The following is a 144179-nucleotide window of genomic DNA, read 5'->3' on the forward strand; positions in this document are numbered from 1 at the left end:
AGGTCGGCACAACATTGAAGGCCGAAGGGCCTGTACTGTGCTGTAATGTTCTATGTTCTTCTCCAACCCATTTTTGATGTGTTTTCTTCCATGCACCAGCCTTTTAAATTTCACATGAGCCAAAGCCAGGAAAGAAATATTCAATATCTCTGTTAATATTACTCGATTAGTTTACAGATGGACCAAAGTGCCTGTGGTCAGCTAACTGAAGATCTGGTACCTCCTTGCTGATTTATTGTACAGTTAATGGTGCGTGTTAATTTGTGATATTTCCTCTTCAATAGTTATCAGCCAGTCCCCAAAATGCGGCAACAGAGTGCTGCACCTTGCCATGTACACTTAAAGGAGAAATGCAAGGAAAATGTGTTCAGGCCTAAAACCTAAACATTGCTAGTGCATTACAAAACAGGATCAAAATGATGGTCAAAGCACTCTCATAGAGCAAAAAAGGCTTCAGCAATGTGGAAAATACACGCTGAATATGACTGCATGGCAACAAATAATTGGGATAAAAATTCCTCTTGCGATACTGGCAGAGAGCAATGGCAATTATTTGGACCGAGCATGACGAGAGCAACCAGTCCAGGGACTTACCAAAATCATTTTGAATTGTTGTGCTCTGTCCTCCTCTAATCAGACTCGGATGAGGCAGCTTTTCTCATTCTGGTGGTTGTCCCTCCGACGTGTTGCACACCAGCAGCTGCCCAAACCCGCACGCCTACCAGACTTGGCTTTGTCATAATTTGATTTTGCTGGTGCACCACTGTTGGATAAACCTCCACAGGAGGCAGTATCCACGGATTTTAATGACTGTGGAATAATTATTTTGTTTAAGAAAACGTTTGTCAATTGTTGCATATTAGATACTTCCCCCTTTCCAGTTATATTTATTATGACACAAAATATGCTCTCCTGCTGCCCATAAAGGTGAAGGCATTCTGTGCAGGACAGCTTAATTGTAAGAACATGAAGTTGCACATGAATTCTTGGTTGTTGCTGTCTTGTGAAATATTTAACTTGCAGTTCTTTCCTCTACCAGTAAAGATCACTTCTGAGGAATTATACTCCCGCTTGTGTTTACTAGCTGTTCAGTCAACATCAACAATTCAGTACTTAGCATGCCCATAAATTACTAATTAGTTTCCCTCAGCACAATAACATTGTGGTCATTTCACTTGACCATGTAAACTGGTGCTTCAATTCTAAGTTTGTCAGATAAACCCTTTGGGGTTTCAGTTTGCACTCAGTATGTGAACATGCTTACATAAATATTTATTTGCCCACTTCACCCTGCTACGCACCAAAATCTTGAATACAACTACACTGTTTGAAGTTAAAACACACATTTATGAAGTGCGGGTGACTGCGAATGGGCCAACCAGTGCATTGTGCAGGTCAGAATGTGTGCGGCACAGCACCACTGGCAGAAAGAAAGACAGACAGCAACAGCAAACCATACAGCAGAGAACTAAAGAAACCAGAAGTAAAATCATCCAAGTCACTGCAGCTCTCAGTTTATGATTAATATACAGGAAGTCACAACACTAAACAGGAGAATCCATAAAAAGGAAGAGGGTATTTTGAAACAAAGAAATACCACTCCAAAACACCTAAATGGGACCTAATAATACTTAGCCCAATTCTTAGGGGAATACATTATGAAAATATCCCTGGGACAAGTCCTAGACATATTCTGTAAACAATAACCATAACACAACTTTGATAATCTCCCAAGATACAATGGTCTTCAGCAGAGAATGCACTAATCATCAGCTCAAAGCCCAAATATTGAAGAAAAACAAAACGTGCAGTCACGAGGACTCCATGCAGAGAGCTACATTACTTTGTTGCAATTGCTGGATCAAGACCTATCCAACATACTCCAAATACTGTTTTTGTGGGCAGTGCGCTTCAAGCTGCGACAGATGTACCCCATGCACTAAAATTTACTGTGTAGAAATTAAACATGCTGTGAATAATTAAAGACGAAATATTTTGGCTATTAGTATAAAATCATATAAAATATCTAAGCAAAACAAAGCCAACAGCACAACTCAAAAAAAAACCAAATAAAATCAGCTCTCACTTCGTGAGCGAATAATACCTTTTCTGGAATCAAATGCTTCAGTAACCAGCACAAAGGTTGAATTTTGCTGGGAATTGCACAGCTGTCTTGCCTTCGTTCTGAAAGCAAGTAACCCAACTTTGGCAAGTGGGACCTGGGATGGAAAATTGCTGGCAGCAGCCAGTTATGAAGATGCTTGGTGGAACGGCATTCACATTAAGGATTTCAGTCTGGCTGAAACATCAAAATGGCTATTCGGCTAATAGCTCTTAAAAGAAAGGCGAAGGAGATTGGCTAGGCAGCCATCTAGCTCCAGTGGCTGGGACGGTATCACTGAGTACCCTTGTATCCTCTTGACTGCCAAAGTGTAGTCAGGATAATAGACGGCAGGAAGGCAGAAGAAAGGAAGGAAAGAAAGAAGAAAAAAAGGGTCTCGACATTATTAGACAAACCAGAGTCTCCAAGAACAACATATTTTACGTGATGAGTGCCTCACTGTCTCACCTTTTCCGGCGCTTTTTGCGAAGTGCTCGGCTCTTCCATTTCCAAGTGGCTGGAATCGGATAAAATGCTGGCTGCGGTAATGCTGTCGTCTGAATCCTCATTCTGAAGGGATGCTCGCTGCTCAGAGCTTTTAGTTTGAGTGTTGTGTATTTTAACACCTCTCTTTGAAAACAGGCTGCACAAGGGAAAGGGGACACAACAAACATGAAAATGTCATTGCATTCTAGAGAAACTGTTTAAAAAAATTAAACTAGAATGAAGGTATATTGATGATGTGAGTACCAGGAGTTTGATGTTCGCCACATTTGACCTGTGAGAAGTTAATAGTGGCACACTCATACCAAGAGCTCGCATTACTAGTATTGAACACCGTTACATTGTCTAATAGTTAGGGAGTATATGAATAGGTTACAATGTTTGCATATTCCAATGGCACAAGAATCTGGGCTTTTTGCAGTGTTTGTTCAACCTACTACCAACCTCAATCTCATGAAAGGCAAAATGTGGATTTGAATACCCACAGGGTGGAAAATTTCCCCCAACCTGGCCACATGCTAATGTGTATGTAATTTCATCCTGAAAGCCGCAGTTTATTAAAAATAAAACGTAAAACAAAGTAACACCATTGATAATTGATAGAAAACTGTATACAACACTTAGTAAGGTAGGACAGTGTACTCTGAATTTGGCCTTCAGTATATTGGTACTGCAAACGTTAGGATTTCTATTCAGCAATTTGCATTTATATTGCATGATTAACATCGAAAATTTTCCAAAACTCCCAAAAGAAGTACAGCAGATGGCATGATAAAAAAATTCCCACACAGAAAATCCCGATTGTTGGTATATTAGGCATTAAATAGTACAGGGAGCAAGAGCAGATGGCTGCTGAAATGTGAGATTGCACAATAATGCCGCAATGTTGATTGCCTGCACTTCGAGAATCACAATTAAGCCACGGAAGCCTAAATCACATCCATGTAACATCCACACTCATGTAAAGAGAAGATATCCTAGGAAGTGAATAAGTGTTTCCCTTCTCTTTCTTGGTTTCTATATAACAATAGTCACATGTCACAGTCCAGATCACTACAAGGCACAACACAGCAACAAGGCATGTTTTTGCTTCTCTGAAACTCGACATGGGGAGGTGGTGGAAAATCTGACTTTGCTGAGTTCTGGTCAGTCCTTACCTATTGAACAGAAATATAAGATAATATCCCCAACTCAGGAAAATTATCAAAAACAATAACTTTGAAGTCTTTACACATGTATGCACAACAACACAAACACATACTTTCACGTCACCTACATGGAAAGAGATTTGAGTTTTATAGACAATAGACAATAGGTGCTGGAGTAGGCCATTCAGCCCTTCGAGCCAGCACCACCATTCATTATGATCATGGCTGATCATCCACAATCAGTATCCTGTTCCTGCCTTATCCCCATAACCCTTGATTCCACTATCTTTAAGAGCTCTGTTTATCTCTTTCTTGAAAGCATCCAGAGAGTTGGCCTCCACTGCCTTCTGGGGCAGAGCATTCCATATATCCACCACTCTCTGGGTGAAGAAGTTTTTCCTCAACTCTGTTCTAAAGGGCCTTCCCCTCATTTTTAAACTGTGTCCTCTGGTCCTGGACTCACCCATCAGCGGAAACACGCTCCCTGCCTCCAGAGTGTCCAATCCCTTAATAATCTTTTACGTCTCAATCAGATCCCCTCTCATCCTTCTAAACTCAAGTCTCCAAGTCCAGTCGCTCCAAGCTTTCAACATATGATGGTCCCGCCATTCTGGGAATTGACCTTGTGAACCTACGCTGCACTCCCTCAATAGCAAGAATGTCCTTCGTCAAATTGGGAGACCAAAACTGCACACAATACTCCAGGTGCGGTCTCACCAGGACCCTCTACAGCTGCAGAAGGACCTCTTTGCTCCTACACTCAATTCCTCTTGTTATGAAGGCCAGCATGCTATTAGCTTTCTTCACTACCTGCTGTACCTGCATGCTTGCTTTCATTGACTGATGTACAAGAACGCCTAGATCTCATGTGCTTTTCCTTTACCTAACTTGACTCCATTGAGATAGTAATTTTGAGGTGGAGCTTCAAATGTGAGAAGCATGGCTGATAATTTTTCAACAGAAGATATTTCTGCTGCCTGCTGACCCACAAAGTAGAACACAAATCTGATTTTTCACTCAAAATTGTTAAACATTGCTAGTTTTCATTATACAGGCCCACAAATATGCCAATTTAATTCACTGTAAGACCTTTTTTGCTTACTTGTCTCTCATAAACAAATTTATTCCGGTGAAATTTAGCCATGGTGCAGAAACTTCTCTGAATAAATGAGAATCGCTAGGCAATACCAAGCTCATCACAGGTCCACATTCTACACTCATGGTCATAGCAAAGAATCTCTATCAATCAGTCTACACTAGACACATGCACGAGGTGAGAATAACAGCACCACTCCTTGCATCATCTCAAATTACTCGAACAGTTATTAAAAAATCTCACTCCAATGAAGCAATAATGACCACACATCAAATGTCTCTATGTGTCAAGGAACAGATGTAATTACCTTTCTGTCCATTCATCCCAATAATAAAGGAAATAATGAGATATTTGCGGTGCTTAACATGGGATACTTACCAGCTGAGGTGTTTAAACACACTCTTTTTGGGCTTTGGCGGTTTCTCGAGTTCAGAGGAGCTGCAGGGTGGCAAATAAACATTTTCAGACAAGATTCATTCAAAAAGAATCAGATGCTTTTGTTCAATATTCTTATTTTTTGTGGCAAAATCAATCATTTACATAGATTTGAAATTGCAGAATGATAATTTTGTTTGCAAAAGGCACGTGTTTTCAGGCAGGAGAACACTGAACATTACTTAGAGTAATGAGCGACAAAAGTTTTCACTGTAGGCACATCGATCTTTTCTGCTTTATGAACAGCAGATCAAGACAATAAGAGTTCTGAAGAAATGTCATCAGACCCGCAAGATAACTCTGCTTTCTTTCCACAGATGCTGCCAGACCTGCTGATTGTTTACAGCAATTTCTCTTTGTGTTTTTGATTCCCAGCATCTGCAGTTCCTTTGCGTAATTTTTTACCAAGACGATAACCCCCTCAGTCTTTTTGCAGAACACGTGGAATTGAACAAAATACTTGAACTTCTACAGCAGGTACAGAAAAAATTAACGAGGACTGGGCTTGAAAAAAGTTAACTGGAAAACATGAGAATCAAACTTCCAGTGCCGAAGGTGATACAATAGGTTGTAAAGTTATACAGGAGTTTCTCTGGGCCTCATCCACACTGTCATGTGAATGTACAGACAATGTCAAGCAATGAAAGTTAGTCATGAATCAGTCACTTCCGGTGACTAAAACACCACATGCCACATCTCGGAGGTAGTAAAATTACGAGTATATCTCTTGACCAGACTTTCTGTTGCTGATATTTTCAGACAAACTGTCCGAAAATCAACCAAACTATCCGAGAGATCCAAAAGAACTTTAAATATAACTTATGATCCATGCAAAGTGAATTTCGGTAACATTTTGTAATTACTGTTATAAATAAATACCAGGTTTGAAGTTGGCCCAATACTGACTGTGCCACTGATGGAATTGACGATAATGCCAGGTGCTTGCTGCACATGGTCATCCATAGCCTGAGGATGGGCTTAATAGTGAGCTTTGATTTTCAAAGCAGGAATGTAAATTGCTACATCAGGTACATTTTAAATAATAACTTCTGCCCACCAATTTATGAAGAAGCAAACTGTTTTCAAACAATGTAATTATTACAAAGCCTGCTCTGTCAAAACTAAAAAATAGTTTCAGTGATATATAATCTGGTTCCTTAATCAACTCTGGTCCAGGAATGGCAAAGTGTTTTGTTTTTCAGTTGGAGATTATTTTTGGTTGCATTATTAAAAATATACTGTGGCTATTTCGAGATGAGGGAATGATGTTTTTAGGCAGCCATTGAAAGATACTTTAAAATGCTGACCAATTGTGTAGGGTTATTGTTTATTTTATGTTAGTAATAGGATTATGTATTTGAAAAGAAATTGGAAGGAAAAGAAACATTTCTCAAAACTGGTACAATTTACATCTGGATTTGTAGGTGCACCCAGAATAGGAGCTCTTGGACATGTTGCTAAAATTGGTCACTCATCAAGTTTTTTGCATTTTCCTGCAATCATTGGCTTAGTGGTAGTATACTCTGCACTATTATATACCTTTGAAACGCATTTTGATGCAACACAACAGAATTGATTCATTGAGCAACTGGCTTTATCCTCATAGGTCAGAATTCATTGTCAAAACTTTGAAACCAAGGAAAAGGAAGACAGTAAGTAAACTGGCAGCTCACTAGCATTAAACAGCAATTATAACTAGAGAAGATTTCACACACAACCCTTAACTGTTTTACCTGCACACTCCTACAATACCAGTTACGTACTCGCTATCCTCACTTAAGTATTGTTGCATAAAGAACAAGTCTAGAAAATTCTCGTTTGGACGAAGGGTGTAAGATGAGCAAGCAAACTGCAGGGATTTGATACTCAAAATTATTTCATATTCCTGAAAGAACACAAATAAATAATGAGCTGTTAAGGCAAGTTTAAACTGCTATAATTGCTCCTGCTAAATCCGAGTCCGTGGTATTTTGAACAGCATCGATAACTTTATTCAAAGTGCACAGTACATCATGTCACAAAAATATTTCTGCTTTGGAAATAAATGACACAAATGTGACTTTTCAAGGATAAATTTCTGTACAGATTATCCAGGATGGTTTCAGGACACTAATTCCCAAAACAGCGCTTCAAAGATGGATTATTTTTTAAAAATGATTCACTTAAGAACCATAAGCTGATTTAGGGTGAAGACAAGAAATGTTATGAAAGATCGTTCATCCAAGCAAAAGGAAGTCTGCCAAGTACAAAATAAGTGGCTGATCTATAGTAACTGATACCAAGACAGACGGTGAAAATGTTCAGTTAATTTTTCAAATTTGCACCACCATGAAATTGAATGGACCATGAGCAGCTCGAAGTTACTGGACTATTTTCTTTCAACCACAGTGGCTTCTTGGTTGAATCTTGTCACAATTTCACATGTAAAAAGGGGCAGACCTTTCTAAGTCAAACTCTGACAACATGTTACTGCCAACTTGTAAAGTGCGTGCCAGTTGTCAACAGGTCAGTGAAAAGAAACACTTCACTACATCCACATCAGCTACTACAAATGGCGGGCCATTTGACAGATTACATTCCGAGCTGGTGAATTGGAGTCACACAGCGTTGGATGCCTATTTTAACACCCAGCTGATTTTACATCACATGGCCCAGTTTGGCAAATTCAGCATCAGCTGCTTCTGATCGGAACTTATTCTATTCATAGGGACCTCAAGTTACAGCTCTGTAAGCAAAATTTCATTGTTTGCCATAAGGTCAAATTCCACTCAAATTAATATTCTCAGGTTGCCTGCTGAATGTTGCAGTACAAGGTGAAAATACAATCTGAGTGGGTTTCCTCGGGGTGCTCTGGTTTCCTCCCAAGGTCCAAAGATGTGCAAGATAGGTGGATTGCCCATGCTAAATTGCCCGTAGTGCCCAGGGATATTTTGGGGTTCAGTGATTTAGACATGGGGAATGGGTCTGGGTGGGACCCTCTTCAGAGTGGCCCTATGAACTTGTTGGGCCGCAGGGCCTGTTTCCACACTATAGGGATTTGATGACACCCTCAACAGTAGCCGTGACAACAGGGATGTTTGAGAATTTGGTATTACCAAATTCAGAAATATGGAGTAAAAAATAGTGCCCAGTCAGTGAGAATCCAAACAGTTGTACTCCCTCAATTTCTGGCATCCCATGACGAAATGATGCCTCTCATCTAAAGGAAAATACTGACTAATATGGAGAGATTGTTTACCCAGTGTCTTCAATAATGAAATAGCTTCCATGGCACTGAGATTAATTGAACAACATCCTCATTCACATAACACCTGGCATATCCTGTACGTGGCTGTGACTGCTCAAAGGCAAATTGCAGCACATTAGCAGGGCAAAAACAGGCCATTTGGCTGAACTGCTCCATGCTGATCTTTACACCTCTCCCACCTTGCTTCAAACTCTAAATATGCCGTTGTGTCCTTTCTGACATCTAACTTTCTCTCAAATACATCTGTGCTCATCCTCTCAACGAGTCCTGGTAGCAGCAGCTTCTGCAATCTGGCTGCTCTGAGCCACAAAGCATCTCCTGAATTCTTTATTGGATTTATTAGTGACCATATACATTTAGGATGCAGTTGTAGACCCCCGCTACACCCGCATCAAGCAAATAAAGCAGCACAAGATTGAAAGGCATGCTTCTCCCCTTTCATACAATTCCAAACATTTTGCACAGTGCAATTTTCAGTACTAACTTTTTGTCTCTTGTCAAAGTTGATCAAGCCATTCTGTAAGAGATAGACAAGGACAAAGAAAATTAGTTCAAATGTACAAAGGTCAAACAGTCCTACAAGATCATGAAATTTAAAAGATCAGAAGTGAAATACAAGCTCTGTAAACTTGGTTCCATTTTAGTAAATCGTCAAAGGCCAATCACAAATGATCTATCATACCACCAGGTCATATCTTGGACACTACATAGAGCCCTTTGCTCCAGTCAAGTAGATCAGTACCAAGCTGAAGACATTCTCAGCTGTTCAACTGCTCAATAGGCAGTGACATCCAGGTAACCAATTTACCTGTACAGAATAAAAATGATGTGCAATTTATCCAACCTTTTGGAAAACTAAACCCATATTCAATTAACTGCAAAGTGATTTGCATGTTCCATTGTTTACAAATTGTTTGATTCACAGTACAAAGGATCAAATTATTCTGGTTGGGATTATTAATCAAACTCATTTGTTTTTTTATTGCTTTGGTTCTCATCTACAAGCAGCTTGCAATGAAACCATAATAATAGCACTCATCAGCAAATAAGGAATCCAAATCTTGTAAGAGAGACTTACTGAATGGCAATTCGGGAAAGCCGAATCCAGCGCTGAAAATTCTGTTAAGAAAGTTCCCAGGTACGGCACAATTCCCTGAACGATATCCTAGAAAAAGAGAGTGAATTTGTTTAATCCATTGTGAACTCATTGTCCTATTTCTCAAAATTACTACTCCATGTCTTATTTATTCCCTTGATCATACAACTAAATCTATTTAGAATCAAAATTTAGGACTCAAAATTTTAGACAGTTACACAGTGGAATGCATAGTTAGATCTATAAAGGCCAGGCAAGTTCAACGTTTGATCCCTGATCTGTGAACTGGAAACCAAACTTGTGTAACCTCATCATTTGGAGATTGGAAATTTTCTACGTAATGTGCAATTTCGCTTGAAGATAAAAACAATTTACCTCACCAGATCTCCAAAACTTTGTCTCAACAAGTTTAAACGTCATTTTTTTCTAAACTCAAGAATATAATTCTTCTCAATGTCTTTTCATAGACACCTCTCTTACCCAAAGAAAAAATTTAATGGTCTCAGACGGTGGGTTGGTTAAGAACCTAACAGCCTAGGAGATCTATCGGAATTGGCAAATTGGAACCAATATTGGGTTTGTGGCAGGAAGTAAATGCGATTTTTGAGGGGCTTTTCGGCAACTTGATGCTTTCATCCAGCAGCATGCCAGAGGGTACAGTAATATTTCTTACTGTGCGTACATTAATGTTGAAGACACGAAAGCTCCAAGTATGAACAGCCGGTTCACAGATGACACAAGAATTGGACGGTTGTAAACAGCAAAAAGCCTTAGTCTCTCGGGTTACACATATGGGCTGGTTAGTAGGCTTGAACAGAGGCAAATAGAATTCAATCCAGAAAAGTGTGAGGTGAAGCATTTTGGGAGTCTAATAAGTCAGGACAATATATGTTCAATGAGATAATAAGATGTGGAGCTGGATGAACACAGCAGGCCAGGCAGCATCAGAGGAGCAGGGAAGTTGATGTTTTGGGTCTGGATGACAGAGGATCAGAAGGACCTTGGTGTGTGCATAAACATATTCTTGAAAGCAGGAGGACCTGTGGATAAGTTGATAAAACATTGGATACTTGCCTGAATATAAGAGCAAAGAAGTAATGACGGAACTGTAAATAACATTAGTTGAGCCACAGCTGGAACAATGTGTGCAGAGAAACTAAGGCATTTTGCTACTTACTACCGCTCCAATTCTTGTGTCATCTGTGAACCTGCTGTTCATAGTTGGAGCTTTTGTGTCTTGAACATTAATGTACTCACAGCAAGAACTATTGCGGTGCCCTGCACCATTGCCAAAGCACATTTGTGTAAGATGCTGCAAGATTAGCAAACCATGCACTGTCATTCACTGCATAATCTGGGAGAAAGCTTTATGGAAGTTATACAACTGTCCAATCATGAACTCACATTTTCCCCTGTATACTTACAGAATTTTGCACCACAAAAACAATCATCATGCAGAGCACACATTTTTGATTACAAAAGCAAACCTACTTTTAGATTCAATCTAGATCAGAAAAATATGTTGAAATTCTGCACAGTGCACCAATCACAACACACAATAAACAAAGTGTGACAGCAGGGCAGTAGAAATTCTGGGGCAAACATCTGGAAAGCAATGTAAAAAGATAGTTCACTGCAACTGGAACATTGAGCAGTTTGAAACATGGAGTGTCTGTCAAACTGACAACATGCGAGCATGATTACTGCATTTCTCCCTCTTCAAATACCAGCTTAAAAATGCTTCAATTCCATCTAAGAATGATTTAGAGAATAAGAAAACTTTGAATATTTTCTGAGCTGGACAACTAGTTTGGTATAGTGGCACCAAAATATTTATATCTGACCAATTATTTTGTTCTTTTATCAAATTCAGGAGCAAAATGAGTGGACAAAGAGCATGATAAAAGGAGTGAGGAGGAATGGCTAGAAACTTGTCAGTTTTCGTCCACGCTAGTAAAACTAGATAGTTGATGTCTGAAATACTGAACGAACAAAGAGATATGAATATCTCTCCATTCCTACGCAGCAAATAGTTCTTACTGCGGAGAACAATAAAAGGAAGACATGGTAATTGAGTAAAAACACTTATGAGAACCAGTTAAATCTCTTAATGTTTTGCCTTGGCTTTTATTAATTACAAGGCCCTTGAAGTGTACAAAGCAAATGAAAAAGAAATTGGCAGATATCGCACTTTAGACATTGCTTCAGTTCAAATTTCCAAGATAATGAACACAGAGAAAGATAATCTATGAAGGCTGCATCACTGCAGCATAACCACATTAGATGTTGATTAAAACGTTAACTGCAATATCATCAGCAATTGTAAGAATCATGGCAAAACAATCTTGGAAGACTTGAGCCAAGCCAGACCACCTGGACTGCAATACACATATTCCTGTTGCAGTATTGATTGACAGAATCTGTAAGCATTCAGTCACCAACTGAGTTCATTGCAGATATTTTACTGGAAACTATTGATCATGCCCTGAATATAGTCACACTGCGCCAAGTGCAACACCTTACCTCCATTAGCAGCTCTCTACTTGCTATAAAGTTATCTTCTTCATTATTTGAAAGGTCTTCAAATGTTGTCTTACTGCTCCTAGTCAAGGGAATGAGACACATTACTCTTGACAGAATAGAGTCAAGATAACAAACAGCTGATAAGGAACCTGACAAATAAGCAAGTAATACAGACAGTGAATGGCAGTGAAGCATTTTTACAATAAGTATAGTTATTTTAGCCAAATTGTTCAGAAATGTTTTGGCAATCTCTGGGGCAGGTAGAACTTGAACCCTGATTGTTTAAACCCAGGGATGGGGATACTGCCATTGTGCCGCAAAAGCTCTTGAGTGCAGTCGTTCTGGTGAATCTCATTGCAGCAAGAGAGATTTCATTCCCAAGCTGCCTACAAAAAACAACCATGATCAAATGGTCTGAGGCACACGAACATAAACTACAGGTGTGCACTTCAAAGTGTTATAGAGTGCTTTCTTGGGAGATTAAAATAATTGTTGTCTTTGTATTTTCGTATCCCACACAAACCTCCGGCTTATATCACCCCATCACAGCATATCCACAGGAAACTGTGTTACGTTCCATCCAACAGCAGATCAGTTTTTGAACACGATAGTTAAATATTTCGAGTTGCCAAACAGTTTTCTTTTTCCACTTAAACAAATTAACTCTTCGCTCCTTCGTGAAAGAATGAAAGATTCTGCCAATTAGCCAATTGTTACGATTGCACTGTAGCGCCTCTGGTAATCCTGTTAATGCACCGAGCGTGTGAAGATCACTTGGGCAAGTAAACCTGGAGGTCAAACCTGCAATTTCCTACCTCATATTTATTAAATAAAAATTACATGGCTCTTTCTGAACAATGACTTACTTTGACACGGCTGCCCAAGTCTTCTTCAAATTGAACACACTATTCAATTGCAATGCCGTAGTAATTGCATGCACTGACGAGAAATTCTGCAAAATCCTACATTCCTGTCAGAGAAAAAAAGCCGTGAGTTCTGTGGAAAAATCAGTGACTCCCCATTACCCAACACCTCAGACTTTTTAAAAAGGTTCTATCAGAAAAATGTTAGCTGAGAAAATAACAGCATTAACAAACAAACTTTTTGAGGGAAAGAATTCCATGATTCTTGGCAACTCAAACCTTGATATTCGTTTTGTATCCCTCTGAGACAACCTCTTCAGTTGCCTTGCTGCCAGCCTGTGACTGGTTAGATATGATTACTGACAGCAAAGGAGAGCTTAAAATGAGTAGGATTGAGACAGGGACATCTGAGTGGTAGAAGTCGCGAAGGTAGGGGGGTGGAGGCGGGGTAATCATCTTTGTTATATCCATCACATTTCGCTCATAAATGAATGATAGGTTGTATTATCTGACAGAATAGGAGGGCAGGACCAGTCACGTGAGATACTCATTCGAGGGAAAACAGACAAATCAGGAAATTGGGTCTACTTTTATGAGTCACTACGTTATTGATACTGAGTTAACTAATCTTACCTAGATTAGCAGCTGAATGTCCTTCATCTGTTTGCCACCACCCCCCCAACCTGTTGGAGGCAGGGAGAAAACTGGATCAAATCAAACCTCCCAAATGTGTACTTTGGGGTGTGGTGGAGACGAGGAGGAAGCCTGCAAGTGTTTGTTATCAGGTCTCAAAGCCACTTCTGCTTGGGGAGGAAGGCCAGGGAGGGGCAGGGTGATCACACCATTTGGGATTTCTTTGGAGGTGCGTCAATTGGCATAATCATAAGTGCCTTATCTGATTAAGGCCAGCAGGTAGGTTCTCAAGCCCAGAGTCTTCCGGCTTCAGGGAAATAAAGCTGCTGCAGTAAAATGGAAGTAACGGAGGGCACTTCAACATGGAAGCCACTCCTTGTCAACTATTGTAAAAACTCAAAATCAGAACTAGAAAAGTCAGCCAAGTGATCAAGTGATTCCTCTTCAGAATAGCCTTTCATCCATGTCTACGACTGGGTGTCAGCCTACATTCGGTTGAACTGCTCCATATTGTAAAACTGGAGACAGACTTTCAAATCCCCATCAAGGTCCCATTAATGCCTCAAGACTCTTAACGAGTCAAAACTGATGCAGGCAGTGTTGCCAAGACCCAAACCAGACTTCTCTAAATTAGCTGGCAACAGAATTATTGTGAACTTTCATTCCAAACCTTAGTAATCAATGAATATTTTGTTGTCACGTGTATACGGGAAAATACATTGAAAGTACAGTTTTGTTGCAAAATCCAGTGCAATTTAGGATTACAAAATCAGTAAGAATCAATTACTTCCTTTACTTAATTAGTTAATTACTCGGTTCCTATCCTGATCCTTTCCAAATGTACGAGTGGGAATGCCACATGTTGGCGACAAGTACAAACCTGGTATCAGATCTGACAGCCCTTCCTCACTCTTTTACCGATTGCTGACTAACATGCTGAGACAAATTCCTGTGGCAAACACATAAGAAACAGACAACCAGGCAAGTTACTGAAGTGCCGTCATGTAGGCATACAGAATGCAGAACATTGGGAATAAAATGTACACTGTTTCGTAGACTGATTACAGCTTGGAAGGGAGGCAAATAACACTATGTAATGCCCAATAACTAACTTCATTTTTGAAGGGCCAGTAAAAATCTGAAATAAGTTTGCCTTTTTTATCCACATAAATATTTTTGATGAGAAAAAAATACATTAATACTTCAATGCAACTGTAAACTGAGGCAAGAACTATTAGCAGCCAGCACGACAGAAATTATGAATGCTAGGATTTTCCATGAAGCATTCAACTCTTATTCAGAAAAGTATTCTGCTTGCCAGTTCAAGAGGCTTTCAAACCTTGGACATATCAACACATAGTGTTAATGGCTTGCTCTCTTCCACCATGGTTGTTTCATGCACTGTGGACTTTAACATGTCACAAAGGCTAAAAACCAATAAAGAATAGTGTACCTGGGCAACATCAATCCATTTCTCAATGATTTTAGCCCTCTGCCGTGGTTTCAGCTGTTGAGGTCTTAATATGGTGCTGGTGACACATTTTGTAACATTATTGAACTGTGTAATGGTGGCCTGGACGGTTGATACCAGATGCTGTTTTTCTTCCTTCCCTCGTTGAGGCCAGATGGACCCTAAACATTGGCTGGGCACAAGTTTCCGAAAAAGATCCTGATCAAAAATAAAAAGGAAACAAAGGGTAAAGGTATCAGTCGTGCCATGTTTTTAGCAATGAACGACAAACAAGATTTGTCCGTCCATGGGTACATTCGTCCTGCTAGTTTGCAATTGTACATTAAAACTGCGTGCTATATTGTCAACGACTGGCTACATAATACTCACATTGATGCACAAGCGCACATTGGCTATTCAGACAGATCAAAACCCTCGAATTTTCAGTCATCTGCTTCCTATTTGTAGGTTAGATTTAAAATCACTGGTTATCTCCACCCAACTCCGACTGTTGGCTCCACGCACACCATCAATGCACGGCTCTGCTGGCAATAGTCACTGCTACAGATGCTCAGCCCTGGTGGCCCACAGGCTAGACAGGCTGGGCATCAGTATAGCAGCCCTGCATCATGTCTACTTCTCGCACCAAGGCAGGTTGACAGAACACAATGGCAGCCTGGCCCTCTGTTGGTTCAACAGATCTCAATGTCAACACTTCCCCACTGTTGGTTTCATGCTGAACACGAATATTGCCAAACGTCCAAGCTTGTCAACTGGCCATTCAGATTGCATAATGTCCTTCTGTCTCCCTCTTCAAGATGAGCAACTCCCATCAACAATTATGCCCCAACAGTGAAAGTTAACACAGCTGGCAAATAGTTCCTTCAGATCCCCGTAAACTCATTCAGAATGGAGAAATTTGTCAGTCTCGTCACTTTCAAAGCCAGAGTTGGCTGTGACAGGTTGGAATAGAATGGAATGCTCAGAAACCATCGAGTGGGAAACTGTTGCATGTTTATGCAAGCATGGTGGGCTCTCACTTTTAACAGTCTGATCACGTCACAATGATGTCATCGATCATTTCCGGCAAGGAATAGCTTAGGGTAACCCTGCTGCCTCGACAGCAAACTACATAATAAAACTCCTGCTGTTTAATGCTTCAGCCCCCTGGACCTGTGCGGTAAAGGAAAAAAAAAAGAACTGGCAATGAGGATCAAAAAAAACCGCTTTGAGATTCATCAGGTCAAACCACTGATTTGAAAAAAGACTCTCAGCCCTCACTGCAGATCTCTATGATTCAACAAAAGAAAAGCAGCTACATTCCTCGACAGACACCCAACGAGGTTGCTGCCCACCAAAAATGGCTGCTGTCATCATTATGTCACATGATTAGACTCTAAATGCCAGTCGGTATATACATACACATATGCAACAGAAACTGCAGTGAAAACAGACAGTTACCTTTGGAACTCTGTGCAGAAAAGCAGCTGCCCCTTAACAAACTGAGATAACAAAGTGTGGAGTTGGAGGAACACAGCAGGCCAAGCAGCATCTTAGGAGCAACTGTGCTCACCCAGCTCTGCACTTTGTTATCTCGGGTTCTTCAGCATCTGCAGTTCCCATTATCTCTTATCCCATAACCAAAACCAACTTTTGACAAAGTGGTCACTTCCAGATGAGATCGCTGCACCCCTGTTCTGAACACTAACATATGCTTGGGATTTTTGAGACCTAGAGGACTACTTACATTCTAGAGTCACACCCAATGCTGACATACAGACCACTGAACTTCCACTTCAAGCCTAAGCCTATGACCAGACTTTGACATAACTCAAATTTTGATTCAGCAACTACGAGTCTCATTTTTTAGAGGTAGACATCAAGCCACCTTGCAGACGAGACTGGAATACCCTGTGGCTGATTCCACTCCAGAAGATTCTGGGAAAACAACAAAATTGCCATCCTGGATACTTCAAACAAAATCACTGGACTCTTGAAGAAACAGTGACTGTTATGATGAAACAATTAAACTTTTACCCTGAAATACTATTCATTTTGTAAAGGTTCAACACTAAGTTACAAAGGATTTTCAGTGCTCTCTCAGGTCACTTATTTCACATGACGTTCATTCAAAACAAATGACAAGTGCTGAAGTATTAGTTGGCAGGTATTTCAAGCGAGATACTGAAGTTACACGTCAAACAACACATTTTAACATCTTGGAAGACTGCATTTTGAAGGGAATTCAGTTATAACGACTGGTGGAGCAGTAATAGCATTAAACAACACAGAGAGATTCAGATGCCTACTGCTGACTGAAATATCTTATTCAGAATGACTGGGCCCCAGATTCCTGTTTACTCACAGCATCCATAAAAGTCAGCTGCTCTGCAATGAAGCGTGATGGGTAGGACAGGAGCTTTTCGTCAACTTGTTCGATGGTTTGGTCGTGTTCTTCTCCAATATAGAATCTAACTCTTCTACGGTAGCCTTCTGTGCAAGTGAAGATAGACATTTATTTTGTGCCCAAAGTTCACACTGCTCTAAAATATCTCACAAACTTGTGAATAGAAGTCATGCATTGGTTTACAATAGTTATCTAATATTCATACTTCGAAATCTAGATTTGGTGAAATTAATATGATATTGCACTGAAATCCTCTTGTTGGGAGCATCTCAATTGCAAAAGAAATTGTATTTAATGACAGATTCCCATCCCAATTTCTAGCTTTAGGAAATCTTCCGAATCACAATCTATTGTTTCACAATAACTTGCAAACTTATTACATCAGATTATAAAATAAAATGTCATTGACGGCAACAGTTCAAAAGGAAATTGTCCAGAAAGTCGTATTACATGCTGCTGGGTCTTAGCGGACCATATTAGAGTATCAAATCTATGCAGAATTTGGTCTTGTACATCATGTAGTACAGGGGTAATCATTCAGCAATAATTTTAATTAACTTCGTTTACCCAAAAATTTGGAAGTAATTTTGAAGCTTGTCAAAGGAAACCAAAATGAACTAAATCCTGAGACAGAGGGGCAAGCCGCACACAAACCTGTAGGGAGGCACCCTGAATTAAAACCACATTTTTGCAACATAATTATAAATCTTACTGAACATCTCTTTCTCCGCTGTTTCCTCCGCCAAAAACCGACTCAGGAGTTTCTGGGCCCGATGTTCAGCATCTGACCCCGGCACTGTCTGGTTCAAGTAGCAAAGTACCTTCCGGAGACAAGAGTAAGTTGGAACTTGACGAAAGTCTTCGGCAGACTCCTCCAGCCAGATTTCAAGAATTTCAGGTATAGCACTGGAAATAAAGTCAGAGTTTATATCTGTTTATCGGGGAAGCAAAACGTGTTTGAAAAAAGCTTCTAATTCTACAAATGTAAATGCAATAGATTAAAGTTGGAATATGGGGTCATCGTGCTCACACAGGAGATGAGCTGCCATCTTGAGCTGCTGCAGTGCACATGGCAATGGTGATCCTGCTGTGCCATCAGAGGGGGGCTGTGTGGCACTTTGACCCAATGATGAAGAAATGACTGTCCAAGTTCGAATTACGCTGGCCATGGATGGAAACTGCAAGTTGGCCATGTTTCCAAGTTTTCTTCTAGGTAGATTGCACAAGTAAGCTTAAGGCTCACGTATAAAGTGATTTCACATGTGTCTGAGGTTACTTATTACACCAGCAGGACCTCTTGGTGTTTAGAGTTTGCTAGTAAAGAGAAAGTGAGCTTTAACAAAAAATCTTCTTTATAAAAGTCAAATGGGACAAATCAGATGAACAAAGAAAAACACAAGGATAATGATGATTTGTTTGGCTTTGTTCTGGGAGTTGCATTGCCAGCAGTTGGATACCTCGGTAACATGGATAAATTGGGTCCAGCTGAGGATGAATAATGAAATACTCCAACATAGTCAGCTTTCAATTCACTTATTTTAACTGCCTGCCTGGCTAATACTGAGAGGCCACGTAGCATTATTTCACAGGTAAATCAATGGTTACTTTTTTGCAACAAGACGTCAGCGGCACAGAGAAGTCATCACACCACTGAAATCGAACCCTTTGCACAGAAAAACTCCCCAGGGCACTTCACAGCAGATTAACCATTCAAAAACTGACAAAGGAGGAGATATTCAAACAGGTGTCCAAACATTTGGTCATAGTGACTCTTCATGAGTTTCTTAAAGGCGAGAGATGGTGATGTCTAGAGGAAGAAACTATACATCTGCAGGAAGAAGCACTAACGGTGGTGGGCTGATGAAAAAAATAAGAAGTACACAGCACACTGGACGTGGCAGAACAGAAATGTACCAAGCAAAGTTTGGGACTTAAAATAATTCCAGACAAAAGCAAAATAAGAACGTGAAAGGATGTGAACACAAGAATTGAAAGTTTTTTTCGAAAAAAAATCTAAAGTTCAGACATTGGTCAACCGAGAGACAACGTGGGCCAGCATGGACTGAGTTGCAGCTATAGTCTATGATGCAATAGGCAGAAGAAACCTTTGATGTTCCAAAGACTCCAAAAAGTAAACATTTGTTTGATTGGCATCCCCAATTTACATGGAATATTTTACACTGAAAGTGCTGTTCTAGTTTTTAATTTGGAATTTCCTTATCTGCAGCCCTACACTGAAACAGATGATCACTTATTTGAGTCCGTTCATAATAGATCATTACAGCACAGAAATTATATGATGTGAAACATTACACACAGATATTGGGGCTTCACTCAGACTTTAACAGCTCCACTCCTGTTAAACAGTGGTTGGTGTAGGAAGTGCTAGGCAGCCACAGTGCCATATGCAGCAATAGCCTCTTGTTGTTTGAGAAAGATATACGACTTAGAAATAGTTTACACTGGAGGGACTATTTTGACTTCATCTGCTTTCAGGTCAGTTGGCATAGGTCGTACTCTTTTGCAATGATTCAAAAACACAGCTGGCCCACACTGCTAAGATGCTGAATGATATTAACTAGTGAACATGGCAAATTATGAAATGAAGTGACTCATTTTTGGAAATGTCAAGAGATTGTTTTTCAGTGAGGTCAGAAGAATTATGAAAAGCTTGATAAAAGGTGAAGTTTTTAATCAGCTTTTTAAAAAATGGAGAAAAGCATACTGTGCATTTCAGATTTTAGAGTCTAAACAGCTGAAGCCATGGCTGGTAACAACAGGACAAACATAATCTGGCATAGGCAAAAAAGTGAAACTGGACAGGAAAAAAGAGAAACGTCTGAAGTAGACACAAGGAAATTGCAGAGATGGAGGGACAAGGCTGTGGAAATGTTATTTGTTATGTTACCTCTCGGAAACAGTGACTAACTGAAACACACTGGAAATGTGACTTAAGGAAGTTGCCTGGGCTCATTTGGTCCTGAATCTTTCAGAAATGCTTCGATCACATTACAAACACTCGAACAGTAACCCTCCAAAAATATATAGAAAGAAAAATCAATTCAAAAGATCACAAAACCAAAAAATTCCATATCCTACTGAAAGCCTTCGTGGCTGGGAAATAGGTTGCTGAGCTAAAGAGCCTCTACCCTGCTGACAATATGGTAGAACTTAATTAGTACTGTGCAGAGTCCAAAATTTGACCCAAAACACTTTTCTGTCGTCCCACTAGAATTAAAGTCTCTGTTTCCAATAGATTCATTAACAAGTTACTACATCCCTACCGAGTAATCTGAAGCCTCTAATCAGCTGCAGTGTACAACATCATTTCATTTAATTACTCATTATCATCCTTCCACCACCTAAAAGGATCATTTCCTAAAGCGAGCACAACATAAACTTAGATTGCAATGGCACTGGAGAGAAGTGTATTCTTAAAGTATTAGAGTCTTCCAGAATTGAAATAATTATGTACAGGTGCACTTTTGTCTTTCTTTTCAATTCTGGCCACTTGCGCATCTGAGATTAATTGTTTCATCGATGACAACTTCACTGGATATGTTCCTGCCACTTCTGCTCTCACTCAAGATGTTCCTTTAAAACCATGTTTTGACCATGCTTTTACTCAACCCCCAAAATATCTGTGTTTTCTTCAATGTCAAACTGACAGGTTGTAAGCTACTATTCTGTAGAAAACAAAAATGATATTTTTCTACATTACTCAACCCAAAAAACTTGAATTCAAAAGGAGATTAACATACCAAATAACATGCCAAACCAGCACATTACTTTCATGAGGATTACACTGTCCCCAATCGGGGATCAGGATAATTTAGGTTCCTTCATACACTTCATCCCTATATGTCTCTTGAGACATTAGTACAGGAATATTGTGAAATTAATCAGGACCAATTTGGTATCCACAATTAGCTGTGTTCATCCAGACATGAATAGCTAGGTGTTGGAGAAAAATGTCCAGATAACCACCAAGCCCTGTGGCTTAGATTTCTAAAACTTTGTTTCATTTACCCAAAAAGCCAACTGGGTGGGTTAGAGTGAATAGCAATGCACAAGGCATCCCAACTGTGTTCTGAGTTAGTAGGTACTGCTGATGCTGGAGTCTGAGATAACAAGGTGTGGAACTGGATGAACACAGCAGGCTAGCAGGCTAGGGGCTCAGGAAAGCTGGCATTTCAGGTCTGGACCATTCTTCAGAAAATTTCTGGTGGAGGGCCCAGACCCGAAACATCAGTTTTCCTGCTCCTCTGATGCTGCCTGGCCAACTGTGTCCTATTTGTTTGATTAACAAGAGGGATTTTTCCTTTGCTGCATTTTTCATAAATTGTTTGAGCTTTCTTTCAAACTTCAGTGCAGCCCAGTTGTGAACGCTTGCTATGGCATCTGAAGTAAAAATATTCCCTGAAAATCCTCACTCCCTCAAATTGACCATTTTTCTCAATGCAATACTGCAAAAATTTGCCTTTGTATTTGCTCACAAGTAATTTATCTGTGCTGGGCCCTTCAGGCATTGGCTTTCTTGATTATAAAAATGACAAACAATATCAACTCAAGAAAACAAAATAAATGAATAAACAAACCATGCACAAAAGAAAATAAATCACTGTATATATAAAGATAAGAATTTCAAACTTTAAAGTCCCCAAGTCCAGTCCAGCACTCAAATCTATTGGATAAGTGTTCTTTTGTCTTAATCAAAAAACACAGAGTTTAATCGAACGGCCAGACAAACCAGAATAATCCCATCTTTAATCCCATGCTGCCAAAGTGTCATGCAGGGCAGCATGGTGGCTCAGTGGTTAGCACTGCCACCTCACAGCTCCAGGGTCCCGGGTTTGATTCCAGCCTTGGGCGACTGTCTGTGAGGAGTTTGCACATTCTCCCCATGTCTGAGTGAGTTTCCTCCAAGTGATCCAGTTTCCTCCCACAGTCCAAAGATGTGCAGGCTGGGTGGATCAGCCGTGTGCTAAATTGCCCTTCGTGTTCGGGGAATGGGTCTGAGTGGGATGCTTCAAGGGACAGTGTGGACCTGTTGGGCCGAAGGGCCTGTTTACACACTGTAGGTAATCTAATCTTATTCAGAGCAGTAAAACAACCTCAGCAATCTGGTATAGCTCAAAAACAACTAGAATTCCAGCTAGAGATGCATTTGTGCGATGCTTTCTACAGTCAAATATCTTTGAAAGCACTTCGTTGACAAACTTCAAACATGAAAAATGATTTCACGAGATTATTTGGATTTCATAGATTCAGGAAGTATTAATTCAAGATCGATTATGTGCAAAATGTACAACAGCAGCACGGAGTGGGAGGGCTACCAAAGTCAGGACACCACAAACAAACCACTTGCCAAATATCTGACTGCTCTAGATAGCGGTATCATTTGGTTTCAACTATTCACAGGAAGTTTGCAGGATAACTACTAATAAAGTGGTGTGAAGAGGAAAACCATTCCTGCAATAATGCATCATTATCACAAACTAGACTAATGACAATCTGAGATAAACAACCCCAAAAGCGTGATCATGTAGGACAAACAATTCCAAAAGACAAAGAATTTTGGATGATTTACACTGAAAAATATTAACAAGCCAATCTCTAGGAATAATGCAATCATTGGACATGCAAGGCAAGCAGCTTCTTTAATGCAAAAACAGAGTTAATATTTTGGGTCCAGCGACCCTCCCTCTGAACTGGAAGGGTCACACAGACCTGAAACATTAACTCCGTTCTTACCTTCACAGATGTTGCCAGAAATGCTGAGCTTTTCCAACAACTTTGTTTTTGTCCCTGAGTTGCAGTGTCCGTGATTCTTTCAGTTATTATTTAGCTTCTTGAATGTGATTGTTATGGGTTGGAGTGCCGTTTGCCATCCTGTTCTGGGTGCCTCATATCTTCATGACAAAGGCTCTACATTATTTTACAGGTCTTTCTGGCTCTCCAGCAATTCTTCTCACATTCTTAAATTTCACATTGAAAATACAATTTCACTACATGTCAAATCAAACTTACATTTTCATTAGTGTTTCCTTTTCTGCAGGACTGAAATTATATTCTTCTAGAAAGCTTGATCTGTTGAAGTCTATGCTTCTGCAATTGATCATAAACCACAAAAGAAAAAGCAAATTGAAATGGTGTTTAGGTCTACAATTGGTTGCCAGACGTAAAATAAAAAAATGAAGTCTCAAAATTCAGCATCCCAAACTGTGATCAGCTAACTTTATGAAACAAGGTCACACTCTAAATGTAAAACTGCATAAAATAGTGAATACGTTCTTTAAATTTCCTCAGGAAGTTTACCAGAAATGCCCTTGAGGGCCAAAGCAGCTCACCAGCAGTGGTGGCGGCTGGTGGTAACAGGGGAAAGGAGCAGGTGCAAGGAGTGAAGCCACTTCTTCAATAGCTTACATTTGCTACTAGTCCAGAAATTTCAGTCTGAGATAAACTCAACACCTTCACACGCAACTGCTGCTTGTGCTTTGTATTGCTTGTTCCTCAGAATTAGGGAGAGAATAGGCAAAGAACTCAGAAGCTGTTTCTTCATCAATGTGCCATGATCTGGAATGATATCCGTGTTTTTGTTTCTGTGGTATGTGTTACAGAGTCATACAGCATGGAAACATCTCTGCCTTCATGAAGAGATTTCTGATTATCCAACCTATGGCCACCAGCTCTCCAGCCATTCCCTTTGTACACTACTGTATTGCAAATGAAGCATAACATGGTCACATTTTGGATCAAACTCACTTCTTGACTGTCGCTCCCTTTTCTGGTGAACTTAAATTCTGAATTTCATCAGAATTCGGACAGTGTTCAGACTCAATGCTTTCACAGCTGCAAATGAACATGAAGAACAATTTAAAACACCTCAAGCAAACCCTTTCATCTTCAGTTAAATCCAGTAAAATACCCATGAAAATTGAAGATTCAGAATTACAAGCCTCCATCAGATGGTTTTATTAAACAGGTTACACACCAGATGGTGAAGATTTCTGAGTCAGCATAAAATGTGAGCCCATATGCTCCCCAAGCATTCTTGCTTGAGACTGGGATTACAGTTCCTGTGATGCTGTCCCACCAATAAGATGAATCTAGTTGCTGGATTTATCCACACACTTTTGAACATAAACATAGTACATGTTGTAATCCTCCAGTCCTCTGATACCACCCCTGCATTCAAACAGCATTAGGTTGTTGTGCAAAGTGCCACTGCAGCCTCAAGCTATTTTTTTCTTTCTCAGTATCCTCAGTTGTCTACAATTCACTTCCTTCTGAGTTACCAACACCAGGGACAACCAGCCGTTCTAATCAAAGCAGAAATTGCTGTGTTAAGCTCAGTGGTTCAAATTACTCAAAAATGTTAACTCTGCTTTCTCGCCACAGATGCTGCCAGACCTGCTTAGCTTTTCCAGCAATTTCCATTTTCGTTTCAGTTTTCCAGCATCTGCAGTTGTTTTATTTTCACATTTCTAAAATGCTGTCCAACCTCAGCTCATCCTTGTCTCAACTATTTACTTTTCATCGTGAATTGGACATCAACTTCTTCTGAATAGTATCGCAGCCAGGCCCTTACCTCTGTGAAGATTAAACAGTGATTTATGACCATTAGCCCCACTTTCGCTACCCTTTCACTGCTCACAATGGAGGACGACATTCGGATTCCATGTTAACATTAGCTGCCAGCATCATTTAGTTCAACACTTCCCTTCTGAACTACTTATAATTAACTCGGTACACATTGGGGTCATCAATAACCCTCATCATTTGTACCATTTGCCACTATTTCCTGCTTGTGGAAACATTCTGACACTGTCACTAAACAACCTCCTTCTGTAAGACAGACTGCTGTTTCATTGCAGTTTTCCCTGAACTTGTGTTCGACCTTACTTGCTGCAAACGCCTTCTTGCTCCTTTTGAAGTTGGACCTCCTCCAAATCAAAATTATTCTGGATTGTTCCTTCCTCTTTTCTGTAGCCAAAATAAATATCTTATGATATGGTGCTTCCTGAAATGATCCATGTCTGATATTTGATCGATAGTGTGTGTGTGTGTGTGCACAATAATTATAGAAGTGGTAGTGCAGGTTGAAGATATCATCAGGATTCTGAACTTTAAAAATTGGAGCATTGTATGAAAAACAAATATGTTCTGACTAATCATGATAAACAAAAACCTCCTGATTTGCCCTCAACTCTGGTATTTACCAACCACACTTCAGGAAGGGATTTGAGAGGGTGCACAAAACATTCACAAAAAATATTACCAGAGATGACAAACTAGACAGCCCTGTGGAGAGGCTGAAGGAGCTTGGGCTGCTCTTGGACAAGACTAAGAAGTGATTTTAAAAGTGTTCAAAATTATAAGGGATTTGGTTGGAATGGATAAGAACAATCGGTTCTTTGTGACAGAAGGTTTAAGAAGAAAAGGACACTGATTTAAGATGATCAGCAAAAAGAACCAATGGTGACAAGGATTTTTTTTTAAAATAGCATCATTAGAAACTGGAAAGCTCTGCCTAATAGTGTGGTGGATGCAGCTTCAATTGAGGTCTTCAAAAGTGAGCTACAATTTTCGAAAGGAGAGGTTTCGCAGTATTACACAGTAAAAGGACTTAGGAGTGAACGTAGGCAAGTCCCTCTTTGAGAGCTGGTACAAACATTATCAAATCATTGTCTCTGGGCTATTACCATTTGATGGCTGTACAACATTGCACAAACTGCTAGCTCCCCAGCTATTTCCTACCGCTTTGTCATATTCTGAATAATGACTCACTTTGTCATGCATGCAGTTAAACTTACTTAGCAATTATTTCGCTGGATCCTGAAGAACCACAACTTCCATTTTCCTCACCATTTGCACTGTCAACATTTCCAGAACTGCAATTGATCAAAGAGGACAAATTAAGTCATTTAGAATAGGCAAACTCATCCAGAATTAAATCCAACTCAATTCAACACAAAAAAATCACAGTCTTGAGAGCAGGTTCTTTTGACTTCCACAGGATGCCCACAGGTCTTCATATTGAGGCAGTGCTGGGGTGGGGGTTGGAAGAGACAGAGCAGGGCAATAAGGAGAGAAAACCATTTCTTCAGTATTTCACCCTTGTTGAAAGCCGTTCCTGCGCTGTGCAAGAACTTGATACTGAAAGACAAGGAAAATTCAATCTACCATTGAAAAGCTTTGAAAGCTTTATGCTAATTCAACATTATCCCATCTCTCAAAGTAAGCCAAACATTGCAGAAGCAGTCAAGCAGTTGCTTCATGTGATTGCTATTGTCTGGATTGGTGCTCACTGCACTGCCAATTGGGGTATCTTCCTGAGGCAACCCTGACATAATCTTACAGCAAATCCCAACAGTTTCCTTTCACAGTATTAGATCCCAAATACCATACAACAGGATTAATCTGACGTCACATCAAATTTACTTGTCAATTACTCCTTCAGTTTCTGACAAACTTAGGTTTCTACCCACCACACAGTGTGACATGTCAACATTTTCACAGCTGCAACTGGTCACAAAACACCAAATAAATCATTTTACTTGTGCATATTATCATAATGTTAATTTCTGGCACTCTTATCAACATTGGGATTTTTGGCTGAGAGGGGGAATGAGTCAGTAGATGAGGTGTAAAGATGTCAAATAAAGAACCTCTGCACTGGGACAGACAATAAACATCCCAAAAGAGAGGATTTAAGTTTAACTTCCTCATCTCTGAAAAAGAAACACAAGCTCTTTACAGACTATTGACAATTCAACTCTCACAAGCACAGCTTGTAACTCAAAGTTTGATTCGGAGCACTGATGTAGGAATTTGTCATTGCTCAAATTCACTGAAGCTTAAGGTCAGATTAGTCACCAGTGGCTGTTTTGCTGAAAAAAAAATCATTTTTCTACCCTGCTCCTTTAACAGTTCTGAGTTTAGTTAAAGATCTGGACAGAATAAGCTCAGGATTAATTCCAGGTCTCTGACTTGGGAAAGTGCCTGACTCCATGAATACACATGGCAAATGGCCAAATTAGATAATTAAAAATGCAAACTATTCAATGGCAATATTGTATGGGAGAAATATCAAGGCTCGGACACGGGGAGCAGGTCACATTCTTAATTGACGACATATTTCTTCAAATGTTACGGACATTTGGAGGACACTTCAATGAACTTGGAGGAAGTTTGTGGGGAGGGTGCAGCTGAAGCAGGAAGGAGGAACACAGAGAAGTGCTGAGGTGGGGTAGAGGAGATTAACTCATTTCTTTAGCAATTTTACCAGAGCCACATTGTCCAGAAATATAACCTCAATATTGATCTGAAAACAATTTCCCATCTAAGTGTTTTGGATGCTTCAATGGTGATGCTATTATTTTAGACAACTGTCTCTGTTATAAATTTTCCAGGGAGGCAGCCCAGCAGACACTTTATTGTGAGAGAGATAATGGGAACTGCAGATGCTGGAGATTCCAAGACAACAAAATGTGAGGCTGGATGAACACAGCAGGCCAAGCAGCATCTCAGGTGCACAAAAGCTGACGTTTCGGGCCTAGACCCTTCATCAGAGAGGGGGATGGGGGGAGGGAACTGGAATAAATAGGGAGAGAGGGGGAGGCGGACCGAAGATGGAGAGTAAAGAAGATAGGTGGAGAGGGTGTAGGTGGGGAGGTAGGGAGGGGATAGGTCAGTCCAGGGAAGACGGACAGGTCAAGGAGGTGGGATGAGGTTAGTAGGTAGCTGGGGGTGCGGCTTGGGGTGGGTGGAAGGGATGGGTGAGAGGAAGAACCGGTTAGGGAGGCAGAGACAGGTTGGACTGGTTTTGGGATGCAGTGGGTGGGGGGGAAGAGCTGGGCTGGTTGTGTGGTGCAGTGGGGGGAGGGGATGAACTGGGCTGGTTTAGGGATGCAGTAGGGGAAGGGGAGATTTTGAAACTGGTGAAGTCCACATTGATACCATATGGCTGCAGGGTTCCCAGGCGGAATATGAGTTGCTGTTCCTGCAACCTTCGGGTGGCATCATTGTGGCAGTGCAGGAGGCCCATGATGGACATGTCATCAAGAGAATGGGAGGGGGAGTGGAAATGGTTTGCGACTGGGAGGTACAGTTGTTTGTTGCGAACTGAGCGGAGGTGTTCTGCAAAGCGGTCCCCAAGCCTCCGCTTGGTTTCCCCAATGAAGAGGAAGCCGCACCGGGTACAGTGGATGCAGTATACCACATTGGCAGATGTGCAGGTGAACCTCTGCTTAATGTGGAATGTCATCTTGGGGCCTGGGATGGGGGTGAGGGAGGAGGTGTGGGGACAAGTGTAGCATTTCCTGCGGTTGCAGGGGAAGGTGCCGGGTGTGGTGGGGTTGGAGGGCAGTGTGGAGCGAACAAGGGAGTCACGGAGAGAGTGGTCTCTCCGGAAAGCAGACAGGGGAGGGGATGGAAAAATGTCTTGGGTGGTGGGGTCGGATTGTAATTTGTGACTGCTCTCGTCTGGAGTGGCACTCATCACATTGCACTAAAAATTTTGAAGAAATCAATGGTTCCCCATCATTCTCTTTTCACACTGCTGCATTCCAAATGAAGCAGAATTAAAACACATCAAAATTATTTCCGATCAACCTTGCTTCCTCATGGTTACACAGATGCCTGGCAAACTTTGATTCCCACCCACCCGACAATCTATACGGCCAAAATATCTGCAGCTGCAAGTGCTCATGAAGCACAAATTAAGAAAAGGATTTGCATCTACAACTGATTTATAAACACTGAAAATAAATTTTGAAGCCCAAAATGCTCAGTATTTCAAGTCCTCATTCGGTTAAAGTCCAGATGAATGACTACACTGGATGGTTTGCTTTCCAAATTTTCAGAGAAACTATGTCGGTCACTCCAGTTACATAGGCTGGTGCATTTGAGGGGAGGTGGGAGGTTTCGCAGTTTAGCATTGTTGCAAGTTAGACCACCAAGCTCTGGATGTTGAGGGCCAATCAAATTTTCACTGAACATTTTTGAATGTTTTCTATAGATCAAAGGCTGAAATGTGTCATTGATTTAATTACTGGCAATGGCCTCGGAGGGAATAAAGCTGTTTCTTTAATGTGATTTTTATCGTCTCGAATGGCGACATAATCTTTCAAGAGCTACTATATTCACAGCAATTTCTTTTCATGGTATGTATTACGATTGAAGCACAGAAGGAAGAAACTTACTTTGAATTTTCTGCAGTCGCTTTCGGTGAACTTGGTTCTTCAACTTTATCAGAGTTTGGGCTGTCAAAGGTTTTGGACCTGCAATTCATTAAGACCATAAGACCATCAGACATTGGAGCAGAAATTAGGCCATTCGGCCCATTGAGTCAGTTCTGCCATTCAGTCATGTGTGATAAGTTCCTAAACACCATTCTCCTGCTTTCTCCCCATAACCCTTAATCCCCTCGATAATCTGTCTCAGTTTATATGTACTCAATGACCTGGCCCCCACAGCCTTCTGTGGCAGTGACTTTCACAGATTCAACACTCTCTGGCTGAAAAAGTTTCTCCAAATCTCCATTTGAAAAGATCTCCTCTTTATTCTAAATGTGGGCCCTTGGGTCCTAGTCTCTCCTACCAATGAAAGCATCTTCCCAACATCCACTCTGTCCAGGCCATTCAGTATTCTGAAAGTTTCAATTAGATACCCCTCATCCATCTAATCTCCAATGAGTGTAGTCTCACAGTCCTCAAACGTTCCTCATATTTTAAGCTTTCCATTCCCTGGACCTTTCTCATGAACCTCCTCTGAACCCGTTCCAGGTACAGTGCATACTTCCTGAGATACGGGGCCCAAGTCTGTACACAGTACTCCAAGTATGGCCTGACCAGAGCCTCATAAAGCCTCAGAGGTACAGCCCTGCTGTTACATTCAAGTCCTTTCAAAATAAATGCCAACATTACATTTGCCTTCCTGACTATATAAGGCAAAAATTAAAGACATTGTAAACAAGCACTTGCACCCAGAAATGGCTTCCTTACAAAACGAACATTGAAAAATTTCATGTGGAATCCATAAGGCCATAAGTTTTGGGGGCAGGAATAGCTCATTCGGCCTAATGAGTCTGTTTTGCCATTTGATTCTGGCTGAGATCCTTCTCAAGCCCAATTTCCAGCCTTCTTCTCGAAACCTTGATCCTCTTATTAATCAAGAATGCTTCTCTCTCTCTATCTTAAATAGACCTAATGACTTGGCCTCCATGGCTTCCTGCAATGTTTTCCTCAGATTAGCCACTCCTTGACTGAAGAAATTCTTTCTGACCTGAGTTCTAATGGTTGGTCTCTTCACTCCACGACTGTGCCCGCATGTCCTAATCTCTCCTACTCGTGGAAGCATCTTCTCCGTTCCACGTGCAATCCTTCCAGGCCTCTCAGTATGCTGTAAGTTTCAAAGAAATTCCAACCCATCCTTCTAAACTCCATCCTGTACAGAACCAAAACCCTCAACCACTCTTCAAATGAGAAGCCCTCTCAAGTTTTCAAGTACTTATCAACTGGATTTGTTAAACAGGCAACATTTCTGATGTGTATAACTACAATAGATCGTGATTTGTTTTCCCCCTCCAAGTTTTAACTGGTGGTATACAAGTGATTGTGACTGAGTCTGGAAGAGTAGCTGGGGGGAAGCTGCAAGGAAGAAGGAATTTCACCTTTCACACAAGTTTTCAGAACACCACCGTCTGTTTATTTTTGGGCAATGGGGGGAGGTGGGGCATGTAATAACACTGGAAAGCAGAGAGTTAGAGAGTCAAGTTTTTCAATACGTTTACCTGCATTGCATAGTCCAATGTTTGGAAAAGAAACATTCCATTAAAGATCCTGTGGAGAGGCTGAAGAAGCTCCGGCTGCTCTTGGAGAAGACTAAAAAGTGGTTTTAAAAGTGTTCAAAATCATGAGGGATTTGGTTAGAATGGATAAGAACAATCGGTTCTTTGTGACAGAAGGCTTAAGAAGAAAAGGACACTGATTTAAGATGATCAGCAAGAAGAACCAATGGTGACAAGGATTTTTTATTAAATAGCCTATTTAGGAACTGGAAAGCTCGACCTAATAGTGTGGTGGATGCAGCTTCAAATGGGGTCTTCAAAAGTGAGCTACAATTTTCGAAAGGAGATGTTTCGCAGTGTTACACAGAAAAGGGATTTCGGACTGAACATCGGCAAGTCCCTCTTTGAGAGCTGGTACAAACATTATCAAATCATTGTCTCTGGGCTATTACCATTTGATGGCTGTACAACATTGCACAAACTGCTAGCTCCCCAGCTATTTCCTACCGCTTTGTCATATTCTGAATAATGACTCACTTTGTCATGCATGCAGTTAAACTTACTTAGCAATTATTTCGCTGGATCCTGAAGAACCACAACTTCCATTTTCCTCACCATTTGCACTGTCAACATTTCCAAAACTGCAATTGATCAAAGAGGACAAATTAAGTCATTTAGAACAGGCAAACTCGTCCAGAATTAAATCCAACCCAATTCAACACAAAAAAATCACAGTCTTGAGAGATGGATTGTTTTGACTTCCACAGGATGCCCACAGGTCTTCATATTGAGGCAGTGCTGGGGTGGGGCTTGGAAGAGACAGAGCAGGGCAAAAAGGAGAGAAAGCCATTTCTTCAGTATTTCACCCTTGTTGAAAGTTGTTTCTGGGCTATGCAAGAACTAAATACTGAAAGACAAGCAAAATTCAATCTACCACTGAAAAGCTTTGAAAGCCTTATGCTAATTCAACATTATCTCACCTCCCAAAATAAGCCAAACATTGCAGAAGCAGTCAAGCAGTTGCTTCATGTGATTGCTATTGTCTGGATTGGTGCTCACTGCACTGCAAATTGGGGTATCTTCCTGAGGCAACCCTGACATAATCTTACAGCAAATCCCAACAGTTTCCTTTCACAGTATTAGATCCCAAATACCATACAACAGGATTAATCTGACGTCACATCAAATTTACTTGTCAATTACTCCTTCAGTTTCTGACAAACTTAGGTTTCTACCCACCACACAGTGTGACATGTCAACATTTTCACAGCTGCAACTGGTCACAAAACACCAAATAAATCATTTTACTTGTGCATATTATCATAATGTTAATTTCTGGCACTCTTATCAACATTGGGATTTTTGGCTGAGAGGGGGAATGAGTCAGTAGATGAGGTGTAAAGATGTCAAATAAAGAACCTCTGCACTGGGACAGACAATAAACATCCCAAAAGAGAGGATTTAAGTTTAACTTCCTCATCTCTGAAAAAGAAACACAAGCTCTTTACAGACTATTGACAATTCAACTCTCACAAGCACAGCTTGTAACTCAAAGTTTGATTCGGAGCACTGATGTAGGAATTTGTCATTGCTCAAATTCACTGAAGCTTAAGGTCAGATTAGTCACCAGTGGCTGTTTTGCTGAAAAAAAAATCATTTTTCTATCCTGCTCCTTCAACAGTTCTGAGTTTAGTTAAAGATCTGGACAGAATAAGCTCAGGATTAATTCCAGGTCTCTGACTTGGGAAAGTGCCTGACTCCATGAATACACATGGCAAATGGCCAAATTAGATAATTAAAAATGCAAACTATTCAATGGCAATATTGTATGGGAGAAATACCAAGGCTCGGACACGGGGAGCAGGTCACATTCTTAATCGACGACATATTTCTTCAAATGTTACGGACATTTGGAGGACACTTCAATGAACTTGGAGGAAGTTTGTGGGGAGGGTGCAGCTGAAGCAGGAAGGAGGAACACAGAGAAGTGCTGAGGTGGGGTAGAGGAGATTAACTCATTTCTTTAGCAATTTTACCAGAGCCACATTGTCCAGAAATATAACCTCAATATTGATCTGAAAACAATTTCCCATCTAAGTGTTTTGGATGCTTCAATGGTGATGCTATTATTTCAGACAACTGTCTCTGTTATAAATTTTCGAGGGAGGCAGCCCAGCAGACACTTTATTGTGACTGCTATAGTCTGGAGTGGCACTCATCACATTGCACTAAAAATTTTGAAGAAATCAATGGTTCCCCATCATTCTCTTTTCACACTGCTGCATTCCAAATGAAGCAGAATTAAAACACATCAAAATTATTTCCGATCAACCTTGCTTCCTCATGGTTACACAGATGCCTGGCAAACTTTGATTCCCACCCACCCGACAATCTATACGGCCAAAATATCTGCAGCTGCAAGTGCTCATGAAGCACAAATTAAGAAAAGGATTTGCATCTACAACTGATTTATAAACACTGAAAATAAATTTTGAAGCCCAAAATGCTCAGTATTTCAAGTTCTCATTCAGTTAAAGTCCAGATGAATGACTACACTGGATGGTTTGCTTTCCAAATTTTCAGAGAAAATATGTAGGTCACTCCAGTTACATAGGCTGGTGCATTTGAGGGGAGGTGGGAGGTTTCGCAGTTTAGCATTGTTGCAAGTTAGACCACCAAGGTCTGGATGTTGAGGGCCAATCAAATTTTCACTGAACATTTTTGAATGTTTTCTATAGATCAAAGGCTGAAATGTGTCATTGATTTAATTACTGGCAATGGCCTCGGAGGGAATAAAGCTGTTTCTTTAATGTGATTTTTATCGTCTCGAATGGCGACATAATCTTTCAAGAGCTACTATATTCACAGCAATTTCTTTTCATGGTATGTATTACGAATGAAGCACAGAAGGATGAAACTTACTTTGAAATTTCTGCAGTCGCTTTTGGTGAACTTGGTTCTTTAACTTTATCAGAGTTGGGGCAGTCAAAGGTTTTGGACCTGCAATTCATTAAGACCATAAGACCATCAGACATTGGAGCAGAAATTAGGCCATTCGGCCCATTGAGTCAGTTCTGCCATTCAGTCATGTGTGATAAGTTCCTCAACACCATTCTCCTGCTTTCTCCCCATAACCCTTAATCCCCTCGATAATCTGTCTCAGTTTTAAATGTACTCAATGACCTGGCCCCCACAGCCTTCTGTGGCAGTGACTTTCACAGATTCAACACTCTCTGGCTGAAAAAGTTTCTCCAAATCTCCATTTGAAAAGATCTCCTCTTTATTCTAAATGTGGGCCCTTGGGTCCTAGTCTCTCCTCCCAATGAAAGCATCTTCCCAACATCCACTCTGTCCAGGCCATTCAGTATTCTGAAAGTTTCAATTAGATACCCCTCATCCATCTAATCTCCAATGAGTGTAGTCTCACAGTCCTCAAATGTTCCTCATATTTTAAGCTTTCCATTCCCTGGACCTTTCTCATGAACCTCCTCTGAACCCGTTCCAGGTACAGTGCATACTTCCTGAGATACGGGGCCCAAGTCTGTACACAGTACTCCAAGTATGGCCTGACCAGAGCCTCATAAAGCCTCAGAGGTACAGCCCTGCTGTTACATTCAAGTCCTTTCAAAATAAATGCCAACATTACATTTGCCTTCCTGACTATATAAGGCAAAAATTAAAGACATTGTAAACAAGCACTTGCACCCAGAAATGGCTTCCTTACAAAACGAACATTGAAAAATTTCATATGGAATCCATAAGGCCATAAGTTTTGGGGGCAGGAATAGCTCATTCGGCCTACTGAGTCTGTTTTGCCATTTGATTCTGGCTGAGATCTTTCTCAAGCCCAATTTCCAGCCTTCTTCTCGAAACCTTGATCCTCTTATTAATCAAGAACGCTTCTCTCTCTCTATCTTAAATAGACCTAATGACTTGGCCTCCATGGCTTTCTGCAATGTTTTCCTCAGATTAGCCACTCCTTGACTGAAGAAATTCTTTCTGACCTGAGTTCTAATGGTTGGTCTCTTCACTCCACGACTGTGCCCGCATGTCCTAATCTCTCCTACTCGTGGAAGCATCTTCTCCGTTCCACGTGCAATCCTTCCAGGCCTCTCAGTATGCTGTAAGTTTCAACGAAATTCCAACCCATCCTTCTAAACTCCATCCTGTACAGAACCAAAACCCTCAACCACTCTTCAAATGAGAAGCCCTCTCAAGTTTTCAAGTACTTATCAACTGGATTTGTTAAACAGGCAACATTTCTGATGTGTATAACTACAATAGATCGTGATTTGTTTTACCCCTCCAAGTTTTAACTGGTGGTATACAAGTGATTGTGACTGAGTCTGGAAGAGTAGCTGGGGGGAAGCTGCAAGGAAGAAGGAATTTCACCTTTCACACAAGTTTTCAGAACACCACGGTCTGTTTATTTTTGGGCAATGGGGGGAGGTGGGGCATGTAATAACACTGGAAAGCAGAGAGTTAGAGAGTCAAGTTTTTCAATACGTTTACCTGCATTGCATAGTCCAATGTTTGGAAAAGAAACATTCCATTAAAGATCGTGTGTAATGCATGCCCAATTATTCACTGGCAATTAAATTGGAAGTGAGAGGATTAGGATAATGGCAGGGAGGGGGTTTGCCACCAACACATTGCAAAGCTATATTGACATGGGCCCGTTCTCTTTGACACCTGGACTCTCCTTGACTTCTAAGGACTGCCTCCCTCATTTCCCTGATGGCGCCCACCTACACAACCTCAGTGACAATCAGCATTAACAGTTGGGCTGAGAAAGATGCTGATCTGCCATCCCTTTCTCTGGACCAGCAGCTGTCAAAACTGAGCCAAACCGTCAACTGGTGAGTAACGCCGGCAGCAATCTCTGTATTGGTTACCGCTGGAATCGGCCAAGGCCTCCAGGTTTCAGATCCAGCAGAAGGCCTGCAGCATGAACCACAAGCTTCCATCTAAAATTTCTTTTTACAACACTAGGAACAGAGCAAATATTAGAACAACAGCCAACTGTTTCTTTAATGTAAAAGAACAAACTACGGACGCAGACAATCTGAAAGAAAGGCAGACGTTGCTGGAGAAACTCTACAGGTTTTGCAGCATCTGCAGACAGAAAACAGAGTTCAAGTTGAGCCAAGCGACACTTCTTCAGAGATGCAAAGTTCTGAACAGGGGAACCTCAACTCAAAGCGCCCACTCTGCTTTCTCTCCACAGATGCTGCTCAGTTTCGGGAGATAGCCTCTACGTAATGTTCCTGAAAATGCCAGACCTCCAGCAGTTGCCCTTCACATAGTTGTATTCTGATTAAAGCATCATTTCCTCACACATTGGATCATTACTTACTTTCTGATCTCAGCAACTGTCTCTGGAGGAATTGGATTTTCAAGCTCCTCACAGCTCGGAATGTTAGCATTGTTCCCGCTGCTGAAATTAGTTGTGAAGAATGTCATTTTAAATAAATCCTTGTACCCAGTAATTCTTAGCTCATCGACAGTTTCCTTTGTATTCCTTGTACTCTGAATAAAGCAAAACCTTAACCACTTATTGTATTCAAATTTACTCTTTCATGACAGATTTTAGAGTGCACGGTCTCCCATCTACCTTGTAGTTTGCACTGTCAGGTGATCTGCAAATGGTCCTAAAAGTGTTATCAAGTAAATTTGAGCAAACATCCACATCAACAAGAAAATTATCTTCATACACCTGAAAGACATTGAGTCGGCATTTCGTGCCATTGACAGCTAATTTTCTAACAACGGGTCAAGACGCAACTACAGAATATGGTGATTGGTCTCCCCAAAACCCTCAACGATAGTTTGCAGGATAAGACCGTGAGACTGGAGTGTGGAAGTAAAGAGAGAGAGAGAGAGAAGGATGCAACAAATCCATTTCTTCAACATTTTATATTTGTTGCAAAGTCTACAAATATCTCAAACAAAGAGCTCCAGGCCCAAATATAGAAAGGCAACCAACTTTCCAGTGAAGAACTTCAGACAGCGTCTCTACATACAGGGCTGAATGTCCCAAGTCAACTGGCCTTGGCCTGAGACATGACATTCTTGGCAAAGTGGAGGGGAATTCAGGAGGAAAACTGAACTCTCTTTTGCACCATTATACTGTATTGTCAGCGGTGGGCAAAGTAGCTGGTTTAATGACTCACTGGGCATGAATCACGTCACCAGCTGACAGTCACTTGTGTCTGTCTGTCTCTCTGGTAAATATTAGAGTTCCTCAGCTCCTGCAGTGGACATTGGCCTGCAAATCTCTTTTGTATAAGCTCGGCAATGCCAACTGTAATGACAGCAAAGAAAAGATTGCAGCTCTGCCTCTATTTCATCCTTTTGTCAACTGTTTTTATGAAAAAGATCACCCTCCAGGTTTAGTGTGTTCATGGACAGCAGTAGGTTTTTCTTCAAAACCTTCACAGGAGATTTGAAAGACAGCACAGGCAGACTGAGGGGAGGGGAGGAGGTCGGAACCTCAATTCTTCGACGTGTTGTATCCTTAATTTAGAGTTCAGCTATCTAAATGTTTGGCGACAAATGGAGATCTGAATAGTGAATGGATAAGCAATTTTTCACTGAACACTTCTGGATCTTTTCTGTTGATACAACTTTTCTTTTTAAACAAACAAAATCTGTGTAGATTTTTGATACAATCAAACAACTTTGTTCATGTGACTGCTGCTGTCTAGTGTTTGCTGCATTGCTGTGGGAGGAAGGCCCTCCACAGATCTTACAGGAAGTGCCAGCAGGTTTTTTAACATTGTTGTATTTTGGATGAAACTTAATTAAGTCACACATTAGACTAAAGCTTACTTTGTGCTCACTGAATCGATTACTGGAATCTCTTCTGCCTCTGAGGTGTCAAAGCTTCCATATCTGCAATTGGTCAGACAGCACAAACTAAGTGATTTTAAACAAGCTTGAATCTGCAATTTGCATTCAGCCGCTGAAAAACATCTGAACGTTCAGGGTTTCGGCATTTGAAGCCTTGATTACCAAGTTTGTTAAAACTTTGCATTGAAACTCCAATTTGGCATTTTACAGCATACCTGCCTCATCCCCTGCCACAGAGAAGAGTAAAACATTCAATGTGGTTTTGTCTCATCTGATCGTAATTTCAAATCTACATTCCTGCCTCTCCTAATGACCTTTCACCCCTTCTCTCTCAACAAGTATCTGTTTATCTTTGCATTTACAATATTCCAGTGCTCTGCTTTTACCATCATTACAGGAAGAAAACTTAAAAGAATATCCACATTTTGAGATTTTTTAAAAATCACTGTTTTAAATTGACAACCACTGAATTTTAGACACTCACCCTTCATTCTAGGCTCTTCTGTAAAAGGAAACATTGTCTCCATATCTACCCTGTACAAATGCTCAGGTTTTTTTCTTTCAATCACATTGTACCTTCCTCCCTAAACATCGACTGATGCAAGACTTGCCTATGCAAATTTTCCTTGTGAGGCAAGTCACTTAGTCTCTTTATTATTCTGATAAACCTGCTCTGAACTGCCTCTCATATATTTACGTCCGTCCTTAAAAAAGACTGACCAATACAAAGAATATCATTCACGATATGGGCTCACCAGTGATCCCTACTTTAGTGCTTAAATTCCTTCATGATAACATGAAAACATTTATTTGCTTTCCTGATTACTTAATGTATCTGTACATAAGCAATTTGTGATTCATGCATGAGGATACCCAGAATCCACTCTAAATCAGAGCTATGCAATCTCCTTCAATAATAAAAACTGCTATTCTTCCTACCAAAATGGACTTCAAATTTACCCATGTACTATTGTCTTTTGTCAGATCTTTGACTACTTGCTCAACCTCTCTTTCTCTGCAGTATTCCAACCTTCTCTGAGGTTATTTTTTTAATGCATCTTTGTCTCTTCAGCAAATCTGTCAGTCATAAATTCATTCCTTCGTAAGTCATCGACTGTTCGTCAATACTTGGAAAACTTGGGCAGAAACAGATTATTAAAATTATATTGAAATTATGCGATCAAAACAATTTTGAGCTCCAGTTAATTCGCTGTCTCAAATAAACACCTCAGTAAATGAGAACACTCATGCAAAAAGGGATGAATTCCTTGGATCGAATTACAGAAAACCAAAATAACTGTAGCATTGAGTCAGCCTGTTTCTCCCTTTCACTACGGATATAGGAAAATCCTGAAATGTGGGATGTGTGTAAGGTGAATGGATACTATTAGCATCCATTGAATTATGATGATCTTTTAGCCGAATTAAAATGGTTGACTCAAACACTAATCTTAAACACAACATCTGTCCAATTGGTAAAATGGATTTGAACTTTCGAATGGCATGGAAGCCATTTTGTTCTCAACTTTTTAAAAACTCCAAGAATCTCCCTGCAGATGGAGACTTTCACCAAAAGACAATGGACAAGTTAGAGATCTAAGCAGCCAAAGTAATAAACAGCTACACTGTGAAAGGAGGAGTTAGTAAATATAACAGATGATTGTCTTAACCAGAGCTATCTCACAGTTTAATGAGAACCAACCTCCTCAAATTTCAACAAACCACATTTTGCTGAGATTCCTTGGTTTTACAAATTTTTCACTTGACCTTTAAAAGAATACCATCATCAAAGATGACTACAGGCACAGCACAAAAGCAAATAAGAAAGTAATAACCTGCAAAGAATCTTTATGCACTATTGAACCTCTGAGAGATAATGTGAGACACATGAGTGAGCTGTCATGTTTAAAATTCGAGGGCAAGTATGGGTCATCTTTTTCTTTAAAACTCAAAAGCTTATTGGTGGAATTATTCTGCTGGAACATTTATTTACTTGGGCAAAGAAAGAGAATATTTTGGCCACAGGCAAAAAGAGAAACCCAAATTCCCTTTTGAAAGGTCCAGCTGGATCGATTTCTGCAATCCACTGGGTTCATGAAAGCCAGCTCATTAGCTTACTGCTTTGAAGAAAAATCTAATCACCGCTGGTTATTTGCTGATCTTCTCAAATTTTATAAGCATAGCGCATTTGTGAAACTTTTCATCCCTGGAGTGTCCCTGTAATGTCAGAGGCACATCAATAGAAGGTCAGCAGTGGTGAGAATCGCTTTGTCCCCGAACTAAGTTTTGATCAGTTACCCCAAAAAAAATTTGTGAATTGCATAAACTGTTAAATACTCACCAACATTTAGAAAAATAATGTATTAAAAAAAACTGAGGTGACAAGAGGTGACATCACTAATGCCATTTGAAAAACATTTCACCCACTATTACAGAATTGCGGTACTCCTGCATATTTCAGTTGTAAACAGACATTCATTTGACCAACATTTCAGTTTTGCAAAAAGGCTCCTCATACTGCATTCAGCTTCCAAACTTTGATTGTTATGCCCAACACAGACTTACAGAAATTGACAGACTTTTTTCAATGACAATAACAATTTTCCATTCACTGCATGCAGTAACTTATACATCCCAAACATTGTTTCAGGAAGCTCCAAACTACATAAAAAGTATGGAAGGAAGTCAACATCACTGTTTATCTTTAATACCAAAGTCTAGTCGTTATCCGAACTCATTCACTGCATTTTTTAAACTTTGTGTTGTACTGGATCAAAATCACTTCATTATTGCGAAAAATTAATCAGAAATACGTGGCCACCGGCTTCTGCATGATGTTTTGTGAGTCTGTTTTATTCACTTCTGTCCCAAACCACTAGCGGGGTGCTTAATCATGATTTGTGCCACCATTTGGGATCAGGGATATTGGAAGGGGATAGGGGCACAAAACAGGAGAACCGAAGGACTGCTTTGCCTTGTCGTAAACAAACAAGTTCATCACAGGATGTTGTCAAGGATTCCTGCAGGAAATGGGGGGGGCTCAAAATAGTTAGAAGTTCATCTTCGAGAAAATAAAATCTAATGTAAATGTCGGGGAAGCAGAATGAATGTCACACACTGGGATTTCCACATCTCTTTTCTTTTCATTTTGAAAATTAGAACAGTTGTGTATTGCCCGTGAAATCATTCTGACTGCATTAATATGGCACATTTTTTGTGGGAACTTTAAATCTCTTACACATGCAAATCCACATTTAGCAAGAGATTACTGAATGCTGCAAGGCACCTGAAAATGTTTGCCAGTCTCCTTTCCTTCTACACTTCCCTTCTGAAGTACCTATATTTAACTCTGTACACATTGGGGTCATCAATAATCCTCATCATTTGTACCATTTGCTACTCTCTCCTGCTTGTGGGAACATTCTGAGACTGTCACTAGACAACCTCCTGCTGTAAGACAGACTGCTGTTTCATGTCAGTAAATGCCTGAACTTGTGTTCAAATTTACTTGCAGCAAACACCTTCTTGCTCCTTTTGAAGTTGGACCTCCTCCAAATCAAAATTATTCTGGATTGTTCCTTCCTCTCTTCTGGAGCCAAAATAAATATCTTATGATATGGTGCTTCCTGAAATGATCCATGTCTGATATTTGATCGATAGTGTGTGTGTATGTGTGTGCACAATAATTATAGAAGTGGTAGTGCAGGTTGAAGATATCATCAGGATTCTGAACTTTAAAAATTGGAGCATTGTATGAAAAACAAATATGTTCTGACTAATCATGATTAAACAAAAACCTCCTGATTTCCCCTCAACTCTGGTATTTACCAACCACACTTCAGGAAGGGATTTGAGAGAGTGCACAAAACATTCACAAAAAATATTACCAGAGATGACAAACTAGACAGCCCTGTGGAGAGCCTGAAGAAGCTCAGGCTGCTCTTGGAGAAGACTAAAAAGTGGTTTTAAAAGTGTCCAAAATCATGAGGGATTTGGTTAGAATGGATAAGAACAATCGGTTCCTTGTGACAGAAGGCTTAAGAAGAAAAGGACACTGATTTAAGATGATCAGCAAGAAGAACCAATGGTGACAAGGATTTTTTATTAAATAGCCTATTTAGGAACTGAAAAGCTCGACCTAATAGTGTGGTGGATGCAGCTTCAAATGGGGTCTTCAAAAGTGAGCTACAATTTTCGAAAGGAGATGTTTCGCAGTGTTACACAGTAAAGGGATTTAGGACTGAACATCGGCAAGTCCCTCTTTGAGAGCTGGTACAAACATTATCAAATCATTGTCTCTGGGCTATTACCATTTGATGGCTGTACAACATTGCACAAACTGCTAGCTCCCCAGCTATTTCCTACCGCTTGGTCATATTCTGAATAATGATTCACTTTGTCATGCATGCAGTTAAACTTACTTAGCAATTATTTCGCTGGATCCTGAAGAACCACAACTTCCATTTTCCTCACCATTTGCACTGTCAACATTTCCAAAACTGCAATTGATCAAAGAGGACAAATTAAGTCATTTAGAACAGGCAAACTCGTCCAGAATTAAATCCAACCCAATTCAACACAAAAAAATCACAGTCTTGAGAGATGGATTGTTTTGACTTCCACAGGATGCCCACAGGTCTTCATATTGAGGCAGTGCTGGGGTGGGGCTTGGAAGAGACAGAGCAGGGCAAAAAGGAGAGAAAGCCATTTCTTCAGTATTTCACCCTTGTTGAAAGTTGTTTCTGGGCTATGCAAGAACTAAATACTGAAAGACAAGCAAAATTCAATCTACCACTGAAAAGCTTTGAAAGCCTTATGCTAATTCAACATTATGTCACCTCCCAAAATAAGCCAAACATTGCAGAAGCAGTCAAGCAGTTGCTTCATGTGATTGCTATTGTCTGGACTGGTGCTCACTGCACTGCCAATTGGGGTATCTTCCTGAAGCAACCCTGACATAATCTTACAGCAAATCCCAACAGTTTCCTTTCACAGTATTAGATCCCAAATACTGTAAAACAGGTTTAATCTGACGTCACATCAAATTTACTTGTCAATTACTCCTTCAGTTTCTGACAAACTTAGGATTCCACCCACGACACAGTGTGACATGTCAACATTTTCACAGCTGCAACTGGTCACAAAACACCAAATAAATCATTTTAATTGTGCATGTGATCACAATTTTAATTTCTGGCACTCTTATCAACATTGGGATTTTTGGCTGTGAGGGGGAGCCAGTGGGTAGATGAGATGTAAAGATGTCAAATAAAGAACCTCTGCACTGGGACAGACAATAAATATCCCAAAAGAGACGATTTAAGTTTAACTTCCTCATCTCTGACAAAGAAACTCAAGCTCTTTACAGACTATTGACAATTCAACCCTCACAAGCACAGCTTGTAACTCAAAGTTTGATTCGGAGCCCTGATGTAGGAATTTGTCATTGCTCAAATTCACTGAAGCTTAATGTCAGATGAGTCACCAGTGGCTGTTTTGCTGAAAAATTAATTTTATTCATTTTTCTTTCCTGCTCCTTTAATAGTTCTGAGGTTAGTTAAAGATTTGGACAAAATAAGCTCAGGATTAATTCCAGGTCTCTGACTTGGGAAAGTGCCTGACTTCATGGATGCACATGGCAGATGGCCAGATTAGATAATTAAAAACGCAAACTATTCAATGGCAATATTGTATGGGAGAAATACCAAGGCTCGGACACGGGGAGCAGGTCACTTCTTAATTGTAGGAATATTTATTCAAATGTCACGGAAGTTTGGAGGACACTTCAATGAACTTGGAGGAAGTTTGTAGGGAGGGTGCAGCTGAAGCAGGAAAGAGGAACAAAGAGAAGTGCTGAGGTGGGGTAGAGGAGATTAACCCATTTCTTTCATATTTTTTACCAGAGCCACATTGTCCAGAAATATAACCTCAATATTGATCTGAAAACAATTTCCCATCTCAGTGTTTTGGATGCTTCAATGGTGATGCTATCATTTAAGGCAAATGTCTCTGTTATAAATTTTCCAGGGAGGCAGTCCAGCAGCCACTTTAATGTGATTGCTATAGTCTGGAGTGGCATTCCTTACATTGCAACAAAAAATTTGAAATCAATGATTCTCCATCATTCCTTTTTCACACTGCTGCATTCCAAATGAAGCAGAATTAAAACACATCAAAATTATTTCCGATCAACCTTGCTTCCTCATGGTTACACAGATGCCTGGCAAACTTTGATTCCCACCCACCCGACAATCTGTACGGCCAAAATATCTGCAGCTGCAAGTGCTCATGAAGCACAAATTAAGGAAAGGATCTGCATCTACAACTGACTTATAAACATTGAAAATAAATACTGAATCCCAAAATGCTCTGTATTTCAAGTCCCCAACTGGTCAAAGTCCAGACGAATGACTACACTAGATGGTTTGCTTTCCAAATTTTCAGAGAAAATATGTAGGTCACTCCAGTTACGTAGGCTGGTGCATTTGAGGGGAGGTGGGAGGTTTCGCAGTTTAGCATTGTTGCAAGTTAGACCACCAAGGTCTGGATGTTGAGGGCCAATCAAATTTTCACTGAACATTTTTGAATGTTTTCTATAGATCAAAGGCTGAAATGTGTCATTGATTTAATTACTGGCAATGGCCGCAGAGGGAGTAAAGCTGTTTCTTTAATGTGATTTTTATCATCTCGAATGGTGACATAATCTTTCAGGAGCTACTATATTCACAGCAATTTCTTTTCATATTATGTATTACGAATGAAGCACAGAAGGATGAAACTTACTTTGAAATTTCTGCAGTCGCTTTTGGTGAACTTGGTTCTTTAACTTTATCAGAGTTGGGGCAGTCAAAGGTTTTGGACCTGCAATTCATTAAGACCATAAGACCATCAGACATAGGAGCAGAAATTAGGCCATTCAGCCCATTGAATCTGTTCTGCCATTCAGTCATGGGTGATAAGTTCCTCAACATCATTCTCCTGCTTTCTCCCCATAGCCCTTGATCCCCTTGATAAACAGGAACCTATCTGTCTCAGTTTTAAATGTCCTGGCCTCCACAGCCTTCTGTGGCAGTGAATTTCATAGATTCAACACTCTCTGGCTGAAGATGTTTCTCCAAATCTTCAATTGAAAAGGTCTCCTCTTTATTCTAAGACCGTCCCCTCGGGTCCTCGTCTCTCCTATCAATGGAAGCATCTTCCCAACATCCACTCTGTCCAGGCCATTCAGTATTCTGAAAGTTTCAATTAGATCACCCCTCATCCTTCTAAACTCCAATGAATATAGTTCTGGATTCCTCAAACGTTCCCTATATGTTTCGCTTTCCATTCCTGGGATAACTGTCGTGAATCTCCTCTGAACCCATTCCAGGGACAGTACATCCTTCCTGAGATATAGGACACAAATCTGCACGCAGCTCTCCAAGTACGACCTGACCAGAGCCTTACAAAGCCTCAGAGATACAGCCCTGTTTTTACATTCAAAATAAATGCCAACATTGCATTTGCCTTCCTGAATATATAAGGCAAAAATTAAAGACATTGTAAACAAGCACTTGCACCTAGAAATGGCTTACTCACAAAACGAACATTGAAGTATTTAGTGTGGATCCATAAGACTATGAGATATAGGGGCAGAATTAGCTCATTCGACCTGCTGAGTCTGCGTTGCCATTCAATTCTGACTGTGATGTTTCTCAAGCCCAATTGCCAGCCTTCTTCTGGTACCCTTGATCCTCTTATTAATCAAGAACCCTTCTCTCTATATATCTTAAATAGACCGAATGACTTGGCCTCGATGGCTTTCTGCAATGTTTTCCACAGATGAGCAACTCCCTGACTGAAGAAATTCTTTCTTACCTTAGTTCTAAAGGTTGGTCTCTTCACTGTGCGACTGCGCCGGCATGTCCTAATCTCTCCTACTAGTGGAAACATCTTCTCCATTCCATGTGCAATCCTTCCAGGTCTCTCAGTATTCTGAAAGTTTCAATGACATTCCCTCCCATCCTTCTAAACTGCATCCTGAACAGAACCAAAACCCTCAACCACTCGTCAGATGACAAGCTCTCCCAAGTTTTCAAGTGCTTATCAACTGGGTTTGTTAAACAGGCAACATTTCTGATGTATGTAACTACAATAGATCGAGATTTGTTTTTCACCTCCAAGCATTAAAAGGTGGTTTGCAAGTGACAGGAGTTGAGTCTGGAAGAGAAGCTGGGGAAGCTGCAAGAAAGAAGGAATTTCAACTTTCACACGTTTTCAAAACACCACGGTCTTCTTTTTTGGGCAACGGGGGGAGGTGGGGCATGTAATAACATTGGAAATAGAGTTAGAGAGTCAAATTTTTCAATATATTTACCGGCAGTGCACAGTCCAATGTTTGGAAAAGAAACATTCCATTAAAGATCATGTGTAATGCATGCCCAATCATTCACTGGCAATTAAATGGGAGGCGGGAGGATTAGGAAAATGGCAGGGAGGGGGTTTGCCACCTATACATTGCAAAGCTATGTGACATGGGCCAGTTCTCTTTGACACCTGGACTCTCCTTGACTTCTAAGGACTGCCTCCCTCATTTCCCTGATGGCGCCCACCTACACAACCTCAGTGACAATCAGCATTAACCGTTGGGCTGAGAAAGATGCTGATCTGCCATCCCTTTCTCCGGACCAGCAGCTGTCAAAACTGAGCCAAACCGTCAACTGGTGAGTAACGCCGGCAGCAATCTCTGTATTGGTTACCGCTGGAATCGGCCAAGGCCTCCAGGTTTCAGATCCAGCAGAAGGCCTGCAGCATGAACCACAAGCTTCCATCTAAAATTTCTTTTTACAACACTAAGAACAGAGCAAATATTAGAACAACAGCCAACTGTTTCTTTAATATAAAAAAAACAAACTACGGACGCAGACAATCTGAAAGAAAAGCAGATGTTTCTGGAGAAACTCTACAGGTTTTGCAGCATCTGCAGACAGAAAACAGAGTTCAAGTTGAGCCAAGCGACACTTCTTCAGAGATGCAAAGTTCTGAACAGGGGAACCTCAACTCAAAGCGCCCACTCTGCTTTCTCTCCACAGATGCTGCTCAGTTTCAGGAGAAAGTCTCAAAATAATGTTCCTGAAAATGGTGGCCCTCCAGCAGCTGCCCTTCACATAGTTGTATTCTGATTAAAGCATTATTTCCTCACACATTGGATCAATACTTACTTTCTGATCTCTGTAACTGTCTCTGCAGGCACTGGATTTGCAAGCTCCTCACAGCTCGGAATGTTATCACTGTTTCTGCTGCTGAAATTAGTTGTGAAGAATGTCATTTTAAAAAAACACTTGCAGCCAGTAATTGTTCGCACATCGGCAGTTTCCTTTGTATTCCTTGTACGCTGAATAAAGCAAAACCTTAACCGCTTGTTGTATTCAAACTTATTCCTTCATGATAGATTTTAGAGTGCATGGTTTCCCATCTACCTTGTTGTTTGCACTGTCAGGTATTCTGCAAATGGTCATAAAAGCGCTATCAAGTAAATTTAAGCGAACATCTACATCCACAATAAAATTATCGTCATACACCTGAAAGACATTGAGTCCGTAATTTGAGCCATTGACAGCTAATTTTGTAACAACAGGTCTAGACGCAACTACAGAATATGGTGATTTGTCTCCACAAAGCCCTTGACTGCAGTTTGCAGGATAGGACCATGAGACTGGGGTGTGGCAGTAAAGAAAGAGAGAGAGAGAGAGAGAGAGAGAGAGAGAGGGAAGGAGAGAGAGAGAGAGACGGATGTATCAGATCCATTTCTTCATCATTTTATATTTGTTGCAAAGTCGAATAATATCTTAAACAAAGAGCTCCAGGCCCAAATATAGAAAGGCAACCAACTGTCCGATGAAATACTTCAGATAGTGTCTCGACATACAGGGCTGCATTTCCCAAGTCAACTGGCCTTGGCCTGAGACATGACATTCTTGGTAAAGTGAAGGGGAGTTCATGAGGAAAGCTGAATTCTCTTCTGCACCATTATACTGTGATGTCAGCGGTGGGCAAAGTAGCTGGTTTCATGACTCACTGGGCATGAAGTAAGTCACCAGCTGAAAGCCACTTGTGCCTGTCTGTCTTGCAAATATGAGAGTTCCACAACTCCCACAGTGGACATTGGCCTGCAAATCTCTTTTGTGTAAGCTCAGCAATACCAACCTTCATGACAGCAAAGAAAAGATTGCAGCTCTGCCTCTATTTCATTCTTTGGTCAACAGTTTTTATAAAATAGATCACCCTCCAGATGTACTGGGGGTAGGTTTTTCTTCAAAACCTTCACAGGAGATTTGAAAGACAGCACAGGCAGACTGAGGGGAGGGGAGGAGGTAGGAACCTCAATTCTTCAACATGTTGTATCCTTAATTCAGAGTTCAGCTATCTAAATGTTTGGCGACAAATGGAGATCTGAATAGTGAATAGATGAGCAATTTTTCACTGAACACTTTTGGATCTTTTCTGTTGATACAACTTTTCTTTTTAAACAAACAAAATCTGTGTAGATTTTTGATACAATCAAACAACTTTGTTCATGTGACTGCTGCTGTCTAGTGTTTGCTGCATTGCTGTGGGAGGAAGGCCCTCCACAGATCTTACAGGAAGTGCCAGCAGGTTTTTTAACATTGTTGTATTTTGGATGAAATTTAATTAAGTCACACATTAGACTAAAGCTTACTTTGTGCTCACTGAATCGATTACTGGAATCTCTTCTGCCTCTGAGGTGCCAAAGCTTCCATATCTGCAATTGGTCAGACAGCACAAACTAAGTGATTTTAAACAAGCTTGAATCTACAATTTGCATTCAGCCACTGAAAAACATCTGAAGGTTCAGGATTTTGGCATTTGAAGCCTTGATCACCAAGTTTGTTAATACTTTGCATTGAAACTCCAATTTGGCACTTTACAGCATACCTGCCTCATCCCCTGCCACAGAGAAGAGTAAAGCATTCAATGTGGTTCAATGTTTTTTTAAAAAATCACTGTTTTAAATTGACAACCACTGCCCTTTAGACACTCGCCCTTCATTCTAGTCTCTTCTACAGGAGGAAACATTGTCTCCATGTCTACCCTGTCCAAATCGTCAGGTTTTTTTTGTTTCAAACACGTTGCCCCTTCCTTCCCTAAACACCAACTGATGCAAGCCTTGCCTGTGCAAATTTTCCTTGTAAGACAAGTCACTTAGTCTTGGTGTTATTCTGGTAAACCTGCTCTGAACTGCGTCTAATATATTTACTTCCATCCTTGAAATACACTGACTAATACAAAGAAAATCATTCAAGATATTGGATAACCAGTGATCCCTAATTTTGTGCTTAAATTCCCTCATGATAAAATGAAAACATTTAATTGCTTTCCAAATTACTTAATGTGTCTGTACATGATCATTTTGTGATTCATGCACGAGGATACCCAGATTCCACTCTATCTCAGAGCAATGCAATCTCCCTCAATAAAAACAAAACTGCTATTCTTTCTGCCAAAATGGACTTCAAATTTACCCATGTACAACTCTATTTGTCATATCGTTGACTACTTGCTGAACCTATATTTCTCTGCAGTATTCCGAAGTCCTCTAAGGTTAATTTTTTAGCGCATCTTTGTCACATCACCAAATCTCTCAGTCATAAATTCATTCCTTCAGAAGTCATGGACTGGTCGTCAACACTTGGAAAACTTGGGCAGGAACAGATTTTTTAAATTATACTCATACTATACGATCCTAACCATTTTGAACTCAAGTTAATTCTCACGTATAAAAGCACACGTAAAAAGGGATGAATTCCCTGGATCTAATTACAGAACACCAAAATAACTGTAGCAACTAGTCAGACTGTTTCTCCCTTTCACCATGGATAAAGGAAAATTTTGAAATGTAGGGTGCCTGTAAGGTGAACGGATGCTATAAACATCCGTTGAATTATGATGATCTTTTAGCCGAATTAAAATGGTTGGCTCAAACACTAATCTTAAACACAAAATCTGACCAATTGGTAAAATGGGTTTGAACTTTTGAATGGCATGGAAGCCACTTTGTTGTTGACTTTTTGAAAACTCCAAGAATCTCCCTGCAGATGGAGACTTTCACCAAAAGACAATGGACAAGTTAGAGATCTAAGCAGCCAAAGTCATAAACAGTTACACTGTGAAAGGAGGAGATAGTAAATATAACAGATGATTGTCTTAACCACAGCTACCTTAGAGTTTAATGAGAACCAAACTCCTCAAATTTCAACAAACCACAGTTTGCTGAGATTCCTTGGTTTTACGAAATTTTCGCTTTACCTTTAAAAGAATACCATCATCTAAGATGACCACCGGCCTAACACAAAAGCAAATAAGAAAGTAATAACCTGCGAAGAATCGTTGTCCACTATCTCACCTCTGAGAGATAACATGAGACACATGCGTGAGCTGTGATGTTTCAAATTCTACGGCAAGTATGGGTCATCTTTTTTTAAAAACTCAGAAGCTTCTGGTTGGAATTATTCTGCTGGAACATTTATTTACTTGGGCAAAGAAAGAGAATATTTTGGCAACAGGCAAAAAGAGAAACCCAAATTCCCTTTTGAAAGGTCCAGCTGGATCGATTTCTGCAACCTATTGGGTTCATGAAAGCCTGCTCATTAGCTTACTGCTTTGAAGAAAAATCTAATAATCTCTGGTTATTTGCTGATTTTCTCCAATTTTTTAACCATAGCACATTTGGGAAACTTTTCCTACCCAGGGATATCCCTCTAATGTCAGAGGTACATCAATTGAAGGTCAGCAGTGGTGAGAATCGCTTTGTCCCCGAACTGAGTTTTTATAAGTTACCCCAAAACACCATTTGTGAAGTACATAAACTGTTCAATGCTCACCCAACATGCAAAAAAACTAATGTATGAAAACTGAGGTGACAAGAGAAACCATCACTGATGTCATTTGAAAAACATTTCACCCATTATTACAGAATTGCGGTATTCCTGCATATTTCAGTTGGAAGCAGACATTCATTTGACCAACATTTCAGTTTTGCAATGAAGGTTCCTCACCCTGAACTCAGCTTCCAAACTTTGATTGTTATGCCCAACACAGACTTACAGACAATTGATCAGAGATAATGGGAACTGCAGATGCTGGAGAATCCGAGATTACAAAGTGTGGAGCTGGATGAACACAGCAGGCCAAGCAGCATGTTCGGAGCACAAAAGCTGGGTCTAGGCCTGACATGTCAGCGTGTGTGCTCCTAAGATGCTGCTTAGCCTGCTGTGTTCATCCAGCTCCACACTTTGTTATTACAGACAATTGATAGGCTTCTTTCAATTAAAATAACATTTTTCCATTCACTACATGCAGAAACTTAAACATTCCAAACATAGTTGTAGGAAGCTCCAAACTACATAAAAAGCATTGAAGTAAGTCAACGTCACTGTTTATCTTTAATACCAAGGTCTAGACATTGTCCTAATACATTCACCACACTTTTTAATCGTTGTATTGTACTGGTTCTCGATCGCTTCATTATTGCGAAAAAATAATCAAAAATACATTGCCACCTGTCTCAGCATTATGTTTTGTGAGTATGTTTTATTCACTTCTGTCCCAAATCACTAGCGGGTTGCTTAAACATGATTTGTGCCACCATTTGGGATCAGGGATCTTAGAAAGCGATGGGGGCACAAAACAGGAGAGCTGAAGGACTGCTTTGCCTTGTTGCAAACAAACAAGCTCATCAGTCCCACTGCAGTCTCTCTTTATGAAGGACTTCAAGTCTAATTACTTTTAATCAAGTTATTCAAACTTATTATGACACATGACATAGGAGATAGAATTTGAATCTGGACCTTTTAGGCAGAAGGTGGAGGATAAAACCATCTGTGTGGAGGATAAAATCCTCCAGAATACTTTAAAAAATGTGGACTTTTCTGATGAAACTGGATGAAAGTTAAAGCCCAAATTTGCAGAGCTTAACGTCCAAGGGATTGGGGTGCAGGTAAGTTCGTGTCTTCAATGAACAAAAAATCGTCTCCCTTACTGAGGGTTGGATGGAGATTCTCAGTTTACTGAGAGTTTGTTTCCATCCGGCTAGTTTCAGCGATTCATTGCCAGAAGGATTAATAACAAAAATTACTCGACAGAACATACTTTTCTATCATTACCATTAAACAAAGGAGATGCTCATTATATTTATGCTCACTTGTCCAGGAGGATGTACAACACACTTTCAGCAGTGGTATATGCTTTGTATGTCGAAAAGAATGTGCGGATGTAGAAACGCTCCTTGTTCATGAGAGCGATTACAAAATTTTCGACGAGTCTTTTTGAGGTCTCAGAGTTAAGAATTTGAACGTTGGGGGTATCGACAGTGAGATGGGATGGAAGCTCATCTCCTGATGCCTACAGAGAATACAAATTTAAAAAGTAAATGTGATGCAGGAACAATGTTTATTTGTATAGATCTCTGACATGGTAGAAATATTTCAAAATGCTTCACATTTACATAATCATTTAAAAATCGCTCCAAGGTTCATGAAGCTAAAACTAGGGCAGGTCACCAAAAGCTTGGTCAGAAAGATTGGTTTTGAGGACAAAGAGGAGATGTTTTGGAACAGTGTCCCAGAACTGGGTAGCTGAACACACCAATGACAGAATAAAGAAGATCAAGCATGCAGGCAAGATCAAAGTGGCCGGAATTAGAAGTGCAAAGATATGAGCATTGAAGGGTTGGAGGGGAATACCATTGATGAGGAGATACAATATGTTCAATCCAATGATAAAGCAGCTGGTCACTTCATGTATTGCTTGAACCATTCAAAAAAACACAAAGTTAAAGTCAAAACATCACAGAAACATGGCCAGCTAGATTCATGCAAAACAGAAATTTGAGCCTTGGAGTTATTTTGTATCGATCTCAAGAATATTAAACCATCATTTTAAGTAAATAAACATTTAATATTAAATCCCTCCAGCTGACTACCCAGTATTTCTCAATTTCTACTTTAATCCAGTCATCAGACGGGCCAGAAAGTTTCCACAACAGAGAAAATGTGGAATTATGTGCAGCAACTTCTGTCTACAGCTCGAGGCCACAGCAAGCAACAGGAAACATGACAGTCTGGCTTCAATCCTGTTTGAATTCTCTGCTAACAATACCACTGACTTCACATTTCTGAACAATATTGTTTTGAGGAATCTAATTACTCTTGAAAGCAAGCTTACATAACTGGAAGGAAAGCAGAGGCGTAAAATGTTTGCTGACTTGGCGGAAAATAGAAGGAGGGAGAAACTGAAGAAAAAGGAAACCTCTGTTTTTTTTTGTTCCACAACTCGTGCCATGCAAGGTTTCTTCCAATGTGCTGCCTAAGGGTTATCATACTTGATGCTGTGGAGTGTGCAAAAGAAATTAAGAACTCTCACAAAGAACTTCATAGTTCAAATCACATCAAGCACCCCTATATCAAATTCAGTTTCCTTCATGTCAGCAGATGAATATACCTTTGGGATTGGGCAGGGGTCAGGGTGGAGCATGTCAGCAAAGGAGGGAATTGGAGCACTCTTGAAGAAGCCTGATTTGAAATTTGAAATCCAATGTGAACCTCTCAACTTTGCCAGAGTAGCTGGCCGGTTCTGTCAGAATTATGAATCGTCTGTATTCACAGGAAATGTATTTCCAAGACTTGTTCCAAGTCATAGAAAATTGTACAAAATGTGTTTCAATTAAATGAAGTTGCCGTTTTAAGAACTTTACCCCACACAAGTATAAAAATGCATGACTGCAGAAAAGCATAACCTTCAAACAAAGATAACAAAGTGTGGAGCTGGATGAACACAGCAGGCCAGGCAGCATCTTTGGAGCACAAAAGCCGACGTTTCGGGCCTAGACCCTCCATCAGAAAAGGGGGAGGGGGAGAGGGTTCTGAAATAAATGGGGAGAGTGGGGGAGGCGGATCGAAGATGGGTAGAGGAGAATATAGGTGGAGAGGAGACAGACAAGTTTCGAGGCAGGAATGGAGCCAGTAGAGGTGATTGTAGGTGGGGAGGTAGGGAGGGGATAGGTCAGGCTGGGGAGGTCGAATAGGTCAAGGGGGTGGGATGAGGTTAGACAGAAGAAAATGGGTGTGTTGCTTGGGGTGGGAGGAGGGGATAGGTGAGAGGAAGAACAGGTTAGGGAGGCGGGGATCAGGTGGGCTGGTATTGGGATGCGGTAGGGGAAGGGGAGATTTTGAAGCTCAAATTGTTTATGTGTCATCATATTTTGATCCAGTTAGACAAATAACATTAAAAATAAATTGATGTTTTATGACCATGATGACAATCTCAGTAAGAGAAATTATGTAATGTCCATCTTTAAATATTAAAAGAGCAAAACTATTGAATGTTTGCAATACATTACTAAAATAAAGGCTACCAGCTGTCAATACATTGCCTTCAACATTTTTAATGGTGAAATTTCTGTTCCTTTCTCTCACCCGACTACTCATTCCTTCCATCTGTTCTGCTGTTGTGGTAAGAGGCTATCAGCTCCCCTACTCAAATTTACTTCATAATCATTCTTCCCGCTCCTTTCCTTCCCATTCATTGCACGGTGTAACAGAAGAAAGGGCAGGATATCTATGGAAGGATGTGCCCTCCAGTGTTCTAAGTTTTCACAATGCCAGCAAAAAGGAAACAAAAATACTATCGAGCGCAGTAAATCACGGTCCCTCAACGCACAGTTTTTGCGGCGATAAATCAAAACTGGTGTGTTTTCTCAGTATATTGTACACATGCAGTCAGCAAGCAATCAACAGGCATGGAGGAAATCTCTCAAGCAGATATTAATATGTCAATAAAAGCAGGATGGAAGAGTTGAAGTTAATTATGCAGCGGAGAGAATCAACTGAAATGTGCACATTCAGGTTTCAAATATTAAGTGGAGTTCCACATGAACATTGTTTTATTTTCCTCTCGTAGTCAAAATGCCACAACACACGAGCTTGCCTGACAGATGACATGTTCTTTTCTTGTTTCGAATTCAGGAATTGGTTTGCAAATCTGGTTCAAATTTGGACTTTGTTCACTGAAGGTTGCCAGGCACAGCATGTGGCAGAGCAGTGGAAAGTGGCCAGTGATTGAAACACCATCTAATGCCCACTCTTAACCCCTATTAACACACTCCAGTTTGTGGCTTAAGTTAGTTCTAGTCATGATGATTGTCAAAAATTTATGAAAAACATGACAGTTATTTTCACCACCCCCACTACACTACATCAAGGGACACAATTCCTCTTCATGATTATATCGTTGCTCTATGTTCATCATGAATGTAAATTGGGTGACTATTCTATCTCAGTCTTAAATTGAAAAGAAGAATTTGCACATGTCGCTTACTTAATTAATGCCAATTAGAAAAGTTTGAACAGATCTCTATCCTAGTACATAGCGGACTTTTGTTACTCCATTTGTCTTACAGTTTGCTTGCTGAATATCTCAGAACTTAAACTATATTTTTTGAATTCATAGGAATAAGGTCTCTTGAGCTTGCTCCATTGTATCACATCATGATGTATTTCTCTCTTAACTCCATTTATCCATTTACTGTGAATACACTAGCATAACATAAATGGCAGTCTTGAAGTTCTGAATGAACCCAACAGACTCCAACTTCAGAACCTCCAATGGACAACATTTTTTGGAAAAACGTCTGTCGCCAGATTTCACACCCATCGGACGTAGCTCGGATTTGAAAAGTGCAGCAATAGATATTTCCTGACATAAACAGTCAGTGATTATCACAAAAAAACCCAGCTTGTCTGTTCCAAAGTGACCCACCTTCGAAAAAAAAGTCACCATTACCACACCACATCATTGGGCTGTGCTCACATGAGCAAGAGAGAGAGAGACAGCTGGTGATTGTTTAACCAGCATGTCAGGCACGGGGAGAAGTTGATAAGGGCAAACCCTCATGGTCAACACAAATGTTTATTTACTCTTTCAATATCACCTTGCTCTTCCTTAGAACAACTGAAACTTTAAAAGGCCAAGTGAGCAGATGAGAGCATCAGCCTTCAAACATTTCAGCTCCCTCAAAATGAAACGGGACAAATCTGTGACCAAATATATAAAACATCTTGCACATCGTGGAAGAATGTGCGAGTGAGTGAGTGTTGGATGGTATATAGGAATATGAAGAATAAGTAATCAGGGGATTGGAATTTGTTGTGTGTGAAAAAGCAAGGATAGTACATACCATTTTTATTCTGAGTAGTATGACGGAAATCTGACTGCTTCGGCAAGCTGACTGACCGGAAACAACAGTCAAATCTATAAGATAAATGAAAACATCATGAGAGACAAAACCAAATTCAATATGTAAAGAGAAAGACTGCCATAAAAAAATTAAATACTGGACCAAAAAAGATAAAATGCTGACTTCAGTGTAGTTACATGTGTCCATGATCTGCTTGATCTTCTGATATCATGTTGCTCTTGCTCAGAAAACACAACTTTAAAATCCTAACTGAGCCAACATGGACGTCAGGATTCAGACTTTTTCGGCCACTCAAAATAAAAATCAACAAAGCTTTCACATCAATATATGAATAAAAATCACTCTACACACCCTGGAAGCACTGTCTCAGAATCTAAAGGGAGTAACCCAGAGTCAAAGCAAGGGAGGCTGCCTTCATGCAGGATAGGTTCACCAAGAGCAGTCTCTGGCATTAATACAGGGTAATGGGCTCTGCCAGATGGACACCCAAGGCAGTCAGCTTCTCAGAGTCCACACCTCTGCAGTCCAGTGAGTGGGACACAGTCAGCCCAGTGGGAGACCGAACCCGGTGTGGGGAGTGGGGAGAAAACAGCTGGGAAACTGTAGAGGCATCAGTTAGATGTCGGGTCACCTATTGCTCAGTCTGTCAAGGTCGCAAAAGGGGGCTGCCACATCAGTCCTCATTGTGCTCAGTGATATTACACTGAGAACTGTCTGACTCCAGGGTCAGGCTGCTGTCATTGATGCAAGGCTGATAACTACTACTTTTCACAGGTGTCATGGACCGCTGCTGTTTTAATCTCGTCGGATACGGGAGGCACGGTGGCTCAGTGATTAGCACTGCAGCCTCACAGTGCCAGGAACCCGGGCTCGATTCCAGGCTCAGGCTGACTGTGTGGAGTTTGCATATTCTCCCCGTGTCTGCATGGGTTTCCCCTGGGTGCTCCCACAGTCCAAAGATGTGTCGGCTAGGTGGATTGGCCATGCTAATTTGCCCGTAGTGTTGAGGGGTGTGTGGGTGAAAGGAAGGTGGGTCTGGGTGGGATGCTTCAAGGGGCGGTTTGGACTTGTTGGGCTGAAGGGCCTGTTTCCACACCGCAGGGAATCTAATCTAATTTAATATGTCACAGATGAGTATGAGAAAATGGAACAAAGGAGCAGGAATATTTCCAAGATAACAAAGTGTGGGGCTGGATGAACACAGCAGGCCAAGCAGCTGCAGTTCCCTGCTGTGTTCATCCAGCTCCACACTTTGTTATCTTGGATTCTCCAGCATCTGCAGTTCCCATTGTCTCGAAAGGCAAATTTCCATGTGAGGTCTGGAATAAGTGAGTCGATGCCTGACTGAACACAGGGAGACAAGGAACTGGATTGAAGCTTGTGCTTTGTGAAAAATTAATGATAACTCATACCTTTCAGAATCAAAGTGGGTTGGAGTCTGAGGAATGAGAAAGGTGAAGTATCGTCAAACCTAAAAGACAAATGAAAACACCATAAAAGTAAAAACCAAATTCAACATGAAAAGAGAAAGAGTACGATCACACTTAAATACTAGACCAAAAAATATGCTGACTTCAGCCTCATTACATATGTCAAATATTCATTTGCGCCTTCACTGTCTACTTGGTCTTCCTTCAACAATTTAACATTTTAACTTGTCAACTGAGCAGCCAGGACATCACCCTTCAGATACTTCAGTTCAAAATGAAACTCAACAAAGCTTTGCTCTAATCCAACACCTTGAACATCTGGAATGATTTCCCAAAGGGCCTTTTTCATCTAAATACTATTTTTTGGCTGCTGTAATGTAGGAAAGGCACTGGTTAATGTGCAGAAAGCACGTTTTCATCAATAACAATTGGTAATGATTAGCTTTTCCATTGAAACAACATTCACTGAGGGATAAGTAGTAGATGATTTATACGGGAGAATTCCATTCTTGTTTTTTTTGCGAATTGTTGTGATAATGGGATCTTGTGGTCATCCGAGATGAACATTTTTCCTGCTAATATCACCTTCAGCAAAGACCAGAAGAAACATTTTGCTCCATCAAAGAGCGGACACAAAAATGTGGCCAATATAATTTTGGTTTTGGCAAGTACTGGAACCATTGCGACCCACAACATACACACATTAATTCAATCGGGTTACCCCAAATTCACATCATTTTTCCAGTTTTCCCGTCTTTGAAATTCGTACTAAAATCCAATTTCTTTACAAATAGTGTCCAGTATATATTGAATTCAAATTACCTCAAAACTCTTCTCACAACCAAGAGTGATACCACGAAGGTATTGCTCCTTTCCCTCTGCTTCAATTAGTGTTAGTTCTAATTACACTGATGAGGGAGAGAAAAGAAATAAGCGATTCGCACTTGAAACTGCAGAGCGACAAGTCTGCAATGTTCACCTCACGTTGTCTCAACATGAAGTGAAGACACACAGCAGTTATTGTTTATTCTTGTTTGTGTTTATGACATCACAGGCAAACCATTGTGATGTCACTGGGCTTATTCTTTTTTGAAAGAAAACCTTCCTGAGAAAGAACACAAAACCTGTTCCAGCAGTTACCTGCTGTTTTCCACTTCATCTCCGTGTACGCGGTTGTCATGTGGGGAGGGCTTGTTTGTAAACGTGGGCATCATGTCATGGATGCAGTTTCCCATCTCCGCCATCTTCCCTGAACAGCCTTCCTGGTATATTGCCCATGGAGGTGAAGGCACCAGGAGGCCTGCCCACATGTGACCAATACATCTATTAATTTATTTGGTGGCCAGACTGGCTGGTCAGCTGTCAAGAGGATGGATGGTCTCATCTGTCCTGAAAGTCCCTTAAAAACATCCCTGAAGTTAATTTAACCTTTATATTCACCTTCGAATCCTTTGCACTCCTCTCATCACAGTCACAACAACACTTCCTGTTATGTCCTGCATGTTCACCAACTCTCTATTCATGCTCATACATTACCTTCAGTTCCAGAGCCCTTCCCTTATCTATTAGCCACCAGTGTGACACCCTACAAAATGCCTCTTGGGAATCCAGGTGTTATGCAGCTGTTGGTTTCCTCTTTGCGACCTCACTTGTTTGACTATCAAAAAGGAATGAAATTGTCAAACATGCCTGGCCCCAGGGTGACCTTGAACTTACCTGCAACTGCCCTGTCTCCATCATGGAAAGTCTTCTTCTGGATTGACCACGTTGATTTAATCAGATGATACGATTTTTGTTTTAAGTGCATTGCTGAAACATACTTAATGAAGAGACATTATTAAGCACTTTCCCAACTGATTGAAATCATGTTAACTGGCTTTATTCCTTATTTTTGCTCCTCCTTCTTTCTTACATAGCAGTGTTACAACTGCTAATTTCTACTGAACTCTGATTTTTCCAGAATCCAGGATGTTTTGGTAAATCAGAAACCAAAATATCTACAATGTCTGAAGCTGGGCTCCAGGCATATTCAGTTTCTTGGAAGGACTGACAAGAAGGAGGAGGTAAGTTAGCATTACTGGCTACGGAATAAAATTAATATGGTAATGACAATGGATATTAGTTCTGGTGAAATGGAGTCTGGGTACAGTTTAGAAACATCAAGGGACAGAAATTGACAGTGGTCGATGTATATACACCCCAGTTAACTCGTGTGGTAATTTTAGCAGAAGGCACTAAAAAGGAAATTGAAGACACCAGCAGAAAGGGAGAGCTCTAATTATGATAAAAGGTCACTGACTTCAAGAGTCCAGTGACTTCAGTCTGCATAAAGATTGGGCAAAGCAAATCAGTTATCATTGCATACAGGAGGAATTCCTGACGTACTTTTTAAATTCATTCACGGGATGAGGGCATCACTGGCTAGGGTAACATTTATTACACATTCCTAAATGTCCAGAGAGCAGTTAAGAGTCAACCACATTGCTGTGGGTCAGGAGTTACATGTAAGCAAGAATGCCAATTTACTTCCCTTAAAGGACAACAGATTCATGCTCATCATTAGACGCTTAATTCCAGGTTTGTATTGAATTCAAATTCCGCCGTCTGCTGCAACTGGATTCAAACACAAGTCCCCAAAGTACTATCTGGGTCTCTGGATTAACTGTCCAGTGATAACAACCTCAGGCCATTGTCTCCCCAATGAAGTGTGTGCTGTGCGGGTTTCTGGGTCAACACTTTGAGGAATCAACAAGCAAAACTGAAGTTTGAGGTGGGAAGACTGTGCTCATGCCCCCTCGGGGAAGTGAACCTCATTTTCACCCACAGAAGGAAACTAACAAGGACACCTTCCACCGAGAGTGCCAGAGGCTTTCGGAGAGAGCAACCCCCAGAAAGCAGAACTTCACTCACTTGGCTCTATTGTCCCACTCCAGACTCCAAAACTAGAACCTATTTACAGCAACAAATGGAAGTATTTGATGGATGCCCTGGGTTTGTGCTCCTCCCCCATTGCTCACCTGCAGTTTTCCTGCTTCACCTTGTACTTCCAGCCAAACATCACTGATGCCAGCTGCTTCCTGCCATTCCAAATGCTCCTCCTCAAGTGGAAGGACAAACAGCAATGTGGAAATTCACACATATTTCTGGTCTGTGGAGGAAATGATACTGTTATAATTTCAGATAATTTTTAAAGGGCTCTTTTTGACCATTGAAGCAGGGGGTGTACAAACACTATCACAGGCTCGAACTCACAACCACTTGTTTCTGAGGCCAGTGCTCTGACCACTGAGCTGTGGGGCCAGGCACAAGACATGGAAAGAGGGTCTCATGTATTGGAAATAACAAAAGAATAGATAACTGGAGACTGTTATACATCAAGACGTAACAAAACCGAAACAGAGCAGAGGGGCATCATGTGCAGAAGGTTGGGAGAATGCAAGGCCGAATCAGACAGTGTCCTGAGTGCCTTAAACTGATCTTTCCTGCTGGTCCAGAGATTACGATTCAGTGCCTTCACTGTCGTAGCCTGTTCATGGTTATCATTTAAAGTAATAAATCTGAAATACTGACTGATCTTGAGAAGCAGAATTATGTCATTGATCAGTCAAAATCAATTCACTCCATGTTACAGTTCCACAGCAGAATGCCAGCTGAAACTGCCTGGCGTGCAATCAGTTTAAAACAAGAATAGAGGGGAGGTCAGGAAAAGTGAAGGGCAATGGTAGTTTGTGAGAGGTGACTGGAGGCCAAGTGGAGCCAGGTTCAATGTGGGTGTTGAAGACCAGTCTTCACTGTTACCCTGGCATACAGATCACATTGGATCAATCACACAAGGATCCTCCTTTGTGTGTTGTCCTTTGCACATCACAACTCGGGTCAGTGCCTTGAGGGGCTCGGATATTTTTAATTTGGCAACTAACTCAGGTCAGTGGTGCACAAACTAAGCTGTGTCGGGACACTATTTAAATGGGTCACCACTCATTGCAATGACCCAGAACTATGCAGAAAGAGGAAGAACACCAATACAAAATCTTCGCTTTGAATGGCTATCCCTGCAATTTCATCCACAGGTACTGACTAAACAGCAACACGAAGAGGACACATTATGCCCTAACACACTGGACACACTGCCACACATCAAGAACATATCAGAACTGACAACTCCTATGACCACTAGGAATTACGGTAGCACACAAGCCCAAAGCCATGCTACGACAAACATTCTCAAGGATTAAAGACACCATACCCACGACATGCAGAACTGACAGTGTTTACAAAATACTGTGCAACGATTGCCACAAACATTATATCAGACAGACAGGAAGGAAACTAGCCGTCAGTGTACATGAACATCAGCCGGCAGCAAAATGACATGACAAACTTTCCCTAATATCAGTACACCCGGATAATGAAGGCCATCAGTTTAACTGGGACAACATAACCGTAGTAGTGCAATCCAAACATAGCCACACATGGGAATTCCTAGAGGCATGGTTCTCAATCCATAATGCAGTCGGCAAACATAAAGAATTGGACCCCATATACAACCCATACAGAACAGAATGCGAAATGACAGAAGTTGCCGGAACAGACCGGGCAGGATAAATTTCAAGTGGAGGAGAACAACATCGCTTCTTCGGAAGTCTCACTCATGACGTTACCTTGCGTGGTGACGAAAAGTCTGAACGAAAACAAGCCAGCTGGGCGAGCAAGTTTCCAACTTTACTTGTTATCTTTACCGTTTAATGTGTGGCTCAGTGTCAGTCTTATACACACAGTGTTCTACCCGCTTCTGCTGCTGTACACAAGGTTTCCCAGCAAAAGGCAGCTTTGTGTGGAACACATGCAGTTTCTCCTGACAATGGGTACTGTTGCCATGAGCTGGGATATGAAATATACAATGAGCTGAAGTAGCCCCACACTCAAGTTACTCATTTACCTTTTAATTTCAATTTTCAATTTCCAAAACCCAGCAATCCATTCACTTAAGCTGCTGGGAACCTGACAAAAACAGCGTTGGCCAGACATTCCTCTTCGGGAGTGTCTGTCAATTTGCAAGGGTAGAAAAGCTGTCAACTTCACTCGAGTGAGAGAGGATACAATATTCCAAACTTCCAATTCAAAATCAGATGCCGTATCAATTACACCACTGGCTCCACACGTCTTGCTGCAGCTTTCATCCTGTCGATTGCGATGTAATCAGGGATACTGGCGGAAAAACCATTTGCAAGGTGAATATCCTGCAAAATAATCACCGTCGCTGCTGTACTTCAACGTTCTCCACTTTGTGAAGCGGTGAATGTCACTGGCAAACGAAACACATTAGCCCTCACATGCCTGGCTGTCACCTGTTTCTTTGCCACCTGTTTCTCTGCTGGAACTTGCCATTGCTTTGTTCACAGTCACTGCAAAGTTCTGCCTTGCATTTTTTTTTATTAAATTATCTCCTCCCAACTTAAAAACATTCCCTAGTCTTGAAATCTCCCATCCTTGGGAAATGACGACCACAATTCATACTATCTACATGTCTCATTATTTTATGAACTTCTAACAGGCCGCCTCTCAACCTCCTAAGCACCAGCAAGAAAAGTCAAAGTCTATCCAACCTTTCTTTATAAATCAAAGCTTCCATACCAGGCAACATCCTGATAAACCTCTTCTTAACGCTCGCCAGCTTCATGATATGCCTCCTGTAATTGTGTGACAGAAACCGCACATTGTATTCCAGAAGAGGTCTCATCAACATCCTGTGCAACCTCAATATGACTTCCCAACTCCGAAACTGAAACAATTGAGCAATGAAGGCTGCCGTGCCAAAAGACTGTTTAACCACTGTCTAAATGGGATGGAAACTTCAAATAATCATGTACCTGGATCCCCTAAGTCCATGAGTAGGCACCTTAACAGTGAGAGAAAGTCTGTGGGAGGATGAGGAATAGTTTTGAATTTCTTTGACCTCACATCTGAAGAAATTTATTGGACACATGCAGCTGAATAAGTTCAACAATTCATACTCCGTGAAGAACTATAAATGAACCTGAAGATTTTTCAATTAAAAAGTAAAGTTAGACCCTCTCGAGTCAGAAGGAAGCCATCGCTGTTCTGTTTCTGAACTTCTCCTACCCAACAGGTTCTGCAACATGTCCATATGAAGATGGATAAGGGAGAACCAGTGGATGTAGTGTACCTGGACTTTCAGAAAGCCTTTGATAAAGTCCCACATAGGAGATTGGTGAATAAAATTAGGGCACATGGTACTGGGGGCAAAATGCTGAGTTGGATTGAAAATTGGCTGGCTGACAGGAAGCAAAATGTAGTGATAAACGGGTCCCTTTCAGAATGGCAGGCAGTGGCCAGTGGGGTACCACAAGGTTCAGTGCTGGGACCGCAGCTGTTTACGATATATATTAATGATATAGACGAAGGCATTAGAAGTAATATTAGCAAATTTGCTGATGACACAAAATTGGGTGGCAGTGTGAAATGTGAGGAGGATGTTATGAGAATACAGGGTGAGTTGGACAAGCTAGGTGAGTGGACGGATACGTGGCAGATGCAGTTTAATGTGGATAAATGTGTGGTTATACACTTTGGTGGCAAGAACAGGAAGGCAGATTACTATCTCAATGCAGTCAAGTTCGGTAAAAGGGAAGTACAACGAGATCTAGGTGTTCTTGTACATCAGTCAATGAAAGCAAGCATGCACGTACAGCAAGCAGTGAAGAAAGCTAATAGCATGCTGGCCTCATAACAAGAGGAATTGAGTACAGGAGCAAAGAGGACCTTCTGCAGCTGTACAGGGCCCTGGTGAGACCGCACCTGGAGTATTGTGTGCTGCTTTGGTCTCCAAATTTGAGGAAGGACATTCTGGCTATTCAGGGAGTACAGCGTAGGTTCACGAGCTCAATTCCTGGAATGGCGTCCGGGACTATCATATGTTGAAATATTGGAGCGACTGGGCTTGTATACACTTGAGTTTACAAGGATGAGAGGGGATCTGATTGAGGCGTATAAGATTATTAAGGGATTGGACACTCTGGAGGCAGGAAGCATGTTTCCGCTGATGGGTGAGTCCAGAACAGAAGACACAGTTAAAAATAAGGGGTAGGCCATTTCGAGCAGAGTCGAGGAAAAACTTCTTCACCCAGAGAGCGATGGATATATGGAATGCACTGCCCCAGAAGGCAGTGGAGGCCAACTCTCTGGATACTTTCAAGAAAGAGATAGATAGAGCACTTAAAGATAGTGGAATCAAGGGTTATGAGGATAAGGCAGGAACAGGATACTGATTGTGGATGATCAGCCATGATCGTAATGAATGGTGGTGCTGGCTCGAAGGGTCGAACGGCCTACTCCAGCACCTATTGTCTATTCATTCACCATATCCAGATACATGAACGTTGGATCACTCTCCAAAGGTATCAGTAACTATTGCCAATCCTCAGTTACATCTGGAGAACTTGATGTTTGACCTTTCTGAACCAGTGCAGGTCATGTGGTGAAGTCGCACTTGCAATGATATTAGGTAACGAGTTCCCAAATGATCGTGAAGGATTAGTGATGTTTTCCAAAAGAACAATTTAAATGTTTTCACATTTTTGATTCAATCCAATGATCTGACATATTACACAAGGTTGTCACAAAACAATATTTGATACCAGGTACTTATTAGGACAAGTGACCCAAAACTGGCCAAAGAAGTAGGTTTCAAGGAATATCCTGAACAAACAAGGGGACTTTGAAAACCACGGATGTTTAGGGAGTAAATTCAAGAGCTTATGGCCTTAGGAACTGAAAACATGAAAAAGGTGGGAGTTAAAACCAGAAATCCACAGGAGGTTGGAAGTCAGGGAGAACAAATGTCTTGAAGGAAAAAGCAAAATGACAGTAGATGCTTGAAAGTTGTAACACAAGCAGAAATTGATGTAAAACTCAGCTTATCTGGCAGTGCTTGTGGAGAGAGAGAGCAGCATTACTGTTTTGTGTCCAGTGACCCTTCTTCAGATAAATCTCAGAGGGGTTTGCAGCTGGAGGGACTATCAAACGAAAGTGGTGTGATGCCAAAATTTCAAAATAAGGATATGAATTTCAAAACCTTGGTGCTTTGCCACTGAGAAAATGTTTATGTTAGTGAGCACAGAATGGCAAAACTTGAAGATGTTAAAATCGGTGAGAATAAACACATGGGCAGCAGATTTTTGGATCAGTTCAAGATTTCAGGGAAGTAGTATTAAGAAGCCGGCCGGGAGTGTGTTTGGGGAGTTAAGTCGAGAGGTAGCAAAGGAATGGATGAGAGTTTCAGCAGCAGATGACCTGAGATGCTGTTGAGGTTGAAATTGTATGTGGTCTTTGTGATAATGAGTGTGGGGGTGAGTAATGTGGTTAGAAGCTCATCTTGGGGTGAAATATTGCACCCTGACTGTGACCAGTGTGTTACCTGCCAGTTACCTGGGGCAGGGATGGAGTCAGTGGCGAGGGAGTAGAATTTTGCTCCCAGCCTGGATTGACATTTTTCATTGTCTATTTAAATGTGATCTATACCCCTTTTCAAACAAGAACGGACTTGGCAGCAGAACTAATTGGTGAACCAACTGTCAGCTTTATTGAGACAAAGTGTGGAGTTTATCTGTTATCAAGTAAACTACAGTGACAAACTCAGACAGCTACTTAGAGTTGAATGTGGATTATACTGCTTAAGTCAATAACTAGGCAGTAGAGCAGTGAAACAACTTATTGGAGTTTCTGCAGCCACGGTCTTCAAACTTTTTCTTGTGTTGGGCTTTTATCTTCTGATTCTCGTTGCTTTCCATTGCACAGACCTTTCTTGAGAATCTCTTTTCTGCTTGTTCTTTTTTGATTAACCTCCCTCTCTGCCCAATCACAGTTCATATGAACAACACTCACCTCACTTCACCACGTGATGTTCTTCATATTCATAATTATTCCCTTTACATCTTACCTGAGGACTGCTAGACCTGTATTTATTACCCTTATTTCACCGCTATTTCTCTATTGGCTGACAGAGCGGTATCAAGAGTACCTTCAGCTTTGAGCTGCCGGAAGCCTTTTCAATCGCGACTTATTAAAAAATAACAAAAGAACTGGGATGTTGTCAATCAGGAACAAAAACAAAGTTGCTGGAAAAGCTCAGCAGGTCTGGCAGCATCTGTGAAGGTAAAAAGACAGATCCAGTTTTCAGTCTCATTCGTCTCAAAATGCAACATTGCGACGACGTTCATTTGCTTCCAACAATAACACAAAGCACTGCGCATGCTCCAGCTCACGGTGAAGTCTGGCTGATTGATGTCAGTGCGCGACCAATAGGAGCACAGGTATGCCGTGCATGACCGGACGGATATCGCCCAATCGGAATGAAGGGAGGGCGGGATCAGTGAAAACCACGTGATCATCCACGAGTGCGGTGCAGAGTCGCTGAGATAACCGGAACTGCAGATGCTGGAGAATCCGAGATAACACGGTGTGCAGCTGGATGTGCACAGCAGGTCAAGCAGCATCAGAGGAGCAGGAAAGCTGATGTTTCGGGCCTAGATCCTTCGCTGAGACCAAGATTTGTGCAATTGAGGTAACAGCAGGCCACAGTAAAGAAAGCAAAACGGTAGAAAGCTGGAGGGAAGTGATATTCGTATGGGTTTGGAAGTTTTACAAACAGTTAGTGCACGTCGGAAAACACACCCATTTGAAACTCCCAGACTCACGTTTGCAGAAAACAAATCAACGCCTCAGATGGCGATAGGCCCGTGTGACCGTCACCATCTTTATTGGGGGCAGTGATCCGCGGGGCGCATGCGCGACAGCTTTGAAACTTTAAAAGGGCCGGGGGTGAAGCTGGAGGAACACAACAGGACAGGCAGCATCAGAGAAACAGGAAAACTGACGTATTCGGGCCCACACCCTTCAGAAATGGGGGAGGGGAAGGGGATGCTGAAATAAACAGGGAGAGAGTGGGAGACAAGTGGAGAGGAGACAGACAAGTTAAAGAGGTGGGGATGGAGCAGGTAAAGGTGAGTGTAGGTGGGGAGGGGATGGGTCAGTCTATGGAGGACCAACAAGTCAAAGGGGTGGGATGAGGTTAGCAAGTAGGAAATGGGGGTGTGGCTTGAGATGGGAGGAGGGGATAGGTGAGAGGAAGAGCAGGTTAGGGAGGTGGGGATGAGCAATTGTTTATTGCGAACTGAGTGTAGGTGTTCTGTAAAGTGGTCCCCAAGCCTCTGCTTGGTTTCCCTGATGTAGAGGTGGCCAGAACGGGTGCAGCGGTGCAGTATACCACATTAGCACCTGCATACCCCATACAGATGGCCTCAAAGCCCTACGCTATTTCCTGTCCTGCAGGTCTGACCAGTTCCCCTCCACTGACCCCATTATGTGCTTTGGTGAACTCGTCCCACCCCCTACAGACAAAGGGGGTGGCCATGGGTACCTGCATGGGCCCAAGCTTTGCCTGCCTCTTTGTTGGAACAATCCCTCTTCCGTACCTCTTCCTCCAGTACATGGATGACTGTATCGGCGCTGCCTCGTGCTCCTATGAGGAGCTCGAACAGTTCGCCCACTTCACCAACACCTTCCACCCCAACCTTAAGTTCACCTGGACCATCTCTAACCACCTCTGTCACCTTCCTGGTCCTCTATTTCCATCTTGGGGAACAATCTCAAAACCGATATATATTTCAAGCCCAATGACTCCCACAGCTACCTAGAATACACCTCCGCCCACCTGTCAAGTTTGTTTTCGGAGACCCTCACGGACATGCTGCAATAACAAGACACTGACCTGTTTAGAAAAACACCAATCATTTTCTTACTAAGCAAGTACAAGCTGTGAAGAATCACTGTACTCAACCCGGCACACAGTGCAAAGTCTCACAAGGAGTTCTCCCCGGACAGTCCCTGCTTTTTATACTTTACAAAAGACATGATACAGAAAACGATTTCACAACCTCCAATGACATGATACATAAAACAATTACTACAACAGACAAAAACAGGATACCAAGCAATTATTACATGGACAACATAAAAGACCAGGATATAGTATCGATTGCTTGTGAAGTAGCTGCTCATGGCAGGAGGTGATTTTGAGTTGTTGTCCGGGACAGATTGTGATTTCAAGTTGCCAGTGTGTCTGGCTAGGACAAAGTCAGTGCCCTGGCCCCTTAGTCAGCGACAGAAGTTACATGCTTCAGAGGTTTCACACCTTTACAAAATTTCCCCAACTAACCCTATTTGATACAGATTGATTCTAATTTCAGTTCAGTCAGGAAACTTAAGACAGTGTCTGCATGCCGATGTGTGAGAAGATAAGGAGTTACAAAAGCTTTACACTGAATTCCTAGCTGGGCAGGAAGCTTCAGGGCAGTGTCTGCATACCGATGTGAGTAGATAAAAGACTTTACTTCTATAAGTCAAAGTCTCTGTATAGGAATCAAATGCAGATGAAAGACTTTGATTTCTATACTTCTTTAAATTAATGGGATGTTATCACATTAACATCTCACACCCACCCACCGTCCTGCAAAAATGCCATCTCCTATTCCCAATTGCTTCACCTCTGCCGCATCTGCTCCCAGGATTCCACTCCCGTACATCTATGATGTCCTTGTTTTTCAAGGACCGCAACTCCACTCCCCACCGGAGTGGTCAAGAACACCCTTGACCGTGTCTCCTGCATTTTTCGACAACTCCTCCCTCGCACCCTGTCCCTGCAATAACAACTGAAAAAGAATCCCCCTCATCCTCACATACCACTCCACCAATCTCCGGATCGAACACGTCATCCTCTGACACTTCTGCCATCAGCAATCCGACCTCACCATCAAAGACATTTTTCCCTCCCCACCCTTGCTTGCCTTCCGGAGAGACCAGTCTCTCCGTGACTCCCTTGTCCGCTCCACACTGCCCTCCAACCCCACTACTCCCAGCACCTTCCCCTGCAACCAAAGGAAGTGCTACACTTGCCTCCACACCTCCTCCCTCTTCTCCCCCCCCCCCCCCCCCCATCCCAGGCCCCAAGAAGACTTTCTACATCGAGCAGATGTTCACCTGCACATCTGCCAATGTGGTATACTGCATCCCCTCTACCCGTTGTGGCCTCCTCTACATTGCGGAAACCAAGCGGAGGCTTGGGGACTGCTTTGCAGAACACCTACGCTCAGTTCGCAAGAAACAACTGCACCTCCCAGTCGCGAACCATTTCAACTCCCCATCCCATTCCTCAGACGACATGTCCATCCTGGGCCACCTGCAGTGCCACAATGATGCCACCCAAGGGTTGCAGGAACAGCAACACATATTCTGCCTGGGAACCCTGCAGCCCAATGGTGTCCATGTGGATTTCAGAAGCCTCAAAATCTCCCCTCCCCCAACTGCATCCCAAAACTAGCCCAGCTTGTCCCTGCCTCCCTAACCTGTTCTTCCTCTCTCCTATCGCCTCCTCCCACCTCAAGCTGCACCCCTATTTCCTGCTTACCAACTTCATCCCACCCCCTTGACCTGTCTGTCCTCCCTGGACTGACCTATCACCTCCCTACCTCCCCACCTCTCCTCATCTTTACCTGCTCCATGCCTGCCTCTTTAACTTGTCTGTCTCCTCTCCAAATATCTTTTCTCTCCATCTTTGATCTGTCTGCCCCTGTCTCCCTATTTCATTCAGAATCCTCTTCCCCTCCCCCATTTCTGAAGAAGTGTCCAGGCACAAAACGTCACCTTTCCTGCTCTGAAGATGCTCCTTGGCCTGCTGTGTTCATCCAGCTCCACACCTTGTTATCTTGGATTCTCCAGCATCTGCAGTTCCTATTATCTCTTATCCAAGAGAAATGTTTGTTTCTTATGGATTTTTTTTCCCAGACTGTTGGATCATAGCAGCTCACACTGCTCTTGCTCACTTCTGTGCTCCCTGATCACCTTTGTCGGTGTCTAATCTCTTCAGTCTCTAATGATGGATAGATTTGATCTCTAGTATTTTACTGTAATTTCCTTGTACCTTTTTTGTAAATAAATTTTCCACTGCTGCCCACCCCCTGACCATGTGCTGCTCTCTTACCAGATTAATTTTTGAATGGTATCTTTCACAGTCAGGAAATATTTTCCCAGAAAGAGAGTGTATTTTTCTTCCATTTCAGACCACCAAATTCTACAGCGTTTTTATCTGTGTCATTCATTTTGCACTTCTGCAACATTTACTGTGTGTTTCTCCTTCCACAGATACCAGCGATCGTTGCCAAAGCCCTGTTACCTGTGGGGAAGGTGATGTTTAACTTTCGTGTGCTACTGCAGTTTGTATGATAAAGGTGCTCTCACAATGCTCCATTTGAGAAGTTACAGATCATTCATCTAGCGATACTGAAGAGCTAATGGTGTATGTCCAAATCAACAAACTATTTGTATTTTTATCATGTTTTATAATTTCACAAAAATATTATCAACAAACTTTTGACGTAAGGCCATATTAGGTCAGGTGACCAAAAAGTTACCAAATCTACAGGTTTTCCTGACTCTCTCAAGGAAAGCAAACCTAAGAGGTTTATCAGGGGAATTCCAGATCACGTTTTCTGGCAACTGTAGAAACAGCCTCCAATAGTGAAGGGATGATTAAACGCATTGTTGGAGTCTGGAACTAAATGAGTTATCGAAGTCTTGAAGGTTGTGTGGTGCAGGGAGATAGGGCTCATCACAGCCAGGAATTAAATCAAGGATGAGAATTTTAAATTGTTGCTTATAAATAGGAGCCTTTGTGGGTCAGGGAGCACAGCAGTGATGGTGAACAGGTCTTGGTACAAATGAACTTGTGTGCAGCAGAATTTTAGGTATTCTTGAGGTTGCAGGGATGTTGAATGTGGGAGGCCAACTGGGAGTGAATTTGGATAGTTAAGCCGAGAGATAACACAGGAATAGATGAGAGGCTCAGCAGATGAGCTGAAACTCAGGTGTCACTGTCAGTCATTGTCACTGAAGTGGAAGTAAGTGGTTTTTGTGCAGGGCTCTGCTGTTTACCCTCACCTCACCTCAGGAATTCAGCTGTTTGTGAATTTGTGGATCAAGTCTGTAATAAGATCAGGAACCGAGTGCCCACCATGGCCCAAACTGGGTGTCACTGAGCAGGTTACTGCTGAGTAAGTGCTGCTTACGACGCTGTCGACGACGCCTTCCATCACTTTACTGATAGAGAATAGACTGCTTGAGGGGAAACTGGTTGGGTTGGATTTGCTGTGTTTTTGTGCTGAACAGACCTGGGCAGTTTCCCAAATTGTTAGTAGATGCCAGCGCTGTAGCAGGACTGAAATAGTTTGGCTTGGATGCTAGCAAGCTCGAGAGCACTAGTCATCGCTACTATTGCCAGAGTGTTGCCAGGGCCCATAACCTTTGCACTGTTCATTCATTTCTTTAATATTATGTGAAATGAATCAAATTGGATGAAAACTCACATCTCTGATGTTGGGGACCTCTGGAGAAGGCTGAGATGGATCATCCAGTTGGCACTTCTGGCTGAAGATTGCTGCAGACTTGTCTTTCGCAAGGATAGGTTGGGCTCCTGTGTCGGGTAAAGATGGGGATTTTTGGCATTCTTCCTCCAGTGAGTTGTTTAATTGTCCATCACCGTTCACGACTGGGTGTGGCAGAACTGCGGAGCTTGCATCTGATCTATTGGTTATGGGGTGGCTTAGCTCTAACTCTTGCTGCTTATGCTATTTGGCATGCAGATAGTCCTGTTTGGTGTTTTTACCAGGTTGGCACCTTATTTTTAGGTATGCCTGGTGCTGCCCTTGGCATGCCCTCCAATACTCTCCGTTCAAGCAGTGTTGGTCCCCTGGATCAATGGCAATGGCTGTCTGTAGGATATGCTGGGCCATGAGGTTACAGATTGTGCTGGAGAAGGTCTGCTACTGTTGCAGTCTCTCTCAAAGCCTCATAGATATCTGGTTTTGAGCTCCTGTGTCTGTTCCAAGTCTGTCCCTTTTAGCCGAAGTTAGTGCCACCCAACGCAATGGGGGGTATTCTCAAGTTTAAGATGAGGCTTTGTCTCCACAGGACTGTGCGGTGGTTGCTGTTAACAATCCTGTCATGGACAGATGCCTCTGCAGCTGGGAAATTGGTGATGATGAGATCAGCTATATTTTCCCCGTTTGGTGCGTCAGCACCTGCTGCAGTCCCAGCCAAGCAGCTTTGTCCTTCAGGACCCGACCAGCCTGATTGGTAATCCTCCTGCAAACTTCTCCTGATGTGGACATTGAGTACATTTAGTGCTATTCACACTCGCAGTCCTTCCTCCAAGTGCTGTTCAACATGATGGAGTTTTTTGTTTCTTAAAATTCACTCTTGGGATGTGGAAATCGCTGGCTGGACCAGCGTTTATTACCTGGAAGGCAGTTAAGAGTGAAGCACATCACTGTGGGTTTGGAGTCAGATGTCATCCAGACCAGGTAAGGATGGCACATTTCCGGAAAGGACATAAGTGAACCAGATGGGTCTTTCCTGATAATTGGCAATGGTTTCATGGTCATCATTAGAATCTTAGTTCCAGATCATTATTTAATTCATGTTTCACCATCTGCCATGGCAGGATGCGAACCCAGGTCCCCAGAATGTTATCTGGGTCTCTGGATTAATAATCTAGCGATAATACTACTGCTGATTTATCAACCAAGGGAGGATGGTACATGGTAATCAGCAGGAGCCATGAGACTTCCAGGCGTCAGAGTCAATGTTGAGTACTCCCAGGTCAAATAATCTGGTCAGAATAACACTGTGCTGTCACGTCTGCTGGGACAGGGCTTCACTGAGGACAATGATAGTGGTGTGTGTCATTGTTTGCCAGGTATGTTTCCATGAGTCTGACACTGTTCCTTGACTCGTCTTTGAAGCGGCTCTCCAAATTTTGCCACTAGCCCCCAGATATTATTAAGCAGGAGTTTGGGGGGCCGACAGGGCTGATTCTGCAGTTGTCTTTCCTAGTTCCCTGGTCGATGCCAAATGGGCCACCCAGCTTCATTCCTTTGTTGAAACTTTGCAGTGATTTGCAACTGAGTGGCTTGCTGAGGTTGGCAAATTTCTTTCCCCGAAGGACATTAGATTTTTTTTTTCTCTCTGTCATCAGCAATTGTTGCCATGGCAACCAGTTGATTCTTCCAGTTTTTTTTATTGAATTCAAATTCCACCATCTGCTGAGATAGGATTTGAACCTGGACTTCTGTTGTACATTTTAACATTCTGGATAAAAGTTAGTCATCAGGTTTGTTCACTCATTTTTAAATATCACTAACACAGGCATTGTTTCTTTGCAAAACACTGTCCATCATCCTGTCTCCTCCATCCTCCCCTCCAACAGCAAGTGAAGGAGACACATGCAGTTTCTATTTCACTAAGATTGAGACAATCCAATCAGCTGCCTCTGCTGCTTCCCTCTCTTCCACAAGCCCACCAAACCAAATTGCCTGGCATGTTGCTCCTCGCTTTAGGCTTAAACTTGCATCTTTGTCCAGCTTCATGTCAAGCCTTATCAGAGCTCATCTTAACCCTTTGCCCTATTCTCACTAAACTACAAATATTCCAACTCTTATTTCTCCTCCTCCTCCTCCTCCCTGCCTCTTCCCCCATGCCAATTCACAGATATTGTTACTTGTTCTGTCTGTTTCTCTTTTCTGGTTATGTCCTTCTCACCCATTCAGTTTAAAACCAATGTTCGACCTCACCATCATTGGAAAATCCCACTCCATCTCTCTTTCCTGTCTGAAATCCATGTAGTAAATGTCCCTCAAGGATCTATCCTTGGCCCATGCTGTTTCTCACCAACATACTTCCAGGAGGTGAGATCTTCCACAAGCACTGTGTTAACTTTCACATGTATTCTACAATGTTCAGATCTAACTCGTCTCCATCACTTTGCTCCACTGTTACTCAATTATAAAACTGCTTATCATGCTTCCACTACTTGATTAGCTGAAATTTCCTCCAATAACACTTTGTGATAGTAAAACACATTGCCTTCAGTTATTATTACAAATTATTTTTCCTTACTATTGTACTGAATCCATCCCTCTCATTGGGAACTGTCTGAGGCTGAACTGCACCCTTCTCAATAATGCTCTCATATCTGGCCTCAAGATGAACATCTTACCGTACATTTCAATCACAAATGCCAGAAATTTCAATCTCTAAAATGCTCCTTCTCTCCACCTCACTCCAGCTCATTCGCGACTGAAACCCCCTTACCCACGTCTGTGTTGCCTTAAGCTTAACAATTCCAAAAGAGAACCCTCTCTTCAATGCCTTATCAAGAATCTGTTCCCACGATGAGAAATATTCCCTCAGCATTTATCCTGTCAACTCCCTTGAGAATCCTCTATTTTTAATTAGAACATCTCTCATTCTTCCAAAAAATCTAGTTAGTATATTCCAGACCTGTTTAGTCTTAGCTTAAAACATAATCCCTCCAAACCAATGATCATCTTAGTTCATCTTCTTTGAAATGCCTCCAGTGAAGTGATATACTTGCTCGAATAAGTGGACCAAAAAAGCTGCTCACATTCTTCCAGATGTGGTCTTGCCAGCAAGTTGTATATTTGTCCTAAGACATGTATTCCAAACTCTTCTACTGCAAACACCTTGACAAAAGGATAACATCCCATGACCCTTCCCGATTACCTGTTGCAACTGTGTGCTCGCTTCATGCTTCCTGCACAATTATTCCTGAATCCCTTTTGTGTTGCAGTTTTCCACAGTTTTTACCTTTTTAAATAACACTGTTCTTCGGTCATCTCCTCAAAAAATAAACAACTTCACGTTTTCCCATATTATACTCCATTTGCCGACTTGTCGCCCATTTATCAATGTCTCCCCATAAACTCTAACCCTCATGGAACTTGACTGTTATCCCTTTTTATGAGATCCTCCCTCATTCTTCTCATCTTTTTGTTGGGAGCACTGGGCAACATGACACATACGTAATTGCTGCCTTTTTAAGGGGCGTTTTTTCAAATGACTGGGAGAAGCTTCCTGCCCATTTCTCAGAATCGAGACAACTTGTTCATCAAGTTGCATTGGGCCGGAAAAGCTGATGTCTCATTGTGGCAGTGCAGCAGCACAGAAGGAAAGAAAAGGAAGCAAATCCTGCTGCCTGCATCTCACTGAATCTTGGCCATTCTTTGCCTTGTGTCAAACACCTGTTGTTCTGTTCAGTGACATGAAGCCCCAATGTGGAAATTCCTAGAAACCCAAATAGAAATCCCTCGAATCAGCTGCTGACTCCCACAAGGAATAATGTGCAGCAGGAACAATACACAGTTATCCTCGGCCAGGAGGAGGGGATGTTGTGGATTTCTACTCTGACAGTGATGGATTTTATGAATTTGTGTTCCAGGATATTACAAGTGGACTTTCAGGTAGGAAGCTCAATAATTGTAACACCAAACTCTGACAGAATTACTCAATTCATCAGGACCTGGATATTCGCATTGTGTGTGAGTATTGTGTTCCTGCTCATTCCCATTTGCCATGTAAAATTTCTCTCTTATTACTCCATTCTCTCAATAGATCTTTCCTACAACTTTCAATATATGTCCTGTAGTCCTTTTTATGGCCAGTTGAGTGTACGTTTTACCATTCTAATGTTTATCTTTTGTAAACACCTCCTATCAAAGGTCCCCTCAAAATCCTTTGTTACAAGGAGATCAATCTCAGTTTCCCCAAGCACCTGATTACCGAATGACAGTTTGCTTCTTGTGTGTAAGGCACTCATCCACTTTTCACTTCCACTTCCCTGCATGAGTACAGCCCCAACAATATTAAAGGAAGTTAACATCCTCCAGATGAAGCAGTGTCAGAGTGGTGTCCCATCCACCACATTCAACATTCCCCTCTACACCACTGAGGCAAAGTGGCATCACTGTGCCTAAGGTGAAGTCACCATTATCCTAACTGACCATAGGGCTGGTTTAACCTGAAGATTACCACACCCCAGGCAAGAGGAGAGGTTGTGAAGGAGAGTCCATCTATTGTCGATGGATATTCTCAATATGTACCAGCAATACCTAAGTCACATGAAATTATAACTTTTAAAAAAAACCCTATCCATGCAACTAAAAACCCTCTTCCTACAAACCATTCTGTAAAATCTCCTCTGCCCTATGTCAGGGACCCTCCCGTCCTTCACGGTGTGTGGTGGGGGGGGTGGGGGGGGATCTTTGGTTTGCACAGACTCAGCTCGTCTCTGTTCCTGTCTGTGATGTCATCATGCTGTGACAATGGCACTGAGCCTCACTGTCTGTGAGGGTGGTAGGCACCGAGATCCTCATAGCGTTTAAGGCATATTTAGATGCCCACTTGTGATGCCAATGCAGACAGGTCTATAGGCCAAGTGTTGGAAAATTAGATTAGAATAGTTAGGGTGTGGTTTTTAACCAGCCCAGGCTGGATGGGCCACAAAGCCTTTTTCTGTACTGTAGACCTCCGAGACTCTTCACATAGGAAGATGCCCAGCAATATTTCAAGTTATTTCAGAAAATGAGATATTAGAATAAATGACTCATGATTGGTCAGTGTTTTCGGGAGAAAAGTGAGGTATAGAGGTAAAGCGGTTGACTTCAATTCTGGGGCCTGAAGCCCAGGAAATTGAAAGTACCGCCATCATGTGGATGAATAAAAATAAGGATTGTATTAGAGGAAAGAAATATCGTTCTTGTATCATTGATCTGTGAGGCTGGATGATATGTGAGACAAGAAGGGTTCTGAGACTGGAGAAGACTACAAAAATAGAGAAAAGTGAGCTTGGAGGAGATTACAGAAATGGGGAAGATTGTGAGGCTGGAGGAGACCAGACAAAGGGAAGTTTGTGACGGTGAAGACAATTATAGAGCTAAAGAAGTTTGTGGGCTGGAGGAGATGACAGAAGGTGGTCTGTGAGACTGGAGGAATCTAGATAGATGGTGTGAGTTGAGGCTGGAGGGGGATTCCACAGATGTGAAGGGTGTTGCGGCTCGAGAATGATGCCTGCAACAATGCAGGTAGCGAGGCTTGAGGGCATGATCTGGAGGGTAGTGAGGTCTGAGGTATGATTCCTGCAGTAAGGAGGGTAGTGAGGCTCCAGGGTGGATTATTATCATAACAGCACAGTGGTGTACTTACAGCAGATGGAGTGCAGCAGTAATAGAAAGTACCACTTTCTCCAAATCGAATAAAAGTGGAAATCAATATTTGCCTGTGCAGCAAAGGCCATGTCCCATAAGTAAATTAAAATTGATGTGTCTCTGGTTTGGAGAGAGTGAACAGAAGCTCAGGTAATTCTCCATTGTAGCAATGTTTGGTAACTGTGGAGTACAACATTCAGATAATTGGCAAAAAATGCAGAGTGAAAATGTGAAGAGTGTTTGACTCCGCAAGTTCCCAGGATCTGGAACAGTCTGAATGGCAGCTGGATGCAGATTTAGCAGTTATTCTCAAGAGAATTGGGATTTAACTTTTCAAGGAATGATGGGCAAATGGTGGGGGAATTGTTTCAGTTTTGCAGCACCTCCCAGAGTGAGAGTGAAGCCTTTGACATGATTCCACATGGTAGACTGATGCGTAAAGTTAGATCACATGTGATTCAGGAAGAGCTTGCTAATTGGAAGTGGAATTGGCTCAGTTGGAGGAGAGACGGTGGTGCTGGAGGATTTTTCAGAGTGGAGTTCTGTGACCAGCATGTTCCACAGCATTTGGCGCAGGGTCCACTTTTGTTTCTCATTTATATTAATGATTTGGATGAGAATTTAAGGGACAAGATTAGTAAGTTTGCAGATGATACTAGAATTAGTGGTATGAAATGTTGGTATAGTGGTCAGTGAAGGTTATCGAAGATGACAGCAAGATCTTGATCAATTATGTCAATGGGTTGAGGAGTGGAGGATGAAGTTCAATTTGAATAAATGTGAGACATTGTATTTCGGTAAAATGATCAGGGTCGGACTTGCACAATTGATGGTTGCACCCAGGGTAGTGTTGTGGAACAGAGAAATGCTGAGATTCAAGTGCATAATTCTTTGAAGTTTATGCAGACAAGTAGACAGAGTGATTGATTAATAAGTTGTTTAGCTCACTTGCTTTCATTGCTCAGACCTGAGAGTCTCAGAGTTGGGATGTTATGTTGAGGTCGTACAGGACATTGTTTTGGCTTCATTTGAGGTATTGTGTGCAGCTCTGGTCGCCCTGTTACAGGAAGGACATTATTATTAAACTGGAGACAGTTCAGAATAGACTTGCTGGGATGTTGCCAGGAATGGAGGGCTTGATTATCAAATAGACGGCCAAAGCTGGCACTTTTCTCACTGCAGCATAATGGGTTAACGAGTGGCCTTAGAGGTTCATAAAATCATGAGGGCACAGATTATGCAAATAGCAAGGGTTTATTCCCAAGGTTGGCTGATTTCAAGACAAGCGGACATGTGTGTTAGGTGAGAGGAGAAAGACATATTTAAAAAGACATGAGGGAAACTTTTATTTTTACGGAGTTGTCCATGTGTGGAACAAACTTTCAGAGGAAGTGGCAGATACAGGTACAGTCACGTTGTTTAAAAGACATTTGAATTAGGACATAGACAAGAGAGGTTTAGAGGAGTATATGCCAGATGCAGGCAGATGTGATCAGTTTAAAATAAAACTTATTTATTTAATATACATTTCAAAATTCTAAATTGGAGTAAGGCCAACTTTGACATTGTTGGGCAAGAACTTGCAAAAGATGATCGAGAGAGGTAATATGCAGGTCAAGGAATGCTTGGAAAGTGGGAGGTCTTCAAAACTGAAATAAGGAGAGCCCAGACACAATATGTTGCTGTTCATGTGAAGGGCAAGGCTGGTAAATGTAGGGGATACTGGCTGACTGGAGAAATTGAGGCTGTGGTCAAGAAAAAGGCGGCAGCACATGTCGGGTATTGACAGCAGGAATTGGGTCAATCCCTCGAAGTACAAGGGCAGTAGGAATATACTCGAGAAATCAGGACGGCAAAAAGGAGACATGAGCTATCCTTGGCAAATCAAGTTAAGGGGAATCCCAAGAGATTCTGAAACTTCATTTGGGACAAAAAAGCAACTAGGGAGAAAATAGGGCCCCTTTAAAGATCAACGAGGCTGTCTGTGTGGAACTGCAGGCTGAGATAGTGAATGAGTATTTCACATTAGTATTTACTGCAGAGAAGGATATGGAAGCTAGAGAACATGGAGACATAAATAATGAGTCGTGAAAAGTGTCTATATTACAGAGATCTCGGTGCTGGATGTCTTAAAATGCATAAAGGTGGATAGGTTCCTGGCACCTGATCAGGTGTTACCCACAAACTCTGGGAGAAGCTGGGGAAGTAATTGCTGGCCCCTTGCTGAGGTATTTGTATCACTGACACTAGTGAAGTGCCAGAAGGCCGGGTGGCTAATGTGGTGCCATTCTTTAAGGAAAAGCCACGGGACCATCGACCGTTGAGCCTGATGTCAGTGGTGGGTAAGTTGCTGGTGGGGATTCTGAGGGACAGGATTTGCATGTGTTTAGAGAAGCAAAGACTGATTAGGGATAGTCAACATGGCTTTGTGAGTAGGAAATCTTGTCTCACTTAATTGATTGAGTTTTTTGAAGAAGTGACAAAGAAGATTGAAGAAGGCAAAGCAGTGGACATTGCCTTGCTGAAGTCCATAATAGACATTCACCAAAGCTCCACATGACAGATTGGTTAGCAAGATTAGATCAAATGGAACCCAGGGAGAGTTAGCTATTTGAAACAAAATTGGCTTGAAGGTAGGAGACAAGATTATGGTCAGCCGGGGGGGGAGCGGATTCAGTCTAGATGACTATGAACAGCAGTGTGCTGCAAGGATCGGTGCTGGGTCCACTGCTTTTTTAATCATTGATGCAAATCATGTGGAATGAATATTGGAGGAATGGTTAGTAAGTTTGCAGATCACACTAAAATTGTTGTTGTAGTAGACAGCAAAGGCGTTTACTTCCCAAGCACAATGGGAACGTAATCACATGGGTTGATGGGCCAAGGAGTGATAGAAATAAGTTTGTTCAGCTAAATGTGAGCGATTGCATTATGGTAATGCAAATCAGCGCAGGACTTAAACAGTTAATGATGAGGCCCTGGGGACTGTTATGCAACAGGGACTCCTTGGGGTGCATGTGCACAGTTCCTTGAAGGTGGATTGCAGGTACAGAAGGTAGTGAAGATGATATTTGCTATGCTTGCATTTATTGGTCAGTGCATTGAGTGTAGGAGTTGGGAGGTCATGTTATAGGCTGAACAAGGCATTGATGATGCTGCGTTTGGAATACTGTGTTCAGTTCTGGTCTCCCTGCTATAGGAATGATGCTGTTGAACTTGGCAGGGTGCAGAAAAGATTTACAAGGATGTTGCAAGAGGTGGCAGTTTTGAGCTGTAGGGAGAAGTTGAATATGCTGGGTCTATTTTCCCTGGAGCATTGAAGGCTGACTGGTGACCTTATAGAGGTTGTTAAAATTATGGTGGGCGTAGGGTGAATGGCCAAGATTGTTTTCCCAGGTTAGGGGAGACTAGAACTAATAACATTGGCTTAAGCTGAGAGGGAAAGTCTTAAAAGGGAACCAAAAGAACTGCAGATGCCTTAAATCTTAAAAAAAAACAAATTTGCTGGAAAAGCTCAGCAGGTTTGGCAGCATCTGTGGAGGAGAGAAGAGTTTCGGGTTCTGAGGAAGGGTCACCGGTCCTGAAATGTTAACTTTTTTTTCCTCCTTAACAGATGCTACAGGCCTGCTGAGCTTTTCCAGCGAATTTCCTTTTTTTTAAAAGGGAAAGTGGGTGGTGCCTGTGTAGAATGAGCTGCCAGAGGAACTGGTGGAAGCTGGTACAGTTACCCATCCAGATACCTTTTTAAATGTTGTATGTGAATGGGAAGGGTGTAGCAGAATATAGGTCAAATGCTTGCAAATGGGATTAGATTAATTTGGGATATCTAGTCAGCGTGGACAACTGGGACCAAAGGGATTGTTTTGTGCTGTACAATGCTGACGAAGCATTTTTTGTTTTCATTTCAGATTTCCACAATTTTACTTCTGCACTATTCTTAACCTTTCAGAGGGATCAAAAGATTGAGTTACAGATCTATACAATGACTGTCCTTCCTCGCTGGCTCCCCCACCTCTCTTTTGGTAGTTTTATGCAAACACTGACTGGATCCCTTACCTGGAGGATATTTATGAATGAATTTGTTCTAATGGTGATCCAGCATTTTCCCCAAGTATCGCTCCACACAAGCCCAGAGAATTTCTCAGTTTCACAATCTGTGTCCTTCTGGTTTCTTACTCGCTACACTTAACTTTCTGTTTGAAAGTATAGTCTGCAGTTGGAGAATTTAAACAGGTCCACATCCAGGTCTGACGGTCACTTTGTTTATCACAACCCAATTATCTCAGGATTTTGAACAATGAAGGAAAAAGCAGCACTCACATTGGGGAGAAATGCACATGGTGTGTGTGTTGAAGAGTCTGTGAAGATTCATCTGAAATGTCCGAACACCAGTGCAGTGACACTGGGAGACAGTGTGGAAATGTGCAGATTGCAGGAAGGAATTTCTTCATCCATCCCAGCTAGAAACTGACCACCAGAGTCACACTGGAGAGAGACCATTGACCTGTTCTGCATGAGGGAAAGGCTTTGCTGATTCGAATTCCCCGCTGATACACCAGCGAGTTCACTCTGGGGAGAGACCTTTCATGAGCTCTGAGTGTGGGAAGGGATTCATTGTCATCCAAACTGTTAACACACCAGTGAGTTCACAGACAACCACAGTTGAAGAACTTTGCTGTCACTCTCACTATCAAATGAACCATGGTTTTGGGCTGTTTGTACAGATGTTACCGATCCCTGCTCAATTAAAGGTGCTGGTATTGTGAATAAAATGTCACACTAACAGTTGTGTAAGGTAGAGCTTGGAAATAGTCACGTTGTCACAACACGTCGACACATTCGCACTGACTAAAGACTATCCACCTGCACGATATGTGAAAAGGGATTTCCTGGTTCATCAGGACTGGTTAACTACCAGCAAATTTCTGAATAAGTTGATTGGTTTGAATATAGCTAACAGTAGAATCAAAAATAGTATCAGTGATAATGGGAACTGCAGATGCTGGAGAATCCAAGATAACAATATGTGGAGCTGGATGAACACAGCAGTCCAAGCAGCATCTCAGGAGCACAAAAGCTGACTTTTCGGGCCTAGAGAAGGGTCAAGGCCTGAAACGTCAGCTTTTGTGCTCCTGAGATGCTGCTTGACCTGTTGTGTTCATCCAGCTCCACACATTGTTATAGTAGATTCAAAAACCATGTGTTTTGGGCTTGTTGCTGGAGATCATAGAATCCCTCCAGTGTGGGAGCAGACCATTTAGCCCATCATGTCCGCACTGACCTGACAAAGAGTGTCTTACCCAGACACTGTCTGCGTGAGTTTCCTCCAGATGCTCTGGTTTCCTCCCACAGTCCAAAACTGTGCAAATTATGTAGATTGACTATGCTAAATTGCCCATAGTATCTTGTGTGCAAAATGCAGGCATAGGGTAGGGTGTGAGACTGGGTGGGATGCTCTTTGCAGGGTTGATATTGACTGAATGGCCATCTTCCACACTGTAGGAATTCTGTGATGATCTCGATGGCCCTTTATTTGTTAGATAGGTCTGCACACCTTTACAATGACAGATTCTGTTGCTCTCCACAGACATTTGTTTATTGGAAACAATGTAATCTTTCATTTTGTGGATAAAAATCAAAGGAAAGTTTTAAATCCAAACATAGGATTGGGCTGAGTCATGTCCTATAATCCCTGATTGCATTTTCCCAGTCAGCTATGAAACCTGGTGACCGCTGTGATTCTGCCTGGGGGCATTGCAGTCTCTTCAGCTCTTTACCTGGTGTCCATAGCAGCGATGGATCTCATGATGGAAACATAAACCAAGACATTGTATGATTTCTAGTACATATTTTCTATTTAGTCTTCTGTCCATCACTTCCCTAGAGGCTGAGATACTGTTCTGGGGACCTAGGTGTGAATCCATCTGGAAATAAGAATTTGATGATGACTGTGAATCCATTGTCTTTGTTGGAAAAAACCCATCTGTTCACCAACGGCCTTTAGGGAAGGAAACTGCCATTCCTATCCAGTGATGTGATCATCCCATGAATGAATTTTTTTTAAAAAAATGTAAAAAAAACTCCTGCCAATACGTTTAACTCTGTCTTAATTTATTTGACAGCTGATGGTTCAAACTGCTTGATGGTCACTTTCTCTTTTGATCAAGTTGTGGCCATTTCGTGGTTGAAACCATAGTAATTCTCGTACAAATAGTGCATGCTCTGACATGCCACTTAGGAACCAGACATCCACGTTGACCATATCCTGATGCTGTTTACCATGAAAGCGAAATTCTTCACCATCTTATCTACTTGTGCTGCTGTTTCAGGGAGCTATGGACTTGAACCTCCCAAACTCCCAAAAACCTTGAGCATTTCATCAAACTGACCTCCAATGGCAGGAATGGACAGGGTCAGCTTGGATTGATGAACATAATTCAGGCTCAACAAGTCTATTGCAGCATTTTGAGAATGTAATTAGTAGTGAGTGTGGCCACCTCTCTGTACTGTAGTGATACAGATTCCCTGATCCTGATTGCCCCAATGGCTGACTGACACTGTCAAAGTCCCTGGGCTGATATCAAATGATTCCTTGGACATGCTGTGTCAGGATCCCCTGACTGAATCCTGTCTCCCTTGCCCTGACTGAGAACTGTTTCCCTGAGACTTGTAGACGTGACCATTTGGTTGAAAAAAATGCATTAGTTGCCACAGCTGCTGACCAGCCCTTGACTGACTGCTGGTAATAACGATGCTAAGCTGCCTGACTTATGCCTGTGATAAGCAACCAGGCAAGACAGGAGCACTGTGGGACATTAGGTTCTAGTTGAGACATCAAAGTGCAAAAATGCCAGGGAAAGGCAGAGACATTGTGCCAGGCCCTGAGCAGAACATGCCTCAGGTGCTGAAAAGCATGTAGAGTTCTGACAGCAACAATGTACTTTGTAGGCAGGCAATTCTGCATCTTGATGTAGCATTTTTATTTCACTCTGGCTCATTTTGCTAGATCCGCAAATATCTATTGGTCTGGCTAATGTGAGAAATGGCTTTTGGCGTAATATGCCACTGACTTGGTCATTCACAGTTGTGTCCCACATCAGTGAGTCAGTAATCTGATTAAACTCACCTCACAGGCCTCGACTTGCGAAAAATAAAGCAGCCACGTGCACATCTGTTTGATTGGTTGCTTTTGCACTCAAATGAAAAATGTGCGTTGTATACACCATATCCTTTCCTGGCTCACAGTGTTCCCAAAATCTCTCATTCAATACATCCAAGTCATCATCATCAAATTCAAAATTAGTGAATACTTCGATAGCATTTTTTTCTGAAATGCTATTTGTAATGAGGTAGTGTTGGCAGGTGATTTTCTTTTACTTCTGATGCCATGTGTGAGTATTCAGGGATGGTGTTGGTGGGAAGGTGCAGCATGTACCAGGGATGAGGCAATAATATTCGGAGCAAGTGCTGAACATGCAGAAAAGGAGAGATTAACGTTTACCTTGGAACAAGCATATTTAGAGAAAGTTGGGTGAAAGTACTAAGAGAAAGCATTTCAGTGGCACGGTGGCTCAGTGGTTAGCACTGCTGCCTCACAGCACTCGGACCCGGGTTCGATTCCAGCCTTGGGCGACTGCCTGTGTGGAGTTTGCACATTCTCCCCATGTCTGTGTGAGTTTACTCCCACAGTCCAAAGATGTGCAGGTTAGGTGGATTGGCTGTGCTAAATTGCCTGTTGTATTGAGGGAGGGGTACATTAGGAGGGTTATAGATCTGGCTGGGATGCTGTGAGGTTTGGTGTGGACTTGTTGGGCTGAAGGGCCTGTTTCCACACTCTAGGAATTCCATGATTATGGTTCCAGAGCATTGAGCATATCCCAGCATATCGAGGATAGTAGGAACTTCAAATGCTGGAGAATCTGAGATAACAAGGTGTTTGGACCTAGGATTTTTCAAGTTTTGATCAGTCTGCTTTTAAAATTGGTTTAATAAGACTTCATCATTCCTGGGAACACTGCAATACCACAATAATGCATGGAGAAAGTTCGTATTCCAACTCCCTGCTCCAAAAATCAGTTTAATATAGGGTCCTTAGGCAAAGGACATATCAGATATTAAAGCTGATAGGGACAAATGCTTTTTCTGTGGTGTTGTCTTCACACCAAAACCACTAAAAGCAAGGCCATGTTTCCACACATGAGATAGCCACCAACTGTGAACACTTGGTATAATAAACACTTGATCCTATTTTCCACCAGCCTGACTGTGTGCAAAGACTTGTAAATCACTGCTGACAGTTTTTACTGTTGTTCCCAAACTCCTGGGTTTCTTAACCAGGGCAAAGAAGTCAGTTTGCACCAGTGCTTTTTCATCACTTTTCTAGAAAACATCTTCGTAGTGAATGTAGATCATCGAAAATGTACCAATCAGATGAGGTAGGGCAGAGCTGACGTCACCAACAAGCCTCATCAACCAGCTCCATGACTAGCAGCGGGTCAGTGAGATTGCAGCTACAATCGGCAGAGAACGGCACGCTCAGAGAATGTCCCAGCACAGAGGAAGGTGCTTCAGCCTGTCACTCTGCATCAGCTTTCTGTATGGGTAACTTCACCAGTCCCTCCCGATGCCCTGTAAATCTCATCATTCAACTCTCTCCTGAGGGCCATGAATAATTCTGCTTCCAGCGCCCTCTCAGGCAGTGCACAGCCGGCAGGAACCACTCGCTGAAGATGGTGGGTCCCCCTCCCTTGATAAATGTGACTCTTTGTTACAAAAAAAAGGCGAATCACTATCCCCTCCCTCCAAATCCATCCCACCCCGTCTGTTTCTTTGGAATGTGTATCTGCCTGCAGTGTCAATCTGCCTGCAGTTGCTAAAAGGGTCTGATTTTTATGCCATTCTATTCTGTGCACTAAGCAAACTGAACTGTTAGCAATGCATAAAAATGCCTGCCTCTTCCCAAATCAAATCAAATACTTGAAACAAATTCTAATTCTGATCAAGTAATATCCCTGTCAGGAAGTACTGGGTCACAGTTACAAACAGAATTTCTTAGACTAATCCATCTGACCTGGAATATATGAACTCTGGTCCCCAAACCACTCCAACATCCCTAACGTCACTCCCCGCCCTTCATGGAAATGAGCAGCGTGATGCTGCTGGATATTAAGTTCAGTACCTTGAAAAGTCACAAATGGTTTGGCTTCGACTCCAAACATTCCAATTACAATCTGGTAATTTAGCATTGCAAATTAAGATCCAAGAGCTGCAGAGATATAAAGGATGGAAACAGACTGATTGCTGCAACTTGTCTATTCGAACCAGATATCCTAAGTTATTTTAGTCGCATTTGCCAACATTTGGCCCCTATCCCTCCGTCCCCTTCCTATTCATTTACCAATCCTGATGCTGTTTAAGAGCTGGGATTGTACCACCTCCTCCGTACATGCAGCATTCTCTACATGTAAAACTGTCCCTCAGGTCCCTTTTAAACCTTTCGCCTGTCAACTTAAACCATGCTCTCAGGTTTGGATTCCTTTCCTTGAGAAAAAGATATTGACAATTCACCCCATCCAAGCCCCTCATGATTTTATAAACCTCTGTAAGGTCACGCCTCAGCCTATGACGTTACAGGGAATCAGCTCCGGCCTATTCAGCCACCTCTTCCTGTCGCTCAAACTATTCAATCCAAGCACCACTCTTGTAAATGTTTTTTTTCCTGAAACCTTTCAGTTAAACAATTTTCCTGTAGCAGGGATATTATAACTGAATGCAGTATTCGAAAAGTGGCAATGTTCTGTACACCTGCATTATAACGTCCAAACTCCGATACTCAATACATTGATCAATAAAAGCAAGCGTGCCAAATGCCTTCTTCACCACCCTGTCTAACTGTGGCTCCGCTTTCAAGGAATTTTGCATCTGCACCCCAATGTCTCTGTTTGGTGACACTCCCCAAGGCCTTACCATGAACTTGTAAGTCCTGCCCTAGTTTGCCTTACCAAATCGCATCACATCACATTTATCTGAACTCTATCTGTCACTCAAAGGCCCATCTGATCAAGGTCCCGTTGTACTCTGAGATAACATTCTTCACTATCCACATCAACATGAATTTTGGGGCCATCGGCAAACTTACTAACCATCCCTCCTATGCTTCCATCTAAATCATTTATATAAAGTTATGGCTAAGCAGTGTCCCAGCACTGATTCTTGTGACACACCACAGGTCACAGGTCTCCAGTCTGAAATGTAATACTCCGCCATCACTCTGTGCCTCCTGCCTTCAAGCCAGTCTTGGATCCAAACCATTAGCTTCCACTGGATTCCATGTGATCTAACCAGTCTACCATGAGGAACCTTTTCAAACACCTTTCCAAAGTGCATCCAAACAATTTTTACCCGCTCTGTCTTCACCAACCTTCTTTGTCACCTCTGCAAAATCCTCATGTTAGTGGGACATGATTTTCATCACACCAACACCAGAGTCAGATGACTGGGAACAGTATGTGAAGCAAAATGTGTACATGAGATAACAAAATGTGGAGCTGGATGAATACAGCAGGCCAAACAGCCCACAGCCTCCACAGCCAGCAGCCCCAGAGGAGACAGCCACGCTGAGCCCTGCCGAATTTTCACCATCCCCCAGACCTCCCACTGACTGAGGTCAAACGGTTAGTCCTCAGTAAGGGGCTCACCTTTGTCCTCATTCACCCACACATCCACGAATGACAGTCACGTTAGGACATTGAGCAGTTTTTCTGCCACCTTTGCCTCTCCAGCTATCTTCTCCTCAATCCATCTTTGATCCGCCTCTCCCTCACTCCCTATTTATATCAGAACCCTCTCCCCATTCCGCTTTTCTGATGAAGGGTCCAAGCCCGAAACGTCAGCTTTTGTGCTCCTAAGATGTTGCTTCGCCTTCTGTGTTCATCCAGCTCCACACTTTGTTATCTCGGATTCTCCAGCATCTGCAGTTCCTATTATCTCTGATACAAAATGTGTACATTACTGGTTGAAAATAATGAAATAATTTCATTGTCTTCAACTTTAAAATCAAATGCTGGAGTCTGCAGCTCAAAAGATATCAGAGCCACTGGGATCAGAGGAAACCCACAGTTCATGAAATGCCCAGGATTCAGGGTGATGTCACTGAGCAATTGCCCGTGTGTGATAACATCACCCACTTGAACACAGAGCATTCGGGTCTGCACAAACAGGTGGTGTGCACCAAGGAAGTGAGGGTCTGTGGAGTGATTGAAAGGAGATTGATCAGAATGATTCAGGAACTGAGGGATATTAATTGTAAGGTCAGGTTGGTGAAACTGAAGATGTTCTGCACAAAGCGAAGGAGACTGATGATCTTTGACAAAGATGTCTCGGCCTATGATACTCCCAAACATCCCAGATGTCCTCTTTTTTCAAAAACCGCAACTTCCCCTCCACAGTGATCAAAAATACCCTCGACCATGTCTCCCGCATTTCCCGCAACTCATCCCTCACACCCCCTATTCGCAATAATAACCAAAATTGAATACCCATTATCCTTACATACCACATGACCAACCTCCAAATCCAACGCATCTTCGTCTGACATTTCTGCCACCTGCAATCCGACCCCACCACCAAAGACATTTTTCCGTTCCTGCCCTTATCTGCTTTCCGGAAGGACCGCTCTCTCTGTGACTCCCTTGTCCGCTCCACACTCCCCTCCAGCCCCACCACCCCGGGCATGTTTCCCTGCAACCGAAGCAAGTGCCATGCCTGCCCCTATATCTCCCCCTTCACCCCCATCCCAGGCCCGAGGAAGACTTTTCACATCAAACAGATGTTCACCTGCACATCTGTCAATGTTATACACTGTATCCGCTGTTCCCGTTGTGGCCTCCTCTACATTGAGGAAACTATACGGAGGCTTGGGGACCGCTTTGTGGAACACCTATCCTCTGTTCGCAACAAACAACTACACCTCCCAATTGCGAACCATTTCAATTTCCAACCCCCCCAACTCCTCGGATGGCATGTCCATCCTGGGCCTCCTGCATTGCCACAATGATGCCACCCGAAAGATGCAGGAACTGCATCTCATATTTCGCTTGGGAACCCTGCAGCCCAAGGGTATCAATGTGGATTTCACAAGCTTCAAAATCTCCCTTCACTCGACCACATGCCAAAACCAGCCCAGCTAGTCCCTGCCTCCCTAACCATTCCTCCCTTCTCAAGCCCCACCCCCATCCCCTATCCACTATCCTCACGCAACACCCTCCCAACCTATCCATCCTCCCTGGACTGACCTATCTCCCCTTAACTCCACACCTACAGTCACCTTCACTGGTTTGAACCCCAACTCTTTGACCTGTCTGTCTCCTTTCACCCTATCTTCTCCTTTGTCCACCTTCTATCCGCCTCCCTGTCTCCCTATTTATTTCAGAATCCCCTTCCTCTCACCCATTTTTGAATAAGGGTCCCGATCTGAAACGTCAAAATTTCCTGCTCCCCTGAATCTGCTTGGCCTGCTGTGTTCATCCAGCTTCACACCGTGTTATCTCGAATGCTTGGAGACTGCTTTGTGGAGCACCTACACTCCCCCCTCACTGACCAACCCCCACCCCCACTTCCCACCTACACTAACCTCACCTCTACTAGTCTCATTCCTGCCTCCTCGACCTGTCCGTCTTCCCTCCCACTACTCGCCCCTCCCTCCTCACTGACCAACCCCCGTCAAATCTCCCTACCTACCTCACCTTTACTGGCTTTATCCCCAACTCCTTGACCTGTCCATCCTCTCTCCACCTATCTGCTCCACTATCTACCTTCTATCACTGCCTCCCCCTCTCTCTATTTCAGAGCTCTGTTCCCCTACTTTTTTTCTGAAGAAGGGTCCAGACCTGAAACATCAGCTTTCCTGCTCCTCTGATGCTGCCTGGCCTGCTGTGTTCATCCAACTCCACAGCTTGTTATCTCAAATTCTAGCATCGGCAGTTCCTGCTGCCCCCATCACCATTCATGACTGGTTGTAGCAGAATAGTTGCAATCCTTCCACCCTGTCTGTAATGCATTAGTTCTGCTGTTTGTAATGCAAGCAGTTGAATGCAGTCGCTATAATGGGTTGGCATCAGTTTCAGGTACGCATGGTTCTGACCCCGGCATGTTTGCCTGCACTCGTCACTGAACCATTGATCAGCTTCATGGGAATCATAGACTGAGGGATTATCCGGGACAAAGAGTCACAGATTCTGGTGGAATACAATTCTGCTTCTGCTGCTGCTGCTGTGGTTTCCATCACCACATGGATGCCCAGTTTTGAGCTGCAATAAGTGCAATGTAATGTTCCCCAGTTCAGACTGAGTCCCCATTGCCCTTGTACGCAGTGACCTACTCTATTTTCTGATGTGGTAACACTTACATTTTAATATTCTCATTCTACTGACAGTCTCTCCATGGTGTCACATCTCCAATTTGTCACGTTGCTCAAAACGCTTTAACATATTCATCTGAACCTTTCCCTTTCCAGTAGGAACATCTTTGGGTGGCACAGTGGCTCAGTGGTTAACACTGCTGCCTCACAGCCCCTGTGATGTCGGCTCAATTCTACCCTCAGGTGACTGTGTGGAGTTTGCATGTTCTCCCATGTTTGCGTGGGTGTCCTCCAGGTGGTCCACTTTCCACCCACAGATCTAAGCTGTGCAGGCTCGGTGAATTGCCCATGCTAAAGTGCCCATTGTGTGGATTAGGTGAGTAATAGGGGGCTGGGTCTGGATGGCATGCTGTGAGAGTCGGTGTGGATTTGTTAGGCTGGTGGGCTTGTTTCCACACTGTCGGAAGGTTTTTAAAGTGAATGTTTCTCTCCCTGACCATGATTAAGAGCTCTGTACTGTCAGTGAGGCTAGAGTTGTGTAGTTTCAGAACCAAGTAATTTTTTCACCTTGCACTGTCACTCACTTCTCAGTGTTTGGTGATCCATGTTGGACAGGGTGTTTGAGCAACTTTGACACACGTTTTTGGGATTTATTCAAAAACACAATTTGCTGAAGAAACTCAGCAGGTCTGGCAGTGTCTGTAGAGTGAAAGCAAAGTTAAGCTGTTGGACCCAGTGATGCCTTTTCAAAGCTTCCAGTTTCTGCAGCAATTTTTCATTTTTCAGATTTCCAGCATGCATGGTTCTTTGTTTTGTTGAAAATTCAGTCAGTGCTGATTCATTTCTGGAGAAATTCAGCAGGTCGAGATGCATCGGTGGAGACAGAGAAACAGGGTTAAGGCTTTAAGTCCAGCAAGACCCTTTTTCAGAACTGAACAGGTTCGGGAAATGGCCTTTTTAATACCTTACGAGAGGTGGAGGAGGGCTAACAGAAAACAGAGGGTGTTGGGGTGCCGTGCAAAATACAAATCGGCTTTTAATTGTGTTGAAAGAGAAGCAGATGTACAATGGGAGTAAATAAGGTTATGAATGGGGGAGATGGGTTCCCTCAACTGAATGCAATGTTAACAAGACACAAACAAGACAAGGTCACATCGCCTATGCCATATTGTGTACATCATATCTTCATTAATAACCCTGAGTGTGTTGAGCATATGTGAACAATCTTATATGTCTACACACACACGCTGATTAAACAGTGTATATAAAATCATTTCTCCTCCGTTCCGTTGCAACCTATCGTGTTTTGTTCACCTTGTCAGTCGCCAATCCTTCAGCCAAATTTATTCTGTCTCTTTCTCTGCATTTTGTTTTATTCCATCTATGAAGAAGAAATAGCCTACTGGGCAATATCAAGTTCATCCTGTCCAGACTGCACAGCCACTGTCCCCTCTTCCTTACTGTTCCTTAATCACTCACATAGATATTGTCTCTGACCCTTTCCTCCCAATAAGCAAAGCTATTGGAAATGTAATGTTTACTTTTGGGCTCAGGCTAAAAAAATTGGTCAGGAAAGGCTGTATAAACTGCAAAAAATTTGTTTGCAACTTTAGAAGCAAATTATTGAAAATATTGTGTTAAGGATAAAATGTTCATTTATTAGGGCAGTGAGAGGAAAGTTCAGCAAAACCCACATTTCCTGCCTTTCTCCAGGTTGTCGTGGCCAGAGACAGTGTTTGGATTGGCAGTTGTTGTGGTGGAGGAGACTTTGGTGAAATAACAACCTCTCATTTGGCTCTCAGGAAAATGGTTACATACGTCATCACATGTGGATAACACGGCAGAATCATCGAGCCTGTGCAGAGAAAGTATCAACTTTCTCCTCTGTCTCTATCATTGTGAGAGGAATTGGAGATGGGCATTGAGTCCAATAGCAGGCAATGTCACCCAAACCAGGTATTGTTGTTACATTAAAAGTGTCAGAGTGGAAGGGGTTAACTGGAGCTGTTTGTTCAGTGACTCGAATTAATGTCAGTCTCCATGGATACTAACTGTGTCACTGGAGGGTTTCCCTCTTCTATTAATAAGGGGTTTCTCCCAATGCGTTATCCCACAGTATCTGTGGCTGTGGCATAATCAACACAATTGGGATCAGCAGCTCCAGGGAGAGGGAGAGATCAGAATCTGTGACCAGCAGATTGGGATGTTCCAAATTATGGACCAGAATCTCAGAACCACAGCCGGGAATGTGACAATAATGTGCCAGCATCTGAGAGGAATAGATTGGAATGTTCCAACAATGGACAGGGGTTTATCCGATGGCCTTTACTATCTTTCTCTCAATTGGGCGCCTTTAACATTGTGGATAGAAGCTGTACTGATGATTATTCAAGCTGGTTACTATCCCATCCTCGCTATTGTTGGTGTTCCCGGTAAGTCTCTCTATCTCTGCCCATTCATTTATTCTGTGACCAGCGACTCAATTTCTAAGCTCTGTATTTGGCAAAGAAGGAAACTATTGTATTCACTTTCAATTACAAACTCAATTCTTATTCGAGGGTTTTTTTCACCTTCGCTTAACAAACATCTGAGGAAGAATAAAAGTGTTCATAAACACCGTTGGCCCATTTTGTCCTGAGCTGATTTATATCACAGTATTCCCTTTATCACCAATAATATTCCCAGTCTTCACTTCTGCCTCAGTGCTGTTTATGATTAAAGCATAATCTGCTCCTTTCCAGTCGCATTTCTCTTCTGGCCACACTTGCAGTTACTAAAATTTTGATTGTGTACTTATTCTTATCTCTACCTCGACCTATGTCAGTTGTAAAGTGTGGAGCCAGTTTGATTCTAAAATGAGCTGGTCACAGCTTTGTGTCAATGGTTTCAGCATAACCCGTCGATGGCCATCAAATGACAGTTTCCTTGAACTGTTTAGATTCTAGAACTTTCCAAGTAGCAGTGGTGCCATGTCCATCATCTCCTAAGTGCAGTGCTCTGATGTGTTCACTTGTTGACAGAGGCCATCTCTCTTCACCCCAACCCCCACTGACCCACTGCTGAGTGAATACATTAATTCTGTCTCCACAGAATAAGATATAGGAAATCTTTCAGAAATTCTACAGGACAGTGACTGTGAAAATGAGAAACTGTGGGAGATTAGAATTAATAAAGAGGAATTGCTCAAAACTAATTGAACTGAAGTTTGGTACTTTGCTCTGGTATGTCCCAGAGAATACATGGAGGTGGGGAAAAAGCTTGTGAAGGAGTTACAGGGTCAGACAGCTCTTCAGCCCAACCAGTCCATGTCAAACATAATCCCAAACTATCCTAGTCCCATCTGCCTGGGCTTGACCCATATCTCTCCAACTGTTTCCTGTTCATGAACTTGTCCAAATGTCATTTAAAACTTGTAACTACGAGAAAGAATTATTGATTACCATTCAAAATTCTTCAGATTCTGGAATTGCCAGTTGGAAGTAACTGTTGTAACGCACATAAAAAAAACTGGACTGAGAGGGAAATCAAAATAAAAATACATTTTGGGCAACTTGGTATCTGTTATGAGGAAAATATGGAACCTTTTTTGAGGGCTTTAAAAACTAGACACTTGGGAAATCATGATATGACTTGGCAGAGTCAACTTAGATTCAGGAAATGGAAGTTATCTTTGGTAAACCTGTGCAGTTTATGTTAATTGAAACATCCAAAAATTTCAGATGTGTGTCCAAATTATCCCCGGAAATGTCTTCCATTGCTACTCCACCATCTTCCCTAAGATTCTATTCCTATTAACTCTAGCCAGTTCCTTCCTCATGATGTTTTTTTCAGTTTCATTACTCAATTGTCATCATGTCACATCCAAATGCAAACAATACATTTAAACTGAAAGAGGGAGCTTTGAGAGATAAAACATGGAGAAAGATTGGAGTATTCATTAACTTTATTTATGTCATGTATGTATGAGATAGAGAGAAAGAGAGAGAGAGAATATGGGTGATGAGATGTAAAAATAGAGAAAACTAGATTATCGACTGAAGTTGATGTACTTTCCTATTTGTTTTGGCAATTCCTGTGTGTTGTGATCCTTTGCCCAGTGCATGTACGACTGAGTAATATGTATATAACAGTTGAAGCATCCACACATGAGAACCAGTGGGAGTGGTGTATTTGAATTTACAGAATAATTTTGATATGGTTGCACAGAGGTGAGTGAATAAAATTAGAGTTGAGAGGTAAGGTGGAATATACTACCTGGATTGAGAATTGTTTAGTTGAGACATTACAGAGAATGGAGCCCTTTTCCAGGCTGAATGCTGCTACATTTAGGGTATCACATGAATCAGTGTTTGGACCACAGTAATTTAAAAGGCATACAAACAATTTGAATGTGGCCAGCAACAGCATACATCTCATTTTGTAATGATTAGATGATGTGAGGTTGGGATGTGTTGTGGTCACGAAAGGGCCTGTATGTCCTTGATCATAGGTCACCAAAATTAGTACATGCAGGGGTATCAGTCATGAGGGAAGTAAATGGTATGTTGTCCTTCATTGTAAGATGATTCATGTACATGAATAGAACCATATGTCTGCACATGTACAGCCTTGATGAAAGAGTATTTATGGGCACTGTGCACAGGCTTGATCTCTTTTGTAATGAAAGAACTCCTTGCCACAGACACGGTACAAATGGTCATCACCAGTCTAATCCCTGAGATGATGGTACCATGAGGAGCGAGTGAAGAAAGTGAGTGTTTAATATGTTGTGCTGTGAGAGAATCAGAGATTACTGCATTAAAATTACAAAGTTGGTGATGAACTCTTATATCCACAAAAGAAATTGATAGGGTCAGAAATCCCATACGTGACCCATGTAAATACATGTGGATTTTACATGTAAAATGACATAGAGCCCCACAGTGATTCAGAGAGAAGCGCAGGCTCTGAATGAACTCTCCCCACATTAATCTGTGACCCTACACTGAACGCCATGTTGTTCACAATCCTGACAGCAGCCATAATACCCTCTTTGTGACATTACCCAGACCAACCAGATTCTGATCTCCATAGAGAACGCAAGCATGTCTTTTCAGAGGATGCCACTTGTGATTTTGCACAAAGCATTAGGCTTCCCACCACACAACTGTAAAGCTGCATTAAAGTACTGCATGTGTACCATGAACAATGGAGGCACGTTGAACAGCGTGAAGCAGACTATCTGTACAGCCTAGCTCCATTTGCTTGTCATGTTACCTCAGTCTGTTTTCATGTAAGTGACTGTAGGGTCTCAATGGCCTTCTCCTTTCAATATGTAGGGGGCTCAAGGGGCTGTAGAGCAGGGCCAAATGCTGAATTGATCCACCCTGGGTTCCTAAGGAACAGTTGGATGTGTGAACTCATGTGACATTGCTGTAACTGTGAGAGATTATTTTATTTTGGTTTCTTTTAAGAGAAGGATTGAACGAGAGGCACAAAGCTGTCTAGTTAAGACCATTGAGTAAACAGTCTTGAGAGGCCTTGGGTTTTTGTTTTAATGCAGCCTGAATGAGTGTGATGAGCTCGCACGGATCAGAATTTCTGAGTTTTGCTTTTCAGTTGCATCAGAAGCTACTGGTGTCTCAATGGAGTTGGAAGCTTCAGTGAATGTCTCCTGGCTGCAGAATTTTCTTTGGATGATTGGTTCCTCATCCTGAATTGGAGAACTGCATGTGAGAACCTGTGAATGAATTTTATTTCTTACCAAAGTGTCTGTTTATGGGCTGTTACTATGCTGGAACAGCTAATTAGTAATATTTGCTGTAGCTATTATACTATTAGGTTATCCACCAGAGCGAGGTTATTCTAAGTTCCTCTTTTTTGGTTCTACTTTGACTACAGTGTTTAAATAAATCATGTTTTGTTTAACATCTGTCAACTATTTCATTAACGTATCTCTGAATAAATGTCAACACAAAGGCACCACAGACCTCTGGGGAAGAGATTTCCCACTCCAAATGCCGTTTTAGAATTTCTTCTCGTCCACCTGATGGAATCAGAAAGTCACACAACGCAGAAACTGATTATTTTCCCCCACTGACTTGATATGTAATCTGATCTATTCCCATTTGCAAATATTTGGTCCATATCCCCCTCAACTTTTCCTATTCATGTACCAATCCAGATACTTTTTTAGCTGTGTAATTGCACACACCTTCACCACTTCTGACAGCACTTTCTGATCACACATCTCTCTCTGCGTGAAAACTTTGCCCTAAGTTCCCTTCTAGGTCGTTCCCCTCTCACATTCAACCTTAGCCCTTTAATTTTGGCCTCCCCTCTCCTGGGAAACAGACCTTGGTTATTCAGACTATTCATGTCCCTCATGATCTTATAAACATCTGTCATGTCACCCTTCAGCCTCCAGCACTCCAGGGGAAAACACTTCAAACTGTTCAGCCTCTCCTGACAGTTCAAACCCTCCTGTCCTTGAACATCCTTGTAAATCTGTTTTTTCTGTGCCTCTCAAGGTTAACAATATCCTTCCTTTAGCAGAGCCAACCGATATGTGCACAGTATTCTTAAAGTGGCCTCATCAATGTCCTGTACAGGAGCAACATGCCATCCCAACCCCTATACCCAATGCTCTGACTGATTAGGGCAGTCATGACAAATGTGTCCTTCCCTACCCTGTCTCACATGCTCCTCCACATTCAAGGAACTATGTGTGTGCACTAAAGGTCTCTTTATTCAGCAACAGTCCCCAGGGCCCCAGCATTGACTGTATAATGATAGAAAGCAGTGAACTCAGAGCTGATACTTGCGGCACACCGCTGGTCACTGGTCTCCAGTCTGTAAAACAATCCTCTGCATTCAAGCCAATTTTGAATTCAATTGGCTAGCTACTCGTCTGGATCCCATGTGAGCCACCATTACTAATCTGTTTACAATTCCGAACGTTACCGAACACCTTCCTGAAGCCCATATAGAAAATGTCTACCACACAGCCTTCATCAACCTTCTTTATCACCTCTTCAAAATAATCAAGTTAGTGAGACACGATTTTCACTGCACAAAGCCATGCTTACTATCCCTAATCAATACTTACTTTTCAAACTGCTTGTAAACCCTATCCCTCAGAATCCCCTCCAACAACTTACCCAGCACTCATGTCAGCCTCTCTGGTCTATGGTTCCCTGGCTTGGCTGGTCACTGTTTCCTTTTCCAGTCCCACTCCTCCACTGGTCACAGCAAATTTTATATGTAACCAGGTTGGTGATGTGGCCGATGATATAGGGCTCAGACTGCGTCAGGGTCGGTGTAAGGAGCAAGTCAGGCAGTTTTCTTTAATCTGCGAAAACAACATATTTATGATCAAAACAAATTTACTCAAACTATGATGGAATGAAGAATGACATATGCAGTTCACAAACACACACACACACACACACACACACACACACACACACAGAGTCACACAAACACACACACACACACACACACACACACACACACACACACACACGTATATTTGATGACAAGCTGAAATATTAATTTGAAAGAACATTGTCCATGTAACAGTTAAACTCATGATAAAAGGAAGAATGTGAGAGATTGTCCCAACTATTATTCTGCTTCCAAAATTTATTCTGCTCGCACAGGTTGTTGGTAATGGGATTATTTCCTGGAACTATTAGATTTGGCTGTATTCCCTTTGCTACAGGCAGTGGGAGATTCCAATTAATCCTCGCCATGAGTCCTCCATGAGTGGTAAAGATGATTGGTGCGTTTTCAGCTCTCATACATTGATGTGATGAGGAACAAGGAAATAGAGAGGGAGCGATAGGCTGTTGCTTTTCAGGTAGGTTAATTTTTCCCCTCTGAGTTGAATCGCACAATAACGCTAGCCAACCCCCAAACTGGAACGTGTGAGGTCTCCTTGAACATTGTCTCCATTATATGCGTACATCACATTCCCTGCTCCATGTAGTTGTATCATTGCTGCTGTAATACACAGAGCAACATATGACTGCACTCGTTTTAAAGGTATGTTTATATGTGCCTGCATAATTTAAAAATAACATGTTTAATATATGTTTAATACATATATAATTTGTGTTAACAAGAATGTGTCTTATTCCTAAAGAAATACAAAAATTACTGGAAAAGCTCAGCAGCCTGGCGGCATCCATGAAGAGAAATGAGAATTAATGTTTTGGGTTCAGTGGTCCTTCCTCAGAACCTGTTTTATTTTTAAAATTATTTCCCCAGTTTTATTCTCCCGTACAAGAGGAAATATCAGTCAGGTCTTCACCATTTACACTCACCTCAAGTTCTTGCATTGTCAAGAGCATTTCTCGTTGTCAGGCCTAAACTGTTAATCCTCCAGAAACTGAATGTCTTCATCACAGGACGGTATATACAAGTTAGCCAGGAAGGAGCTGAAGAAAAGGCTTAGGAGAGCTATAATGGGGCATGAGAAACGTTTGGTGGATAGCATCAAGGAAAACCCCAAGGCTTTTTTACACGTATGTGCAGAACAAGAGAATGAACAGAGAAAGGGTAGGGCCAATCAAGAATTGTAAAGGGAATTTGTGCACAGAGCCGAAAGAGATAGGAGGGGTCCTTAATGAATACTTTTCTTCAGTATTCACACCTGAGAGGGACCTCGTTGTGGAGGAGGACGTTGTGAAATAGGTAGGCTAGAGGGGGTGGATGTTAGTAAAGAAGATGTACTACGAATTCTGAGGATGTTGAAGGTAGATACGTCATCCAGCCCTGATGGGATTTATCTAAGGATTCTGTGGGAAGTGAAGGACAAGATCGCAGGGCCTGTGGCGATGAGCTTTTCATCCTCACTCTCCATGGTTATATTGATGGAAGATTGGAAAGAGGCAAACATCATTCCTTTGTTCAAAAAAGGCAACAGGAATAACCCCAGAAATTATAGAACGCTCAGTCTTACTTCAGTGCTGGGCAAATTATTGGAAAGGGCTCTGAGAGATAGAATTTATGATCACTTGGACAGGCACAGTTTGATTCGTGATGTGCAGCATGGATTTGTAATGGTTGGATCATTCCTCACAAACCTTATTGAATTCTTTGAAGAGGTGACCAAACACGTGGATGAAGGTGGAGCAGTGGATGTGGTATATGCGGATTTGACCCAGGCCTTTGTTAAGGTTCCCCAGGGTAGGCTCATGCAGAAGGTAAGGAGACATGGGATATGGGGAAATGTGGCAGATTGGCTGACCCTTCTAGGGCAAACGGTGGTAGTGGACGGGAAATATTCAACATGGTGCTCTGTTACGAGTGGTGTACCACAAGGATCTGTTCAGGGCCCTCTTCTATTTGTGATTTTTGTAAATGATTTGGATGAACGAGTGGAATGATGGATTAGTAAGTTTGTGGATGATATAAAGGTGGGTAACTGTGGACAGTGTGGACGGCTGTTCTAGGTTACAAAGGGACATTGATAGAATGCAGAGTTGGGCTGAGAAGTGGTAAATGGAGTTTAACCCTAAAACGTGTGAGGTGATTCATTTCTGAAGGACAAACTTGAAAGCAGAATACAGGGTTAACGGAAAGATTCTTGGCAGTGCAGATGAGCAGAGGTTCATGCTCAAAGTTCCCTGAAAGCAGGTGGATAGAGTTGTTAAGAAGGCTTATGGTATTTTAGCTTTCATTAATAGAGGGATTGAGTTCAAGAGCCGTGAAGTTATGCTCGAGCTGTACCAAAGCTTGGTTCAGCCACATCTGGAGTATTGTGTTCAATTCTGATCACCTCATTACAGGAAAGATCTGGAAGCATTGTAAAAGGTGCAGAGGAAATTTTCCAGGATGTTGCCTGGAATGGAGGGAAGCTCTTCTGAGGAAAGGTTGAGAGATCTAGGGCTTTCCTCTCTAGAATGACAAAGGATGAGAGGTGACTTGATAGAAGTGTACAAAACGATCGGAGGTATAGATAGAGTGGAGAGCCAGAGACTTTTCCTGGGGTGGAGGTAGCTTTAATGAGGGGACAAATTTTTAATGTGAGTGGAAGTAGATATAGTGGAGACGTCAGAGGTAGGTTCTTTACTCAGAGAGTGGTAGAGGTGTGGAATGCATTGCCGGAGAGGGTAGTGGAGTCAGCCTCATTAGGGACATTTAAGTGGCGATGAGGCATGTAACAATGTGATAGTATAAGGTAGAGGTGGAGGTTAGATAGACCTTAGGTTTAGGGTAAAGGTCTGGCACAACATTGTGGGCCTGAGACCCGGAACTGTGCTGTACTGTTCTGTTCTATATAGAGACCCATCTTTGAAAAGTTTCAAAGGCCATCATTTTTTTTTATTAGTTTAGGGCATGATACCTACAGACAGTGCATTGGGTAGAATCTCAGCAATGTCCTGTAGAAATGCAGGGAAATATGCCTAAGATCATACCCAGCACCCTTTGCAGGAAACAGCACCATTCCATTTCCTTTCCAAATCACTTGTGACATCTTCAGATTAACTTTATCTGATTTATGTACCAGGACCCACAACTCCCTCTTTCACACGCAAGCTCTGTGTTCTCCCTCCAGTTAAATAATTTACCGCCGTTTTACCCTTTCCCCAAAACACAAACTTCCCATAACCCACACTGTACTGTTTTATTTGCAATGCTGAAAGTTTGCTCATTATCATCCCCTGTCTACAGCCCGTTATAGATGCTCCGCCTCCACTTGACATCTTATTGAATGACTGTCCTGGTGTACTAGCAAATTGAGCTCCAATCTTGTCAGACCTTCATCCAAATCGCTAACCTAGATTGTGAACTGGTGATGACCTCACACATCCCCGAGGAATTCCAGTCATTGCAGCTTTCCAAACTGAAAATAAATAATTATCTCTACTCTGCATTTCCTGTTAGCAAACCAGGGCTCGCTGTGTAGCAGCCGAGAAAGGTTGCAGGGCCTCTACTGCAGTGTTTAACTGGTAGACGAGGTGTATTTGAGCTCAGCAACACACCATTAGGGCTATTTGTTGTCGGATCATCATGTAGAGGTTGTGCTGTCAATGATTCCGATTCTTGAGTGTTTAAAGAACAAGCACAGAACATAGACTGACATTTGAGTAGAATGCTACACGGTCAAGAATGCTGTCTTTCAGATGCAGCAATAAATCTTGTCTGCACTCTCAATCAGGTGCTCAATTTTCCCCGACACATATTGAGGAAGAGGGAAGATTTCCTATCAGTCTGGTTAACATTCGCCCCTTTACAAACACCACAAATACAGATAATCTTAATAATTAATTTCATTTCTGGCTGTAGGTGCTGTGTGAAAAATTTGCCACAATAAAATAGAACAAAGTCTTTGATGAGTGACCTTACAGACGTTTGCAAAGTCATAAGGGGCACAGATGTAAACAGCCAAAGTCTTTTCCCCGGGATGGGGGAGTCCAAAACGAGGGGGCCCAGCTTTAAGAGGGGAGAGGGGAAATCTTTAAAAGGGACTTATGGGGCAACATTTTCATGCAGAGGGTTGTGTGTTTATGGCATGAGCTGCCAGAGGAAGTGGTGGAGGCTTTTACAATTACAACATTTAAAATTATCAGGATGGGTATATGTTTTGGAACAGTTTAAAGATGTATGAATCAAATGCTGCCAAAGGGGCCTGGATTTCTTTGGGATATCTGTACGGCATGGACGAGTTGGACCAAACAGTCTGTTTGGATGCTGTATATCTCGATGTCTCTCTGAATCCATGTTTGAGTGCTCCATTTGTGTAACTCCTGAGAGGGAAAGAATGATCCCCTATCTCATTATAACTTCCTTTCCCCCTGTAACAGCTTTGAGGGCTGGAGTGAGAGAACAACACACAGGATAGGAACTGCAGTTGGCCGTTCAGACCCTCGAGTCTGCTGCTCAATTTAGAAAGCTCATGGCTGATCTGTTTGTGGCTGAACACCTCTTTCCTGTTTACTCCCAATAATAGACCCTCTTGTCCATTAAAGGTCGGTTGAGCTCTGCCTTGAATATCTTCACTAACCCAGTCTTCACTGTTCCCCGAGGATGAGAACACCACAGACAACACAATATTAAAGAGAAAGATAAATTCTTATCTCAATCTTAATCGGGAGAACCCTTAAAGTGGGTTACATCACAGCAAGTTACCTCCTCTTTAAAGAGCAGAACACTTGGGAGCAGATGTAGGCCATTCATCCCCTCAAACCTATTCCATATTCCAATTGACTCTGTTCAGTAAAGTGTTTATCAATCTCTGCCATCACTGTTCTCTTGGGAAAACATTTCCGATACCTTCAGACCAGACAGCATAAGACGTTGGAGCAGAATTAGCCATATGGCCATCAAGTCTGCACTGCTGTTTGATTATGCTTGACAGGTTTCTCAAAAAAATAGTTATCTCGCCTTCTCACCATAACCCTTCATCTGCTTATTAATTGAAGGGCATCTGTCTCTCTCTTAAAGACATGGCTGTGTGTGTGTGTGTGTGTGTGTGTGTGTGTGTGTGTGTGTGTGTGTGTGTGTGTGTGTGTGTGTGTGTGTGTGTGTGTGTGTGTTTCTGCTTTATGGCAGGAGACAGGGTGTTATTGGAGGATTGTCCTTCAGACTGGAAGCCTGTGATTAGCGGTGATCCACAGGGATTGGTGTTGGATTTGCATATGTTTTTCATTTAAATAAATGATTTAGATGAAAATTATAGAAGGTATGGTTAGCAAGTTTATGGATGACAGTGAGACTATTTGAGCCGTAGACAGGGAAGGTTATCCAAGATTACAAAGAGATCCTGATCATGTGGATGAATGAATCATAAAAATGTACAGTATGGGAACAAATCATTTGGCCCAACATGTCCATGCTGACCAGATATCCGAAATTAATCTTGTCCCATTTCCCAGTGTTTGGCCTATATTCCTCTGAACCCTTCCAATGTATATAACCATCCACGTACATTTAAAATGGTGTTTTCACAAGCCTCCAGCATGTCATCTGGCATTCATTCTTATGTTTCTTAAATCTTTCCCCTTGCAACTTAAACCTGTCCCATCTAATGTTTGACTCCCCATACTCTGGGAAAAAGACCCTGACTATTCATTCTATCCATGCCCTTCATGATTTTATAAACATATATAAGGTGCACATTTTGCTCCAATCAACACGAATGGCTGTGCTTTCTGTTATCCCGGGCCTGAATTCTGAAATTCAACACTGATACCGCTTCCTTCTCCATCAAGTCACATTTCTGGAAAAAGTTTAACCAACTTTTTCAGACATTTTATGAAAAACATCTGTGGGATTTGATTCTAGACCTTTGGGCCCAAAGGTGGAGACATTACCACCACACTGCGATGGCCCCTGAATCTGCAACCTTACTCTCCTGTATATTTGCTCATCAACCTGTTCTGACAGGCTGTGACACACCTCTGCGACTGGCAGGAGTTGGATCCAAAACTTCTGGCCCAGAGCTAGTGACATTGCCACAGGTTCAAGGATGGAAATCGAATCCAGAGCTCTGGCACAGAGGCATTTTATCCATTACACAAGACCTAAGTCATGCCCAGATTTTGAGTCACATTTTGCCTGCCAACTGAGTTTGAGTTTATCAAATTCTGGTTAACTTTACTGAAATACACAGGGAAGATTTTTCAGTGTTGACCAAATGCAAGGTACTTGCCTCAACTATAGCATGTTGGGTGCATGTGCTGTGCCATTGAGATAAACTAATAACATCTTGAATTGCTTGGCTGTGATTTCCAACCTTAATGGTTATTATCTGAAACCCTCCCTCGACTGACACCTTCTCTCCCTCCTCCTGGACACCACCCCAAGGCGTCTTACTCTCCCTGACCTCTTAATTTCCAACTGCCATTGAGACATCAAACACCTCAACCTCTCCAGCCTCTCACCCACTCCAACCTCTCCCCCACAGAGCATGCAGCCCTTTGCTCCCTCCGCTCCAAGTCTGACCTCGGTATAAAACACACGGACAAGGGAGGTGCAGTTGTAATATGGTGCACTGACCTCTCCATCGCCGACGCCAGGACCAGCTCTCTGAAATCTCCTCCTACCGCCCCCTGGATCATGACGCCACCCCCGACCACCAAAACATCATCCCCCAGACCATCCACAACCTCATCGCTTCAGGTGGCCTCCCACCCACAGCCTCCAACTTCATCGTTCCCCAACCCCGCACCACCCGCTTCTATCTCCTTCCCAAAATCCACAAACCTGACTGACCTAGTCGACCAATTGTCTCTGCCTGCTCCAGCCCCACCGAAGTTGTCTCCACCCTTGTAGACTCAATTTTCTCCCCCTTGGTCCGGGAACTCCCTACCAACGTCTGTGACACTACCCACGCCTTCCACTGCCTCCAAAACATCCGAATCCCTGGTCCCCAACACCTCATCTTCAGAATGGACGTCCAATCCCTACATACTTGCAGTCCCCATGCAGACGGCCTGCAGACCCTCTGCTCCTTCATGTCCCGCAGGCCCGACCAGTCCCCCTCCACTGACAACCTTGTCCATTTAGTTGAACTCATCCTCAACCTTAACAACTTCTCCTTCAATTCTCCCACTTCCGACAGACAAAGGGGGTGGCCATGGGTAGCCGCATGGGCCCAAGCTATGCCTGCCTCTGTGTAGGGTACGTGGAACAGTCCCTCTTCTGAAGCTACACTGGCCCTATCCCCCACCTCTTCCTCCGTTACATTGATGACTGTATCGGTGCCGCCTCTTGCTCCCACGAGGAACTCGAACAGTTCATCCACTTCACCAACTCCTTCCACTCCAACCTTAAGTTTATCTGGACCATCTCTGACACCTCTCTCTCCATCCAGGACCTCTCTGTTTCCATCTCTGGCAACCACCTGGAAACCAATATCCATTTCAAGCCTACTGACTCCCACAGCTACCTAGAATACACCTCCTCCCACCCACCTTCCTTGCAAAAATGCCATCCCCTATTCCCAATTCCTTCGCCTCCGCCGCATCTGCTCCCGAGATGAGGCATTCCACTCCCGTACATCTCGGATGTCCTCGTTTTTCAAGGGCTGCCACTTACCCTCCAAGTGGTCGAAAACCCCGTCGACAGGACCTCCCGTGTTTCCCACAACTCATCCCTCACACCCCCTCCACGCAATAACAACAAAAACAGAATCCCCCTTCTCCTCACGTTCCACACCATGAACATCCGGACCCATTGCAACATCCACCGGCACTTCCGCCACCTGCAATCGGACCCCGCTACCAAATCTGCTTTCCGGAGGGACCACGTTCCCCGTGACTCCCGTGTCCGCTCCACACTCCCCACCAGCCCCACCATCCCCGGCACTTTTCCCTGCAACCGCAGGAAGTGCTACAGCTGCCCCCACACCTCCCCCCTCAAACCCATCTCAGGCCCCAAGAAGACTTTTCACATCAAGCAGATGTTCAACTGCGCATCTGCTAATGTGGTATATTGCATCCCCTGTTCCTGATGGGGCCTCCTCTACGTTGGGAAACCAAGCGGAGGCTTGGAGACCACTTTGTGGAACACCTACGCTCGGTCTGCAACAAACGATAGCACCTCCCAGCCGCAAACCACTTCAACTCCCCCTCCCATGCTTTGGACGAAATGTCCATCCTGGGCCTCCTCCAGTGCCACAGTGATGCCACCTGAAGGCTGCAGGAACAGCACCTCATATTTCGCTTGGGAACCCTGCAGCCTAATGGTATCAATGTGGACTTCATTAGCTTCAAAATCTCCCCTCACGCTACTGCATCCCAAAACCAGCCCAGATCGTCCCTGCCCCCGTAAACTGCCTGCCCTTTCTCCCAACTATCCACTCCTCCCACCTCAAATCCTACCCCCACCTCATACCTCCCAGCATCATCCCTGTTTCTTTGAACTGTCCTTCTCCTCTCCACCTATCTGATCCTTTATCTACCTTCTATCTGACTTCCCCTCTCTCTCTATTTATTCTAGAATCCCCTTCACCTCTCCCATTTCTGAAGAAGGGACCAGACCTGAAACGTCAGCTTTCTTGCTCCTCTGATGCTGCTTGGCCTGCTGTGTCCATCCAGCTCTAAACCTTATTATCTCCGATTCTCCAGCATTGGCAGTTCCAACTATGTCTGTAAACTGCAATGTTAGCGAAAGAAATTCTGCAGACATTTTCTGCACTATGAAGAATCTCAATTAGACATTACTGAACACCAGACATGACCAAAGAACATAATTTCCAACCCCAAAAGATCATATTGCAGATCACTATTTCCTGCCTCTAATGTGTGACTGCCCTCCCCTAAAACCATTAAATGTTACAAGGCAACAAACTAGATTCGAGGAATAAAAGCAAAATGGCTGGAAAAGCTCAGCAGGTCTGGCAGTATCTGTGAAGGAAAAAAAAAACAGAGTTAATGTTTGGGGTCCAGTGACCCTTCCTCAGAAGTTATGGTCACTGGGAAAATGTCAGTTCGTCTGCTGAAAATAGGGAGGTGGGTGGGGTAGGGAGTAAACAATACGATAGGGCGCAAAGAGCGAGAAAGAAGTTGGACAGACAAAGGAGTTGCTAATGATCAGCCTGGGAGGGTGAGTAGTTGCTAACAGGGACTGTTAGTGACTAACAACAGGGAGTGTGTAATGGCAGGGTATGTGGTAACAAGGCCTGGTGTGTGCAGTGGGGTGTGGGACATGGGAGAGTTTAGGCCCTAAAATTATTGAACTCAATATTGAGTCCGGAGGGCTGGACGGTCTCAAGCAGAAAATAAGGTGTTGTTCCTCCAGCTTGTGTTGGGCTTCACTGTAACACTGCAGCAAGCCAGAGACAGAGATGTTGGCCAGGGAGCAGGATGGTGCATTAAAGTGGCAGGCAACAGGAAGATCAGGGTCTTTTCTTGGGAACAAAATGTAGATGTTCTACAAAGCGGTCGCCACGTCTACGTTTCGTTTCCCCAATGTAGAGGAGACCACATTGTGAGCAGCAAATGCAGCAGACTAGATTCTGGGAAGTGCGGGTGAAGTGTTGCTTCACCTGGAAGGTATGTTTGTGCCCTTGGATACTGGGGAGGGAGGGAGTAAATGGGCAGGGGTTACATCTCCACTGGTTCCAGGGGAAGGTGCCGTAGGGCTGTGGGGAATTGTTGGGGGTTTGGACCAGGGTGTCCCAGAGGGAACGGCCCTGCAGAAGGCAGACAAGGAAAGGGAGAGGAATATGAGTTTGATGCTGGCAGCTCGCAGAAAGTGGCGGAAATGGTTTCTGATGATCTGCTGGATGTGGATGCTGGTGGGATGGTCGTTGAGGAGAAGGGGAACCCTATCGCTGTTGTGGGAGGGAAGAGAAGGAGTGAGGGCAGAAGTGTGGGAGATGAGTCAGACCTAGTTGAGGGCCCTGTCGACAACGGAGCTGGGGGATCCTTGATTGAGGAAGGAGGTGGACATGTCGGAGGCTCCCTTGTTGAAGTTGGCCTCATCTGAACATATGCGACAGAGACGGGGGCCCTGAGAGAATGGGATGGAGTCTTTACAGGAAGTGGGATTGAGGATGTATAGTCCAGGTAGCTGTGGGTTTGTCATGGACATTAGTGGCCAGTCTATCCCCAGGAATGGAAACAGAAATGTTAAAGAAGGGAAGGGAAGGGACAGAGGTAGACCAGATGAAAGTGAGGGCAGGGTGGAAATTGGAAGCAAAATATTTGAAGTTTTCTAATTCCAAATGAGAGAGAGAAGCAGTACCGATGATATCAATGATGCATTGGAGAAAGATCAGTGGGTGGAGGCTAGAATAGGACTAGGAAACGTTCCACGTACCCCATGAAGAGGCAGGCATAGCTTGGGCCCATCTGAGTACCCATGGCAACCCCTCTTTCCCGAAGAAAATGAGTGTCCTCATTTGGTCTGCAGTCCATCCCCCATCTGGCTCCTCCTGCCCGCACAAGCACAGAGACTTTGTGAAAATAAAGACCGGAGTTTGTAGGCCTTCTGGAGATGGGAGGGCCTTTCAAAACATGTCAGGGTTGTTTGGGGGGTGGGGTGGTGTGGGAATATCCCTCACTGGGCTGTGGTGTGGCAGATTTTGTTTAATTTGCATAAATATGAGACATTGCCTTTGGTAAAACAAACAAGGGCAGGACTTACACAATTTAAATTAGGGCCTTTGGTCATGTTGCAGAACAGAGACGAGGCCATCAGGTATAATTCTTTGAAGTGTGAGTCACATACAGACAGGCTGGTTAAGAAGGTATTTAGTTTGTGACCTGCTTTGCTCAGACCTTTGAGTTTAGGAGTTGGGGTGTCATTTTCATGTTGTACAGGATGTAGGGGAGGCATCTTCTGAAGTACTGTGTCCAGTTCTGGTCACGCTGTTATAGGAAGGATAATATTAATCTGGAGAGGGAACAGCAGAGATTTACCGGGATGTCGCTGGGAATTGATAGTTTGAGTTATAAGGAGAGGCTGGACAGGCTGGGACTTTTCTCAGTTGTGCATCGGAGATTGAGGAGTGACCTGATTAAGGTTTACAAAGCTTGAGGGGCACAGATAATTTGAAAGTCAGTAATCTTTTCTTGGGGGTGGAGGATTTCAAGACAATGGGGATGTTTAAATTTTTGAGGAACAAATATCTTAAAAGACATGAGGAACAATTATTTTACAGAGAGTTGTTCATGTATGGAACAAACTTCCAGACAAAATGGTGAATGTGCAGACAGTTACAACGTTTAAAAGACATTTAGGCAAGTACATGAGGAGGAAATCAGTTTGGATGGTGTTGTGAGCTGCTGCCCTCCCAGGCCCTTTCTCTGTAAATCCCTGATGGTTCCCATCATCTGCTGCTGCCTGTGCAGTGGCGTGTGGAGGCCAGCAGAGGGTGGCATTGCATCGCATCAAACAGCACAGAGACTGTCAGACCTGCCCCACACAGAGACACACAGAAACACACACAAATACACCGATACTTACACAAATAAGGGGAGCCTATCACAATTTCTCTGGCTCTGTGGTTTGTCAATATTTCATTCATTCCATCTGGTGCGTGGCAGGATTCCTGTTATTCCGTGGACAGCATTTCATTATTTGAGTCACTCCATGCGATTGCATCAGTATTTGCTCTCTCCAGTGAGTGTGACAGTATTTCAGTTGTTCCATGCGGACTGTGACTCTGAGATTTTCAATGCTTGATTATTGAAGATGGAAGGACAAGTTGGGAGACCAGTAAATATTACAGGTTAGTTTCAGTATCTGAGCTGTCTGAAGGAGGGGGTGTCGGAGGGAGATTCCATGCTCCCTTCCTGGGAGCTGGTGGAGACGATGTGTTGTGAGCCCACCCTCCTGCCCACCGAGACCGTGGGGATTCCATTTGTACCGGCTCGATATAAAAGGGAGATGGCACCAGGGGCACGGTTTCTAAGCTGTGCCGGGTGGGAATGGAACTGACAGTGGGGTTAAAGTGAGAATTACCCTTCACTGAACATTGCTCCTTACTCGGTTGGTGGGACGTGTATATTTTGGAATCTCCACATGAGTCGTCCTGGTTCTCTCCGGCTCATTCCAGGGCCCTCCCCATGCGGCGGGGGAAGGTGGGTGAGGGAACTGATGTGGGGAACACCACCGCCCTGCTTGGCCTTTTCTGTCCTATTCCAGGCTGTTTCTCCTGGAATGAGGGAAAGGGAGGGAGGGAATGAAGGTGAATGTGCATGGCCCTGGTGTTAGTGATGGTGTAGGTGAGGGGGAAGTGGTGAGGTGTCCGGATTGAATCAGTCGACAATGTCGGATCGATGCAGTGTTTTCAGTGTTGGGGAGTAGCGGAGGTGAGAGAGAGAGTGAGAGAGAGAGAGAGAGAGAGAGAGATGGAGCAGAGAGAATACGGTGACACTTATCCTGCCAGAGCGGGGAAGGTTATTGCTGCTTGTCCTGTGTTGCTGGGCATTTCTTCAGACTGCAGGCACTGCACTGAGCTGGGTGCTGACCTCAGGCCATGCTCGGTGGCTCTGGTGGTGTGGTTTCCTCTGCGAAAAGAATGGTCCTCCTTTGTACTAGCCCATACACCAGAAACGCTGTGTCCGTTTCGATAAACCTTGGTGCAATTGCCCCTTATCTGCCAGGCTCGGGGTAAACCGTGCAGGCTGGCTCCGATCTGAGAAAGTGCAAATGTGTGCCCGTTGGCCTTTTAAAGATGGTATCTGCACCAGGGATCATGGAATACCCGGGCCATCCAGGCGATGGGAACTATTACCAGCCATAATGGGTGGGAGAATCGGGCTGGCATTGAATGGGAGGAATGGCATGGTCTGGGGTAGGTAGATAATGAGGGGACTTTGATAAGACAGCATCCGAAAACTAGCTCAGCCTCCTGCAGACTATCCCTCTGTCACACTCAATTAAAATGTCACTGAGACAAATTATTGTTAAATTCAGCCCAATGAGCCAAAGACTGTGCTCACCTTACTCTCAGTCACAAATGCAGAACAAATGCTCATTCAAAACTCTCCATCATCTGAACTCACAGTAATATCCTACTCACACATCATTCCTGAAAAACTGACCTGTGTTGCAAGATGCCATCAAAATGTCTACATGTCGGCATTCTATAACTTGTGAACACATCCTTCCATGACACAGTCTCTCACCTCCCCCTCTCTGTCTATATAGCAAACCCCTCCCATTTTTCATATTTAAACTGTTGCCCCACCATCTCTCTCTGGCAGTGATTTTCACACACATGGCACCCCTTGTCATGGCACATTGGAGATATGGAGCAGTAAATGGATGGGAGCCCCACATCCTGTCACTTCCAGCATGGGCTGCAAGTTTCCCCAGGCTGGGCAGAGATTTAACACAGCATTACCGGGCTCTGCATGGGGTGGTCTGTACAGATCTACACGCTGGGAGGGTAACTGCTCCGGGTTTACAGATCAGTTCAGTGGTGTTCACTTCACAGCCCCCCGAGCTGGAGAGAAACCTGGTCCGGGTTTATAGAACAATGAACTGGTGTGGTCTGCACAGCTCCCCGTGCTGGACTGATATCTATTTGACTGGTGAGGCCTGCACAGTGTCCCACTCTGGACAGATTGCCGGGTTGTATGGAGCAGGACACTAGCCTGGTCTGCACAGTGCTCCATGCTGAACAGATATTTCATCAGGGTTTGTGGTGTCTGGGTTGGTTCTGTGAGATGGATTGAGAATGTGAGATAACTGACCACTTCAGCTGATCTGGCAATGCCTTTAATTTGTGTTTGCCAGTTGTGTTGAGTTTGGGGAGAGATTTCCACCGCGAGGCTGAGTGGGTCTCACAAAAACTGATGGACAGAAGGACCTTAGTGTTGACTCCATCACATTCTGTAACAGACATTCCCCGGAACATTCTGGAACTGACATTCCTCGGAACATTCTGTAACTGACATTATTGGTGAATGGTTGGATGTCAGTTAATTGAATAAAAGATAAGATCCCGAGGGAAAAGATCCCATTCCAGAGAGAAGGAGACACTGTTTCAAAATCGTCTCAGGCAGTTAAAGAGGTGAATACGTTTTCCCTGTGTTCATGTTTCTTCAATGGAAAATTGACCGCAATTTAGACAAAATGACAGAAATTTACAACCTCCGTTTGTCTTCAAGAAACTGGGAGAGAATCCTTCAGGACGGCAACGTCTTCATCCTCTGTATCAGGAACTGTAAAGAAGTGGCCTGTGCCTGCTCACGAGTGTTCGAGTGTGTAGGAATGTTCCAGAAACCATCTGTTCTTCTGGATGTGCGTTCGTATCTTTAGGGAGGGAGAGATTGTTGTGTTTTCTGTTACATTTCAAAAAAAAAGATCCATTACTATTTTTTACTTCAGCCTCATTTATTTTCAATAAATCAGTGATTCATTTGAAAATGTCACTGGGTCCTCAATCAAACTGGTAACTTTGCCTCCAGCTGATGTATATTTTATTTGTTTTCCTTCCTCACAGTTAACGTAGTGACGATCTTCGTCCTGCTTCATAAAGATTGTGGATTGTCTCCATGTGTCAGACGTTACCTGGGGGCCATGGCAGTGGCGGATCTACTGGTCATTATCCTCGACCTGATATTGAGACACATTCCCATTGTTTATCCGGAACAGTTTTATTTCCTGAAGTCAATTCCTGTGTGTAATATCCACGCCGTCCTGCTTTATGCAGCCACTGACTTCCGTCTGGTTCACTGTCACTTTCACCTTTGATCGATTTGTGGCCATTTGTTGCCAGAAGCTGAAAAGTAAATATTGCAGTGAGAAAACGGCGGCTGTGGTTCTGGGAACAGTGACTGTGCTGAGCTGTTTAAAGAACATTTTCTGGTATTTTATGCTCACAGCTCGCTATTGGCTGGTGAACACCCCCTGGTTTTGTGATGTAACAGACGATGTTGAATCATCTCGTGCCTGGGTCACAATCGAGTTCCTCCACCACATTCTAACCCCGACTCTCCCATTTCTCCTGATTCTGCTGCTCAATGTTTTCACCGTCAGACACATTTTAGTGACCAGCAGAGCCCGCAGGAGACTCCGGGCTCACACCAATGGGGACGGTCAGTGTGACACAGAAATGAGAAATCGAAAAAAATCCATCATTTTACTGTTTGTGATCTCGGCCAATTTCATCCTGTTATGGTCAATCTTAATGGTGTTTTCTATATGGTACCGAATGTGGTTTCTGTGGTATTACTCTGTGTATTTACACGGCTTTGTGCGGGAACTGGGCTTCATGCTGCAGCTCCTCAGTTGCTGCACAAACACCGCGATTTATGCCGTGACCCAGACTAAGTTCAGGCAGCAGCTGAAGAATGTGCTGAAATATCCCTTTCCCCAAATTCATCAATCAATCAAATTCACTCATTAATCAATCCATCCATGATTTTCTCATTTCAGTTCAATGTTTCAGCAATGAAGCAGCCTGTCGCTACGGTAACAGACTGAGGGTAGTGCGGGTTTATCCAACCTTATCCCACAGGGGGTTACAGGGAAACATGTCAATGTTTCTCTCAACTCACAGGCCAAAGAGAAAAGGCACCATTCCACTGACTGTAACTATTACTTCGCTGTGTAATTAAATAAAAAGGAGCCAGACTGCAGGGCAAAAATGTTGTCGTTTGTCTTTGTGTTGAAGAAGCTGAGCTGGGGAGAGACAGACTCGGCCCCAGGTCCTGTCCTCAGGGAAGGGGAGGGGACTGGGGACAAGCACAGGACATGGGTTTAAGTCAGTCTGTCCTTGCTTTCAATGGTGGGTCACCCATTCTGACCTGGCCTCGACAGAATTCATCTCTCCCTCCGTCACATCTCCCTCCATATCTCCCTCCGAATCTCATCATGTCCCTCTCTCTCCTCATTCTTTTTACTCCCCTCTTTTATTTGCAGACCCTCTCTCCCACATTCTCCTTCACACTCTCTACTTTCCAGCCTCCCTCTCTCTCTGGTTTTTGACAGCCCCTATGGCTCACTTCATCTAATCCTCTCCCACCTCCCATGGCTGGGGGAACAGTGTGGATTGGGGAATAGGATGTTGCTAGGGACCATCGTATGGGCGAAGGCCACGCCTGTTGTTAAAGGATTAGTGTAGTCGGGGTTCAGCAGGTCAGTGGGAGGGGAACAAAGTGGGTGTAGGATCCCTGGCATTTTTCAGGGGAACAGTGTTGTGGTGGGGCTGAAGGTCATCCCTGTGTAGGTTTGGAACAATGGACACTGCTGTGGGAAACATCTAGGTGTGGGTCCACATGCCATTGCCATGGGCAAAGACTGAGTGTGTCAATCTGGTGATATAAAACATAGGAGGAACTGAAGGACAAACAGCGAAAGCAGCTTGTGATTGACACAGCTAAGGGACCACCCAAACAGCAGATCAGGTCTGAGCTGTGCAGACCTGCCGAGGGGAGCTGTGAATGCTGGTGGGTAATTCGAGTCTTAACAGGAAGAGACATCTCCATAAATATTCCCAGATTCAATGCTGAGGGAACACAGGACATCGTTCCACTGACACGGCAGAACTGTTTGCTTCCATCTTCAATAAGAAGTGTCGAGTTGATGACCCATCGATTCGATTTGGTTTGAGTTATTACTGTCACATGTACTGAGATACAGTGAGAAGTTTTGTTTTGCATGCAGTACAGCCATATCACACAGGTATGCCTTTTGTATCTTCTTATTGTTGCCCCTCCTGAGAACATAAATGTCCCTGATGTCAATCTTGAACTAATTTGACTCACTCCATGTAATATCAGGAAACGGTTGAAGGAACTGGACATTACAAAAGCTGTAGGCGCTGACAGACTTTCAGCAATAACACTGAAGGGTCATGTTCCAGAACTGGTATGGACCCAAGCCAATCTGTGCCAGTACATTCACAGCACTGCCATCTGCCCAGAAATATGGGCAATTGCCCAGCAATGTCCTGAGCGCAAAAGGCAGAATAAATCCCAGTCGAGTTAATTGGCATCCAATCAGTTACCTCCCAATGTTCAGTGAAGTGATGGAAGGGAAGTGGACAGGACTCTCAAGCATCACATTCTCAACAACAAGCTGTTCACTGACACTCCATATCTTCTAATGTTCGCTGTCTTTGTTCATAGTCTCAATTTGCTTGTCGTTTTAGATTTATCACCTTCTTTCTGGCAGGGAGGTGGCGTTCAAACAGAATCACATGAAACATGAGCTTTCCGAATGGCGGGCCAGAGAGAGAGAGAGACAGCAAGAGAGAAATGTAGAGAGAGGCGGGGAAGGAAGAAATGGGAGAGATGGTGAGAGACTGTGCGATGGGGGAGATGGTTGGAGATAAACGGAGAGGGTGAGAAAGAAAGAGAGAAAGGGACATAGAGAAGGAGGGAGGGAGAGTGAGGGGGGAGAGAGAGAATGTGCGAGCGCAGGGTAAGACAGAAGGAAAGAGAAAGGCTCCCCTGTCTCACCACTGACTTGTCCCTTGTGTTAAAATGGTAACACACCACTATCTGCTGGCCTCCCCTGCCACTGCACAGGGGATGGTGAAGGGTGAAAAGCATCAGTCAGAGAGAAAGAGATAGGTGCCCGCTCACAGCAACAGCAACACACACACAAAATGTGCTGGCACAGAGAGGATTACAAATGTACTGATGCTCGTCAGAGTAAATTTGTTCATGTTCAGAAATGTTGTGTTCCCCCTGCAAATGTGGAAATGGTTTGCCTTTGGGCATTTTCCTGACATCATATACATTTAATAGAGTATTCCCTTTGCGAATGTATTCATGTACCTCCGAGTAAACCGCTTTGTGATGAGGCATGGTGAATCTTATTACACTTTCTGCAATTTGTCATGTTTTGGAATCTGCTCTCAGATCCTAAGCGGGAAAAGAAATCAAATGTGAAGGGAGTGAGATCAGCAGTGGGCTTGTTCATGTCTCGTTCTGCTCATATCTCAGGGACAACATCTATTGGGCAAAACTTCTCTGTGTCTCCAAAGACATTGTTTAAAGAGCGAAGCAACTGTGCGTCCGGAGAAGTTAAAAGACTGCGATGCCTTCAAAGGAACAAAAGATCAGCAGTTTGTGTAGAGTCGTCGGGAGGCCGACGATAAAGTATCACTTTAAACACAAGAGGGAGCGAGAAAATGAGTTTTTAATTCCTAACTTTTTAATTCATTCATGATTCGCTCATTCAAACATCCCTCCAGGGAGTACCCCTGCAGCCAGAGATAGAAATACAGATACAAACACACAGAGACACACATATGGAGACACACATTAACAGGACAGGTGTATCACTTTAAACAAAAGAGGGAGAGACAGAATGAAGGAGGAGTGGGGGTAAAACATATTTCAATGGATTCACACCCAAGACAAGAGAGCGCCCACTGCACTTTTGAGACACAGGCACAGAGACGCACACAAACATCGAGACAGATTCTAATGCACACACTCATAAACACTAACTCACACTTACACACACAATTACAGAGACACACAGACACATTTATACACAGTCACAAATATACACAGACCGAGAGAAATAAACTAGAGATCATTTGTACAATGAACAAATGTCCACTCGTACAACAGATCCATGTCACCATTTGATGTACATCGCTGAAGTGGATTAACGTTCATTCCCAGAAGCTCATTAAAAGTAAACTCACGGGCTTTACTGATCAAGTTCAGCACCATTCACACTTCCTGTAGGTTTGCGTGAAAATACTATGTTTCGCTGTGGGATAAATCTGTGTTCCCTGGTTGTAGAAGATTCTGTTCCCTTGTCTGAATAAAAGTGTTTGGCAGCTGGTTTGAACCTCCAGCTTTGTCTCTGTGTGTATTTCAGGTCTGAGGCGAGTGTGTGTGTGTCTGTGTGTCCGTGTATCTCACTCTCTTTTTCTTTCTCTTTGTATTCCTGTCTCTTTCTCTGAAAGTCTCTCCTCTTGTCTCCCTTTCGCTCTTCCTCTCTCTCTTTCTCTCTCTGTCTCTTTCTCTTGCCTGTGTCTCTGTCTCTCACAGAGTCAACTCTTTATTTCATTCTCCCCCTCTCTCACTGGTAACTTCTCTTTTGGGCCCCTCCCTCACGCTTTGTCCCTTTCATCCCCATGTCTTTTCCCTCCACTTTTATTTGTCTTTTCTCTCTGCATTTTTCACTGCATTTTTCTTTGCCTCCCTCTTTCCCCACCCCCCACCCCAAAACGTGACGTTTAGATTTTTGTGTATTCCAGTTTTGAGCCCTGATACTCTTTTCATTTCACATTCTCCCCTCCTCAATTCCCCCGATATTTCCCTCAACACGTTTCATTGCCTCCTAGCTTTGCCCGTTTCGCGACCCTCCGGAGGTGCATCTTCAAATATTGCCACCCCTTCACGGTATTGTACCCCATCTACACATTTTGTGCCCACCAAAACTATATTGTCCCCTTAGATACTGCACTGCCCCCGCCCAAATATTTAGCCCCCACCTGCCAAATTTGCGCTCCGAGTATTGCATTTCCCACATTTCTGTTCCCTCCAAATACCGAACAAAAACAAAGTTACTGGAAAAGCCCAACAGGCCTGGCAGCATCTGTGAAGGAAAACGTTTCGGGTCCCGGGACCCAGCTCTGAGGAAGGAACAACGCACCCGAAACGTTAACTCAGTTTTCTTCTTCACAGATGCTGCCAGACCTGTGGGCTTTTCCAGTAACTTTGTTTCTGTTCCTGATTTACAGCATCCGCCGTTCTTCCGGTTTTTATTCACCGCAGATATTGCCCCTTAAGTGTGCCCTCCATCCCTATTTTGGAGCTGCCCCCGCCCCCACTTTGTGCCCTCACAAATGTTGCTCTCCCCCACCCACCCCCCCCACACAGGTTTGGGCCTGACAGAGGCAGAGGGACAGACAGAGCCAGGAACAAACAGAAAGAGAGGGAGAAAGGGACAGGACAGAGCGACAGGGACCGACAGAGGGAAAGGAACAGAAAGAGGGAGGCAGGGAGAGAGGGAGACTGACAGCTGGAGAGGGAGGGAGAGAGAAAGGTAAGCAGGCAGACAGAAAGAGAATTTGAGAGGATAAAAAGAGGCATTGACTGGGGAGAGAAAAGCCACCAGGAGAGAGGGAGAGAGTAAGGAACCCACTACAATAACTATTCAGCACCTGCAATTCCGACATTGAGTACAAATCTGCTCCAGAGAAAGGGATAGGGATAGAAAGACACAGGCAGGCAGAGTGACACCCCCAGGGAAAGAGACAGAGGGATAAAGAGAGAGAAAGTTCGTGTAGGACTGACAAAGAAAGTTAGGGGGGAGAGTGAGCCGGGGGGAAGGGAGGGGTAGAATGAGCAGGAAGGGGAGAGTGAGCGGGGGGGGAAGGGAGGGGGAGAGTGAGCGGGGTGGGAAGTAGTGGGAGAGTCAGCGGGGGGGAAGGGAAGGGGAGAGTGAGCGGGGTGGGAAGTACGGGGAGAGTGAACGGAGTGGGAAGTAGTGGGGGAGTGAGTGGGGGAAGGGAAGTGGAGAATGAGCAGGAGGGGGAGACTGAGCGGGGGTGAAGGGAGGGGGAGAATGAGCGGGGGGAGGGGGAGAATGAATGGGGCGTGGGGAGAGTGAACGGGGTGAGGAGGGTTGGGTGAATGGAGCGGGAGTGGGAGAGTGAACGGGGGGAGGGAGGGGGAGAGTGAATGGTGTGCAGGGAGAATGAATGGGGGGGGGTTGATGTGAAGAATGTGGGAGCGGCAGGCAGTTGGGAATTTGGGGGGAGAGGGAGACGATGGTGTCAGACTGTTCAGCAAACCCCTTTGCCTTTCTGCTACCCCAGCCCCCAGCCCAGTTCCAGCTCCCGTCTGTGGATTCCTCACGGCAGAACAATTTGATTCATTCTCTGTCTCTGTATCGTCCAGAGTTTCAGCTCCTGGATTAATTCTCCTCAGGGATGGCGGGTGTGAAAAAGACGGAGTCTGAAATAAAATTTGAATAAAATTTTACAAAAAGCATCAAAAGCACAGCAAGATCCCAACCCTAGCTACATTTCACAATCTGACAACCTGTCCCCCCACACAGCAAGATCCCACCTCACTCTGGAACAAAGTGGAACACCTCAAAGTTTGCAGACGAACCCATTTGGATGAGAAGGTGAGCGGTGATGAGGATACTGAGATGGATGCAGAATATCTGGACAGGTTGGGTGGGTGAGCAAATCAATGGCAGATGCAGTATAATTTGGATAAAAGTGAGGTATTCAGTTTGGAAGCAAAAACAAAATGCAGATTACTACCTGAATGGCTGTAAATTGGGAGGGGGGGAGTGTGCAGGGAGACCTGGGTGTCCTTGTGCACCAGATGCTGAAGGTAAGCATGCAGGTGCAGCAGGTGGTAAAGAAGACAAACGGTACATTGTCCTTCATTGTGAGAGGTTTCGAGTACAGGGGCCAGACAGGGCCTTGGTGAGGCCACACCCAGAATATTGTGTGCGGTTTTGGCCTCCTTTTCTGAGGAAGGATGCTCTTGCACTCGAGGGAGTGCAGCAAGGATTTACCAGGCTGGTTCCAGGGATGGCAGGACTGGCATATGGGGAGAGGTTGACCAGGTTAGAATTGTTTTCCATAGAGTTCAGATAAACGAGGAGGGATCGCATACACACTTACAAAATTCTGATAAGACTGGACAGGGTAGATGCAGGGAAGATGATTCCGATGGTGAGTGTGTCCAGAGCCAGGGGTCACAGTCTGAGGGTTCGGGGTAGGCCATTTATGACGGAGATGAGGAGACATTTCTTCACCCAAATAGTGTTGAGGATGTGGGATTCATTACCACAGGAAGGAGTTGGTGGCAAAACATTGAATGTGATTAAGAGGCGACCAGATACAGCACGTGGGGTGAATAGGGTTAAAGGTGATGGGGAGAAAGCAGGATAAAGTTCTTGAGTTGGATGATCAGCCAGGATCACGATGATTGGTGGAGCAGGATCCAAGGGCTGAATGTTTCTGGAATCCGACACAGTCACCCAGCAGCACAGCAAGATCCCACCACACACTGCCTTCCACACTCTGAGGCTTCCACACCCGACCGCAATACAGCAGAGAAACAATTGAGATCCTATCACTGGCTGACTTCCCAAATCTCAAACATTTTGCAAATGAAACGAGAGGCCAAAAGCAGTGTCAAGACAAAAAGTGGCAAATATTGTGCGCACCTTCCTTTTTGGGATTCATCATTGCAACTGCTGTGTTCTCGGTTTGATTCTGAAATAGGAATGAAGATTTTATTGCTCCTGCCAAAACTCTTAAAATGAACACAAATTCCTGACATTAAAAGACAAAAAGGAGATGGCTCTGTCAGTATCAGTGAAAGTTTTACATCAGGGATGAAACCAAAGAGGAGGAAGTCATGAAATCCAATGACTCCGCGTGCTCAGACACAGTATTACAAAAACAACACGTGGTGCTTATTAAAGCTTACCGCTTTCTTTGAGATTTAGTCTGTTGGACACAAAAAATGGTTTTCCTTCTGGGCAATCTTGCACCAGAGTGCCTAATATCAGAATGAGGTCTTGCACATTTAAGATGACGAAACATTTATTCTCTCAGATGGTGGTGAATCCATGGAATTCCTTACAGCAGAGGGTTGTCACATCTTGGTCATTAAGTGTATTCAATGGTGAGAGCGACAGATTTTTATTCAGTGAAGGTATCAAGGGTTATGGGGAAAGGCAAGAAAGTGCAGTTCAGGATTATCATATCAGACACAATATCAGTAAATGGTGGAACAGGCTGAGTTGTTTGGATGGTTCCTTTCTACTTCTAAAGTTTAGGATCTTAATACAAGACTGTTAGGCTGACCTGAGTGAAATTTGCCAAGTTAACGTGCATGGATGCCCTCTGGGCTCTGAACCAAGGTGAGACGTGCAAAGGACAGCACACAAAAGCGAGTCATTGAGGGTGATTGATCCAGAGTGATGATATATCAGGGTAAAGAGTGAAAACCAGCCTTCAGAATCCCAAGATAGTAGGAACTGTCAATGCTGGGAATCTGAGATAACAAGGTGTAGAGCTGGATGAATACAACAGGCCAAACAGCATCAGAGGAGCAGGAAAGCTGACGTTTCCATTCTGGGACCTGAAGCATCAGCTTTCCTGCCCTCAGAACCTACATTGGGCCTGGCGGCATTAGGCCTACGGTTAGCTCTCACAAACCATCATGGCCCTTCAACTTTCCTGACGTCCCCACAATGGATTGTTTTAATCTATTTGCACGTCAGACAGTTGCATCTGGCTTTGCTGATATGGACCTGTAATATGCAGTGAAGTGATTCTGACTGGTCCATGGCATAATTCTGCTTCTAAAGATGCATCAGTATTTTGTATTTATTGCTGGAAATGTTAAACATTAAAAGGCCATGCCAGCGAAGGCACTGAATCCTCATCACTAGACTACCAGAGTCGAGCTCTGTTCATCCTGGACACTGTTTGATTTGGCATTACAATCTCCCATTCTTCTGCACATGATAGCCTCGGCTCTGTATCGGATTTGTCACAATGTCTTCGTGTATGATGCACAGCTATTCTGTAACCTATTGCATTGCAGTTTCTAATGCATGACTTTGCAGTTTAGTGGTTTGCCCAGTGCTCTTGAGTTGCATTCTTACTGGGGAGTGAGAGAATTTTCATCACGTTCTGCAACCAACATCCGAAGGAGCTCTTTAAAATCATTTGAAATTATTTCTCATTAAATAGTATTAACACCACCATGTCATTTCCTCACCCAGCCGGAAATGCATTTGAAACAGCACATTCCTCTTTGTCCTTTCAGGTACTTCAGGAAGATCATTCGGAAGGACGGAAAACAGCTGACGTGAGCAATGCGCCAGTCAGACAGAATAAACTGCAGAGTAACGGGGAAACAATTGGGGAGTAATACGGACAGGGGAGGGGTCGAATTTTTTCTTTCTTTGCTGTAACCAGACACTGGTTTTGAAGTATAAATTATGGCAATCTAAGCTAGATGGGTGAAATAAAGGTAATAAAGTGTGAAGTTGGATGAACACAGCAGACCAAGCAGCATCTCAGGAGCACAAAAGCTGACGTTTCGGGCCTAGATCCTTCATCAGAGAGGGGGATGGGGTGAGGGTTCTGGAATAAATAGGGAGAGAGGGGGAGGCGGACCGAAGATGGAGAGTAAAGAAGATAGGTGGAGAGGAGAGTATAGGTGGGGAGGTAGGGAGGGGATAGGTCAGTCCAGGGAAGACGGACAGGTCAAGGAGGTGGGATGAGGTTAGTAGGTAGGAAATGGAGGTGCGGCTTGGAGTGGGCGGAGGGGACAGGTGAGAGGAAGAACAGGTTAGGGAGGCAGAGACAGGCTGGGCTGGTTTTGGGATGTAGTGAGTGGAGGGGAAGAGCTGGGCTGGTTGTGTGATGCAGTTGGGGGAGGGGACGAACTGGGCTGGTTTTGGGATGCGGTGGGGGAAGGGGAGATTTTGAAGCTGGTCAAGTCCACATTGATACCATTGGGCTGCAGGGTTCCAAAGCGGAATATGAGTTGCTGTTCCTGCAACCTTTGGGTGGCATCATTGTGACACTGCAGGAGGCCCATGATGGACATGTCATCTAAAGAATGGGAGGGGGAGTAGAAATCGTTCGTGACTGGGAGGTGCAAGTGTTTTTTGCGAACCAAGCGGAGGTGTTCTGCAAAGCGATCCCGAAGCCTCCGCTTGGTTTCCCCAATGTAGAGGAAGCCACACCGGGTACAATGGATACAGTATAGCACATTGGCAGATGTGCAGATGAACCTCTGCTTAATATGGAAAGTCACCTTGGGGCCTGGGATGGGGGTGAGGGAGGAGGTGTGGGGGCAAGTGTAGCATTTCCTGCGGTTGCAGGGGAAGGTGCCGGGTGTGGTGGGGTTGGAGGGCAGTGTGGAGCGAAAAAGGGAGTCACGGAGAGAGTGGTCTCTCCGAAAAGCAGACAAGGGTGGGGATGGAAAAATATCTTGTGTGGTGGGGTCGGATTGCAGATGGCGGAAGTGTCGGAGGATGATGCGTTGTATCCGGAGGTTGGTGGGGTGGTGTGTGAGAATGAGGGGGATCCTCTTTGGGCGGTTGTGGCGGGGGCAGGGTGTGAGGGATGTGATGCGGGAAATGCGGGAGACGCTGTCAAGGGCGTTCCTGACCACTGTGGGGGGAAAGTTGCGGTCCTTGAAGAACTTGGACATCTGGAATGTGTGGGAGTGGAATGCCTCATCGTGGGAGCAGATGCGGCGGAGGCGGAGAAATTTTTGCAGCATCGCTTCCAATTCTTTCTGCATCTGTGTGGCTTCGAGGAGACTAAGCCTGTAGGAGTTTCTTTTTCCGAACAGCATTACCCACAGCATCTTCATGTAGGATAGAATTACTCTTCCCCATTCTATTCCTGTATATGTTCTCATATTGCTGCAACGCGTCTTTCGATTCAGTGACCTGTTCCTCAGGCAGATAGCTCACTGTCCTATCCCATTTCTGAAGGAGTTCCTTACCTTTTAGACTAAGTTGTGGCACATCAGAAGCAGGTAATTTGTATTTTGATGCACCTCGTTCTGAGTGTCAGTGACTCATCCCTTTTCCTCAGTGTCCATTCCAAAGGCACTGATTTTATTCCTGCCTGTGGCTTTCCTACCATTTGACATGTATGACAGGAATGACAAAATTCAACCACATCTTTATTTAATTCAGACAACAGAATTGCTTTCGTATTTTAACCTCACTCTCCCTCACTCCCAAATGACTTCCCGTCAGTATTTCATGTGCTAGCCACATTACTTCCTGTCTTTATGCTCCCAGCAACAACATTTGGTGCATTTCCGCCAATTTCTCTTCTGCACAAACCTGTTGCGGACTCCATTTTTGCCTTCAGATTCTAACATTAACATAATAACCATTTGGAATATGTTTTGATTCCTTTTCCGAGTTAGTCTCATGATATAAATATTTTCTTGTTTCATCTTTTTGATGTAACTCCAGGAATCATCAGAACTAAGCACCTCTGCCTGACCCGCTCCCTGTTCAGATGTTTCCTTTACCATTTCATCAAACACGGCAGCTAACTGGAACTTTGACTTCCTTTTTTGTTTTTACTTTTTTTTCCCCTTCTTGCTGTAACTTATGGCTGTGAGATCTTGTTACCATGCATTCCAGAAAAATTCCAGGCTATTTCTCTCTTACCTCCTCAGGCCCCGGTATACCTTTGGCTTCTCCACTACAAGGGTTTGCCTCCTGCCTTTGATCCTGCTCGGCTGTTTCCAATAACCACCTGTATTCCTGGAATTGATGCTCTTTCAATGGCTCCCACTGTCACTTCCCCAGTCTTGATAGGACTTTCCAACCTGATCTTACACAGTGGAATGATACATCTCTCTCCAACTATTCCACAGATTACCACTGTCACAGGTAACATTTCAGAAGGAGTGCAAATACTTTCATCTCTTACTGTTAGAGACTGATAAGATCCCATATCCCTCAATGTTTGTACTTCTTTACCCCCTCCTCCTTTTCTTCCTGAGTAAACCATATCCACAGAGGTGAAACCTTTACAGAGGTCAGGTACCGTCTTCCTATCCAGTCTGTGACTCGGCTGTGCACTCTCTTGCAGCTTGTTGGGAATCTTTTGGGAATTCCTTCGCTGTCTCCACTAATCGCACTGGCTTAGCATCATTTACCGCATCCTTTTTCACCAGTGCCTTTCTTCAGCTACCAGCACTGTGGCTATGTGTGTCCCACCATATGACAGTGAAAACACCTTTTGCCGGTGCCTTTTTAAAGCCACTGGCACTGTATGTTTATGTCTCCCTCTCCATTACAGTGTAAACACCTGGTGCCTCTTGCCTCCTTTACACCCGCATGGGTTTATTTTTTCACCAATGGTAAACCAGTCACTGTGTGATCCACGTTGTATTTTTTTCATTGAAGAATCGCCTGTTTTTTTCCTCGATTCACATCCCTCATGGAATGAAATTGCTGTCGGATGCTAGATTTCGATTCATGCATGAATATGTATTCATCCGCCACCTCAGGAGCTCTTCTCGGTGTTTGAACTTTCAGTTCCTCAACATGAGTTCTTATCACTTCTAGAAATGAGTTTTTAATCTTCTCCAACAGAATAATCTCTCGATCAACCTCATAAGCCTTTTCTGTCTTTAATACTCTCATCCATCAATCAAAGTTATCCTGTTTAATTCTTTCAGTTTTGACATAGAACTGACCAGGTTCCTTCCTTGTATTTCTCAACTGTTGTCAATGTGCTTCTGGTCCCAATTTGTAGGCACTCACAATAACCTGTTTGACATCTCCATAAGCTCTTGACACCACATCTGACAGAGCTGCAAACACCTCACTCACCCTGCCTACCAATGTGGTCGAAAGTAACATTACCCACAGAGTTCCTGGCCAGTTTCTGAAAGGAAATGGTAAAAAAAAGCTTCTGTATTCTTTTCATCGACTTTCTACAATGCTTGGATATATTTGTATATATCCTTATTAGGCTGTTGGTTTGATGAGTTTGCTCATCCTCACTTCCAGCTTGTACTTCTCCTTCTGCCATTTGAAATTATTTTGTTTTAAGTTCCAACTTCATCTTATCCAACTCGGGCTGCCTTTGCCTTTCTTTATATCCCAACATGGCTCTTCTTTCCCTTTCTTTCCCTCCTGCCTTCAACCATAATTGAAACTCTCTCTCTTCCCTCTCATTCTCTAACTCCAGTTGTCTCATTTGCATTTTCTTCTCATTCATCTGAACTTGCCTGTTTCTCTGATTACCTAAGTGCTTGACAAACTCCATTACAATTTCAGCCTTTCTCTGACCCGATTCCCTTGAATCCAATTTTCGCCTGCATGCTAATTCGAAAATATATATACTTCCTCTGTCTTTCTAAACTTTTTGGGCAAATTTGGGAAGCATCTCCAAACCCCAGATTCTCTTTAGAAATGTTCAGAGACATTTCCCTCACATTTAATTTTACCCCCAACAAGTAAACAAAATTAAACAGATTATTCTCACCTAAGTTCTATTTCATGATCTTGCACACAAATCTCCCACTCTGATTAATTCTGTCCAAATGCGTCCATATCAATTCAAATCCTGTGCATGAACTGGCCATATTCCAGACTTGAGCCCCCAATCTGTTAGAGAGGGAATAAAGGCATCCCTTTGTTATTTAAACCAAAACAGAAGCTCCAGACCATTATGGAGGGAGTAGGGATTCCCCTCTAATGACGAAACGTGAATCACACCGAAAAGCTCGCCTCCCATGTATGATGTGTTAAAAACAGAGATTAAATGAAATCAAATGCCTGATATCAACTTTATACGTAGCAAGTAATAATTTATTTACTTAACCCTCACAGTGAACAAATAAAGAGAATTACTTGCAAAACCAAACAATATCTCCTAAACTTCCCATCTCACCCCCACCTCCCATACACCTTCTCAACCCAACCAGCATTGCCCCTGATATCAAACCCAGAGAAGAGAGCATATGAACGTGTCTCATATCGCCTCATAACTGCAGCAGTGTTTCTGTTCGAAGGTAGGACAGAAGAGTTATGAGCTCCCTACTCTCAGACACTGTGTGTCTTCCTCTCCCTGTGTCCAAACTTCCGTCTCTCAGAAAGCCCCCATGAAGAGTGAAGGAGAGAGATAGAAATCGATTGAATCAAAGTTAAGATGATTTGAAAGAAAAATAAACAGAGACAAATGAGATCCCATTACTGACTGACTTCCAAAATCTTCCCAATTGTCGCCACTGTCCCCTGATTTCAAACCCAGAGAATATGAAAGGTTTCAACTGGAATTAAAGGGCAAATACTTTCTGACTGCCCCCAGGTTTTAGTTTCTGAGAGGGTGGGCAATGAGTTAATGGTGAGGAGTCAGTTTCTCCAGTCTCCCTCCCTCCCTAATAGAGAGGGGATATGTGGTGGTCTTTTTGAAGCAGGTGGAGACTTTGTCTTGTAGGAGGGAGACATTGAAGATGTTGGTGAATACCTTGCATCTGTTAGTCTGCACAGGATCTGAGTGCTCGGCTGAGGACAGAGTAAGAACCCCGTGCTTTCCTTGGGTTGACTCTCAGAAGACAGATCCGACATCTGCAGTGTGACAGTGGACTCAGGCACATCCAGGGCTGTTGGGGCAGGCATCAGCCCCCAATTAGTGACAGTCACATAGTTATTCATAAGAGACATCTCTCAGTCATCATCAACACATGGCAATACTGGTTGGTGTGAGCACCACACAGTTTGTGTTGAGACAGAGAGACATCAATAGACCAGGGCCACGGTCCATCAATTTCTGCATCACCTTAATGGGGTAAATTCACAACAAAATGGGGGCAGCATGTGCTCCTACTGAGTGCCGCTGATGCAGAAAGTGAATATTTTGCAGATGTGATTCCAAGCAAGCCACTGCTTTAACCTGAACGGCACCAAGCACCCTGAGTGTTGTACCTTGTGGATGGTGGACAGTCCTTAGGGAGTTATGAGCTGCCGTATACATGAACAACTTGAAAGAAAGACCTGACGGCATTTCTGATACGTTTGCAGATGATACAATGATAGTTGGGCGGACAGGTGATGTTGAGGAAGTGGGGAGGCTGCAGAAAGACTTAGACAGGCTCGGACAGTGGGCACACGAATGGCAGATGGAACACCACGTGGGAATATGTGAGATTTATGCATTTTGGTACGCAGAATTATACGCATACACTACGTTCCGAAAGATTTTGTGAAATCAAAGGTATTTTGGAGTCCTCGTCCTCTCATATGTTTCATCTGCAGGTTCAGTTTGTGGTGGGAAAAGTAAATGCAATGTTTGCATTCATTTCAACAAGGCTAGAATGCAAGAGCAGAGACGTACTGCTGAGGCTTTATAAAGGCTCTGGTCATCTGCATCTGGAATATTGTGAGCTGTTTGGACACTGTATCTATGGAAGGATGTGCTGATATTGGATGAGGTCCAGAATGATCCTGGGAGTTACAGCATGTCATATGAGGAACAGTCGAGGACTCTGTGTTTGTACCCAGTGGAATTTAGATAGATAAGGGGAGGGGTCTGATTGAAACTGGCAGAATACCAAGAGGTTGGGATACAGTGAACATGTAGAACATATTTCCACTAGTCAGATAGACCATGGTTCCAGGACACAGCCTCAGATTGAAGGGATGACACTTTAGAGCTGAGATTGGGAGGAAATTCCTCAGCTAGACGTTCGTGAATCGATGGAACATTTGCCCCAGAAGGTTGTGCAGGCCACATTATTTAAGGCAGAGATAATTCGGTTCTTGATTAAAAGCAGAACACGTGTTAAGGGAGCAAGCAGGATAATCGGGATTACAAACATATCAGCAATGATTGAATGTTGGAGGTGATTCGATGGGCTGGTTGTCCGAAATATATTGCTTTCTCTCATGTCTTAATGAGCATTCCATCTATTATGCACTGTCGAATTGTCAGCTTCTGACCTGCTCTTGTACACTTGTATATTCATTTCAATTCGATCTCACATTCTGGTCAATGCTAAGCCCTATGATACAGATGGTGGGAAGATTCAGTGTCGGCCAGCAGTCCAATAATGTGTTGAATGCACGCTGCCATCAGTGAGTCCCATTTGCCAGCAGCACATTGTCTGTACGAAGATTGTCATTTCCAGTCTTTTTTTTCAAAGGATCAATCCTGTGGTGCCAGTGCCATTGAATTCAACACCATCGGTGACATTTATCACAGCCTTCAGCAAGAATAAATTATGCAATATTTGTAACCTGTCTAATTATAGGAAAGTCTAAACTGAAGAAATTGAATCTTTACTTGCATAGTGTTCAGAATAAGAAACACTTTTTTTTTCTGTTTGTGTTCAAATCAGGCAATTTGTCACATCAAGGTGTTGAACTTGTAATAACTTGCAATGATAAGTTCTATTCTGTTCTCATTTCTTGTGCTGCTCTGTTCTTGTTTTATTATTTATATTATACTGTAATCCCATTCTTCATTAAGTCCTGATTGAAATGTTCTCCGGTGAATATCCTCCACCCGACTTAAATTACATTTAATCTATTTGAACAGACATTTTGAGGCAGCTGCAGAAGAGAAGAACAGGAAGAGATAACGACTGACTGTACACTGTGTCCACCATTCGACCAACTTTTCTCTCCAGCCATCTAAAGTTTTTATTGTAGTTCAGAGAACCTCAGAATTATTACAGCACAGTTAGAGGCCATTCAGCCCATTGCGGTCCATGAGCTGTTCAACTGCACAATTTGGAGACAGAGAGTGTGTATGAAGGTAGATTGAAAGAGAGATAAACAGAGAGAAAGAAAGTGAAGGGCGATAAACTGAGTGAGAAGAGAAAGGGGAGCAACAGACAGAATGAGAATGAAAGGGGTGCTAGAAGAGGTGGAAGTTAAATAAATCAGAAGCCAGAATGAGGGGAGATAGACCGGGACAGAACAAATATCATTGTCCTTTCTTCGAATCTCAACAGCTGTGTCCTCCGATTCTCTGTATTCTGTATATTCTCCAAATTCGCAATCATTTTGGTCAACCCACAGCAAGAGGAATGCAACGATTCAAGACGGCAATTCCCCACCACCTTCTCAAGGGCAACTAGGGATGGGCAAGAAATGCTGGCCAGCCAGCAAGGCTCACATCCCACAAATAAATAGAAAAAAAAATCACACTTTGAGTAAGTATCATTTATTAGAATTCACATGCAGTCCCTTGACATCGATAACATCAATGGCACAACTCTCATCTTCACTCTCTGATTCTGGAACAACAAACTGAATTGTGTTTGTCAGGTACAGTTCTCTGTTAACATATCCACACCATTTGTCTGTTATTTTACGCACATTTTCCCCTCAGATTAGACAATATTCAATAGGTGCAGGAGTAGGCCATTCGGCCCTTCGAGCCAGCACCACCATTCATTATGATCATGGCTGATCATCCACAATCAGTATCCTAATAGACAATAGACAATAGGTGCTGGAGTAGGCCATTCGGCCCTACATTATGGACAATAAAAGTTTTACTGATAGTGTCATGACTGATCAGTCTTTACAGGATGGATGTAACCATTTATGAACAGATAAGCATGTTTATGTTCCAACAATCCTTTGGCATTAATCCCATATCCAAAGCAGGTTGAATGATTGAGCACAATTGGTTGACTATCTCTAACATTCCTCCTCTCAGTTATGCTCACACGGCCCATCCAAAATGTCTAAAAGTTAAATGTTATTTTGAATTTGAATAAATCAAGAAAAGGGTTAATTGAAGCTGTTTGTTCAGTGTTTGCGATTATTGTCAGTCTCTGTGGATCCTAAACGTGTCACTGGAGGGTTTGCCTGTTCTATGAATAAGGGACTCCTTTCAATGTGTTATCCCACTGCATGCACAGGAACATCGCCGACAGCACCCACAGGGATCAGCAGCTCCAGGGAGAGGCAGAGTGGAGACTGGAGCCTGAGAACAATAGGCTGGAATATTCCAACAATGGACAGGAGTTTATCCGATGGTCTTTACTGGCTTTCTCATCCTTGGATATCATTAGCATTGCGGATTTATGATGTACTGATGGTTATTCAGGCTGGTTACTATCCCATCCTTGCTATAGTTGGTGTTCCCCGTAAGTCGCTTTGTCTCTTAAACCAGTTTGAACTGACTTGTGGCTCATGATGTATAAATTTTGGAAAGGTGGAATTCAACATTTTCCGTTCCAATCAAAAGTTCCACTCTTTACAAATTATAGCCAGCTGGTTACTATTTAAAGGTTACTCACCAATATGTGAGGAGGGACTGGATTGTTCTCAAATTCCATGACCCTTTTTTGCTCCCTGCACAGATTTGCGTCTTCATTTCCTCGCCACTCACTGATCTTCCCCATTACCGCCATCATGTTTTCGCAGTGTCTTCCTCAGCCTCAGTGCAACTTTGTAAAAAGCCATCATTTGTGCCTTTATTAAATCCGGATACAACTTCAAGTCCCTTCTAACTATGTTTCTGTTGCAAAATAATGACGCCTGAGATGTTTAACTTGTTCTTGGCACAGAATCTATCAGACGGGAAGACAGTGCCTTGTGCTCAAGTCATTGACTCATAATCTAGAGGCACAGAATAAAAGCCTGTTGGTATTTCATAAAGGAAGTTGGCGACATTTAAGTGAAACCATGATCTTTGTTGTTTAAAAAAAACCCAAGCAAATGCCCTTTGGAGAATGTAATGCATCACCCTTCCCTGGGTATGTGACTTCCATGTGACTGCACACCCACAGCAAACTGTTTTATTCTTTCTTGTTATGTGGAACAGCTGAACCAGCCACTCAGTTCAGGACAGGTATAACATGCTGGTATGACCAGGGCTGCATACATCACATGAAAGTAGAACAAAAGTGAAAATAACTCCCTTCCGGTGCCTGTTTACCATATTCCTACAACTCATTTCCATTCAGGCATGTGGCAATTCCCTATTTCAAGTGCATTCTCTCTCACTGAGTCTCTCCCTGAGAGTGATGGTCATCTCCACAGGCACCTCTGGTGCTGGCTTTATTAATGCTGACATACATACGCAAGGAGCTTTTACATTCCATATCAGCTACAATGCATAGAGAAGGAATGGCCTGACCCGCCACAGGAAATAAACAGATAGGTTTTTGCAAAGATCTGTAGCTTGGATTGTGGATGAGGTTGTTGGCTTGCTCGCCAAGCAGACTTGCTTTTGTTCAGGTGTTTTGGCTCTAGGACCAACCATGCACGTCTACTTTTGGCTTGAGCTCCTATGGTTACCTTGCCAAAATTAAATTGATAGCCTTCATTGTCGGAATATACAGACATTAAGGAGAGTTCATCGTGCCGTTTTGCTGCTGACTGATGTTCAAAAAGTCTGATGGCTAGCTTCCTTCCTGTCTGTCTGATGCATTCATTGCCTGATATTTTGTAAACCATGTTCGTTCTGCATGTTGTGGGAATAGGGCCTTTAACCCTTGTCGGAGAGTGGCTTTGCGTTTGTGGGATACCATGATTCCTTGTGCTCTTCAGAGTCTTGTTGTCAATTCTGATATGCTCTTGATGTAGGGCAGTGTGGCCGGTATGTTAGGTCGTACTGTGTCCTCCCGTTGTTGTCTGTTTTGTAGATGGATAAGTAAGGATAACAAAATATTATGAAAAACCTGTGAGTGTTACTGAGGCAGCATTTTCGGAATTTTGGACAGATTTTCTCTCTTTTATAAGGAATTATATCATTGCCACAGAGAGAATGGAACTTCACCAGGCTAATCACTGGTATGATGGTACCATGAGGAGTGAGTGAAGATTAATCTGTAGCACTGTGAGAAAATGAAATATGATTACATTTAAACTTGAGGGTTGTGGTCTATCTATATGTTCTAAACAGACACCAATAAAGTGATAAATTCCATGACTCACTTTTTTTATTTTCTCAAGATGCATGATTTTGGATAGGTTAATTGCCTCTGAGGATGTTTCTCCAATCCCACCCCCACTCTCCAAGTATATATAGAGAGAGAGATAGAGAGAGAGGGAGAGAGAGAGAGGGAGAGAGAGAGAGAGGTGTCAAGACTTTGAATAAAATCTCACCACATTAATGTGCAGCTGGTGTGTGACCCTGCAGTGAGTGCTACGTTATCTGCAATCCCAGCAACAACCACAATACCTTCGTTCTCAATCAGTTAACGATTCCCACCAGCTTCTGATCTCTATGGAGAACACGGATCGTATGTAACGATCCTGGCTGGCTGAATGGAGTGGTCCTGTACTCTGTAACAGCCGTGAGGGGTGATTTGAGAGAACAAGGCATCAGTTAGGGGCAGCAGTTGTTTGCTCATGGCTGATCAGATTGTGTCTGACCATCTGAATGTGTCTGACGGTCCCTTTCCTATTTTTTTCCCAATAAATATTGACTGTCCAGTCCAGCAATGATCAGCCGAGTTCAGCCATGAATATCTCCAATAACCGAGGCTTCCCTGCTTCCTGTGGATGAGGGTACCACAGATAGCACAACAATAAAGAGGAAGGGACATCTTTATTTCAATGGAGGTCTGTTACGTTAAAGATGTGTTCACCTAACATCAAACCACCAACTCTTTTGAGACACAAGGACACAATAATAAGACTAACCAGAAACCATTTGGCTCTCAAAACCTGACTCACATTACCACTGACTCTTTCCAATCAAATATGCATCAAACTCAGCCTTCACTGCTCTCTTGGAAAGAGAATATCAGATAGCGTAACACCATGGAAACATAAAAAAGGAGCAGAATTAGGCCATTTGGCCAATCGGATCTGATATGCTGTTCAATCATGTCTAACATATTTCTCAGCATTATTCTCCTGCCTTCCCTTGTAACCCTTGATCCCCTTATTACTGAAAAACCATCTATTTCTGTCTTAAAGATACTGGTGTCTCTGTACCTCTGTCTGTACCTGTGCATGTATCGCTTTGCGCATGTGTTTATGTGTCTGTGTACTTGTGTCTATGGTTATCCGTCTATGAATCAGCCTGTGTGGTTCTGTGTGTGTTTACGTCTATTTGCGCTTGATTGTATCTGTGTGTGTGTGTGTGTGTGTGTGTGTGTGTATGTGTGTGTGTGTGTGTGTGTGTGTGTGTGTGTGTGTGTGTGTGTGTGTGTGTGTATGTTTATCTCCGTATATGTATTGTGTGTGTTAGTATATAGGGGTGTTTACCAATGTTTCTGTGTATTTTTGTATCTGCATCTCTGTGCAATGAGATATCTATATTGGAGATGAGACAACTGATGTCAGAAATGACAGTGGGTTTAATGTGAGAATTGCCGTTAATTGAACAAAACATCTCAGTTGGTGGAGCTTCGATCTTTCAGAATCTCCACACGAATCGTTCTGGTCATCTCCAGCCTGTGCCAGGGTCCACTCAACAATGGGAGTGGGGGGTGGGATGGGTAAGAGAATGGATTTCGGGCACTGTACCATATGGCTTAGCTTTTACTGTCTTATTACAGGCTGTTTCTCCTCGAATGAGGGAAGGGACAGTTGTGAGTGAGGGTGAAAGAATGGCACTGGTGTAAGGGATAGTGTAGGCTGGGTGAAATGATGAGGTGCCCAGAGTGAGTCAGTCCACAGTGTTGACTCCATGCATTTTATTTTTTGCAGGGACGTTGCTGAGGTGACAGAGAGTGTGAGGCAATAAAGGCTTTGCATTCAGTAGTGGGAGTGGTAAGAGCTTGAGCCTCGCTTGGTGATAGAGTGTGAACCTTGTTCGGAGTTAGTTGCTATAACAGATATAGAATGGGAGTGAAGGAGCAGAAAGAATACAGTGGCACTTATACTGGCAGTAATGGAATGGTTACAGATACTCGTCCTATATTTCTGGATGTTTCATCAGATCATCTCAGCATCAAGGTGGCCCCCACTGAATGTCTTGTCCAAGTCCATCACTAATAACACCACAGGCCACCCCCTCAGATTCCACTGAATCAGTTTGTGTGGAGCTTACAAACAGCAAGAAGAAGCAAACATTAACATGTTTTATAACTGAACCAAAACTGTAGGACAAATTTTGTACAACTTATGCTTTGAAGATTAGATACACAAGTATTGTGGAATCTGAAGTAATAATGGATGATCTCAAGTTGCATGTAAACTCTGTGAAGTAAGTGACTGCTAACGATATGAAAAAATAAAATCCACATGTGTATATGAGGTAGGTTGAAGAGAATGTTGTGAAACAAACCAGAGACCAAGTAATTTTGACTTTAGTGTTGTGCAGTCAGAAACGCTAATTAATAACTTTGGCCTGAAGGAGCTTTTGAGGAATAGTGACAACAATATACTGCATATTACATGACATTAACATTGAATTTTTAAGTGTTACTGTCAAACATCATGGAATCCATGAGTCTAGATTTCCAGGTTAGCTGTAATGAATTGGGAAAGTTCAAGATAAAATTTAGTGGCAGTCAGGCAATCATTGTTATTTCTAGAAATATTCAGTCATAGAGTCATGGAGATATACAGAATGGAAAGAGACCCTTTGATCCAACTCATCCATGCTGTCCAGATATCCTGAATAAATCTAGCCCCTTTGCCAGCAATTTGGTTCATACCTCTCTCAAACGTTCCTATTCATATGTCCAACTTGATGGCTTTCAAATGTTGTAATTGTACCACCTTCCACCACTTCCTCTGGCGGCTCATTCCATCCACACATCACCCAGTTGCCCTGCAGGTCGCATTTAAATCTTTCCCCTCTCATGTTACCCTTTGCCCTCTGGTTTTGGATTCCCCCCACCCTAGGGAAAAGACCTTGACTCTTTACTCTGATTTACCATAATGTTACAAACCTCTATAAGGTCACCCCTCAATGACAATTGTTTATTTTATTGTGTAGGGACTGCAGCAATTTTTCCACACAGCTCCCATTGCCAAAAATATCATTAATCGTTAACATTATCTGTACTGGTGGGACTGTTAAAGGGACAAAAGTAAACCAGGCTAGCAAGAAATTTCCCCTCCTGTTCAATACATGTCTGGGGAAAATTGAGAACCCGATTGAGGGGGCAGACTAGATTTATTGCTGCAGCTGCAATTTTTGACAGTGCAGCATTCTACTCAAGTGTTAGTCTATGTTCTGTTCTCATCTTTTAGTTGCTCAAGAATCAGTATCAATGACAATACGACCTCAGCCTCATTATCTGACAACAAATGTCCCTAATGGTGTATTGCAGAGCTCAGAAACACCTCAACAGCCGGCTACACAACACAGGAGGCCATGCAATCTTTCTCGGCTGCTACTCAGGAACAGGGAGCCCTGGGTTCTAAAATTAAATACAGAGCAGAAATAACTACTTACTTTTATATTGGAAAGCTGTATCTAATGGAATTCCTCAGGGACCAGTGTAAGGTCATCAACAATTTACAATCCAGATTTACGATTTTGGAGGGAGTGGTGAGAGCACGAGACAGGGGGCAGCCAGGAAGGCAATATTCTGCATTTAAAAACTTACCTCGTGAGTCGGCGGCCTCCTGATCCGAGTGGCGGGGGTGGTGAGAAGGCCAGCCGGGAAGTGAACTATTATATTTGGGCATTGTCCTGTATCAATGGTTTAGAGAAGCACAACAAAATGTACTCTAACTATATTTGCCAGTGATGCTAAGATTAGCAGGAAATTAAGCTATCAGGAGGAGGTAGAGAGAATGTAAGTGGATAAGCAATGGACAATTTGGCAGATGAAATATGATGTTGGTAATTGTGAACCAGTGAGACTTTCAGGAAGAACAAAAGGCTATATGTTACATGAATGGAGGGAGATTATGGGACCTAGTGATACTGTGTGTGCCAGAGGGTTCTCTCTGAAACTTTCAGACATTGGAAGCATTGCTCTACCATCCTGACGGCTACTCCCTGATGGTCCGAGTTGCCTCATTACTCTCAGTACACACGGGATATTTTTATGTGGTTGGTTGGTGGTGAGCAGTCGTGAGGAGGAGAGTGTTTTGGACTGTGTATCAAGGGCGTGGCCTTTATCCAAGATACCATCCTGTATTTCTACATGAAGATCTTAAAACAATGGGAATGGCTGCCTGCTTCTGAATGAAGAGGCTGTGGGTGCTGCCAGGACAGTGGGTCTTCACCACCATGATGTAGTGTGCATGGTCACACTGCAATGTTAATGGAGTGAGGGTTTGAAGAGTTCAATCACAAGAAAGAAAACATTAAATGTAGGTATTTTCAGATCATCTGAAATGGTTAGTTATATCCCATTCTCTATTCCACTCCCAGAACCAGCCCGGACACTTTTCTCTGTTCCATCACAGGATGTGGGCTTCACTGGCTGAGCCAACAGTCATTCCATCCCTCATTGCCCAGAGGGTAGTTAGAGCCTGTGACATTATTGGGTGTGTGGGGACACATTTAGGCCAGAGCAGTGAAGGATGGCAGTTTCCTTCCCTACAAGATATGAGTGAATCAGATCAGTTTTCCTGACAATTGCCAATGGTTTAACCTTCACCATTCAACTTTTAATTCCAGACTTTTTTTGAATTCAAATTACAACATCTCACTTGGCAGGAGTTGAACTCAGAGACCCAGAGAATTACGTGCATTTTTGGATTAATAACCAAATAATAACCAAAGTCATTCAGATATACAAGAATGAGAGGTATGAACAGTGTCAAAAGAAAGGAGCTGCTCCATTCAGTAAAAGGGCCAAGAAAGAGGCAGCACACTTTTAAATTGAAGCGTTTGAGAGTTAAAGAAAATTTAAGTGTTGTTTTCACCCAGAGAGTGCTGGGGTTTAGAATGCACTTTCTGAGAGGAGTTGTCACGGGTAACCTCACAACCCATTAAACAGTATTTGGATGAGCGCTTGAAGTGTCATAATATTCAGGGCTACGGGCCTCGTGTAGGAAAGTGGGACTAATGGGCATGCTTCTGTGATTGTATGGCTGTGGACGTTCAACCATTGAGCAGCATAGGGCAGGAATTGTTGTGTTTCTGGAGACTATAATGACAAAGGCTATTAGAATGAACTGCAATTGCTTCCAAAAGGATGCCAGTAGGGAACACATGAGAAAACATTCTGAAACCAGACAGTGGAGAATAAATAACAAGGAAATGGCAGAAGTATGGCATAACTTCTTCAGTTTTTGATTAACAGAAGAAAAGATAAAAAGATAACTTTCTGAGCAATGCTAGGAAATCTGAGTGTGGTGAGAAATAGAAGCAGAATGAAATTAGCAAATAAACTAATTTAGAGAAATTATTGCGACCGGTTTTAATGGGCACAGACAAAGCCAATGTTAGTTTATGATCTGGGATTCGTATTTGACAAACCAACCTGGAGATAAATTTTGGAGATGGAATAGATGCAATGCATTTGGAGTTTTGGGAAGGTTTTTGATAGATTCCCAAGCCCAATGTGTAAAGTAAAACACATGGGATTGGACCAAATATATGGTGCCATAATGGGGAAGCTGACAGGAAACAGTAAGCAAGAATAAATGGATGCTTTTTTGTTGGATTGAAAGGTTCATGGTGTAAATTAGAGATTCCAGATATTCACAAAACATATCAAAAGTTTGGTTGAGGGAATCAAATGCAATTTTTCCAAGTCTGCTGACAGTACAAAACTGGGGCTGTGAGTGGTGCGGAGGATATAAAGGTTCTCCAAGGCAATTGAGACAAGTGGAATGACTGGGTAGACATCTGGCAGATGAAGAGCAATGAGGATGTATGTGACATTGTGCACTTTGGTGGGAAATAATAGAACAACAGCACAATATTTGAAGAGGGATTGTTTGAAAAATATTGATCTATCAAGGGACTTGTACTCCCTGTCTTTTGTGTTCTTCTGCGCAGACTCCAAAATCTATGCAGGGCGGTAACGTCTGAAGCTAGCTGCCATACGATTTCCACCCCTCGCCACCTAAGCTTGTCCTTTCTGAGCTCTAGGTTTCACCCTTGGCCCATCATGTGTGTGTTGGCTGGAATAGAACGAGCCAGGCTTTACAGCTTTCTGGCCTCATCATTGAGATCAACAATGTCAGACTGTGAACTCTGCCCCAATTTGTTTACATTTCTTGTTGCAATTTGTGTCTGGGTCCACTGCACACCTGGCTCCAGGCACATCTTTTGTTTATTTGTTTCGTTTCCAGCTCTAACTCCATTCCCTGCAGCCTTGAGGGACTAATAACATTTCTGCAATTTCATCTCTCCTGCCTTCCCCCCATGACATGTGACTTTTGCCCTTGTCTCACCCCCACCTTGCTCAGAATCTGTTACATTTCTGGTCCCAGGCCTCTGTCAGCTCACTGCGCCCCCGGGTCAGAGTTTTAAATTCACTTCCTCCAGAGAGAAACTGAAATCGTTGTGGGTGCAGCTTTCCCCAGATTTTAATTTTGGAAACAAAAACCATGAAGTTGTTTCAGAGTTGAGGTTTTTTGAGCCTTAATCCACAATCTCGCTTCTTTGGAGCTAAACTGTGATCCTCCCACAGTTGAAAAATGCAGGTTAGGTGGACTGGCCACGCGAAATTGTCCCCGAGTGTGCAGCTTACATGGTTGGGTGAGCTGCGGTAAATGTGGGGTTCATGGGAGTAGGGTGGGATAGAGAGCTAGTGCAGACTGGATGCACTGAATGACCTCTTTCTGCACTGTCGGGATTCTGTGATCTTAACCATTTGTGATAATGGTCACATTTTCCTCATGACAGGCCACACATCAACATGTTCATTCAGCTCAAGCTTTCATGCTGCCTTTGTGTTTTGAGAAGCTCTGTTGTTGGAATGGGAGCTTTCTTTGATGTGGCCTCTCCTCATTCTTCCGCCCACGTCCGAGTTCCCTGCGTTAATTCCAGCTTTCTCTCATTTTCCCAAATGGGGTTTTTGAAGAGCTCAAAAGGCGAGTGGATGGAAATTGAGAAATTATAGAGTCAGAATGAAAGAGGAAGTGGAAATCGTAAACGGATTCGATAGATCCCAGGGGAAGGAGGAAGGTCACAGATGCTTCCAGACCTGCTGAACTATTCCAGCAACTTTGGTTTTGTTCCAGGGGAATGAGACTCTCGGATCCTCCTCTTGTGACTGTTCACACAGTATTTTTTAAATTAATGTGTGGGATGTGGGTGTCCCTGGCAGCCCAGAATTTCTTGCCCATCAGTAGTTGCCCTTGGGAAGGTGGTGGTGAGCTGCCTTCCTGAACTGCTGCAGTCCTCCTGATGCGTGCTGACCCGCAATGCTATTAGGGAGGGAATTCCAGGATTTTGACCAAGCGACAGTGAAGGAACGGTGATATATTTCCAAGTCAGGATGGTGAGTGACTTAGAGGGTAACGAGGAGGTGGTGATCTTCCCATATATCTGCTGCCCTTGTTCTTCCAGATGGAAGTGGTTATGTGTTTGAAAGGTGCTGCCTGAGGATCTTTGGTGAATTTCTGCAGTCGAGACAAAATTCTGTGATGAGAGTCAAAGCCGGGCAGGCGAAGATGGGGCACTGAATAGTAACAGACTGAGTTCAAACACAGGAGATTTGTTCAGCCAGTAATAGCACATAGTGTAACAGTCAGGGATGTGAAGTGAAGAGTGACAGGACATAATGCCACATGCTGCAGATGGAAAACTTTTATCGGAACAGGAGTAGACCATTCGGCCCCTCAAGCATGTTCTGTCATTCAATTAGATCAGTGCCTGATCTGTGGCTTAACTTACAATTTCCAAAACCGACCAAACCTACCAATGAGGCTCCTCTGAAACTAACAAAGTGAATATTGAAAAAAAAATTCCAAACAAATTGCAAATGCAGGGAAATCAGAAGCAAAAACAGAAATTGCTGGAAAAATTCAGCAGGCCCGGCAGCATCTATGAAAGAAATCAGAGTTACCCTTTCGGGTCCAGTGACCCTTTGAGTGACCAGATACAGTTGACCATTCCCCCTTTCCTGTAACACCCTCCGGAACAGGTGATGGCGTGAGGGCCATGAGGTTGTCAATAACAACTGAGAAAACAGCAGGGCATGCTGAATCAGAGAGAAAAACAACATTTTAGTCTTTCACTTTTAAATCAATTGCACCAATTTATTCACTATTGTTCCAGAAACAGGACAAGAGACCAGAAAATCAACTCAGTGCCATTGGGCCTGGGAACCATTGTTTTTCTGACCTCCATGTGAATCCATGCTATATCAATTAGTTTGATTCTGAACCATCCTTTGGGCAATTAGAAGGGATGATAACAGTTTGCTGATCTTCAGATGCCATGATCCCATGAACAAGCAAAAGAAATATCCAATTACTGCAGTTACTTGTGAACCCACTGGTGTTTCTTCAGCAAGATGACTGAGTGAATTTTCTCCCATACACAGAGTAGGTGAATGACATCTCCCGCGTGTCTATTTTCTGGTGTATAGTGAGGGTTAACGATGCCCTGAACCCAGCCCCACAGTGAGAGCACATGAATGGTCTCCCTTCAATGTGAGCATGTTGAAAGTACATCGGTTCCCCCTGAGCTTTTATGGCACTTCCCACAATCTGTACATTTAACTCTGTTCATAGTGAACCTGTTGGGGTTTCAATAGGCTGGATGACCGGGAGAAATCCTTCCCACACTCGGAGCAGGTCAATGGTCTCTCCCCAGTGTGGACCCATTGGTGTGCCAGCAGGTGGGATGGCTGAATGAATTCCTTGCCACTCCCACAGCAGGGAAACAGCCCCTTTCCAGTGTGAAACCACTGTGAATGCCTTCTCACACATCAAGCAAGTCAACAATTTCTTCCTGATATGATTGCGCCGATGTGTTTGCAGCTTGGATGGGGAATTGTAACTCCTCTCACAGTCCCCACGGATCCACAGTTGGATGAAGGAAAATCCCAAGGCATTCTATATTTATGTGAGGAACAAGAGGATGGTGAGAGTAACAGTGGTGCCTACCAGGGATAGTGGGAGGGAACTTGCGCTCAGAGTCAGACATGGTAGGGGAGGGCCTTGATGAATACTTTGCTTCAGTATTCACCAGTGAGAGGGGCCATAACATTTGTGAAGATAGCATGAAAAAGACAGATACGCTCAAACAGGTTGATGTCAGGAAGGAGGATGAAGCGAGGGAAAGAATGCTTTGCCTTTGGTGATGACTTTTGCGTCCTCACTGCCCACTGGAATAATACCAAATGATTGGAGGGTGGCAAATGTTATTCCCTTGTTCAAGAAAGGGAATAGGGATAATCCTGGGAATTACAGAAGTGTCAGTCATTCTGTGGTGGGCAAATTAGTGGAGAGGATTCTGACGGACAGTATTTATGATTATTTGGACATGCACAATTTGATTAGAAATCGTCAGTGCGGCTTTTTGAGGGGCAGATCATGCCTCAGAAGCCTTACTGAATTCTTTGAGGATGTGTTAAATGACATTGATGAAGATCAAGCAATGGATGTGGTGCATATGGATTTTGGAGAAGCATTTGATTTGGTTCCCCAAGGCTGGCTCATTTAGAAAGCTAGGAGACATGGGATTCATGGAAATTTGGTTATCTGGATCCAGAATGGAAGCCAGAGTTTTGTAATAGATGGAAATTATTCAGCCTGAAGCTTGGCGATCAGTGGTGTTCTGAAAGAATCTGTTCTGGGAACCCCGCTCTTTGTGGTCTTTATAAATGACTTGGATGAGGAAGTGGAAAGATGGGTTAGTATGTTTGATGATGACACGAAGTTTGGTGACATGGTGGGTGGTGTGGAGGGCTGTTGGAGTTTGCAATGGGTCATTTACAAGATGAAAAGCTGGGCAAAGAAGTGGCAGATGGAATTCAACCTAGAAAGTGTGAAGTCATTCATTTTGAAAGGTTGACTTTAAATACAGAATTTAGGGTTAACCTAATGTTCTTGCTAATGTGGAGAAACAGAGGGTTCTTGGGGTCTACATCGATAGACCCGTCAAAGTTGCTACCCAAATTAATAGTGTTGTTGAGAAGGTGTATGGTACGTTGGCATTTATTGGCAAGGGAATTGAGTTTAGAAGCCACAAGGATATACTGCAGTTGCTTAAAACACTCGTTAGACCACAAGTGGAATATTGTATTCAGTACATTACAGGAAGGTTGTGAAAGCTTCCATGTGGGTGCAGAGGAGATTTACCAGGATGCTGCCTGACTTGGAGGGCAGGTCTTATGAGGAAAGGTTGCGGGAGCTCGGGCTTTTCTCTTTAGAGAAAAGAAGGATGAGCTGTGACTTGATATAGGTAAATCAGATGATGAGAGACATAGATAGCATGGATACCCAGAGACCTTTTCCCAGAGCAGAAGTGACTATTATGAGGGGGCATACTTTTCAGGTGATTGGAGGAAGGTATTGTGGCAATGTCAGAGGTAGGTCCTTTCCACAGAGAGTGGTGGCTGCATGGAATGCTCTGTCGGCGGTGGTATTGAAGTCAGATACATTCAGGACGTTTAACCGAGTCTTGGACAGTTGTGAGGATGATTGTAAAATATAGAGTATGCAAGGTAGTTTGATCTTCGAGTAGGATAATATTTTGGCACAACATTGTGGGCTGAAGAGCCCGTGCTGTACTCTTCTGTGTTCTATGTGTTCAATTCACCTAGCCTGCATACGTTTAGACCATGGGAAGAAAGTGAAGCACTGAGACGCACACATGGTGAGAATGTGCAAACTCTATGCTGACATCAGCTGAAGCTGAAATCGAAGCTGGGTCCCTTTTGCTGAAAGACCCCAAAAATGCTTGGGTCGGGTCCAGTAGGAAATTGAACCCTGGTTTCCCTCGTGAAAGGTGGGGATACTGACCACAATGCTAATGAGGGCATCAGGTACAAATGCCCCTGAAGCCCTTTACATGTGCACAAATCACATACAATCGCTTCAGTATCCAAATTCTACTTCTATTGCTTCGCCCATAATCGTCAATGCCACAGCATCACAAATTCACATCTGAATGCTTCTTAAAGTCATAAGGATCTCTGCCTCTAGGACACTTGCAGGCAGTGCCTT

General features: G+C 42.9%; 1 protein-coding gene, 2 long non-coding RNA genes and 1 other non-coding gene across 6 annotated transcripts; 1 reads left to right on the forward strand and 3 right to left on the reverse strand.

The window, feature by feature from the left end:
* Positions 1-35607: 35607 nt before the first annotated feature.
* On the reverse strand, positions 35608-57868 carry LOC132207850 (ral guanine nucleotide dissociation stimulator-like 1). Its single transcript, XM_059643688.1, has 6 exons — positions 57813-57868; positions 56380-56453; positions 52348-52547; positions 38127-38189; positions 36666-36732; positions 35608-35664 (listed from the first exon to the last, which is right to left on the reverse strand). The coding sequence occupies exons 2-6, from the start codon at positions 56380-56382 to the stop codon at positions 35608-35610; spliced, it is 390 nt and encodes a 129-aa protein (XP_059499671.1). The 5' UTR covers positions 56383-56453; positions 57813-57868.
* A 1712-nt stretch (positions 57869-59580) lies between these two features.
* On the reverse strand, positions 59581-67606 carry LOC132207852 (uncharacterized). The gene is made up of 3 exons (XR_009443913.1): positions 67547-67606; positions 60848-60978; positions 59581-59649 (listed from the first exon to the last, which is right to left on the reverse strand). It is a non-coding gene; the product is annotated as an uncharacterized LOC132207852 (long non-coding RNA).
* Positions 67217-93124, forward strand: LOC132207851 (uncharacterized). 3 transcript variants are annotated; one of them, XR_009443912.1, is made up of 4 exons: positions 67217-67413; positions 71049-71202; positions 76201-76300; positions 93036-93124. It is a non-coding gene; the product is annotated as an uncharacterized LOC132207851 (long non-coding RNA). The 3 variants fall into 3 exon arrangements; XR_009443911.1 differs by lacking the exon at positions 93036-93124 and adding an exon at positions 81874-81907; XR_009443910.1 differs by lacking the exon at positions 93036-93124 and having other exon boundaries at positions 76201-76607.
* Positions 85955-86146, reverse strand: LOC132207854 (U2 spliceosomal RNA). The gene has a single exon (XR_009443917.1). It is a non-coding gene; the product is annotated as a U2 spliceosomal RNA (small nuclear RNA).
* Positions 93125-144179: the final 51055 nt, after the last annotated feature.

Source organism: Stegostoma tigrinum, unplaced genomic scaffold, assembly GCF_030684315.1.
Source record: "Stegostoma tigrinum isolate sSteTig4 unplaced genomic scaffold, sSteTig4.hap1 scaffold_179, whole genome shotgun sequence".
In the NCBI taxonomy this organism is placed as follows: domain Eukaryota; kingdom Metazoa; phylum Chordata; class Chondrichthyes; order Orectolobiformes; family Stegostomatidae; genus Stegostoma; species Stegostoma tigrinum.

What these genes read in the sequence shown, in the direction of transcription:
- LOC132207850 (XM_059643688.1), bottom strand. An exon ending in TTGTACATCCTCCTGGACAA is followed by an intron (nt 38,190 to 52,347) that starts GTGAGCATAAAT and finishes GACCAATTGCAG; the next exon opens with ATATGGAAGCTTTGACACCT. An exon ending in ATCGATTCAGTGAGCACAAA is followed by an intron (nt 36,733 to 38,126) that starts GTAAGCTTTAGT and finishes AACTAATTTCAG; the next exon opens with CAGCGGGAACAATGCTAACA.